The sequence below is a fragment of the Bos javanicus genome, chromosome 9, assembly GCF_032452875.1.
Source record: "Bos javanicus breed banteng chromosome 9, ARS-OSU_banteng_1.0, whole genome shotgun sequence".
In the NCBI taxonomy this organism is placed as follows: Eukaryota; Metazoa; Chordata; class Mammalia; order Artiodactyla; family Bovidae; genus Bos; species Bos javanicus.
This window is the reverse complement of record NC_083876.1, coordinates 63,827,857-63,929,604: the sequence shown is the minus strand read 5'-3', so window position 1 is coordinate 63,929,604 and position 101,748 is coordinate 63,827,857. Positions and strand designations below refer to the sequence as shown.

Below are 101,748 nucleotides of genomic sequence, written 5' to 3'. Positions count from 1 at the left end.
ACTAAAAATCCACTTGACTAAACTGTTTATATAAGCTTTTGGATTATAGTTACAGATGTTCAGTGAAATGCAGTTGCAACCACACAATCACAAATGTCTGTAAGTACTCAGTTTTCACACGCAAAAGGACTACATATAAGCTGTCAATCATCTAGGAAGAGTTAGAAGTCCCTTTATTTGTTATGAAAAACTCATAAAGTATGTCTTCTTTACAGACACACAGTTAACTACACAGAAAAATGAAAAGGGGGAATGGAATAAATCTGCTAAAATTTATTAACTCCAAATAAGACAGCAAATCAGATCTCTACACTAAAAATAATCATTTTCAAAGTGATACAATACTTTCAAAGTTATCAGCCCAACTGATTTGCCCCAAGAAGATTATGAATCATCTCTTTAAAAAACAGCAATAACAAGTGACATAGATCTAAGAAAATTTGGAGAAGAAATGTAAAATGAAAGGCTATGAGACCCAATCAGTTTTCACCATTATTAAATTTGTTAGTCTTTATTAAAACAACAAAATCAAAACTTCAGACGCTGAATTACATGATATATACAAGAATATACAAAAGTAAAAGAAAAAACAGTACATATATACTACACTAGCACAGCAAACATTTCAACTGGTTATTCTATCCCAAATCCAAATGTTTATATCCAGGACGTCACAGATGTAACTTCCTTTTGTACCTAAAGTAAAAATAAATCTATTTAATAGAAGAGAAAAAACAAACAAGAATTCATTTGTGAATTGCCTAACAGTTCCAATGTATTAAAATTCTAACCTAAAACATATATATATGTGTGTGTATGTTAAAACCCGCAAGAAATTAGCTGGCATATGACACAGATAATATTTACATTTTAGAAAGGAGAAAAAAGCACGTGATAGACCTCATAAGGTCTCAAACAGAGAGCTGGAATTTCCAGGTACTGATTCCTATGTAACTTGAACACAAAATGTCTGTAATTGCCACCCTGTTTTAATACACACTGAATACTGCTATAACTTGAAAACTTGTATTCAATAGGTAAATAGTCCAAATCTAGTTCCCTCTATAAAACTAACATCTCACTGCTGTATCACAACCCTGAATTAGTTATTTCATCTGACCAAAGGGATTAGTCAAAAAAAAAATAAAAAAGGTAAAAAAGCAATGCTCAAAACTCAAAATCTATAGGATTCAAGGTAATAATAGTATCACCATCCTCCAACTCCCATTCATTTTGTGTTCTTGGCTTCACATAAGCGCCAACTGCTTTAAAAATGCTCACACAGCATTCAGTGTGCACATGACAGCCTGCAGAGCTTGGCCCATCCTAGAGACAGCATGTGCACTCACACCTGCCTCTGGTGAGGCTCTACAGGGTGTAACACCCCATCTGACTGGAATCAGGAAGAGGGGGAGCCAAGGCAGGGCCTATTCAGTTTGTACATCCCCAAATCCATTCTATGTTTAAGCGTGTTGAATGAAGAAAATACAAAGAGCTATTTGTTAAGGTTGTTCATTTTCAAAATGAGCACAAGGATTTCCTTAATTATTATGTTCCTAAAAAAATGTCAGTACACCATTAAAAACATAAATAAAGTGCTGCTGCTTTTCAGTTACCTTATTGAGCTCTGGAAACAGTTCTTGTATCACAATGTCCAATAAAACGTAAGTCAGCTAAAATGCAAAAAAAAAGATTTTAAGGAATTAGACCAAAAAAAAAAAAAAAAAAACCACAAAAGCAGTTTCAACAAGATCCATAATGTTCTATTTTTAGGATGAGTTTTAGATAGATATGTTTTCACATGTTTACATTTTATTACTATGCCTCGTAATTTATTTTATGTTAAATATTTTGTATATAACAACAATTTTAAAGAAACAAGCCTGATACAAAATTTTAACTGTGTTAAGCTCTCAACAGAATATGTGAGACTAAAGGCAAAGGAGAAAAGGAAAGATATACCCATTTGAATGCAGAGTTCTGCATTCTCTGCAGAGAATGCAGAACAGCAAGGAGAGATAAGAAAGCCTTCCTCGGTGATCAATGCAAAGAAACAGAGGAAAACAATAGAATGGGAAAGACTAGAGATCTCTTCAAAAAAATTAGAGATACCAAGGGAACATTTCATGCAAAGATGGGCTCAATAAAGGACAGAAATGGTAGGGATCTAACAGAAGCAGAAGATATTAAGAAGATGTGGCAAGAATACACAGAAGAACTACAAAAATGATCTTCATGATCCAGATAATCACGATGGTGTAATCACTCACCTAGAGCCAGACATTGTGGAATGTGAAGTCAAGTGGGCCTTAGGAAGCATAACTACGAACAAAGCTAGTGGAGGGGATGGAAGCTAGTGGAGCTATTTCAAATCCTAAAAGATGATGCTGTGAAAGTGCTGCACTCAGTATGCCAGCAAATGTGGAAAACTCAGCAGTGGCCACAGGACTGGAAAAGGTCAGTTTGCATTCCAATCCCAAAGAAAGTCAATGCCAAAGAATGCTCAAATTACTGCACAATTGCACTCATCTCACACACTAGCAAAGTAATGCTCAAAATTCTCCAAGCCAGGCTTCAACAGTATGTGAACCATGAACTTCCAGATGTTCAAGCTGGATTTAGAAAAGGCAGAGGAACCAGAGATCAAATTGCCAACATCCGTTGGATCACTGAAAAAGCAAGAGAGTTCCAGAAAAACATCTATTTCTGCTTTATTGACTATGCTAAAGCCTATGACTGTGTGGATCACAACAAAGTGTGGAAAATTCTTAAAGAGATGGGAATACCTGACCACCTGACCCACCTCTTAAGAAACCTGTATGCAGGTAAAGAATCAACAGTTAGAACTGGACATGAAACAACAGACTGGTTCCAAATAGGGAAAGGATTATGTCAAGGCTATACAGTGTCACTCTGCTTATTTAACTTCTATGCAGAGTACATCATGTCAAATGCTGGGCTGGAATCAAGATTGCCGGGAGAAATATCAATAACCTCAGATATGCACATGACACCACCCTTATGGCAGAAAGTGAAGAGGAACTAAAGAGCCCCGTGATGAAAGTAAAAGAGGAGAGTGAAAAAGTTAGCTTAAAACTCAACATTCAGAAAACTAAGATCATGGCATCCAGTCCCATCACTTCATAGCAAATAGATGGGGAGACAGTGGAAACAGTGACAGACTTTACTTTTGGGGGCTCCAAAATCACTGCAGATGGTGACTGCAGCCATGAAATTAAAAGATGCTTGCTCCTTGGAAGGAAAGTTATGACCAACCTAAACAGCATATTAAAAAGCAGAGACATTACTTTGCCAACAAAGGTCTGTCTTGTCAAGGCTATGGTTTTTCCAATGGTCATGTATGGATGTGAGAGCTGGACTATAAAGAAAGCTAAGTGCCGAAGAATTGATGCTTTTGAACTGTGGTGTTGGAGAAGACTCTTGAGAGTCCCTTGGACTGCAAGGAGATCCAACTAGTCCATGCTAAAGGAAATCAGTCCTAAATATTCATTGGAAGGACTGATGCTGAAGCTGAAACTCCAATACTTTGGCCACCTGATGTGAAGAACTGACTCACTGGAAAAGACCCTGATGCTGGGAAAGATTGAAGGTGGGAGAAGGAGGGGATAGCAGAGGATGAGATGGTTGGATGGCATCACCGTCTAAATGGACATGAGTTTTAGTAGACTCCGGTAATTGGTGATGGACAGGGAGGCCTGGTGTGCTGCAGTCCATGGGGTCACAAGGAGTTGGACACAACTCAGTGACTGAACTGAACTGATAAGCAGTAAAATGTTAATTGCAGTTAAAGACACTTTTATTCCATCCGCATGTTTGAATTACATTGCCTTCATTTAGCAAAGTATCACTTCACAGTTAATATACCAGACACGCTGCAGTGTCATTCACTAAACCAAGCTGACACGAGTCAGTCTGCTTTAATGAATTTTACCTGCTTGTTGAGAACTGGCTGCTGTAAACCATCAAAAAGAAGTCTGATGCTTTCATACTTGGCTTCTTCACCAATACACTTGACTATCAAATCTAAACAAGAAAGCCACATGTGAAACAATTTTATATTATAAAGTGACTCATCATTTACTGGATCATAAGGCAAAATCTCTACCCTTTCCCCCAGGTATTATGTAAAAACTTGTAAGTCAGCATTTCCTAAATCAGTGCTTCAGTAAGAAGCTCTTGGAAAAAAGGGCTCTGTGGTCAAGTTGAGAAATGCAGTATCATGAGTCCTGAATTTAAAGATTCACAACACACAAATGTTAGGAATGTTACCGTAAAGAAATCTGCTTATACTATTAGGAATGTTACCGTAAAGAAATCTGCTTATACTATTAAAGGATAAAAGACAGTTGGGAAACAATACATATTTTATTATCCCATTCAAGTAAAATAAAATAAAACACTAGGTACATATACTTGTGCATATATATATACAGAGATACAAAGAAACTCTGTCAGGATTAACACCAGTTGGAGCATACCGCTACTTCTGCACAGGGGGGACAGGATCACTTCTACTTTTCACTCTTCATGTTTTCATGTTTGAATATGTTAATGTTTTTTAAAATTTAACTAATTTAATTTTATGGTGAACAGAGACTCTCTTCAGTGAATATGACCAATTTCTTTCTGTACTTTTTGCAAAATTACTAGTAACTATCTTACAGAACAATCTTTTGGGAAACTGTTTAAACACAAGTTTGCTCCCAAAAGTTCTAATTCATGTTTGACTACACAGCTGTCACATACCACTCCTAGTACCACAGTCAGTCCTTATTAAAATCTGTGCTGAATGGTTTCCTCCAAGCAGGAAAAGAAACTTATACTTAAGTAAACAAGGTGCTCAAATATTTGTCCTTTCCCCTCCAATCATAATGAAACACTTATTGTTGTTCAAGGAAAATCTTCATTTTATGTTTGCTTTTACAGGGTAAATCTAACCCTGAGAGGCAAAATTCAATTTATAGGAAGTTCAGTAGATCCTTGATATTTTTCAAGAGAGATGGGCCATAATGCACCTTTGTGAATCCCCTAATTCACCAATACTACACAGAATTTCCCAATTAATATGCATGAAGCATCATGGACAAAAACAGACGATCCTTTCAGATTCTTCAAGAATCACTAAGGAGGAAATGAGTAGAGGAGAGCAGAAAGGCATGCTATGCTTCCTCACTAGCTAAATCACCCCTTTCCAAACGGAAGTCTTGAAGCAGATGTGACTCAAATTCATGGCTGGGCAAAATTACAATTATTATATTCACTGGCTTTCCATGTTTATAAATATTAAAACTAAGACAGTTAAGACCATGAATGCTATATTACAATATAGAAGGTCACTATATTACATTACAAAAGAAGGAAGAAATGACTTCATTATATACCTACAGAAGATTCATTCAAAAATAGCTGTGATTCACGTTTACATTCAGACTGGGGACAGAAATTGTCTTCAAAATTAAACAGGACCATTCCGAGACTCATTTTTCAATGATGAGAATTCTCTAAGACATCTTCAATTTTTACTCTATATTTCCTTGCTGGGCATTACCCACTCACACCTGACTCCCAGATCTCATCTTACGTCATCGCTTCTCCAATTCTAAAACCTGGATATTTAATTGATTACGAGACAATGCCTCCTGAATCATGTATAGTTAGGCTTGTCACATTCAAACCTAAATTAAGTATCATCTGCTTTGACCCCTTGATGTTTTTTCCTTATATTCGCATCTCAGTAAGAGGTTACTAACCATTCACTCAAGCCTACCTCCTTTATGAGAGGGATTCACCCTCCTCCTTTGAGATACTGCATAACCTAAATAAGCCTCTATTATCACAGGTACATCTTGTCTGTGTGTCTATCTTTCCTGCCAGATTGAGCTGCTGCTGCTGCTGCTACGCCGCTTCAGTTGTGTCCAACTCTGTGCGACCCTACAGACGGCAGCCCACCAGGCTCCGCCGTCCCTGGGATTCTCCAGGCAAGAACACTGGGGTGGGTTGCCACTGAGCTACCCAAGTACAATTTTTATATCTCCTGCACTGTGCTAAGTGCCTGGCACATGGAAGGTGTTCATTAAGCTCTGGATGAATAAATGAATTCTGACCTCTAACTCACACACACTAATGTAGCTCTCCTCGTGGTGAAGTGAACAGCAGGACTCCAGCTGTTCCACAGACATACCACTACCATGAGTTTGATTCTAAGTTACTGTAAGAATCCAACTATTGTGTGAGTAGAAACAGCCTTATCTAAAAGTTCTTAGTGCTAACATAAAAACCAAATTCCATTTAATGAATGAGTTAATTTTAACTGGTTCTTATAACTACTTCTAAAATAAAAACTCACAGTAAAAATTGCCTCAATAATTACTATACATTGTGACCACCAGAGTACTAATCTATATTAAACTACTTTTTAAATATTATACCTGGAATGTAGTTCATCATTCCTTCAAAAGTCTGCTTTGCTCGTTTTTGCTTATCTTGAAGAGAGCGAGGTTCAGTGTTTTCACAAAATACAGCATCTAAAAAGAGACAAAAAAATATTTGCTGGGTTCAAGAGAGAGGGGACATGTGTATACATATAGCTGATTCATGTTGATATATGGCAGAAACCAACACAACATTGTAAAGCAATTATCCTCCAATTAAAAATAAAAAATTAGGGCTTCCCTGGTAGCTCAGTAGTAAAGAAGCCACCTGCCAATGTAGGGGACAGTTCAGTCCCTGGTTTGGGAAGATCCCATATGCTGAGGGACAACTAAACCTGAGAGTCACAACTACTGAGCCTGTGCTCTAGAGCCTGTGCTCCGCAACGAGAGAAACCACTGCAATGAGAAGCTAGCTCACCACCGCTAGGAAGTAGCCCACACTCGCTGCAACTAGAGAGAGCCCGAGTGCAGCAACGAAGACCCAGAGCAGCCCTAAGTGCTCAGTTGTGTTCGACTCTTTGCGACCCCATGGATTGTGTAGTTGACCCCACTGGAGTGGGTTGCCGTTTCCACTTATTAAGCAGCCATAAATAAATGAATAAAATAAATCTTAAAAAAAGAATCTATAAAAAATTAAAAAATTTAAAAAAAAAGAAACATTTGCAGGAATTTTCACCTATTATATACAAAGTATTTCCTCATGGTAGCAATACTAATAAAAGCAAAGAAAGGCCAGGCTTCTCACTCTTTGAGATCTAATTAAACTTAAATAAAAACTGAGTATTCAAACATGAAACAAACACATGAGGAAATACAAACCTCTGAGAAGTGTTATAAGTGAAACCAGACGGTGCTCCTGAAAGAGCTGCTCTAGTTTACAATGAAGATAGTAATCAGTATACATTTCCAGGGTGTTTTTGAAGAGGATTCGAGTTCCCATTAAGAGATGATGAAGCCAGTCAGGAACTTGGAAAACCACCTGTCCTGAGAAGGATCACACAGAACATTTCATTAAGGTAAATAGATACCTGAACATTTTCCAATACAAAAAATATAAATGGTCAATACTTTATTTTTAAACACTAATAACTTTAATATGTTCAAGACCAATTATAGTCTATATATTGAATTCTTAATTTAAAAAGTGCCTTCAATTAAAAAAATATATAATGGAGCAATACACAAGAGCATTAATTCGCATCACAGAAGAAATATAACACGGGTTTTAACAGTAACCACAGATATCTTACCTACATACATCAGGTAATCATAGACTCCTTCTACAGTCATCATTTCCATAAAATAATTCTGATTTTGCCTTCTTTCTGTATTCTCAGCACGGTTTGCATTATTCTTATACAGATCATTAAAAAGCTAAAGTAAAAGTTGAAATAATAAAAAAAGTTTATTACACAGGCTAATAATAATTACTAAGGATAAAGTAATTACAGAGCAAGGCATTTAAACTTTGTCCAATCAAAGCAGAATATTAAAGGAAAGAAACCATAATACCGGAGTGGTTAGATTTGCCCCCTAAATGCCACATTTATACCCAAAATTCAATTAAAAAATACAATATTTTGGGGGGCCAAAATATTAAATAAAAATCTACCTTCATTTTGGATGCAACAGATAATTCATCATCCATACAAAGAATCCCTTCAATTTTTTATATCAAAAGAAGTAAATGAACATAAAAAGATGCATAAAACCATTAGCACCAGGACTTCCCTGGTGGTCCAGTGGTTAAGAATCTGCCTGTCAATCCCTGGGTTGGGTTGGATCCCTCATCTGGAAAGATTCCACATGCTACCAGGTAATTAAGCCCGTGCACCACAACTACTGAGTCCAGGCTCTAGAGCCCATGAGCTGTACTACTGAGCATGCGTGCCACAATGACGTGCAGTGCTCTAGACGCTGGGGCGCGCTAGAGCCCACGTTCTGCAACGAGAGAGAAGGCACAGCAACGAGAACCCCAAGCACCACATCTAGAGAGAGCAGCCTCCACTCTCCACAGCTAGAGAAAGCCCACGCAGCAATGAAGGCCCAGTACAACCGAAAATAAATAAATAAAATAATAAAAAAAAACAAAAAACCATTAGGAATAGCTGATTTTAATCCCAACGTGATTTAAAGGTTATAAATCACTGTTTAATTAAGGGATGCTTACAGATGAACGTTAAGATTTAAGCTAAGTTTATTTGGACAAAATAATCAAAGACCTAATGTATATGAAAAAAAATATGAAGAATTACTCATAGCAAAATAATAAAATGCAACTAAATCTTAGCCCTACCTACTCTACCAAAAGTATGCCAAAAGATCTATCATTAATAATAATCAAAGAGCAGATACTAAGGAACTAAAAAAAACTGTCAGAAAAGGTAAACAAAATGATAAAATGGACAGTTTTTGGTATGATGGGTCAAAAAAGCAAAAAGGAAAGGGAAGGAAAAGAAGACAATGCCAGGAATAAAAGGGGACACAACCACAGATGTCAGAGGAAAATGAAAAGAGGATATTATTGACAACATAAGGCCAAAATTTTTCAAACATAGCTAAGATGGAGAATTTATTAAAAAGTACAACCTATCAAAATCTGACTCATGAAATAATACATCTGAAGAATATTATAATCATTAAGGAAATTATATTGGTTAAAAAAAAAAAACTCCCACAAACAAAACTTGAGGCCTTGGCACCCCACTCCAGTACTCTTGCCTGGAGAGTCCCATGGATGGGAAGGCTGCAGTCCATGGGGTCACATAGAGTTGGACACGACTGAGCGACTTCACTTTCACTTTTCACTTTTCATGCATTGGAGAAGGAAATGGCAACCCACTTCAGTGTTCTTGCCTGGAGAATTCCAGGGACGGTGGAGCCTGGTGGGCTGCCGTCTATGGGGTCACACAGAGTCGGACACGACTGAAGCGCCTCAGCAGCAGCAGCAGCAGATGACTATTAACAAGTTATCACTATTTAAATAACTAACACTCTACCAGCAAATAAAGAAAAATTAACATAACTTTAATACCAAAACCTGACGAGGATACAATAAGAAAGAAAAACTATAGGCTAAGTGTACCCACAAACATGGAGGTAACTTTCCTAAACTTCATAAAGGATATCTACAAAAAGAACTACACTGTATTATTTAATGGTGAAACACTGCAATCACTCCCTTCCTTTGTATAGCAGGTCCTAGTCATGAATGAAACATAACTGCCATCATTTGAATACATAAATCTAAAAGAATTAACAGATATACCTCTAAAATTAACACAAGTCTAGCAAGACTTGTGAACTGAAAATCAATACACAACAATCAACTGTACTTCTGTTTATTAGCAATAAACATATAAAGTGAAAAAAATTAAAGATACCCTTTACAGTAATAAACCAAAGAAGTTCTCTTGAGGAAGAGGGTGCTATTCTTTGAGCTCACAGAATCCCCCATACTGGGTACTACTCTGGCACTAAACTGAGCTTCTTGCAGACAGGAAATTTATCTGTTTTTCCTTTTTTCTTTGGCCATGCCACACAACTGTGGGATCCTAGATCCCCCGCATTAAAACCATGGCTGTCTAATTAGACAGCAAGTGGAAATTTGCTGTCTGATGCAGGGAGCTCAGATCAGGTGCTTTGTGATAACCTAGAGAGGTGAGATGGGAAGGAAGGTGGAAGGGAGGTTCAGGATGAGGGGGAACATATGTATACCTATGGCTGATTCATGTTGATATTTGGTAGAAACCAACACAATCCTCCAATTAAAAACTGAAAAAACAAACCAAAAAAAAGCACGAAGTCTTAAGCACTGGACTGCCAGGGAAGTCCTCAGAATTTATTTTTATATTCCCAGTGCCTAGCACCCAATAGCAGGCACATAATAAAGTGCATGTTTAATGAAAGGATGAAATATTTTATGTCATTAAAATTATATAATACCATAAATACATTATAGAAATTAATTCCCTAATTCCTGGAAGTTGGTGATTTACAACCTAAGAAAACCACTTTAAAATTTCCCCAAAAGAGAAACGGTAGGAGCTGACAAATACAGATTCTTAAGAAACATTTACCCATTAAAGCAAAGAACCAAGCAATTACCTACAATACCCTCCTTATCCTTTACAATTGATTTCCATACAAAGGCATACAGTCCCCTCCACTTCACTAACAAAGAATTCTCTATGGAAAAGTTGTAAGTAGGACAATTTCAAACTTAATGGCTCTCTGCGACTATGCATAGTACCTTCTTATTATTCTCTGAGGTAGGGCTGAGAATGGTCAGTTCTGGTTTACTCGGTTTAGGCTTTGGAGATTCACAAGAATTAATGAAATTCATGATGAAAGGTTCCAAATGTTGACCTTTCTGTGGAAACCATGGTATAAAAATAAAAAAATCAAGATTATGATTTTCAGTATCACATAGCCAATTAAAATTTACTAATATTTAAATATGCTTATAACTATCATTTTATAGAATGCCCATATTTACCTCTTTCATTAGTTTTCCAGGAACAGATTTTATAATTTTCCCTGCAATTAAAAATATTAATTTTAAGAAGGTAAAATATATCTCATAACTGCTTATATGAATACTTCACTAGGTAATTTTAAATACCAAAAGCCAAGTAAAAAACACTTCACAAAAATTTATAATAAACACAGTATTCTTAATTGTTTTCAGATACAGCACTTGGGATACTTCAAAATAATTCAGTGGGGTGGGAGGCAGGGGAAGGTGAGATGGTAACAGACAGCAAGGCCAGGGATCTCCAAACACAGGAAACAGGCTGCAAGTGTTTGACATTTTTTCTCTCTCTAAAGCAGCAGGAGAAAACAAACAAATCTTAGATTTTTTTCCCCCCTTCTCTATACACATTTAAAAAGAGGTTTCTTTTAAAATTCTGTGCTGCCATGATGATACATGGTTCCACCTTAACTCTTCTCAAACTTTGAGCTAACCAATGTGGTTTTTCTTAAGGAAATGTTTGTCTTAAGCTATGTTAATGAACTATGTATTTACCCTAGACTCTGTCTTCAAGTGGGTCCCCCTAAGACTCAGAATCCACTTGACAAACCAGTATGCTTTACTCGTGCAAATGTTCTCTTAAGCTATGTTAATGAGACTGTACTGGCTTGGAACCGGGCCTTTCTTCAAGACTCATGTCAATCATTTTACAGCTCAGGACAACTCACCTTGTGCCAGTGTTATCTCAAAATGCATGTTGTGGGTAAGGGGTCTGGTGCCATTCTCTGAGTTTTGAGACATTTCCTTTCTCTAATTAGCAAATTGCTAGTAGCTTATATCATCTGGCTAAAGACTAGCAGGGGGCACTCTTTCTGTCCCCCTCTGATGTCTATGTCAGAATCTTTATCTCTTTTATACTTAATTACACGAAAGCTCTCATCACTGGCCCCAAATTGAATTCCTCTCTTCCGGAGGCCAAGAATCCCAGTGTCTTTCATGGCTCAGTGATAACCTTTCATCTTGAGGGCTCGTCCAGGATTCTTCAAGACAAGGTAAGGACGCTTGGAGCTCTGGTTCTTTGTTCCCCTAGCAAACTCGTTTTCTGCTGAACTTTACTGACTCTATGGTGTGCTTGTGTGAATGAATGACATGCCCTGCATGAAGCAAACGAGGAGCCCTGTTTCGAGGTTCTGTTTCTGCTGTTTCGAGGTGCCTCGTAATGACTGAAGGCAGCCCCAAGAAGGGGAGCCTTGTCGGGGGTTTATACTGACCTGCCAATGCCAAGAGACATCCAACCTCCCTGCAAGGGGAGCAGCCAGAGATGGACGAAGGATGTGGACCGAACTCTCTTTTCTCAAACTTTTCAGTCTCTTTGACTATTTCATAACTTCTTGGGAATTAGAACTGCTCACTCACCTAGAGCCAGACATCCTGGAATGGGAAGTCAAGTGGGCCCAAGAAAGCATCACTACGAACAAAGCTAGTGGAGGTGATGAAATTCCAGTTGAGCTATTTCAAATCCTAAAAGATGATGCTGTGAAAGTGCTGCACTCAATATGCCAGCAAATTTGGAAAACTCAGCAGTGGCCACAGGAGTAGAAAAGGTCAGTTTTCTTTCCAATCCCAAAGAAAGGCAATGCCAAAGAATGCTCAAACTACCGCGCAACTGCACTCCCACGCTAGTAAAGTAATGCTCAAAATTCTCCAAGCCAGGCTTCAGCAGTATGTGAACTATGAACTTCCAGATGTTCAAGCTGGATTTAGAAAAGGCAGAGGAACCAGAGATCAAATTGCCAACATCCGCTGGATCATCGAAAAAGCAAAAGAGTTCCAGATAAAACATCTATTTCTGCTTTATTGACTATGCCAAAGCCTTTGACTATGTGGATCACAATAAACTGTGGAAAATTCTGAAAGAGATGGGAATACCAAACCACCTGACCTGCCTCTTGAGAAACCTATATGCAGGTCAGGAAGCAACAGTTAGAAGTGGACATGGAACGACAGACTGGTTCCAAACAGGAAAAGGAGTACGTCAAGGCTGTATATTGTCACCCTGCTTATTTAACTTATATGCAGAGTACATCATGAGAAATGCTGGGCTGGAAGAAGCACAAGCTGGAATCAAGATTGCCGGGAGAAATATCAATAACCTCAGATATGCAGATGACACCACCCTTATGGCAGAAAGTGAAGAGGAACTAAAAAGCCTCTTGATGAAAGTGAAAGAGGAGAGTGGAAAAAGTTGGCTTAAAGCTCAACGTTCAGAAAACTAAGATCATGGCATCTGGTCCGATCACTTCATGGGAAATAGATGGGGAAACAGTGGAAACAGTGTCAGACTTTATTTTTGGGGGCTCCAAAATCACTGCAGATGGTGACTGCAGCCATGAAATTAAAAGACGCTTACTCCTTGGAGAAGGAAATGGCAACCGACTCCAGTATTCTTGCCCAGAGAAACCCATGGACGGAGGAGCCTGGTGGGCTATAGTCCATGGGGTCGCAAAGACTCGGACACAACTGAGTGACTTCACTTACTCCTTCGAAGGAAAGTTATGACCAACTTAGACAGCATATTGAAAAGCAGAGACATTACTTTGCCAACAAAGGTCCATCTAGTCAAGGCTATGGTTTTTCCTGTGGTCATGTATGGATGTGAGAGTTGGACTGTGAAGAAAGCTGAGTGCTGAAGAATTAATGCTTTCGAACTGTGGTGTTGGAGAAGACTCTTGAGAGTCCCTTGCACTGCAAGGCGATCCAACCAGTCCATTCTAAAGGAGATCAGTCCTGGGTGCTCTTTGGAAGGAATGATGCTAAAGCTGAAACTCCAGTACTTTGGCCACCTCATGCAAAGAGCTGACTCACTGAAAAAGACCCTGATGCTGGGAGGGATTGGGGGCAGGAGAAGGGGACGACAGAGGATAAGATGGCTGGATGGCATCACTGAGTCAATGGACTTGAGTTTGAGTGAACTCCGGGAGCTGGTGATGGACAGGGAGGCCTGGCGTGCTTCGATTCATGAAGTTGCAAAGAGTCGGACACGACTGAGTGACTAAACTGAACTGAACTGAACCTAATCTAACAGATCACAGACTTTCAAGGGACTTGTGATCTATGTATACTGTTACTTAGGTCCCAAACTTAGATTGGTAGTCAGGGAGCACCTAGCGTCACTAGGAGTTGAAAGTTTGGAAGCTAGATGGAGCTCTCGTTCCAAGAGCATCTCTCAGGTTAAAGGTTACTGAGAGAGGAACCACAGTGGGCTTCTTCCTTTGGTAACGCTAGCTCTTAGTGGACCAGAGGAGGCTCTCCAGTGGCTTTTGTCCCAACTCCTTAGATACTGTTTCTGTGGAATCTGTGGGAATGAACTGAAAGGACTGGCTCTAATAACTCGAGGACAAAAACCACTTTTTCCTCACTGGCCAGACCTTCACCATCTCTTTTGCTATCGCTTATACTCGGTGCAGTGACGCTAGGAAGGAACACCTTGGTTTTATGTTTGTACTGGTCTTACTGTGGTCAGGAATATACTCAGGATCGTGCACAGGCACTCAAGAGACAAATGTTTTCCTCAGTGGTCTTAACTTGGGAGGCTTTCAGAAGGTTACTCTGATTGCACCCCAGGTGGCATCAGAGGCAAGCAACGTTTTAATGGTGAGGAACTGGACACTAGTCTGGGATGCCATCAGGTCTACTCTGGTACATCTCCACCCTGCCTCAGTGGGAGAACCGGGAAGGACAACTACGGCACCCGCGTTAGTAAGGGACAGACTAAATCTGACCAGGGAAGGAAAGCTTCGGTGTAAGGTCTGTCTACACCTCCATCTAGAGCAGGGAGGGATGCCTCCAGTAGAAAGATGGCGCCAGTCACTTTTTTCCTCTCTTACAGATGGGAGCTAACAATTCCAGCCTCACTCCTTTGAAGTGTGCCCTGAAAAACTGGGATAGATTTGATCCCGAGAGCTTAAAGAAGACATGCCTGATCTTCCAATGTCAAACTGCATGGCCACAGTATCTACTGGAGGATGGTGAATGGTGGTAGGCTGGAGGGTCTCTTAATTATGATACTGTTTTACAATTAGACTGGTTCTGAAGGAGGAAACAGACAGAACAGGCTCCACCTCAAAAGCAGGACTCCACCTTGGGCCCGACTGTGGATTTTGAGCTATATGCCCAGTATCTATGGAAACAACATACCAACTGGAAAACCAGACCCCGCCCCTGAGATGGAAGAGCCCCAGGGCTCATACCTAGACTCTCCACCGCCTAAAAGAATATCCTAATTATTTGTGTAACCAAATAGAATCATAAATTCTATTATGCTTACTGGGGTATGACCACAGGCCTACTGATAATTGTCCACTGTTAACTACCTAGGCTTAAGGCATACGAATCATGGGTTCAAGGCATATGAATCACGGATTAAATTTGACTGGATCTTTCTTTTCCTTTGTTCAGACTAGTTTCAGAGAATTTGGAGAGGTGGGTTTGAGCACATACACTTAGGGTATATAAGGTTTTCATAAAAACTGGTTGGGGTCCTTGGCTAAGTGGAGACTCTGCCTTGGGTAATAACACTCCACTTCACTATCTGCATTGTCCTTCTGAGTGAGTTTGTTTCCCGGAACGTGTGGCTACAACAGTTCTGTAGAAAACAAGGGAAATGGGTAGAAGTAGCACATGTGTTACCATTTTTCTCTCTGCAAGACATGCCAGACTTATGTCCTAAGGGTATAAATTTGGATATGAAACCTTCACCTCCCTCCTGTCCTCCTACTTTGCCCCCGTTCCCGGGGCGCCAAACTGACCAAATTGAAAGTCAGGGAACCCCTGCCCAGAAGGGTTGCCTTGGTCTTGGCAGAAGCTGAAACTGAAATTCAAGTTGCCTCGGTCTCAGTAAAAACCGAAACTGAGATTCAAACTGCCCAAGTAGAGATCCAAACAACCCAAGTCTCAGTACAAACTTAGACTACTCTGGTTTCAACAGAAACTCAGACAATCGAAATAAGAGAAGCGCAGACAGCAAAAACTAAGGGTGAAATACAGGATGAGATGGAGGACACGAAAAAAAGAGATTTAAAAAAAAAAAAACAACAGGTTCCTCCAATCTATCCCTGGGATCATTTGCACAGAGAGGCCGAGGAACAGCCACATAAGCTGTTGCCTCTTCATGAAGCACCCACGAGGTGCTTCATGATAATAATCAGGCTATAAGAGTTAATAAGCCCTTATCAAGAAATACAAAGAATCACGGAGGATCTGGGAGATTATTTAGAGGACCCAGAAATTTATATTAGAGCTTTTAAGGCTGTTACTCTGCTTTACGACCTTACTTGGAAGGACGTGATGTATATTCTGGGACAAACACTAACTCCCGACTCAAAACTTTGAGTTTTGGGGAAAGCGGTTGTCTATGGAGATGAATGGCTTTGTAATGAATCAGTAGGGAAGAGGGAGCATGAGATAACCGAGCTCCCCACTAGGAATCAGGCGGTCCTAACTATAGAACCAGGTTAGGACTATAACATGGCTAAAGGAAGATGGGATCAGAGTTATTTGTCAGATGTATTCTTGAAGGACTCAGGCAAGCATGTGCTAAGACTTTAAACTATCCCAAACTGGCAAACACAGAACAGGAAGAGAAGGAAGCTCCTGGTAAATTCCTAGATAGATTAAGGGAAGCCCTTCACAGATTCACTGAGATTGATCCCAAAAGTGAAGAAGGAAGAATCTATCTTAAAAGATAGATTTCTCACTCAATTGGCTCCAGACACCCACTGTAAGCTATTAAATTAGGCGTATAGACCAAATCAGTCTTTAGATAATCTGTTGCAACTGCCTCAGTCTATTATGGCAAGGAATATGAGGAAAACAAAGGCAGAGAAAGACAAAGGAACTGGTGGAAGCCCTTTTAATGGCTGTCCGAACCCTAACCTTATTCTTAAACAGCCTGAGAAAAATGCCCAGAGGGGCCCAGGTGAAAAGGGATAGGCTTGCTATTACTGTGGAAAGGAGGGGCAACTCAAGCAGGATTGCCCTCAGGCATCTAAGCTTCCCCTGGCTCCAAGTCTGGTCTACAAGGGACCACAATGGAGGAGAGACTGCCCTTAGAAGCATAGGTTTCAGGGGTCGGACTCTCAAGACAATCAGGACTGAAGGTGCCCGGGGGTCCCCACACAAGCTCCTGCCCTAATTGTACCTGAGGAACTCTGGATATTAATAACTGTGGGGGGCGGGGGGGGGGGGGGGGCGGCAATCTGTCAATTTCCTTTTGGACACTGGGGCAACTTACTGAAGCCCTGGCCCACTTTCTCCCCAGTCTGCTTCCATAACAGGACTGTCTGGATGAGCCTAACGTTATTATCTCAGTCGGCCTCTAAGCTGCAACTGGAACTCTGTGCTATTTTCACATGAGTTTCTGGCTGTGCCAGAGTCTCCCTCACCCCTTTCGGGGAGTGATATACTGAGCAAGGTCCATGCCTCTGTTTTCATGAATATGCAGCCCTCCCTTTCTCTCCCATTAATTAAACAAAATGTAAATCCTAGAGTATGGGCTGATGGAAAATCTGTGGGTTGAGCACAAATCGCTATTCCAGCAGTTGTCAAGCTCAAAGACCCGCATTTATTTCCACATAAAAAGCAGTATCCACTGAAACCTGAGGTTAAGGAAGGGTTAAAACCCATCAATGAGAATTTAAAGAAGCAGGGGCTATTAATTCCCTGTAACAGTCCATGAAACACTCCTACTTTGGGTATAAAGAAATTAAATGATAAATGAGACTAGTTCAAGATTTACAAATAATACGTGAGGCTGTAGTTCCTTTACACCCCATGGTGCCTAATCCTTATACTCTATTGTCTGAAATTCCTGAACAAGCCAAATATTTTTCAGTCATTGATTTGAAGTTTGCTTTCTGAGTTAAACCTATATTAAATCATCCTCTACCTATGTCCCAGATATTCACGACCCAGATAATCATGATGATGTAATCACTTACCTAGAGCCAGACATTCTGGAATGTGAAGGCAAGTGGGCCTTAGAAAGCATCACTGCCAACAAAGCTAGTGGAGGTGATGGAATTCCAGTTGAGCTATTTCAAATCCTAAAAGATGATGCCGTGAAAGTGCTGCACTCAATATGCCAGCAAATTTGGAAAACTCAGCAGTGGCCACAGGACTGGAAAAGGTCAGTTCTCATTCCAATCCCAAAGAAAGGCAATGCCAAAGAATGCTCAAACTACTGCACAATTGCACTCATCTCACACACTAGTAAAGTAATGCTCAAAATTCTCCAAGCCAGGCTTCAGCAATACATGAACCGTGAACTTCTAGATGTTCTAGCTGGTTTTAGAAAAGGCAGAGGAACCAGAGATCAAATTGCCAACATCCGCTGGATCATCGAAAAAGCAAGAGAATTCCAGAAAAACACCTACTTCTGCTTTATTGACTATGCCAAAGCCTGTGACTGTGTGGATCACCACAAGCTATGGAAAATTCTGAAAGAGCTGGGAATACCAGACCACCTGATCTGCCTCTTGAGAAATCCGTATGCAGGTCAGGAAGCAACTGTTAGAAGTGGACATGGAACAACAGACTGGTTCCAAATAGGAAAAGGAGTACATCAAGGCTGTATATTGTCACCCTGCTTATTTAACTTCTAGGCAGAGTACATCATGAGAAACGCTTGGCTGGATGAAACACAAGCTGGAATCAAGACTGCTGAGAGAAGTATCAATAACCTCAGATATGCAGATGACACCACCCTTATGGCAGAAAGTAAAGAAGAACTAAAGAGTCTCTTGATGAAAGTGAAAGAAGAGAGTGAGAAAGTTGGCTTAAAGCTCAACATTCAGAAAAGTAAGATCATGGCATCTGGTCCCATCACTTCATGGCAAATAGATGGGGAGACAGTGGAAACAATGGCTGACTTTATTTTTCTGGGCTCCAAAATCACTGCAGATGGTGATTGCAGCCATGAAATTAAAAGACGCTTGCTCCTTGGAAGGAAAGTTATGACCAACCTAAACAGCATATTAAAAACCAGAGACATTACTTTGCCAACAAATGTCCGTCTAGTCAAGGCTATGGTTTTTCCAGTATTCATGTATGGATGTGAGAGTTGGACTGTGAAGAAAGCTGAGCGCCGAAGAATTGATGCTTTTGAACTGTGGTGTTGGAGAAGACTCTTGAGAGTCCCTTGGACTGCAAGGAGATCCAATCAGTCCATTCTAAAGGAGATCAGTCCTGGGTGTTCACTGGAAGGACTGATGTTGAAGCTGAAACTCCAGTACTTTGGCCACCTGATGCAAAGAGCTGACTCACTGGAAAAGACCCTGATGCTAGGAAAGATTGAGGGCAGGAGGAGAAGGGGACAACAGAAGATGAGATGGTTCGATGGCATCACCAACTCAATGGACATGGGTTTGGGTAGACTCTGAGAGTTGGTGATGGACAGGGAAGCCTGGCGTTCTGCAGTTCACGGTATCACAATGAGTCAGACATGGCTGAGCGACTTAACTGAACTGAACTACCTATGACTTTGAGACTACTGAGAGGATTTTTAGGAATGACAGGCTACTGCTGCATTTGGATTCTGTGTCATAGGGAATTTGCCCAGCCTTTATATAAACTTATAATTGAAACTCAGCAGGCTCAAACTGACAAACTGGTTTGGTCTCCGGATACTCAAAGGCTTTTACGGCTCTTCAGACTTCTCTCCTGCAAGCTCCTGCTTTGAGCTTGCCCACAGGGTTAGAATTTAATTTGTTTGTCCCTGAAAGAAAAAGTATGGCCTTGGGAGTTTTGATCCAATCCCAAAGGCCTCATCAGCAGTCTATAGGAGTGTATTCTTAAACTCTAAGGTTAATACTTGGATGACAGACAGTAGGCTTTCTTAAATATCAGTCGTTGTTAGAAGGACCAATAACTAAGCTTAAAGTTTGTGGAAATTTAAGTCTTGCCACTTTCCTTCCTAAAAAGGAAAATGAAACACCTGATCACGATTTTTCCCAATTTCTAACTTAAAACAATGCAGCTCTGGAAGATCTGGTGGATACCTCATTAATCCTGACATGGAAATATTTAGATGGCAGCTCTTTTATTTGGGATGGGAAGCGTAAAGCAGGTTACGCCATGGTGATGACTGAAGAGATTTTAGAAGCGAAACCTCTCCCCCAGGGAATGAGTGCTCAGCTAGTGGAGCTTGTGGCTCTGACCCAAGTTCTAGAGTTAAGCAAAGGGCAGCGAGTAAATATCTACACTAATTCTGCTGCTGCTGCTGCTAAGTCGCTTCAGTCGTGTCCGACTCTGTGCGACCCCAGAGACGGCAGCCCACCAGGCTCCCCCATCCCTGGGATTTTCCAGGCAAGAACACTGGAGTGGGTTGCCATTTCCTCCTCCAATGCATGAAAGTGAAAAGTGAAAGTGAAGTCGCTCAGTCGCGTCCAAGTCCCAGACACCCCTTGGACTGCAGCCCACCAGGCTCCTCCGTCCATGGGACTTTCCAGGCAAGAGTACTGGAGTGGGGTGCCACTGCCTTCTAAGTATGCTTATTTGACTTTACATGCTTATGCTGCAATATGGAAAGAAAGACAATTTAAAATGGCAACAGGAGGACCTATTAAGCATTTCAGGGAGATTGAGAGACTTTTTACTGCTATATACTGTCCAAAAGAAGTAGCCTTTATGCATGGCAAAGGGCACAGCAGGGAAGGGAGTAAAGCAGCCTAGGGTAATCAGCTGACTGTCAAGCCAAAAAGGCAGAGCTTAATGAAACCCTTCAATGCAGACGCCTTTGATCTGGACAGGTCCTGTGGGACAGGAAAAACCACAAGATACTGAGGAAGAGTTAGGAAAATGTGAGAAAAGCGGAGCTAAGATTACTGATAAAGGATGATTACAGTCCGAGGATGGACGATTAATAGTTCCTGAAAATGCTCAATGGAAAAGTCTTCCTAAAGCCTTGGAATTAACTAATTATGTAACTCGGCTCTCAGCTTTTCAACAGACATTAATGGAACTCCAGAAAGTGACTCCTGACCCAGCCTCTGAGTCAAGTACGCCTCTATCTGAGCCAGGAACTGAGGTCCTGATAAAAACATTGTGATCTGGGGGCCAATCCCTTAAGCCCCTCTGGGAAGGCCCTTACCAGGTTATTCTTTGTTCTCCCACAGCTGTCAAAGTGCCAGGAATTGATTCATGGGTATATTGCACTCAAGTTAAGAGGTGGCACCCTGACCAGAACTAAGTGATGTCATTTTATGTTTTTATTTTCTATGCTCTGACTTTGTACTTTTCAGATGGGCCTGATAATATATGTGAGCTTGCTTCTGCTGACTCCAAAAATCCTGAGTCTGCCATCTGATCCTCAAGACAATGCCTTCCTGTCCTGAGCTCACTCCTATGCTTCATTCCACAATCAGTCTAACTGCTGGGTCTGTGGAGCGCTCCCCTCTTCATCAGTGGAAGGCTTCCCGTGGTGGCATCTCCACTTCAAGGAAAGGACTTTCTCCAAGTCTGCGCATACCTTCAACAACAACAATCATATGTGATGCCTCTTCTTAATCTGATGACATCTAACAATCCTAAAATGGACTGGTGCAACACTTTGTACTTTAACTATGGACATAATGTGACTTTTAATTTTGATTATATACTGTCTTGGTTTAATGACTATTTTGCTACACAAGAAGGTAAATGGGTCTAGATCCGTGGCTTTTTACCTGATGTTTATCAAATATGGGATGAGGTTATATGACCAACTCTTGAAAAGGGACGTCTAATATCTAGCACTCCCATATGCTGGGAACCAACAGAGTCATCCCCAGAAGTTAGCCAACAATTTAATTATAATCATTGAAAACAATTGGGATTTTTGCCTCAGGAAATATGCAATGTAATCATTCCCATGTTTTCCAAGCCCAGTTCAGGTCCTCCCTTTGCCTGGCCAGGCACTGATTGGGACTGGATATCTCAGTCACACTGCCTTGCTCCAAACGGGACCTACTGGATATATGGCCCTTACCTATGGGCGTGGCTTCCCCCTGGCTGGACAGGGAGATGCACCCTAGGTCTAGCTTTTACTCACAGCTTCCTATTTTCAGAGCTTCCAAAGAAACCTGCCAATTTGCCACACCTTAGAACTCGCTGGGCAAGGTCTGCTTTCCCTGTATGATTATTTGGCTGCAGTATTTGTTCCCTCTCTGGGAACTACAGATGTTATGCTATGAGTGGATGCCCTGACTAACTTTACTCAACAGGCTTTACAAGATTCTCAAAAAGCTATTTCAGCTCTTAATGCCGAACAAATACAAATTAGAAAGGTGGTTTAACAAAACAGATTGGCCTTAGATACTGTAACAGCTGCACAAGGAGGAACTTGTGCCATTATTCATAGCCAGTGCTGTGCATATATACCTGATATAAGCATTAACGTTACTCTCTTTACTAAACACATGAACAAGACGATTCAGGCTATGGATACTCCTGAAACCTCAATTGCCTCGCTTTGGGAGATTTTAACTAGTTCCCCATGGTGGAAAACTATCCTAATTGCAATAATTCTGATAGTTCTGTTTTTTTTCTGTTTGCTCCCTGCATCTATAACTGCGTAGCTGGATTTGTTTCTAGTCGCATGAAGGCTCTTAAGTTACAAATGGTTGCTCAAACTCCTGCCACTGTGGCAGCTTCCTCCAACATGGGGCCCCTGGATCAGAGACCCTCAATATGAGGGTTAGGAGAGTATGTTGCCTCACTAATTTAGGGATGACGCCCCTTATCAGGTAGGAAGCAGTTACAGAACAAGAACAACGCCCCTTTCCCTAGGCAACACAATTCTCCTAAAACAAAAGGGGGGAATGAGAGGGTAACAGGCAGGAAGGCCAGGAGTCTCCAACCAGAGGTAATAGGCTGAAGGATCAGACATTTTTTATCTCTCTCTAAAGCAGCAGGAGAAAACAAACAAGTGTTAGATTTTTTTCCCCTTCTCTATACACATTTAAAAAGAGGTTTCTTTTAAAATTCTGTGCTGCCATGGAACAATACCTGGCTTCCACCTGAAACTTAACTCTTCTCAAACCCTGAGCTAACCAATGTGGTTTTTCTTAAGGAAATGTTTGTCTTAAGCTATGTTAATGAACTATGTATTTACCCTAGACTCTGTCTTCAAGTGGGTTCCCCTAAGACTCAGAACCCACTTGACAAACCAGAATGCTTTACTCATGCAAATGTTCTCTTAAGCTATGTTAATGAGACTGTACTGGCTTGGAACCGGGCCTTTCTTCAAGACTCACGTCAATCATTTTACAGCTCAGGACAACTCACCTTGTGCCAGTGTTATCTCAAAATGCATGTTGTGGGTAAGGAGTCTGGTGCCATTCTCTGAGTTTTGAGACATTTCCTTTCTCTAATTAGCAAATTGCTAGTAGCTTATATCATCTGGCTAAAGACTAGCAGGGGGCACTCCTTCTGTTCCCCTCTGATGTCTATGTCAGAATCTTTATCTCTTTTATACTTTAATAATACTTTATTTCATAAAAGCTCTGAGTGATCAAGCCTCATCACTGGCCCCAGACTGAATTCTTCTACTTTGGAGGCCAAGAATTGAGGCGTCTTTCATGGCTCAGCGACAATCTTTCAAAGGACTGGAACAAGCCAAGTGTAGTAACTTCTAACAGGGTGAAGAGTTCATTATACAAATTTCTCTACTTTTGTGTATATACGTAATTGTCCACAAGAAATATTTTCAAAAGATATTAAGCAATGGTGAATATATAAAGATATCTAATTTTTGCAAAGACATTAAGCAATGGTAAATATATAAATGTATCTAATTTTTGCATTTAGTCAAAAGGAAAAAAATTTCTAAACACTGCTACGACATTTAAATTGGCTATTTGAATAGTCTGTGTTCTTGCTTTTAGATTAATATATATATTCTAATCCAGTTTGCCAGAATATTGTTTTGATCTTATCTCCAGGTTCCTTTATTATAAAATATCAAATGTGATTTTTCTCAAGCATTTACAAATGACTGTCAAAATCCATCAAAGCTGATTAATATAACTTAAATTTCTTTCAGTACAGTTTGGGAAAAAAGTAGACTCTAATGACAATAACAAAAGGCATACTAATGAAAACTAAAACAGAGACTGTTTTATAATATGAAAACCTCCAACCCCCTTGCCAGGGTATTTCTCCTTTGGTACCCCCAGAAATTACTCCCTCGCCTCAGAATTTCCAAAGTTCTTTAAATTACGGTGTTTCATACTGTGCTTCTCTCTTCTACATGCTCTTCCTGAGCCAAAATTTTTACTCAATCTGATTTCAAACAACATCCAAATCTCTATTCATGCTTTCTGCTGCCTCTACTACTTTATAAAACTTCAACTGGATTCTATAAACTCAGTAAGTTTAGAACTGTTCTGTGCTGTGCTTAGTCGCTCAGTTGTGTCCGACTCCGCGACCCCATGTACTGTAGCCTGCCAGGCTACTCTGTCCATGGGGATTCTCCAAGCAAGAACACTAGAGTAGGTTGCTATACCCTCCTCCAGGGGATCTTCCCAACCCAGGAATAGAACCCAGGTCTCCCCAACTGCTGATGGATTCCTTACTGTCCAAGCCACTAGGGAAGCCCAAGTTTAGAACTACTGTAAATTTATTCCATACCTCAGCAATAAACAGCATTTATTCAGTTATATAAACAGAAATCTGGCTCATATTTGATCATTTCTTCTCCTTCATTCAAACTGAGTCAGTAAACAGGTCTACCCAATTATATCTCTTAAACATTATATATGGCTTCCCTGGTGGCTCACGGGTAAAGAATCCACCTACCACTGCAGGAGAAGCGGGTTCAATTTCTGGGTTGGGAAGGTCCCCTGAAGAAGGAAATGGCAACCCACTCCAGTATTCTTGCCTGGAGAATTTCATGGACAGAGAAGCCTAGTGGACTACAGTCCATGGGGCAGCAAAAGAGTCGGACACAACATAGGGATTAAACAACAACAACCATCATATATAACGAAATACAAAATATTCTTGCATCTTCCCTCAGTAAGACACACACTAAATATTCTGCCTGAATTATATGTACTAATTTGGAGAGATCTAGATGAAAGCCAATTTATTCATTAGGTTATATATTTATACGTGTGTGTATATATAGAAACACACGCACAAACTCTCTTAAAATGGGGCTTCCCCAATGGCTCAGTAGGTAAAGAATCTGCCTCCAATGCAGGAGACACAGGAAATGTGGATTTGATCCCTCCATCAGGAAGATCCCCTGGAGGAGAAAACGGCAATCCACTGTAGTATTCTTGCCTGAAAAATCCCATGACCAGAGGAGCCTAGCGGGCTATAGTTCAAAGAGCTGCAAGGAGAGTCGGACATGACTAAATGACAAAGCACAGCACATACTTAAAAATGACACTATACAGAATATATTTAGAAATATTGCTTTTCTTCCATTATGATCTTTAACACTTTTATCCAAATTTTTCCAGCTTATTTTATTGCTTAGTCTGGATTAAACTTTATAAAGGAATCATGCTGTACACATTGTTTTGTGTCTTTGCTTTTACCCACACCATTCCAAGCAGCTACAATGTTATAGGTATTCATTGCTCTAAGTATCCATTTTGTGAAGCTACTATAATTTATCTGTCTACTCTACTGCTGATAAACATTTGTATTATTTCCAGTTTTGGCCAACCCAATACCATAAACAATGCTGCTAAGAACATTCTTAAATATAAATACAAGATTCTCTCGAGTATGTATCTCAGAGAGGAACTGCTATAAGATCATTTGATCTTATACCAAACTGGTTTTCCAAATGGTTTTCCTTTTTCTTTTAACTGACTTTATGATATTTACAATTATTTTTCACTGATTTATAATATTATATTACTTTCAAATGTACAACACAATCATTCAGTATTTTTATAGACTATACTCCATTTAAAAATGTTACAAGTGGTTTTCCAATTTATATTCCCATTAACAGTATATAAGAAGTCCTTCAGAGCTTGATACATGGCTGCACTATATAAATTACTTTTCTAAATTAACCTGAAAATGCTGCTTCTTATCTTTTCAGTTTATCTTGTTCTATATGATTCTCTAAATTGACTTACCAAGATTTACGTCTGGTAGTATCTTATCAAGAAACTGTGTTTCCCCACCATTGGGAGAAAGAAAATCTGCCAGAAGTTGACTGTTACTCAATTCTGGATGTTGCAGAAGTTTCTTGATGAACAAAAACAGAAAAAAAGGGGGGGTGGGGAGGGAAACAGTTTCAAAAATCTAGAAGAGTCACGAAAACTACATTAAAATGATTTTTTTAACTAAGAACAATTTTAAATCTTCAAAAGCTGTTTTATATTCAGAATAATAAGATACATTTATGGAAAGATTATCACATAGCAGGTAAGACCCTTACAGTCAAACATGAAAGGGTTTGAATTCTGCTCTTCCTTCTGCTCAGTAGGTGTCCCTGGAGAAGCTCCTATATTGCCCAAGAGTCAGTTTCCTCATGTGTAGAATGAAGATAACACTACCTACTTCTAGCACTGTTAGATAAAGCATTTTAGCTCAGTACCTGACACACAGGAAGGAAGATTAAACATTAGCTAATATTATTTCTCAGTTTCTCAACTATGACAAGTACTACAATATCATACATCTTTCTTGATAATTAAAGAAAGCTGGTATAAAGGGTTTTGCAAAGAACTAAATGTGGAAATATGACATAACTTGGACTCTGTTGTCTGATCTTCTTGCAACACTATTTTCTTACAAGATAAAATTGATGTTTTAAAGCCAAATTTAACCCAGTCTTACCTAATATTCAGTTCTGTAACTAAGAAACAGTTACAAAACTCTGAGCAGAAATCCATATAAATGAAATACCAGTACTACAACATTTAACTCCACATTACTGGAAAGTATTTCTTCTAGAAAGAGGTTCTCTTTTTCTTAGAAAGAATTAGTCGGTTCAAACAACAGGCTAATGATATCAACAAAGAAACAGGTTAACACTAGCACATGCTGTGTTCACATATCCTTACTGTAGTCAATGTACATTTCATATTTTAATTTTCCTACCACCAAAAAATTAAATAAAAAATACTTTCTGGATTGAAGTATTCATTGGTTCAAATACAGAAATTAAAATGTAAATACTCCTTTACAAAAAGTACTTATTATGGTTACTAAAAGGCATCCAAATTTAACTTAATTAACAATTAAAATTACAAAATTGCATGTCCAAATAAAGGACATTTTTTTTTAATAAAACAAAATCATCCATTCTTTGGTCTTAATTACTTGATTAAAGAAAAATGGTCTTTAATTTTAGCCAAGTCTCAAGTAAGTAACTTTAAAGCAGACGGTACCAATACTGGAATATCAATTACATTGTTTATACAACACAATGTACACACTGAAAAAAACGGAATTCAATTCCAAGTGGTGAATGGTAGAGAGTCAGAAGATTCCAAGTAACTAAAAAACACCTATGATTGCAACAACAACAAAAAAGTTGAGAAGTAAAAATAGGAGGGGAAAATTCCAGAGTTCAGAAAGTGCTAAGGACAAAAATCAAACAAAAACTAAGAAAAAAATAACAAAAACAACCCCGTATTCTTAGAATGCATTTAATCTTTTACATCAAACTTTTCTTTCTTCCTCTCTCTCACTCTCTTTCTCTCTCTCACTCTTTGACTTCCCACACCTAAAGTTTTAAAATAAGCCCAATACAAGACTTATTTCCTCTAAGAAAATAACTGGTATTTCACTGGCTATCCATCTTTTTTAAAAAAGCACACTCTTAACAGTAATTCATTTCTACATGGGAAAAAATTTTTTTAATAAAAGAATTCTAGAAATCCACACTGACAGGTGTTTGTGAGGCAAAGCAAAAACTAAACTAGAGGATGTTTTAAATTAAGTTGGTGCCATACCTGCAGATATTCCTGAAATTCTTCTCTTTTAGACTTTAAGAACTCATAATTTTTAGGGCCAATGATCCTCTTAGAAGGAAGCTGGGCATCAGGAAATGTGCCTGAAATTAATACATATGAAAGTTATTACTATACCCTGCTATTATTTTAAAAACTCTATTTATAGTTTACCATGGCAAGTTCAGATTCACAGTCCCACCTTGTAGAGATGTGGCATTATCCCTTAAATAATTTTGAAAAAGTCAGAGACCTGATTTCAAAAGTCAGAAGACAAGACCAAAGAACTTGAGTTTATTAATATCCACAATATCACCACCTGTTGTTGACACAGATTTACTTAGCCATCTACACTAGCAAAAAAGCTTTCAAAAATTATCATGAGATTATTTTTAAATTGATGGGATTTTATTACACAAAATCCTACTAAAATAAATATCCACTATCTTATGGGGGGAAATGCAGCATGTTGCCAATGCTATATAAACTTAAAAAACAACATTTAAAAACCATGGACATGTTTTCTCAGATAGGGTCAACTTTGGAAATTTTAGTACCAAAAAGGAAAAACAATCAACTTTGGTTGATCTAGGATTTTAAATTATGGAGATAAACAATCTTTTCTCAACTCTAAATCTAAAGGAAAAGTCTCAGAGAAAGACCAAGACAAGGATGGCATTGTACCAGACTGACAAAGGCAAAGAGAAAACCATTTAAGGACAAGTACGAACTCGAAATCTAAGGAAAGGGTATGCAGCGGGACCCTTTATTTTTTATCTTTCTATAATCTCCTTATTGTGCGTTTTAGTCTTGTAGCAAGGTACAGTTTTCAGAACCAACCTGAATTTGGATCAGGGTACACTCCACAGAACTTTTTTAAAATAAAAAGATTCCAAAGACACAATTCAAACACACCAATTTACATATAAAACAACTGGAAACACTTCATGACTATAAACCTAATATTAACTCCAATAAATGGAGAGAGAAGAGAGACTGAGAGATTTCCCTGAGAGGCTAAGACTCCATGATCCTAATGCAAGAGGCCCAGTTTCAATCCCTGGTCAAGGAACTATATCCCACATGCCACGACTAAGACTAGGAGCAGTCAAAGAAAATTGTAAATATTAAAAAACAACAACAACCACAACACACAGACAAACTGAGAAGAGGAAGAACTCGAAAGAAAGAGTGTTCTACTTTTCTGATTGAGCTCTATGTTTTTAAAACATATAACTACAAGGTTTTGGTTTGGTTTTCTTCCCATATTTAAATCTAAGATTGAAACCAAAATACTTGCTATGCTGCATAGCAAACACATTTTCCACAGAGGAATACAGCAAAAGAACAGATGGCAGCTCTAAAATGCCTGCTGTAAATTCTCTACCACTGTCTTAAATTTTAGCATCATTCTTACTTGAAAAGCAATAAATTTTCATTGTAAAAACTTGAAAAAGATAAATAAGCAGAAATAGGATAAAAACAGTACACTCCTATTATCACTAGGAGCGTACCCAAGTGTCACTGTTACATTTCCTTATTACAGTTCAATTAAAATTAGAAAGTAACTTTAGAAAGCTGGTTCAATGGCTTTCAGGAAAGCTAATGCTGAAATGTAATGCTTTATACAAAAAGGACAACATACCATGAAATTCTGTTAGTTTTGATTCAAGTACATAGAATTCAAGATATCTTCTATAGACAGACCAATGTTCAGGCTCATGCCCAACTGTAAAATGAATGAATACACACTGAGAAATTAGTAATTTTACAAACTACTATTAAAAGAATGTACTATTTATAACAGTAAGTATACAAAGCTAGAAACTACCCCAGTCTTAATAATTTATTATTTCTTGGGAATTCCCTGGGGGTCCAGTGGTTAGGACTCCATGCTTCATCTGCAGAGAGCATGGGTTCAATCCCTGGTCCATGAACTAAGATCCTGCACGCCATGCCAGACCAAACAGATAATAATAATAATTTACTGTTTCTTGGCTTCACATTATTAATATATTTTACCCTATATTTTAATTTTAAGAAACTTAGAAGAGCTTGATAAATTTCAGCTATTTATGAGATTATCACAATAATATATACATTTTTTCCTACAATGGTATCAGAGAATTTATAAACTTCAAAAAAGCTTAATTTTTAAATGTCACAAAAATTATGCATTTAATAAAAATTTATAATCATTTTTGGAGCTCTCAAACACCGACTGTCAAGAACTAACACAGTACAGAACAGCACTATCCAATAGAACTTTCTGCATTTCTGAAAACATTCTATATTATCTGTACTAACATTATAGCTATTAGTCACACATTGCTATTGACCACTTGAAATGTGGCTAGTGTAAAAGAAACTGAATTTTTAATATTAATTTAATTCAACTGCCACATGTGACTCGTGACTCAAAAATTGGAAGCACAAAATAATGGTTTAAAGAATGAGTCAGGTCACACTGCCTATTTTTGTCCCAATTCCCCCACTTACTGACTATGTAAATTTGAACACTTAACCTCACTGTTCTTCCCTGGTGGCTCAGTTGGTAAAGAATCCAGCTACAGTGTAAGACACCAGGTTCGATCCCAGATCCAGGAAGATCCCTAGAGAAGGAAATGACAACCCCCTCCTGTATTCTTGCCTGGAAAATACCATGGACAGAGGAGCCTGGCGGGCTACAGTCCATGGGGTTGCAAAAGAGTCAGACACGACTTAGCGACTAAACAACACTGTGCTTTAGTTTGCTTATAATAAAAAGAATTGTACCTATTACATTAAAGAATCCACCTACAGAGCTTTTTGTAAGGTGCACAGCACAGAGCACCCCAAAAAATGTTAATGGCAATTATGAGCAACTCATGTCATTCAAGCATAAATCTGGAAATGCAATGTATTAACTAAACCCACAATAACTCAAAACTAACACCTATATTCAGAAAAACCAACCTGATACAGTTACAACCTATTAAGCAAATACTGTTCTTCTTCTTGAATATGCATCTTAGAAGATCTATATTGTATTCAGTTTTGGTTTTTAAAATCCTGAAATTGGTATTCTGCTATACATCCTGCTCACAGCATTCTCCTTGGGCTTCCCTGGTGGCTCAGACAGTAAAGAAACTGTCTGCAATGCAGGAGACCTGGGTTCGATCCCTAGGTAGGGAAGATCCCCTGGTGAAGGAAAAGGCTATCCACTCCAGTATTCTTGCCTGGAGAATTCCATGGACAGAGAAGCCTGGCAGGCTACAGTCCACGGGCTGCAAAGAGTTGCACACAAACGACCAACTGTCACTTTTACTTTTCACTTATACATATAAAATCAATGCAGCATTTAAACGATACACTTTTTTTATCCTTCATAGGGCATGGCTTCCCAAGAGCACATTACATTTTCAGTAACAGTCTGCAGCACAGCTGACAAAAATTATCTTAGAATACAAGTTTTAAGATAACTTCATTTCAATTTTATGTTGAATTAAGCCAAATTTTAAAAAATAAAGCAAAAAAAAAAAGGCAGCTGTGCAAAAGGCAAAAACAAAAGTAAATTCCCAAAATATTTTAAAGTATATCACATATAAAACTTTCAAAAGGAGAAAATACTACATGCTTACATAAATTTATTTATATTGGAGGGGAGGTCCAAGATGGCAGTACAGGAAGATGCTAGATTCAGTACCTCCAACAGATGACATACCAAGTCTACAGCTACATATGGATCATTTCCCTCTGAAAAAGATCTTAAAACTAGAAGAACTGCTTCTCCACCACAAAGGATAAAAGCGCTATACTGAGACAAGTAAGAAGGGCAGACACACAATCTTAGCAAAAAACCGTATCCTTAACTTTGTAAAAAATAAATAAGGGGAATTATTAGCACTGACCTATCTTCATACTATCTAAGTAACTGGAAATAGTAATCACTTCTCCACTCCTCTCTCAAACCCATTTCCTAACAGTACCATGAAATTTTTTCCTTCTTTCCTCACAGACTGTTCCCTCTTCCTGAGATCAACTTTATAGCTTTCTGCTCTCATTCCCAAAATGTGCTCACTTTTGATGTGTTTTTACTTATACAGACTGTCTCCTCTCTGGGATAAGCCCAGGGTGGTGACTATACAGCTATGGAGGCTGTTTATCCCTGTCTCTGCTGCAAGCCACGGCTAAAATCAACAAAAGAAAAAAGACAGCAAAACATAAAGAACACTTATAAGCTGTGTTTGATCATATTTTTATCAATTACTATACGCCACAACAATGGAGGAGAAATGCTGTCTTAATCAAATTGGTTTAATGACTGTGTGGATCACAATACTGTGGAAAATTCTGAAAGAGATGGGAACACCAGACCACCTGATCTGCCTCTTGAGAAATTTGTATGCAGGTCAGGAAGCAACAGTTAGAACTGGACATAGGAGTACGTCAAGGCTGTATATTGTCACCCTGCTTATTTAACTTATATGCAGAGTACATCATGAGAAACGCTGGACTGGAAGAAACACAAGCTGGAATCAAGATTGCTGGGAGAAATATCAATAACCTCAGATATGCAGATGACACCACCCTTATGGCAGAAAGTGAAGAGGAACTCAAAAGCCTCTTGATGAAAGTGAAAGTGGAGAGTGAAAAAGTTGGCTTAAAGCTCAACATTCAGAAAACGAAGATCATGGTACACGGTCCCATCACTTCATGGGAAATAGATGGGGAAATAGTGGAAACAGTGTCAGACTTTATTTTTCTGGGCTCCAAAATCAGTGCAGATGGTGACTGCAGCCATGAAATTAAAAGACGCTTACTCCATGGAAGGAAAGTTATGACCAACCTAGATAACATATTCAAAAGCAGAGACATTACTTTGCCAACAAAGGTTTGTCTAGTCAAGGCTATGATTTTTCCTGTGGTCATGTATGGATGTGGGAGTTGGACTGTGAAGAAGGCTGAGCGCCGAAGAATTGATGCTTTTGAACTATGGTGTTGGAGAAGAATCTTGAGAGTCCCTTGGGCTGCAAGGAGATCCAACCAGTCCATTCTGAAGGAGATCAGCCCTGGGATTTCTTTGGAAGGAATGATGCTAAAGCTGAAACTCCAGTACTTTGGCCACCTCATGTGAAGAGCTGACTCATTGGAAAAGACCCTGATGCTGGGAGGGATTGGGGGCAGGAGGAGAAGGGGACGACAGAGGATGAGATGGCTGCATGGCATCACTGACTCAATGGACATGAGTCTGGGTGAACTCCGGGAGTTGGTGATGGACAGGGAGGCCTGGCGTGCTGCGATTCATGGGGTCGCAAAGAGTTGGACACGACTGAGCGATTGATCTGATCTGATCTGATAGTGCTTTATGCATTAATAATAATAATACCTGCTCTTCTATCATTTCTTTCAACATCAATACAAAACACTGGTATTCTCTCCTTTTTCTCCCTTCTTTCAGAGGAAGTATCTTCAAAAAAGTCTACATATGGAATGCTAATTTTCCATGCAGCAAGGTTTCGAGGAGTGTTAGGTGTGTTCACAGCTTCCACTGGAGAATCATCTTCCATTACAACGATACCTTCTTCAATCTGAAAGAAAAAGAATCAGAAAAAAATTTAGTATTTCCAGGACCTTTACACCTACAGCATATGAGATACACTATAAAGCAATGTGCCACTATAAAGCCTATAATTTGTAATACTTTTAAAATTAAGTGATATCAAATTTTCTACTGAAAATGTAAAGATAAGAAACTAAAACTAGCAAGTTACTAGAATCGATTTCATATTTTGATACATCAGCCGTATATGAAAATTCAATAGAAAACACATACATCAGCAATTATAGGAAAAGATATTAAAACTACACAAATATAGGTAAATATTTAATTTGGTAGTGAGTAGCAGAAAATTATTGTACGGATATCTTTCATTTAGAGATGCATAATTTTGTGATAATAGCCACTGACGGAAATTGCACAGACAAACTGGAAATATATTGTACCTGGATATACCAGGTACAAATCTTTTGTAAAGCATTTTGGCAATACGTATTTTTAAAAAGCCATAAAACAGTTTCGATCAAGTAATCCCATTTCTGGGAACTTAGAAAGTATTTATTTAGAAATATGAAAGTATTTAAGTATTAGAAAGTATGAAAGTATTTATTCTAAATAATTTTTTAAACTGTGAAAAAGGCACAAGTAAAAAATATATTCACTGCAGCATTAAATAATATAATATTGGAAAAAGGTCTGAAGGCAATCTATTTCTATAGAATTGTTTTCTGCATCTCCTGGCTTCAAAATTTTAATCATATAAATGTTTAAAATAAATTCTTTAAAATATTTTTGAAGAAATATTATTTTTAAAAGAAAGCAGTGTTACACATGTTCTAGAAATATACATGCAGAAAGAAATGGAAAAAATGTACTTCATTAAATTCGAAGAGAACCTCTGAATTGACACATAATAATATCTGGTCACCTAGACATCTGTGATTCATGTTAAAGGGGGCAAATTTTACAGACAAAACACAATCATCTTGAACACACTTTTTAAAGGAAATGAATTTTGTAGCACTTAAGAGAATACTGAATAGTCTAGTCAGAGTGAACCAGCAGTGAGAGGTATTTCTTTCCAGAATTCTAGCTCCCTACCTTCACCCTGGGTTGTATTCTCTTCCCACACCTCTCTTCTAAGTAAATTCTTTTCCTCCCCGACAAAGTCCCCTGGCAATGATCCCCTTTTCTGTTTTGTCCTAAAATGCTTTTCTATCGTCCCTAAGAAGACTGTTAGTGATCTTAGGAAGACTTCTTAATGCTCTGTTAAAATCAAAAGTGTTCTAGGCCTAAAAAATGGAACTACAAAAATAGTAAGTGTTGGTTTTTGCCTTTTTGGGACAAGGCTACAAGGCTACCTCCTTATAAACTATGGTGTCGGAAGAAAAAAATCATGATTTCAAATCCAATGTGGTATATATTTTAACACATAATCTAATAGGAACAACAAAGGAGGGAGTGTTCAGTTCTGCTTGAGGACCCAGGTAAGGTTTATGGGAAGCAGCTGGATTCTGAAAGATGCATATGAATTTTCCAGGTAAATAAAGGGGAGGGGGGAGGCATCTCAAGCAAGGCATCACATGGTGGGTGTAATGTGCTTAAAAATCAGCTGGAATCTTGTTAAAATGTAAATTATGACTCAGTAGGTCTAGGATGAAGCCTGAGATTCTGTCTGCACTGATAATAAGCTCTTAGGTAATACTGATCATGTTGATCCACAGATCACAGTTTGAGTATCAAGGGGTTAAACAGGACATATTAACATAATTCCAAATGCCTGGCTAATATGGTTAGGAAGAGATAAGATCAGGATGTGAAGTAAAAGCGTAATCAAAATATGATAAATTGTTTGACTATTAGAAGCATTATCACCGAAACAGAAACCATTCTGGCCTTAGTAAGCAGTAACTTAATGCTGAGAAAATTTTAAATTAGATTAGTACCATGGATGGAAAACACAAATGAAGTCAGAAGTAAGAAGTAAGATTAAAAAAGAGGGAAAATAACAAGTAAGCACATCCAACTTTTTATGCTATTTTTAAGTCTGAAGTTATACATACATCAAATTGAAAAATTCTTACTTACAAAGTCGTCTTCACCTTCAGCTAAACCATAGTTTGGCAACATAGCTCCCTCCATTGTGGTGCTCTTGAAGACTCCTTTAATTTTGCTGCCTATTCGGCTGATTCCAAATGATTCTCCTCTCTTCTGTGTGCTCCTAAATATTAAAACAAAAATATATCAAGAATATAGCAAGTTATTACATTATCACAACACCTCTAGTTTACTGTAAACAATAATAAAAATAGTTGCAAAAATGGTAAACTGAAGGTATGGCTAAACATAACATTTTGGAGTTCTCAGTCATAGATTAAGTCTCAATATCTTCATAATCAAAAGTGACAGTATATTTAAAGTTTAAATTTGAGGGGATGAACAAATGAGACAATATTTATTAACAAACATTTGAAATTTACCTACTCTTTTACCTTAGAATAGTAACGGAACTACCAAGTATAAAAGATGAGAGCCCTCTAGTGGTACATATTTCTAACTGCCATTCAGCTTTTGAAATAACAGGTTAAAAAATACGGTAAGGCCAATGTTCAAAATAGACTATACCATTCAAACTGTACCCACCCAGCTGGTGCAGTGGTAAAATAATCCACCTGCTAATGCACTTCTGAAATAATTCAGCGTAACAGAAAAACAAAAAGACTAGGAAACTTTCTCAGTACTTCGTTTTTAGATAGAACAAAAAAATTCTGAAAATGGCTGAAAATTTTTAAGCAAACTTCAACTTTATAATCACATAAATGATACTCAAAAGAAGAATGAAGTATAAAATGTACCTTACATTATTTCAAAGTAATAACAAGACAAGAAATAAAATGCCAAGGTAAAAGCTAGCAATGAACATAAAAGATAAAAGCAAATGTAGCCTAAGAAGCCTGCTCTGTCTTACATATTAAATAATGGTTTTGCAATTTTTTACAAAAGTGAATTTCTAAAAGCAGAAATAGCTGAAAAGCAACAACAAAAATATGCCAAAAATCAGCAAAAATTTCCTCCATTACAGCCTACCGCTCCTGTTTCAACAAATAAAAACATAACTTTTATCCAATTTAAAAGTCATGCTCACTATGTAATACTGCCCTTATAAGAGACCTCCAAATAAAAAATGACTATTTTAAAATTCAAGAAAGTTGGTTTGGAACGGCTTAACTTAATGAATAGCTACTATTCATATAAGAAAATGTACTTATAAAAATAATGCAACAATTACAGAAATACAAGTAAACTGATCAAGTTTCAATGCACTAGGTATATGAGTGATATGTACATTTTATACACGTTCAAGGAGTGAAGAAGTGAATCAAACTTATTTTAAAACTGGAAAAACTCTAATAATAAGCAGTAGTAGTTGTAAAAAAGGATACTTAAGCTAGAACATTATTTTAAACAAACATATAGTGTTTTTTAAAAATTCAAAATTGTAAACGCAACTTTCTCTGAAAGAAATGTCAAAAACAAATATGAAAATATTGATAAAATATTAAAATCTCCAGAATCTAGATAGATTTTGCTGGTCTTCAGAACCTAAATGGATTATAAAACAATTTTGACTTTTTGAACTGTATTTTTTAAATATCTCACTTGTGATGAAGCCCAGAAATACTGAAAAAACACTATTAATTGCTTTAAAAAAAAAAGTACTTTAAACACATGTAAGTCTAAATGTAATTTAGCAAGATCAATACCATTAAAAAAATGAGGTAATAGCTTTAAAAGCTGAATACTGGCTTTTTCATTTTATTTTTATACTGACATTTTTATTTTATAATGATATATATCATGTTATTTCCAAAATGAGACATCTAGAATCAAAGTAGAGGTTAATTTTAAGAGATATCCCAAACAGCTGATACAAAGGCAGTAGTTGCATAATGTTTCTTTTTTTATTTTTATTTTTTTAATTTTACTTAGGTTGTTTTGGGTGTATGTTTTGGAATTAAACAGATAATTTATACAGAAAAGAATCACATGCTGTCTCAAGACTTACCGAAAATCATCCAAACTTAGGCTACCTCTGCAGTAACAGATATGTGACATTATATAAGGAAAAGAGAAAGAAAAACCCCAGACATTAAACAAGTTTCACTTTAGAACAATAAAACAAAATTTAAAAGCTTTAAAAATTACACTGATGGATAACATTCATCTTGACAAAGAAAAGGAATTCTTAGGAATAACATGATAAAGGAAAGAGAAATAAAACACAATGGCTCTTTTGGGGAAGTAGAATCTGAATTCTAGATCATTAAAAAAATTCTTAAAAACTCAGTATGTCACGAAATAATTCTGTATTTTTTGCCCTCATTTAGGCAAACTATTTGTTTAATACAGTGGAAAATATTCAGAGACTAAGCCACCAAAAACTTCACAGAAAAAACAAACATGTATTTTCTAACATGGACTTCATGTCTATGGATGCAAGCTCAACACATTGTTAGTTTGAATATTTTTTAAAATGTCTTAAGCTAAGAAGCAAAGTTAACAAAAGATCCATCCTTAAATATTTTTTTAAGTTATGCTTTAAGTATAGAATGAAACAGATTAACATTAACATACATTAAAATTTTGCTTTTAAAATGCAAATATAATAATAATGTGAAAATGCCTAAACATTTGGGAAAATTTAACAAGATACACACCAATGCCTTTGTTAATCTCACAGTTAATATATATTAGTGGTTGGTCACCTGCTTTTAATGTAGGCATAAAATGTATGAATAAATATTTTACATATTTTCAGTCATCTAACAGCTAATTAGCAATGATACTGCAAATTTTCAGTGAAGGACTGTTAAGAAAGTCTTTTAGTTATTCTACACAGGTAAATGAATCATTGACCATCACTGGAGCAGAGTCCTGACAAGACAGATAATGTCAGCATCAGGTCAATATAAAGAAAAATATACTTTCTAAGGCTATAACCATTACCCAGAATGAAAAAAAAAAAACACATTTTCTTCCTATTAAGTTTATATGCTAAGACAGCAAAATTAGAGCCTCAATATGTTGAAGACAACTAGGTGTTCTCAAAGTGGCAAAGGAAGCTTTCCATCTCTGAGGTTATGACCCTGACTTACATTTAGCTACTCAGCAAGCTTAGAAGATCAAAGAACCACTTCCTCTTAAGGAATCCAATAGAGGAGTTTCACTATCAATGTCAGACTCCAAACATCCTAAGTCCATAAAAATAAATAAATAAAATGTTAAAGAGTCGCTCAGTCATGTCCAACTCTTTGTGACCCCATAGACTGTAGCCCACCAGGCTTCTTTGTCCATGGAACTTCCAAGGCAAGAATATTGGAGTTGATTGTCATTTCCTTCTCCAGGGGATCTTCCCCACCCAGGGAAGGACCCACATCTCCTGCATTGCCAGGTGGCTTCTCTATCACTGAGCCACGTGGGAAGCCCTGTGTGGATTGGGTAAAGAATGCTATTTTAAATAGTATGCATGGAATTTTTGTTATATAAATTAACTATTGCACAGTTGCAATATATAAATTCTTAGGGAAAAGTAAAGGAGTAACATTTTAACAAAGAATCATAAAGGTTACGTTCCACATTTCAGAAAGCTATGTCCCACCTTTCAGGTGGTAGCTACAGGTAAAGAATTCACCTGCCAATGCAGGAGACACAAGAGACAAAGGTTCCATCCCTGGGTTGCGAAGATCATCTGGAGAAGGAAACAGCAACCCACTCCAGTATTCTGGCCTGGGAAATCCCATGGACAGAGGATCTTGGTGGGCTACAGTCCATGGGGTCGCAGAGAGTTGGACACGATTGAGCACTGGGGCACCTTTCAGAAAAATTATTACATATACACTACATATATACTGGCACATTATGTAAAAATTAATACTTAACATTCAAAAAAATTTAAATCTATATATTTCTACAACCCTTAGTTTTGTCAAAATATGTAACACAGTCTCCCCACGGCTCAGGTTTTCACATTTTTCCTTATACTATTTTTGCTAAGTCACTTCAGTAGTGTCCGACTCTGAAGGAGACTGGTGGGCTACAGTCTATGGGGCTGCAAAGAGTTTGACATGAGAGCATACACATACACAAACTGGAAGATGTTGAGAGCAACGTGAATATCAATTCTATAGATTTATATATTTGATATCTGTGTCAATTTTGTATATATACAATGTAAGGAACAACTCAAGACATTAATTATCCAATTTATAAATGGATAAAGCACCTCTCTTACATTGCCTTTATTAGGTCATTTAACTGCACATTTATGTTTCTAGAAAGCCAAGAATGGAAAGAGAGAAAAACCCTTCCACTTTTGTAACCAGTGGGTACTCTAATAAACATCACTCTCTGGGGAAAAAACAAACTACTCTCTAAAATGGAGTTATCTGTGGATTTCAATTATGCATGCAGTCCACAGTTTCCAATAAAGCAGGTAATCCAGCACTAATATGTGTTAGTTATAATATTAACAAAGCAATGGTATGTTATCTTGTTAAATTTTTCTAAAAGAATGTCTGGCATTTTTACATTACTATATGTAATATGGCTCTACAATTCCTTAGTAAAATATCTGGTTTACTTATACAGCAAAGAAACCACACAGTCAAAGAAAAACAGCTAATAAAGGTGATGATGCTATCACAGAATGATTAGCATCAAAAAGAACCAAAAAAAAAAAAAAAAAAAGCAACAACCATATATACGATTGAATATACTTACCTGTTGAATTTTGAATTGCGGGTTGGTGATTCTGCACCTCTTAAAAGTTGTCTAAAATACTTAAAAAATAATTATGATTTATTAAACCTGTACTTGATATTGAAATATGCTATTTTACCTTACTACTTTCGAGTTCAAAGAAAACATTACTTAAATCAAGTGAATACAATCACAGTCAAATAGAGTAAGGATTAAGATATTGCAAATGGAGGTATTCAAACCATCTGATTTCCACAAGTAGGTAAATAATATACATACAAGAATGGGGTTTCCCCATCACCACTACAAAGCCACTCAGATATATGGAAAATCAAATACCAATTAGGTAGCAATCTACTAGTCACATACACAAACATGGTTTTGATATTAAGAAATAATTTTATTATCAGTTTCTAATCTCCATTATGTAGTGCAAAACAGCATCCATTTTCTTAATTAACTGCATTTTATTTTTCTGTTTATTATTTGAATTACTCATGTAATGATATCAAAGCAACTAATAAGTTTTAAAGAAAAATCTTCACACAACATTAATATTCTGACTTACCTCATCACTGTGGCAAAACATAGGAGTAAACACATTTTCCAAGAGAGAAAGTACGTGTTCATAAGCTTCAAAAAGACATCTCATAGTTTGAAGTTTCACAACATCTATATATGGGCCTTCAGCAACTGTTAAAAAAGTTATATTGCAAAAATTATTTATGAAAAGCATAAATACACTATATATTAGTTTAAAATTCATTACAGTGAAAGAGCAAACAAACAACATGAAAACTGTTTTGCAGAAATCCACTGTAAGGTGCAGATCACACCAGAATGAAGAATTAGAACAACCTAGCCAGTTCTGGCAAGTATTAGGTATGTGAATTGTGAATAAGTTTCTTCATCACAGCTTTCATCTTGTTAGTAAAATGGGATAATGCCTGCCTGTGTATCTCACACAGCTGTTGCAGTAAGCAGGGGATACATCAGAAAACTCTGAAAAGAGTAAAAGAACTACAGAACTACAGAACTCGTCCTCATCTTTTACTTACTTTTTTGAATCTCTTCTACAATGAAGGGATCAAATCGAATTTTGTCAACACTTTCATCTAAACAATATGTTTTATAAATCTTTTGCAACTCTTCATGAAGAGACAGCATTTCATCATTTGATAACTCTGGTCGTAAAATTCTGTCATTGAATTCCTCTAGCAAATTCAGAAAGGAAAAAAAAAAAAGATTTGCATAGAATAAAACTATTCAGTGAAAACTTTATGTTCTCAGTCAAATTGTAATGAATATCAAAAGTGGCAATTATGAGTAATCTATTCATCATTTTAAGTTTTTAAAAAATATTTAATTGGGAGCAATAAAACAACTACTGAGATGAAAGAGAAGTTAAACAATCAAATATAATATATACCAACGTAAAATGTGTCAATATTTGCCTAGCAATATAAACCTTCTAAAACTTAGAATAATAAACATGTTTGTAAAATTCTCTTTAAGGAACATATTGGATTAATTTTTTATACCAAGGGTCTTTAATATTCTGAAACCCGATTCACCAAATAATAGTGAAAACTAAGGCTCTTTTTAGTCCCAGTCAATGTTTTTAAACAATGTTTCTTTCCATCATGGAAGCTGTAGACTAGTGACAGAGCTCAGTCTGAACAAATCAATTTTTTCTAAAGAGACAGAGGACAGCATTAAAAAACCCAAAATACTGACTGCCTTTTTTATTACAAGAGGTAATATGGAGCTTACCCCTTAATTCTTAATTATCCAAAATGAAACACAAAAAGAAAAGGAGCTTTTCTTTAAAAAAGAGTAAGAAAAAACTAGAACAGAACATATGAGATCTTTGGAATGATTGGAGTCTCAGAAAGAAAGGGGAGAAAAAAATCAGGCACTGTATTTGAAGAGGTAACAGCCAAGCATCTTCTAAAATAATAAAAAACACCAACCTACATATCTAAGATTCCTAGGAAAATCCAAGTAGAATAAACTTTTTAAAAACTACACATTACAGTTAAATTGCTGAAACCCCAAACACAAAAAGAAAACTGCAAAATCAGGGAGAAAAGGGATATATGTAGGGAAACAAACAGAAGAATGGAAGCTAATTTCTCCTTAGAAACAATGGCGCTGTTCAAACGACAGTGAAAAAAATGACATAAAATGCTGAAAGAAAAAAACCATAACCCAAAATTTTTTATTTGGTGAAAATATCTTTTTTAAATGAATACAAAATAACACCTTTTCAGACAGACAAAAGCTAAGAGAATTTACCTCCAGCAGAATGGTGCTATAAGAAATGTAATAAAAAACATTTATTTCAGCAGAAGGAAAATGATACAGAAACTGGCTCTGCAGAAAAAGAATAAAAACCACCAAAAAAGTAAATATGCCAGCCAGTAACTATCAGGGCCAAAATATGTGTGCATGTGTGTGTGTGTGTTAAGACTGTTGCTTAAGGAAGAAAAAGCAATGTACTGTGGAGTTTCATAGCCTACACAGAATTAAACTATACAGTAACAGTCACATCAGACAGGAAGGGAACAAACTGAGGTATACTGAGGTTCTTACACTGTTCCTGAAATAGTAAAATATATGTTTAAATGAAAACTGTGATCAATGAAGGATGTACAGGGTAATCATTATGAACTGAGCAACCACTAAAAAAAAACAAGAAAATGTCAATAGAGGAGATAAAATACTGAAAAATGCTCAAGTAATTCAAAGAAAGGCTGGAAAACATTAAAAAAAAAAATACATGGAACAAATACAAAACACCAAGACCAAAGACCTAACAATAAATATGCAATAATTATATTAAGTGCAAAAGTACTATACACCCCAATTAGAAAATCAAGATTATCAAACTCGCTTTTTTTAAAGCAATATTCAGCTATATGGTATTTATAATAAATGTTAAATTCTTTAATTATATAGAAAAAGGTAATACAATGCAAACCCAAGCGTAAAGATAGTATAACTATATATTAATATCAAACAAAGTAGACTTCAAGACAGAAAATTACCAGAGATAAAGAAGAGCATTTTATAGTGATAAAAGGATAGATTCATTAACAATCTTAACTGTCTCTGCACCTAATAATGAAGCTTGAAATACATTAAAAAAAAAAAAAAATAACTAAAGGGAGAAATAGCAAATCCATTAAGAAATCTGAAAGAATATATAATATGTGAACACAAGCCATCAATTTAATCTAGATGATATTTACAGAACACCACCCAACACAGTAAAATAGATGTTCTTCTCACATGCACATGGAATATTCATACAGATCATATGGATGGGCCATAAGACAAGTTTCAATCAATTTCAAAGGACTGAAATCATACAGAATATTTTGTCTGATCAGGAGAGTGTTAAATCAGAAATCAATCACAATAAGATATCTCAAAAATCGCCAAATTTTGGAAATTTAGCAATACATTTCAAAATAACCCAAGGGTCAAAGGATAAACCACAGGAAAATTTTAAAATATTTCAAACTAAATGACTATAAAAAGCACAGAGTACCAAAAATCTTAGAATTCAGTTATAGCAACTCATAGAGAGAAATTTATAGTTTTAAGTGCTTATATTAAGAAAGAAGAAATGTGTACAAATTAATCATCAGTGCTTTCATCTTAAGAAACCATAAGTACAAACTAAACGAAAGGTAAGAAGAAAGGAAATAGTAAATATGAAAGCTAAAACTTAGCAAATCAAAAATATTTCAAAACTTTATAAACCACTAGAAAGTACAAATTACCAATAAAGAGGGGATATCACTACAGCTTCATAATAAAAGAAAATTAGGAATAACCTGGTGATTAAATAGGTTGCTGAGATGTACTAAAAGCATTTTAAAAATCCACTGTTCACTCATGATAAAAATTTTCAGCAAACAATAAACAGAAGGAAATATTCTCTATCTAGTAAAGGAGATCTACCAAAAAAAACCCAGGCTAATATTATACATAATGGTATAACACTGAATGATTCCCCCCTAAAGCAAGGATGTAAGCTCTCACCACTTAGATTTAGCAACACACTGAAGGTCCTGGCCATTACAATAGGGGCAAGAAAAAGAAATAAGATGTAAATATCACAAAGGAAAAAATAAAACTGTGTATTCACAGATGACATGATTGTGTATGCAGAAAATCCTAAGGAAATCTACAAAAAAGCTACTAGAACTAGTAAGTAAACTTAGTAATGTCACAGGATACAAAATCAGTATGCAATAAATCAATTCTATTTCTGTATATAAGCTAAAAACAATTTAACAAGTTATTTTAAATACCACATTCAAATAAATCCAAAAATAAAGACCCACAGTGATAACTATGAAACATTTTATGGAGAGATTTAAGAATGAAATGAATGAAAAAATACGCCCTATTCATGCACTGGAAACCTAAGTACTGTTGAGATGTCATTACTCCCCAAGTTGAGCTACAGATTCAATACCACCCCAATTAAAACATTGAAGCAGGTTGTGCGTGTGGATGAAGGGGTAAGATTGTCAGTCTGATTGTAAATTTTATATAGAAATGCAAAGAACTTAAAATAGCTAAGGACAGTCTTTAAAAAGAACTAAGTGGGAAGCCCTAAACCACTTGATTGCAAAACTTACTTGATCAAAGTAATAAAGACTGTGGTATCGGCCAAAAAAGTAGACATATGGATCAACGGAAAAGAATATAACCGAGAAACAGACCCACATATGGTCAAAAGGTTTGTCAAGGATGCCCAAGTAATTCAAGATGGGAATAAAATGTCTCTTCAAAAAATGGATACTGGAAAAACTGTATATCCATATAGGGGAAAAATGAACCTCCACCCCTACCTAATACCAACCTAAAAATTATTTCAAGATAGATCACAAACCTGTATATAAAATATAATAACTATAACACACCTAGAGAAAAACAGGCAAATATCACCTTGACTTAAGATAGGTGAAGGCTTAAAAAAGTCTTTCGGAAGTCTCAGAAAGCACTAAGCATAAAATTAAAAACTGATACACTGAATTTCATCAAAATTTAAAAGTTCTACTCATCAAGACACTATTCCGAAAATAAAAAGACATGCCATTGTCTGAAAGAAAATCTTTGTAATACTTGTATCTGACAAAAAGACATATCTAGAATATTTAAAAAACTACTGAAATGTCTGACAAAAGGAAAAACAATTCAGTAAAAAACAGCCAAAAGATAGCAATTCCACAAAGATATTCAAATAGTCAATAAGCACATGATAAAGTGTTCAGCTCTGTTAATCATTAGAGAAGCACAAATTAAAAGCACAACAAAATTCTACCATATGCCAATAAAATGGCTAAAACTAAAAAGATAAACACCACCAAATTTTTATAAAGTTGAGGTACAACCAGAACTCTCTTTCACTGCTGGTGGAGTAAAATAGTACATACAATCCTCTGGAAAACAATTTGGCAGCTTTTTATAAAATTAAACAAATATCTACCTTGTAACACAGCAATTCTACTTCTAGTTATTAAATATATGCTCAAGAGAAAGCCCTGTACAAGAATGTGCACAGCAGCTTTATTCATAATAGCCCAAGAGTGGAAGCAGTCTAGATACCCATTTACGAGGAGAATGAATAGTGTGGTACCCTCATACAAAAGAACACTACTTTGCAATAAAAAAGAACAAACTACTCATCTACACAATAACATGAATCAATCTTAAAAAGCATCATCCTGAATCAATGAAGTCAGGCCCCAAAAGTACATACTATGAGCTTCCATCTATATAAGGAAACTGTACAGGAAAAACTAATCTGTGGTGAAAGAAACGAGATCAGTGACTGCTTTGGCAGGAGTGGGAGCAGGAAAGGATCAGTTGGGAAGGGCTCTCAGGGAACCTTCTAGGGTGATGGAAATGTTCCTGATCTCAGTAAAGGTGTACGTTATATGGACTGCAGATTTGTTAGAGCAATTGTATATTTAAATTCTATTTGTTTCACTGTGTAAATTACACCTCAATTTTTTTTCATTATATATTAAAAAAAATTAGGTGCATTAGAAAAACTAATCTTTTCAGAGTCCATACAGTGCCTCAAAATCCAATAGCACAAGATGTTATAGAACTTCTAGTCAAAATAGAACATTTTTATATTTGATTACTTAATCAAAATAATTCTTAACAAAAACTGTGACAAAATGCTCATGACCAGGTCTTTAACACAATTTCATTACTCTAAATTTTTAGTAGTTTTTTTTTTTCTGCTAAGAGGATTTGGTTGAAGTCCATTATAGATTATGTTCCAATGTGGAAAGGAGTAGACACTGGCAACTACAACATCAGAGCTGATCTAAATAGTCAAGTATATGACAAAGTTTAACAATGACTTTAGTAAAGTACACAGGTAAGCCTCACCCACAGTCAGACAAATCTGCAACACGTGCACTGCTCCTTCTTGTTTCAGAAAGTTCATAAACCGAAACAAGAGATCTTGCTGCTCTCTGATTTGCTTCAATTCTAACTTCAGCACCTTGAAACAACATGAGGAAGAGTAAGTTAGAGCTATATAAATACGTGATAAAATTGTTTATATCAAAAGTAATAAGTTATTTCTGAAAATACTTACAGATGGTTTTTTATTTCTAGGTTCTGCAAATTTTTGCAAGAATGGAACTAAAGGGGAAGGCGGTTCAGTCGCTTTTTCAGGCTTTGAAGAGAAAATTAATTCAGTCAAGTGTCATTTGATTGTACAGGTATGTATCAAACTTCAATGCAATCTGAAATATTTTCTAACGTGTTTAATACTCACTGGATTGTCATCTATGAAGATGATAAGCAAATGATTCACAGTATCCTAATGGAAAATAATAAACATAGATCAAAATAATTTCATTAGTGTATTCTGCCCTGAATTCTGAAAGCTTCTATCAGATTATGAAAGTTTCTGGAAAAATGACAAAACAGAGCAGTGGCAAAAAGCATCTGTACTTTTGTAACATAGAAGAACTTTAAAAAAAATCTACAATACAGGGTTCTCAACTTTTGTGGAAATGGAAAAAGAAAAGTTACTCTGACTTTGGCATTCAAAATGCTTATAAATTATTCCTATTTCTTCAAAATTTTACTGGATCAAAAGTAAAAGCAACTCACCTATCCATCAATATATGAATGAACAAAATGTGACATATATCTATAATGAAATACTACTCAGCCTTGAAAAGAAAGGGAATTCTGATATATGCTACAACATGAATGAACCTTGATGATATTACACTATGTAAAATAAGCCAGATGCTGCATCATTCCACTAATCTAAGGTAACCAGAGTAGTCAAGTTCATAGAGACAGAAAACAGAGTCAGGAAGTAGAGTTGCCAGGCATTAGGAGGAATGGAGAATTACTGTTTATATGGGTACAGAGTTTCAATTTTATAAGATAAAAAGAGTTCTGGAGACAAGCATTGGTGATGGTTGCTCAACAATGTGAATGTACTTAATACCACTGAACTGTACATGTAATTTAAGATGGTAAATTTTACTTTATATGCATCTTATCACAATTAAAGAAAAAAATTTTTTTACATCTTACTGGATCAGCTAGGAAATCCAAAGAAGGGAGGAACACCGAACCAGAGAGAATCTCTCTTAAAAGTAAGGTCAGCGATCTGGAAAAAAGAACAATATTGTACATATTTAGTGATTTACATCAGCTCTCACGTGGGAATCCTGTTAATATGACTATGATTCAGGAGGTCTGGGGTCTGCCCTGAGAGTCTGCCATCTCTAACAAGCCACCAACTAATGCTCACACTACTAGTTCAGAGACCACACCTGGATTTCTTAACTGGTTAAAAGGAATACTATTAAGAGGGAAAAAGCATTTCCTTGGCAGGAGGAACTTAAGTAAGCATTAGAAAAATTCTACCTCAGAATATTACAATGTTACATATAAAAAATTAATAAAACTAATTTTAATAGTATAATTACTGTGTGATTATAATATTTAAATTAATAAAACCATTTTTAAACTATTTTATTTAAAATACTTTAAATTTAAAATAAAGTAATATTTAAAGTGTACCACTAAGAATAAGCCATGGTTGGATGTACTGTACAGCACAGAGAAATATAGCTATTATTTTATAATAACTCTAAATAGAGTACTTTCCTGGTGGCTCAGACAGTAAAGCGTCTGCCTCCAATGTGGGAGACCAAGGTTCAATCCCTGAGTTGGGAAGATCTCCTGGAGAAGGCAATGGCAACCCACTGCAGTATTCTTGCCTGGAAAATCCCATGGATGCAGGAAGCTGGTAGGCTACAGTCCATGGGGTCGCAAGGAGTTGGACACGACTGAGCGACTTCACTTTCACTTTCTTTCACTAAACAGAGTGTAGTATATGAAAATACTGAAGCAGTATGTTACCTGAAAATAGTACTATGCTGCTGCTGCTGCTGCTAAGTCACTTCAGTCGTATCCGACTCTTTGCGACCCAATGGACGGCAGCCTACCAGGCTCCCCCGTCCCTCGGATTCTCCAGGCAAGAACACTGAAGTGGGTTGCCATTTCCTTCTCCAATGCATGAAAGTGGAAAGTGAAAATGAAGTCACTCAGTTGTGTCCGACTCTTAGCAACCCCATGGACTACAGCCTACCAGGCTCCTCTGTCCATGGGATTTTCCAGGCAAGAGTACTGGAGTGGGGTGCCATTGCCTTCTCCGGAAAATAGTACTATGACCTAACTATAATTCAATTAAGTAAATAAATAAAATAAGCCATGGTCCTTATCTCTAAGGATCATAAAGATAAGAGCAACAAAGGAACTTTATGGAATAATCTAAACATGCTCTTGCAGGAACAAGGGAGACTGGATGGACTAAATGACCTTTAACTATACTTTTCAAACTTAGCTGTATAATTTGTCCAAAGTGTTTCTGCATGTCTTTTCAAAGAAACACCAAGAATGCAACACAGTATAATGATATCAAGTAAGAAACTTAATTTTTATGTGTATCTTTGATTTCCCAAGATCAGTTTCTAGGAAAAAACTGTTAGCAATACAACATATCATGAACATTCAGTGCCTAAAACGGCATTTTAAGACCTGATAAATTCTATTTCTTAAATGGAAAATTTTTCACATCATAGGATAACCTCAAGTTTTAGTGTATTCCTATTATGATCAAAAACAGCAATATACACATGGCATGGTACGTAAATACTGCTATGACATTTTCCAGTCTTATTTATACCTGCAGTCTGTTGCTTTAGGAGGTAAAATATAAGGAAAAAGTAGTTCGGTAAGTTTCCTTAAATAATGTAATTCATCTCTTCGACTCCTCAAAGCCACATGAAGCTCTGGACCATATTCTTCTAAAGCAGCTTGCTGTAAAAACTCTGTATTTTCTACTATAAATACAAATAAGAAATAAACATTGGAAGAAGTTAACAGCATTAAATAACTTCAGCCATTTCCACTAACAAACAGAAAATAATTTAACACAGCCATTCCTTTTTTAACCTTTCTTTCTTCCCAGTATGTATTCTACTGGTAAACTTTTCCAAAAAAAAAGAGTGTAAAGAAGGTAATTTTCCTCTTTGCTGGAAGTTTTTAATTTATTCAAAATGAATTGATAAAAAAGCCCTTTCACCCTTGGTGAACAAAATTTTAAACCCAGGTCATTACAAATTATATTAAAAGCAAAATTTTTAAATGGAAAAAACTAAATGAAACATCTTCCAGCACACACAAAGCTTTTGTTAACAAACATTACATCTTATTCATCCTCTGCAAGTATTAAAAAATCCTTCTTAAAGCTCTCTATTATTTCTTCTTGCACATCAAAATCAATCAGGTAACCCTTCAAACTAATTATAGTACAGAAACAGGCTTCCTTGGTTAAGTTCTGCATCTTCTGCCCATAGTATAGGACAGAAAAGGTATACAGCTGTATACAGTGGAAGTCCATGAAGTTAGATTACCTACTATGTTAACTGATGATAAAAGTTACACGAACAAAAGGTTTTCTTAAAGGCCGAGCACTAAACTAATACTTCAAAACTTAAGAATAATAGTATTGCCAATCCTTTTCTACAGACGTCAAAAGAGTAGGAGAAAAAGAAGTCATGTTTTCCCCTATCTGCACTCCGGGCCAAGTTTTAAAATCATGAAGTCTGTGAAGGGAATCTTAACTCTAATTCAATGGCATTTACTTTATACTATTTACTTCTATTTTTATTGAGAGAATGCAAGCACATTCACCAAAAAAAAAAAGCCAATATATACATTCCAAAGGTGTGAGAACTAAGAATGTAAACGAATGTTATCCGCACCAGAGGTACAAAAGCAGGACTGACAAAGATGGATGTGGTTTTCATACAAACCATGTTCAAGCATTTTATTTGATAATTATACAGTTGTTTACCAAGCATTCTGCCCCAAGTATTCAGGGTACAGGTCTTTTAAAAATTTATATCATAAACAGGAATTTAAAATAAGAAGACTAAGCTATGCTAAACTCCAGTTCTACTTATTAACTGATGATCTTAAATAATATAATCCCTTTGAACCTCAGTTTCCCCCTCAGTAAACAGTTATTAAATAGATGACATTGAAAAGATTCCATGTAAAATGCACCAGTAATTATAATATTTGATGTGATTAAGCATTTATATATAATATATAAATTGAATCACTAGACTGGACTCTACTCAGATGTGAGATTTTTGTAGTCTTAGCTAATGAAAGAATTTAAAAATCAGGCAGAAGATAAAAACATATGGAGGAAGAGAACCTTAATACAAGTACAAGCAAAATACAGATGTTGAAAAACAGGGTATGAATTAAACCCCACTAATCACCAGTATACCTCCTACCTAATCAATGGACAGTTTTCAGACCATGAAAGGAAATTTTCAGAATCCATGACAAAAAGATTTCTTTAGGATCAAAGACTGATATAATAAAGCCCTTCAACTACTACTGAATTTAAATTAAACCAAGGCTTCTAATGTATATATTTTCAATGTGTCTAAGGATGACAGAAGTAATTACATAGAAAACCTCTTTGTAATTCCTACTCTCAAGAAGCAGATAAGGAGAGAACACCAAGAGAGTAAAAATGTATATGGATAAAGGAGGTTAACCTTTAAGTACTTCCTGAGTATACAAAATTGTGTAGCCAAAAATATTTAGAAAACAAATGCATGCATGAAAGAGAAGAAAAATCAAAACCCTGAAAATCTTCTTACAAGTCTAATTCACCGTTATAACATTTAGAACACCAGAACCTTTGGACAAACTGGAATCCTCCTAATACTTAAGTCTTTTAATTTTATGGACTTCATTAATTACTAATACAATGTCATTAATGAATCCAATCTAGCATTTTATGTTGATTTTGTAATTGAGGACCATTTTTTATATGAATAGTGGTAGCAAACTAGCAACCCTTCTCTTGCAAAGACTCAAGGATAAATTTCAGCACTCTCAGAAACAAAACAACTTGGAGATTTTATTAAACTGATTGATTCAACTAAAAGTAAAAAGATGAGTCAATTTATTCATATCCTGAGTTCAAAGTGTTTGTCTTTATAACAAAATTAAGACCATATTAAAAATAATTTTCCCACACAAAAACTTGCAAACAAGTGACCAAGATGTCCTTGAAAAAGTGAATGGATAACTGTAGTACATCTAGACAACAGAATGTAATTGAGCACTAAAAAGAAATCAGTTATCCAGCCACAGAAGACATGGAGAACCCTTAAATGCATAATTCTAAATGAAAGAAAGCAGTCTGGAAAGGCTACAGTATGATTCCATTTATGGAATTTATGACATTATGACATTTGGAAAAACTGTAGAAAGAGTAAAAAGATCAGTGGTAGTCAGGAGTTCCTGAAGGAAAGAGAGAGGGATAAACAGGTGAAACACAGGGGCTATGGGGGCAGTGAAACACTCAGTATGATACTGTGATGATAAATACATGGCATTAAGCATTTGTCAAAATCCACAGAATGTACAAGAAGAGTAAAACCCTAATGAAAACTATGGAGTTGATTAATAATGTATCAATACTGGCATATCAACTGTAACAAATGTACCAACCAAGGCAAGGCGTTAACAATTGGGAAGGGGGGAAATATACGGGAATCTCCAAAATATCTGCTCAATTTTTCTATAAACTTAAAACTACTCTAAAAACTAAAATTTACTAATTAAAAAAACACATTTTCCATATTTTTTTCTGACAGTAAAGTAGCCTTAATGGAATGGCTACAATTTTCTGGTATGATTTTGCCAGTGACAGGACAACAATTTTAAAAGTTAATTTTTTTTTTTGTTTAACATTTAAATTACACATATTTAAACTTTTCTACTTTTAAACTACATTGAAGCTAAAACTTCTTAATTGTTATATAAGACAAAAACACAAGAGTTTAAACATGCAATCTGAACTGGTTCTTGTACCTGAGGAATGATTTATACCAAATGACAAATAAACTAATAATTTAACTTCCACTCTACCTAGAACACAATTTCCTCAAATATATTGTGATTATATGAATTGATGTTATGAGAAGGGAAAATTGGTTCCACGCTCAAATGAGTCTAGGATGTTCCAGGTTATACAAAGTTAAAGCTATATCTTTGCTGCAAGACTACTGAGAGGTTTTGGACTGCTAATACTTACTGGTAATTTCCAGAAGAGGAATACCACACATGGTAATTACCAGTCTCACAAAGAACTAAATATAGAGCATATAAGTAATTTTGCTTAAAAAGTATATTTCAGCTTGATCTAAGAGTAAGAAAAGCCCCAAAGGAAGATTTCATTTGTTCAATCAGCAAACATTTGATGAATATATATTACTTATACATCATGACAGTATAAAGCCCAGGACGTATGTGAGAAACTGAGAAGAGGTCATCCTGGCTAAAGTATAATACATATTGAAGGACAAGATCAAACAACTTAACTACATAGGAAAGGATTTAAATATAAGACAGTTTTGACTCTACAAGCAGTCACTACTTTTTTTTTAAAGTAGGGAGGTAACAGGATTGTGGTATTGTGAAATTAACATAGTAACAGTGTACAGGATAAGCTAGGTCAAATTGAAATCATTAAGGAAAAAGGAGAGAAGACATGTGAGAGATACCACAGAGGAAGTAACGAGGGCAAAGGATCCATTCAAAAAAAAAAAAAAAAAGGATAAGGTTCATCAATAATATATCTAACAATTAATGATTGTACTTTAATTTTCATAGATTCTTGAGTTCACACAATCACTTGTATTATTAATAAATTACTGAAAAGGATTTCAGTTGAAACAAAACTCTCACAGCATTTATGAATATATCACTTAATTTATCAGTATTCAGATATTTAGGATGAAAGTTGCCATATAAAAACAAAATCACTCAAATTTCGGAGCAGGAAATTGTATTACCTTTCTGACTGGCTTTAACAATCACTTCTATATGCTTCATTGCTGCTTTTAATAGTTTCTTGGTGATAATAGATGGAATATCCACCTAGAAAAATTCAACATTAAAATAAAAACTTTTAAAATAATTTATCTCTAAGTTATAATGGCAGGAACACTGTATTTAAGACATTGGAACATAAGATCTTAAAAATTAGCTGTATTGAATGAAGTAAGTCAGAAAGAGAAAAACAAATATCATGTATTAACACATATATATGGAATTAGAAAGAGTACTGCTGAACCTGTTTGCAGGGCAGCAATGGAGACACAGACATGGAGAAAGACTTATGGTCTGGGGAAGAAAGGAGAGGGTGGGGCAGATGGACAGAGTAACATGGAAACATATACACTGCTGCTGCTGCTGCTAAGTCACTTCAGTCATGTCTGACTGTGCGACCCTATGGACAGCAGCCCACCAGGCTCCTATGTCCACAGGATTCTCTAGACAAGAACACTGGAGTGGGTTGCCATTTCCTTCTCCGAACATATCCACTTCCATATGTGAATTAGATAGCCAATGGGAATTTGCTATATGACTCAGGGAACTCAAACCGGGGCTCTGCAACAACCTAGAAGGGTGGATATGGATGGGATATCAAGAGGAAGGGGACACACGTATACCTAGGGCTGATTCATGTTGATGTTTGGCAGAAATCAACACAATAGTGTAAAGCAATTATCCTTCAATTAAAAATTAAAAAAAAATTAGTTGTATTAGGAATCTTTCAAAAATATAATTTAAAAGCACTATACAGTCTTAGACCATATTGATTATAACTTCAGACAGTTTTACTACCACGATAATGAAAACATACCTTATACACTAAATTTTTCTCATGAAATTAGTGTCTTTATTCTTGACTTATTTCTTTAATGTATTTGTTCTAAATGTATTCAAGAAAAAAAACGTCAAGCAGCTTATCATTCCTTTGAGGTTATAAATTTGTGTTAACTAAGGCTGCTTGAAAATAAACTTTTCATTCAGATTATAAGACAAATCCTGGTTTCAAGATATATGGCAGCATTCTATTTTGGAATAATACTAAGTTTCATTTTTCCCCACAGACAATTTTCAACTTAAAGATTGGAAACTGTAGTGACTAGGGTAGGTTAGTAAGAGAGAATTAGAAGCATACATGAATACACATGAAAGAGACAGAAAATAAAATAACTTAAGAAAAAAAAAAGCCTTGTGAATTCAGTAAATCACCAAAAAGCATGTTTATTAGACTTCAACAGGGTTATCAGCCATTACAAAGCTCAACACATTACATTCTCCCTTTATCAAAGGCATGAGAAAATTGTATCCCAACAGTGTTATTTTGTGTTAACTTTCCAATCCTTTTTAAATTCCTCATTAAGGAAGAGGGAAAACATTACAGCCTGATAAATTTGTTAAGTGTAATGACTCATAAGCCCCCAATATTAGTGATTTACTAGTAAAACCCAGAGCAGTTTACAGGTATCTTTCAGCTATGAATATCAAACATGTTCAAAAAGGGGCTATGTTTCTGCTAGCAATATTCCTTTTTGTAAAATAACATTACTCTTCATTTACTCCTGCCCTCTTGGTACTTAGTGATTATAAATTAGTTCCATTATTTGTCAAATAAACAAGATGTCTTTGTTTTCAAATATTTTGTAAAATCTCATCTTCTGAGAACACACATGAAAATTTTCACTTGCAAGTTCTATTTTAGAGACTTCAGGTCAAAGTCAAAACGAATAAAACAATGAGTTTATCACTAAACTTCGATTTAAAAAAAAACACTGTGGACCTTAAATGATTTTCATTATCCCCAAACCCCCAAGTTACATTATTCAGGCAATGTTACCAAGGATAGAACACTGTACTAGGAATAACATGACCCAGGCCTAATCCTCTGCCCATCAATTACCTCTGACACTCTGACAAAGAATATTACTAACTTTCTACAAAATGAGTATGATAAAGACCCACTTATCTTCCAGGACAGTATGCAGATAAAATGAAAAGAAAAAATATATAGCATAAAAACCCAGAAAGTGGAAAAAATATTTGGAAATCATATATCTGATGAAGGAAATATATCCAGAATAGATAATAAACTCTTACATCTCAGTAATTAAAAGACAAATAACTCAGTTTAAAACATGGACAAAAAATCTGAATACACATTTCTTTCCCAAAAAAAGATATACAAATGGCCAATAAGCATCTAAGAAGATGCTCAACATCATCAGCCATGAAGTGAAGTGAAAGTCGCTCAGTCATGTCTGACTCAATGCGACCCCATGGACTAGACAGTCCATGGAATTCTCCAGGCCAGAATACTGGAGTGGGTAACCTTTCCCTTCTCCAGGGGATCTTCCAAACCCAGGGATCGAATCCAGGTCTCCCACATTGCAGGCAGAGTTTTTACCAGCTGAGCCACAAAGGAAGCCCAAGAATACTGGAGTGGGTAGCCTATCTCTTCTCCAAGGGATTTTCCCAACCCAGGAATTGAACGGGAGTCTCCTGCATTGCAGGTGGATTCTTTACCAATTGAGCTATCATGGAAGCCCCATCAGCCACAGGGAAAAGCAAATCAATGCCACAGTGAGATACGACTTCACGTCCATTAGTATGGTTAGAATCAAAAAGTGAAACAATAATTAGTTATGGCAAGGATGTGGAGAAATCAAGACACTCATACACTGCTAGTAGCAATGGAAAATGGTGCACTTAGGAAAACAGTCTTTTGACAGTTCCTCAAAAAAATGGTTTAAACATAAACCATTTGACCCAGTAATTACATTTGAAGGTAAAATCAAGAGAAACGAAAATAAATATTCCATACACATTCTCTCCACAAAAAACTTGTACACAAACCCTATGGTGGCATTATTCACAATAGCCAAAAGGTGGAAACATTCCAAATGTCCACTGACTGACAGATGGACAAACAAAATGTGGTGTATCCATACAATGGAATACTATTCAGACATAAAAAAGAATAAGTACTGATACAGGTACAACAGGACAACATGAATAGACCTCAAAAATATTATGCAAAGTGAAAACAAACAATCACAAACATTATGCTTAATGAAAGCAAGTAATCATAAAAACTATAGAAAGGATTTCATAGTTAACATGTACTATATTCAACCAACCAACAATCTTGTCATTGGACATCAGTTTTCCTTTTCAGTCTTCCTTATTATAAGGTATACTACAATGAATCTTTGAATATACATGTTTCCACTCTATTTCTTTAAAATATACTAAAAAAATGGAATTATATTTGAGAGTACAGACATTTTTATGTCTTTCAATAAAGATTACCAAACCCCCTTCCAGGGTAAGAGTTATATCAATTTGAACGTGTACTTGCTTTGCCTGTTTCTCTACAATCACCACTGCTAAATACTATCACTTTTTTCTTTACCAACCTGAGAGACAAAAGAATGGTATCTCATCAAAAAGACAACATATTTTCAAATATTAATTAGCACTTTTATATTTTTCTTTTGTGAAGTACTTATTCATAATTTTTTGCATATGTTTGCTATAGTGGTTGATTTTATTGCTCATTTCTCAAATAGGTATAGCAACATTTAACAAGAATTTGCCTTTATTACTGGCAGAGATAGAGATCACTAATTTATTATCATTATGTTCAATATATAGAACTGACAAAGCAGTAGACAAGTATTTGTGTCTATAGCCAACAAAGTTAAGTGTATATATATGTGTGTGTGTGTGTGTGTGTGTGTGTATATACATATACACACACAAAACCTTAAAATATGGCTTGAAATTTTTTTAAAACATCATAATCATTACCATGTATTCAGTAAATTCATCTAACAAGAACATGACTTTTTTTCTACAGTTGTCTTTTTATCTATAATTTCTAAAAACCAAGACATCCAAACATTAAAGAAAGCAAAATTGATCAATTAATCAATAGCAATCCATTTATCTCTTAATCTAAAAAAATTAAAGGTGAAGAACAAAACAAATACATATAGTATGCATGCTAAGTTGCTTCAGTCATGTACAATTCTTTGCCACCCCATGGTTCTTCTGTGCATGGGATTCTCCAGGTAAGAATACTGGAGTGGGTTGCCATTTCCTTCTCCAACATATAGGATAGAAATTCCCAAATTTCTCATTATAAATACACACCTTGTGAATCCTTCGAATTAAGACAGATGCAAAAAACCGTAATATAATTCTCAGTTCATCAACAAAGGACTCATCATCTGTTACATCCCTTTAATTAAAAAGAAAACAAGCATTTAGAAGTTCAAAGAAATACACAACTTCCCTTTCTAGAAACCAAGAGAAGTCTAGAACTGACTCTTTTTCCATTTACTTATGCTATTTTTTAACAAACAATGCATTATATTATGGAACAAAAGAACAAAGAAGAAAATTAAAATCTCCCGTAATTCTAGTACCGACATAATTGTCGTTAACTAAATTATTGTATAGATTTTCCTGTAGACATTCATGTGTACATAGTCACATGTTTAAGATTTTTAAGATCATTTTCTAAACATCATCAAAGAAATATTTAAAAAACAATAATTTTGAAAAGAAACACAATTACATACAAAAGTTCAATTAAATATTTATAGATTAATAATATAAACTAATTCTAAAAGTAAGAAAAAAAAGTGTGTGTTTTCTTTGAAAAAGAAAATAAATTGAAACTCAAAATGTTTTTAAACAGAAATTTTGACAACCTTTTCCTGAGTTTTCCTATAGCTTTGAGGTCCCTAGAAGAATTAGGATACTTTCCTAATCAAAGGCAAGAAAGAAAGGTATGTATAATCATAATTTTCTGAACTAGAAGATGATGCTGTTAAGTCCCTTGGTAGCATAAAGAAGATAATTTTGTATCAATCATGGTTCCCACTATTAACTCCAAGGAAGGGAATATCATAGCATCAATAGCTATATAGGATACACACTAAAAAATACAGCCAGATTTTATGTCTGAGAAGTTATAATTTGGGGGCAGGGTGGGGATGGGGTGGCAGTGGGGGAGTTTCACAACAGGATTATTTTATAAAAGGCCTCACAATCAATTTACTTAAATGACAAATGCCCTATGTTTAAGACAGATGCCAGTGTAAAAATTGTATATAAGCTATACAGGCAAAAATAACATATTAAATGAGTATTAAATTTGTTTTAATCCACTATCAGATCAGATCAGATCAGTCGCTCAGTCGTGTCCGCCTCTTTTCGACCCCATGAATCGCAGCACGCCACGCCTCCCTGTCCATCACCAACTCCCGGAGTTCACTCAGACTCACGTCCATCGAGTCAGTGATGCCATCCAGCCATCTCATCCTCTGTTGTCCCCTTCTCGTCTTGCCCCCAATCCCTCCCAGCATCAGACTCTTTTCCAATGAGTCAACTCTTCGCATGAGGTGGCCAAAGTACTGGAGTTTCAGCTTTAGCATCATTTCTTCCAAAGAAATCCCAGGGCTGATCTCCTTCAGAATGGACTGATTGGATCTCCTTGCAGCCCAAGGGACTCTCAAGAGTCTTCTCCAACACCACAGTTCAAAAGCATCAATTCTTCAGCGCTCAGCCTTCTTCACAGTCCAACTCTCACATCCCTACATGACCACTGGAAAAACCATAGCCTTGACTAGACAGACCTTTGTTGGCAAAGTAATGTCTCTGCTTTTGAATATGCTATCTAGGTTGGTCATAACTTTCCTTTCAAGGAGTAAGCGTCTTTTAATTTCATGGTTGCAGTCACCATCTGCAGTGATTTTGGAACCCAAAAAAATAAAGTCTGACCCTCTTTCCACTGTTTCCCCATATATTTCCCATGAAGTGATGGGACCAGATGCCATGATCTTCGTTTTCTGAATGTTGAGCTTTAAGCCAACTTTTTCACTCTCCACTTTCACTTTCATCAAGAGGCTTTTGAGTTCCTCTTCACTTTCTGCCATAGCATTTCCCCCCCCCCCCACCGCCCTCCCCACCTCCCCCAGCCACATTACTCAGCTTGTGGAATCAGTTCCCGACCAGGGACTGAACCCAGGCCCATGGCAGTTAAAGCACTGAGTCCTAGCCACTGGAAACCGAGCCGCCTATTGCATTTTTAAATTAGGAAATTCAAAATATACTGAACATTAGGGGAGATATAATTAAATAGTATAAGTCATATAGGTGTTAAGTGTTCAAATATATAACTAAGTACACGATGCTTCTGTAAGGGAGTATGTGTTTTATTAAATGATTTCTGATTGTCAAATCAGACTTTTTTTTTCCCACAGATCTAGAGCATTTTCCATATTCCATTGAGCATAGGGGATTTTTACATAGGCATCAGATACCAAAAACAAAGCTACTTTGGAACAAAACATTAATTTTCCAGGAAGTCTACTGAAATTAACTTTCAGTTTAATGAAATACCTGAATAAAAATTTTTTCTCTAAACGTACAATTAGTTCAAGTGTAAAAGGTGCATACAAAATAGTAAATCACTACAATTAGGGGTCATAAGAAACTGTACAAGTTACTGTTCTTTCAAAAAGTAGCCTAGGGTTTTTTCCTCTTTCCTATCACTAAATTGTTAATTGATTACCTACAATCAGTGGTTCTTAAGTGACCACTGTGCCTCCCAGGTAACTCTGGCAATCTCTGAAGACATTTTTGGTGATCACAACCAAGGAAAACAAGGAGTGCCACCAGCATTCACTGGGAAAAAGTCAGGGGTACGTTAAACACCCTATAATGCACAGTATAGGTTCCCATAACAAAGAATTATGTGGCCAAAAATGTCAATAGTGCCAACACTGAGAAATTACCACCTATACTAAAAATGTATCATTAGCATACTTAATGGAATTCACTATACTACAGAAAAAAGGTCTTATAGAAAGAACTTACCTGTACCAGGGGTAGACAAAGTTTTCCAACACTAATTCAAGAACCTGAATAAAAATTATTTTTTAAGAAAAATCAAGTTAATTAATTCTGGGAAAATAAACTCTAATACTAAGAAATATATAACAAAAACTAAGCTTAGTATCCCAAATATTGACACCCAGTGTCATACTTCTGCATGACAAAATGTCTATGCCGACTTCATATGGCTTTGATGATGAAAAGGGACATATGGGAAAACACTCTGAAAACAGTAAAACTTCATTAAAAAGAAAAATTACTATCACAATGACACACACACTTTAAAATATGTCCATAATTAAAAAAAAAATTTTTAATCTAAATTGTTCCTGACTCTGAAGATTCACTGAACCAAAAAAATTCTATGCAAAGAAAGAAAATAACAGGCTGGTCTTTTGCATTCCTAATGCCCTCTGTAAGTCAGTAATCCCAGGATAAAATGAAAAAACAAATATATAAGACTTAGGGGACTTCCCTGGTTCTGGTGGTCCAGTGGTTAAGATTCCGTACACCCAATGCAGGGGCACAAGTTCGATCTCTGGTCGGGGAACTAAGGAGTCAGTGATTAACTTTCAAGGGAGGATAGGGACTAGGAGGGAGTATGAGCAGGACTTCTGGGTCTAATGATGTTTTTGTTTCTTGATCTGAGTGCCGGTATATGAATATGCTCAGCTTTGTGAAAACTTTAAGTTATATCTAAAAAAGTTATAAAACAAAAGAAATCCTTGGTGTTAAACCTTCCATTTCTTGAGGCTGGGTGGAACAGTATAATTTTTAAAAGGACTTGCAGCAGTGGGCATTAATTTTAAAAAGCACTAGGGAGGTAATGAAACAACATATCTAATCTGACTATGTATCTTCTCTGGCCCAGTAATGCAAACTGTGGACTCTCTACATACTCAGGCAACAAGATTTGGATTTTTTATTACAAAAACTAAGCATCAGTGATATCAGCTGGAAAAATAAGATACACAGAGACAGGATTAGGACACAGGAGGAGACTGGAAAGCTTACCATTAAACATTTCATCTTACATGATTCCCCAAATCCAACCAGAAGTCCTACTGATTTTACATCTAGGTAGCTCTTTTCTACCTCTTCTCACCCCTATATATAGCCTCTAAATCAGTCTCCCTCCTTCCAAGTTAGCTCCCTTCCATTCTCCATAAAATTGCCAAAGTGATCTAAAATATGCATTTGACCACATCACTCACCTGCATGAAACCGTCAATATAACAAACCACAAATCAAAGTAAGAAAGGTGGAGCTGCACTGATTCTGAAAAGGCAAGAGAAAGCTACATGCCAGCAGCTACGACCTTCTACTTCCTTTTCACCTCCCACTACATCCTGTAGAGAATTAATGCTTTTGAACTGTGGTGTTGGAGAAGACTCTTGAGAATCCCTTGGACTGCAAGGAGATTCAACTAGTCCATCCTAAAGGAAATCAGTCCTGAACATTCATTGGAAGGACTCATGCTGAAGCTGAAACTCAATTACTTTGGCCACCTGATGTGAAGAACTGACTCAATGGAAAAGACCCTGATGTTGGGAAAGACTGAAGGCAGGAAGAGAAGGGGACAACAGAAGACAAGATGGTTGGATGGCATCACCAACTCGACGGACATGGGTTTGAGCAAGCTCTGAGAGTTGGTGATGGACAGGGAAGTCTGGCATGCTGCAGTCCATGGCGTCACAAAGCCATGGGGTCACAAAGAGTCAGACACGACTAAGCAACTGAACTGAACCGAACTGAACATCCTGTGAGTCACATCTGGAAACTAAAGTTACACAATTTGAAAATCACCGACATCTATGATCAATTAAACATCTTCAGCATTGCCTTTTAAGTCTTTTGATGATCTGATTTCCAAAGGGCCATATAAAAATTGGTTATGAACTAAAGCAGTCCTGCATTTTAGATTGAGTTCTGCTACCAGCCAGCTATGATACTTGAGAAAATTATTAAAATGCTCTAAACCCTAGGTTTGGTAAAACCATCAAAAATAGCACCTACTTCATAGGTTACATGAATACAAGTACAGTGATTAGCACAATATCTACTATATAGTAAGTATCGAAAGTGTTAATTGCTCAGTCGTGTCAGACTCTGCGACTCCATGGACTGTAGCCTGCCAGGGTCCCCTGTCCATGGAATTCTTCAGGCAAGAATACTGGAGTAGGTTGCCATTTTCTGCTCCAGGGGATCTTCCCTACCCAGGGATCGAACCTGGGTCTCCTGCACTGCAGGCAGATTCTTTACCATCTGAACCACCAGGGGAAGCTATATAGTAAGTGACTGACAAACACTAGCTACTAGAGTATGGTCTCTTCGTTGCCCACATTCTCCTTCATATTTCACCCTCCAGCTTACGGAACTGTCCACCCAGTTTCAAAGCCTCTCTTTCCTTCCAAAAACTCTTTTAACACACTGGAACACCCTTTCCCTTTCACTATCAGGCTTGCAAACATGTAGTCATACTTTCTGACTGCCCCTCTCTATAGTTCTGCACTTCTTCCTCTGTACTAGTGACATACCTTGTATGTTTCTTCCAGAACTGACTGCATTACATTCCACTGTGCATGTCTGTTTATATGCCTACCTCCCCTCCTAGACCAAAGTTCCCAGAAGAAAAGAAGCATATTTTATTTCTTTTTATTCCTGGGATGTAGTCTAATTCCTGTCTATAGCAAGACCTCAGAAAATGGTTTTTAAATATTAGAGCTAATATTTACTCAACACCAATAAGTGCCAGGCACTAGGTCAAAAAATTACGTAAGAAATAAAGTGTCAAAGTTTTTACAAAGAAATAAAGTGTCAAACGACTACAATCACCATTCCCCTAGAAGTCTTGTCTTCAAAAGACCTCAAATCAGCACTCTCAAATAGAAATATGTCAGCCACATATATAATTTCAAATTTTCTATTAACTACATTTAAAGAAAAATAAAAATAGGTGAAGTTAATTTTATGATCTATCTTATTTAACCCAATATACCCAAAATATTACCATTTTAACATATAATCAATGTAAAATATATAATAGGATATTTTACATTTCTTTTTCCTTAAGAAGTTCTCAAAACCCAGTACATATTTTACATATACAGCACATCTCAATTAGGACTAATATATTTCAAGTATTTATTAACAGCCACATGTAGCTAGTTGCTACCATATTGGAAAGCACAGTCTTCAATCCAGGAATCTGGAGGATGAAAAAGAGCTTAGAGAAGAAATGGAAAAAGGAAAATGCCAATAATTTAGCATTTATGCAGCATACTTTGGAGAAGGAAATGGCAACCCACTCCAGTATTCTTGCCTGGAGAATCCTATAGACAGAGGAGCCTGGCAGGCTACAGTCCATGGGGTCGCAAGAGTCGCCAGGGAAGGATTCAAAGTGGGGAAAGTGACAATTAGGCAGGATTCAGATGTTTAATGCTACTCTTCAACTAATCGGCATTTAGTTTAATTCAGTAAGTATCTATCAGATACCAGCAATACATCTGGCCCCTGCACTTGGTGTTGGGGACAAATGAGATCCATTCCCTGCCTTCAAGAACTTGACAGCTTTCTCAGATGGATGGAGAAAACAAGTCTCTCAAAGAAATAACTAAAACATGGTATGTTACCAAAAAGATACATATAAAATGTGACTGCCACAAAGACAAGAGATCATACTTCCTATTCCTATATTATGCAGAAACAGTGAAATGTATCCTGTTCTCTGTTCTATTCTGGTTATTTCTACTGCCATATTATAAAAAATGACTATTTCTTAAAGAGATAAACAGTAACTAGGTAAAACCATTTTCTTTGGCTAAAATGTCCATTTTTATTAGATATGGAATCAAAAAACACTTATGGCCTACAATTCAAGTTGTGTAACAATCAACTATCTAACCAAGACTCAATTAGGTGGCATTTATTAAAATGCTCCATGATTCCCTTTCCCGTAAGTATTTAACATTTTTTGCTTGGGTATACACAGCAATATTAATTAAATCAGTTACCTCTGAAAGAGACGCATCAACCTTAGAAGAAATTTTCAGGTCTAGCCATGGCTGGTAGTTCTCAAGTAGCAAGGAAGGCCTAAAGAAAATCATACAGTTAAATTGCTTGAAACCCAAAACTTAATGGAAAGGATCAACAAATTAAGTGTTTAACTTACCTATGTCGCTTACATTTCACCTTACCACAAACAGCACAGCTACGACCTTGAGGAAACAATTCCTGAAGTCCTAATTGCTAAAAAAGGGAAGTGGGGAGATTTGTCTTTACATTACACATCATATTTACTAAAGAGAATCAACTTTTCAAAAATTTGTTAATCAGTGTATGAATTCAAAGGACATGATTTTTTTTTATTACTGTCTGCTTTAACACTGAAACTATTCTTTACAATAAATAATTCTTGCTATACCAAACTGCCAATAGGAGAAAAATACCAAATGAAATGCTTTTTAAGCCGAATTCCCAAGCTTAAAATTAAAGTCAACTGCTATGCTCACTTATTAAAAAAAAATTTCAATCTATATTTGAAAATGATACTCTGCTGCAAAAGTATAAGAAAAAACTATTTTCTATTTCTCCAAACCTTTAATCAATGAAGGAGAACATATGCTATAACTAGTAAGTTTCCTGACCAAATACGGGGCACCACTTACAGCTGTGTTTCCTCTGAGCAGAAATATCAATCAACCTGAGATGAGGGACTGCAGCTACTTGAAGACTTCAAGATATCCCACTCAACCCTGATCTACACTCTTGGGACTTTACCTACCAGAGACAGACTCAATACAGTACCACCTTCATCAAAGTTCAGATATACAAAACAAACTATTTTGGTTAAGCAAACTGCTTGATTATTTGTTTCTATGAAGCAAACAGACATCCGTGGAACAACGAGTTCCCGAGTTGCATTTGTGCCTCAGAATCACCTGGAAAGCTTTCAACAAGTACTAATTACAAGGTCCTAGCCCAGAACTCGGAGAAGGCAATGGCACCCCACTCCAGTACTCTTGCCTGGAAAATCCCATGGATGGAGGAGCCTGGTAGGCTGCAGTCCACGGGGTCACTAAGAGTCGGGCACGACTGAGCGATTTCACTTTCACTTTTCACTTTCACACATTGGAGAAGGAAATGGCAACCCACTCCAGTATTCTTGCCTGGAGAATCCCAGAGACGGGGGAGCCTGGTGGGCTGCCGTCTATGGGGTCGCACAGAGTCGGACACGACTGAAGCAACTTAGCAGCAGCCCAGAACTATTCAATCAAATTCCGGGGGTAGAGCCCAGGAACCTGTATTTTTTTTAAAGATTCCTTAAGTGATTCTACTGTATAAGCAACTTTGGGAACCTCTTATTTACTGTCCTCATAGTTAATGTGAAGTTAGAGGACACTAAAATTATGGACCCAATTTTCTGAGAATTTTTAATTTTCTCTTTCTAACTCCTCCTGGGAGAACTGTACACTTTAAAAATATATACATATGCAAATTTCACTTTGAAAATGTTCTGATGTCTTTCATTATTAAATTATAGCAGACAGATATTTTAGAAATCACTGCTTTAACATGCTTTCAAGAAGAATATCGAACAGCATAGAATCATATATACTGACTCTCTTAAAAATAAGAACACATAAATTTTACCTTAGGTTTGTATTTTATCATGAAGAATATATTTGGTAACAGAGAATCAGGTCCCAATGAGCAGTAAAATGTGACAACTCCAGCAACAAACGACCAGAAGATCATTAAAACATGAAGATACCTTAGAAATAAATAAAGACAATTATTAGAACCAAAAACGCATATAAAACTAATTTGTGCTTCCTTGATTTAATGAGTATTTAATTAAGCATCTACAGTATCAGGCTGATGCAATTCCTCAAGTCATGTTTTCTGTAATATACTTATTAACTATAAGAACATTAGAATGTTTGCTATCAAAGGTATATTTCATTTAAAGTATAAAGACGTATAAATCCACAATATTTCATAACTTGGCACCTAGGCTGTCATGTTTAACTAGCCAATACTACATTTTTCCAGAATATCTTATAATGATAGTGTAGTATTCATACCCCACCAAAATTCTGATTATTTTGCATTAAATCAAAACAAAAATTGTACTGAGTACCCATTTAGTCCTACACAGTACTAGGTTCTGGGGATATAGTAAGGAACAGCACTGTGTCTATTTGCATAGGAAACACTATCCCTTAGGTGTAGCAGGTAAGGAAATGAATACAACACAGTGTGATGATGTGTTCTATACTATGACAGAGAAAGTACGCATGATATGAGAGCACCCAAGGCAGAATACCCAAATTTAAAAAGAAAAGCTTTTTGCAGAGAAAGCTGTGTCTCTGGGAAAACTTAAAGAATGAGTAGGAGAAAAGCGACACAAGGGGACAGGGTAGAGGAATGAGGGGAATTCAAACTTGAGAGAACAACGTGAGCTAAGTAAGATCTGTGCACGGCTCCAAGGAAGACGTGGCCTTGAGATGAGCCTAAAAAAACAAGCCATAGCCATACGACCTAGTGTCATGTAATAAGTCACGTTACGGTGTCGCAATACAGTCTGTCCTCACATTGCACAGTTTTCAGTTACCATAATTTTGCCAAGCACCAGCCCCTCAACAACGCAGCCCCTCAACAACTCTAACCGTGAGTAAGGACACAAAGTTAAAACTTTGGTGCTAGTTCTTCAGTTCACAAATCACTACATAGTAAGAGAATGAAGCCAAACCAGAGAGAAGGGGGACAATCAGGGAGATGCAAAAAATATTTCAAAGTTTCTGAGGCCTGGCTACTCGCCAGTTCTTTCTGCACTTACATAAGCATCCAGTGATTCCCCTCTCTGCCAAACCTAGAGTGATATGAGTTTCTTTCATCTACCATCCAGAGTCCTGGGTAATACCCAGGAGACAATGAACAACTTAAGAAGATTTTAAGAATTTTTAAGAGTTTTAAGAAGGAAAGCACTATCATCAGACTGTATAATCAGAAAACTACTCTGGCAGCAATATGGAGCATGGTCTAAACTGGAAACAAGCAAGCTAATTAGAAAGCTGCTGAAGCAGTTAATCTAGGAGAATTTATGGATGGCCTGTAGAGACTTAGAGATAAAAAGAAGCTGACTGTTTTGAGACACCCAGGAAGAATTAAGAGGACTAAGTAGGGGAGTTCCCTGGTGGTCCAGTGGTTCTCCACACTTTCACTACAGGGAGCAGGAGTTTGATTCCTGGTTGGGGAACTAAGATCCTGCAAGCCAAATGGCTCGACCAAAAGACACCTCATTTTTTTGGTTTGTTTTTGGCCTCTCTGCACAGCTTAAGGGATTTTAGTTCTCCAACCAGGGAGAATCAGGGATCAAATCCAGGGCCTCCACAATGAGAGCTCAGAATCCTAGTCACTGGACCACCAGGGAATTCCCTCAAAAAAACAAAGTAAAAAAGAGGACTAAGTAGTTGATTAGATATAAGGAGAAGAGAGAAATAAAAAATCAGTTCCTTTTGGACATGTTGACTTTCAGGTTTCTCAAGACGCACCAAGTAGAAATGAGTTGGACACGACTGAGTTTCACTTTCACTTTCAAGATGTACCAAGCAGAAATATTCCATAACCAGCCAGGTTTTGGGTAGTTTAAATCTCTGCAGAGAATATGGGCCAAGGATAAAGGTTTGGGAATTACCAGCATAAAGATCACTGAAGTCATGGGAATGAATGTCATGACCAGAGACAAGCTGCAAACTGAAAAATGAAGAATACATGACATATTTAAGAAATAAGCAGAAGCAGAGAAATCTATAAAGGAATCTAGGAATTAGGAGAGTTGAGAAGAAAAACAGGGGTCAAATCATAAAGGCTGTCAAGATTTAAAAAAAAAGAAGAAATGAAGAAAATATTTCAACAAGAATGAAGTAGTTAAACATAATCAAATATTGGTAAAATAAAGTAAAAGAGACTGAGAAGTGTCCATTGGTTTCAGCAACAAGAGAGATACTGATGAACTAGGCAAATCAATTTTAGTAGGATGTAATGGATTGAAGACTGGTGGGGAAGTGGAATCAAGAAATGTGGATAATTCTCTTTTCAAAGGAAAGAAGAACAATAAATAAATAAAAGGGCTAAGGTGTCAGCTGGAGAAAGACAATTAGGAAAGGTGTTTAGTAAAATCGGATCACATTTCAACATTAATAGGAGAGAAAAAGAAAAAAGAAAATGAGGTAGGAGAGAAAAGATAACACAGAATTATTTTCCCCTAGAGAAATATGGGGTCACACAGAGTCGGACACGATTGAAGCGACTTAGCAGCAGCAGCAGCAGCAGAGAATATAGGAGTAGTTGGGATTCAGAGCCAAAAAAATAATTATAAAAGAAAGTGATATCTCCTCTTCAATACTAGAGAAAAAGAAAGGGTTGATGAGAATGGAGTTAAATCTACAGATTAGATAAAAAGAATTCAAAGCCATTATGATGGCCTTTAAGTGAAACAGGTGCTGCTTGAGAGGAAAAGGCAAAGGTGGCATGATTGGGAGTTCTAGAAGACTGGGGAAGTTCTGAAGCAGCAGCTGGAGAGAAGTAAAGAGAAAGGTATCCTCAGGAACTGCTGGGCAGTACTAAGGCTGAAGAGTTAAGTTTACAGGTGTGTGATTTTCTCTAGCAGCATTCAGTAACTGGGATATAAACACTTAATAAAACAAACCAGCATCACTGATCCAAGGTTTGGATTTTGTTCAGTGAGTGACATGCAAGCAAAGAGAGTCAAGGATGCTGGCAGTAGACTCGCTAAAGTGATGGGCCTGGAATCTAAGCTAGACTGACTCTAAACCACAGATGAAAGTAAGTGATAACAGAAGAGGGACAATGGATAGGAGGAAAGCAGAGAAAAGCAGGTACCGTGTGACTGACGGAATAAGAGATGTAGCCACAGGTCAGCAAGTGGGAGGCTTAATTTTTAAGATTTCACAGGAAGAACAGTCTCTGGTGATAACACAGGCCACCAAAAGGTGATCCAAGTGGGAGACTATAGAAGAGTGACCTCAAGATAAACTACAGTATTTGATGGGTTACTTGCACAAACACTAAAGTTACCCAGAATCACAAGATTTAAAATGGAAAAAGTCTATAAACTAGAAGCTTATAGTGCAAGAGACTAATATCAGTAAGAAAAGACAGATGGCAGAAGTTCCAAAGGAGTGAGAGATTTCTACTTCCTCAACAGAATAACTGGTCTTCCCACCATAAACAACTAGAAAACTGGACAAATCATACACAGCAACTGTTTCTAGGCATTGGATAACAAGCACGACAGGAACAGAATCTTGAAGAGAAGGGAAGTGGATGAACCTAGAGCCTGTTATACAGAGTGAAGTTAGAAAGAGAAAGACAAGTATTGTATATCAACACATGTATATGGAATCCAGAAATATGGTACTAATGAAGCTATTTGCAAGGCAGGAACAGAGACGCAGACACAGAGGACAGACTTGTGGACACGGCGGGAGGAGAGCGTGGGGCGAACTGAGAAAGCAACGCTGAAACATGTCCATTGCGATATGTAAAACAGACAGCTAGTTGAAAGCTGTGGTGTAACACAGGGAGCTCAAACACAGTACTCTGCAACAACCTAGACAGAGGGGTAGGTAGGAGGGAGGTTCAAGAGGGAAGGGACATATGTATACTTGTGGCTGACTCTGTTATTGTATGGCAGAAACCAACACAACATTGTAAAGCAATTATCCTCCAATTAAAATTTTTAGAACTAAAGAGAAGGGAAGCACACAAGTGAGTGCCACATCCAGACCAGTTCTTTGACTGGGGACAACCACCCCAGGTGCAACATGAAATAGAACTGGCTACAGAAGATATTGTGAAGATTGGGGATTTCAGAATCGAAGAATAAAGCACCAAGTAGTAAGAAAAGGTGAAGATGATGATTACAGGTGCTCACATATTACAGACAGTGAACAGTAAGTGCAAATGCTGTGAGACAAAGGCTGCACCACTCAACTACAGGAAACTGGTCTCTAGGCCCCCGGGGCAATTCTGCACTTGACAAACATCCACCACAAACCTATCACTAAAAGTTCTCACATAAGCATGGTTACTGTTAACCCAAAGAACTGCTACGGATTAACCTGCCTGCAGAAGGAAACACAAACCCTCTAAACCTCTGTGGTCCCTGTCAACCTGGTCCCAACTCACTTTTCTGCTCTTATGCTTCCCACTCCTTTATACAAAGTTTTATACAAAGCTTCACTCCAACCAATAAATAGCACACTTGACATCAAGCTTTTAAAAAACCTTAAGTCTAGAAACTAACTCAATGGGTTACAGAGGTATTCACAGAGGAAATTATGAAATCCGTGTCCACAGACGCTTACTGAAAATCATTCTGAGCCAGAAAGATATGACTCTGAATTCACAATTTTTAGAATCCTTCAACACTTACATAGTACATATTTCATAAACAACATACATTATATAGCATAATACATCATGTTATAATAACATAAATAATATGAGGTCTGACATAGTACTCCATAATCAGATATTAGTATTTCCACAGAAAAATGTATAAACCATAAATAAATAAGTCATAAATAAATACTATAAACAAGTCTCAAGTCTGTTCAGGTCAGGATTTGTTATCAAATGTAACTGGTGTATCAAATCTAGAGGACAAGTTATTTCTTTTTGATTTCTGAATTATGGATTACGAACTGCAGACCTGCGCTTAGACTGAGTGACAATAAACACCGCATGCAGTATGCACATCACAGTAAAGGCAAGCAGTAACTGAAAGGCATTATTTAAGACGGAAATCTTTAGTGTTAAATACATTAATCCTGCTGTTCGAAACCAAGGGTGATCTCACCCACTGCCAGGGGAATTTGGCAATATATGGAGGCATTTTTCACTGTCACAACTGTGGGAAGATAAAAGAGAGGTATTTTTTATGGTATGGTATTTACATCAAGTGACTTGAGGCCAAGGCTCTGCTAAATATCTTACAACGTACAGAACAGCCCCCCACAACAAAGAATCACCTGACCCAAATTATCTATAGTGTTGAGGTTATCCTGCATTAATCAGAGACAAATACTGAAAACCAACAAGCTAAGCATTCAGAAGGTTGGGGGAGGAAATACAAATCCAAACACGTAAAAAGGAAGGACACGCTAAAGAACAGAAATCAGTCAAGTAGACGACAATGACAAAAGACATAAACTGGTTCTTCGGAAAAATTAATAAAATAATTAAAACCTCTGGCTGGATACTACTTGAGGTTACTAGGGCACCAGTAATTACTTTAAAAACATAATTAAGAGAAAAAGGTATAAGCATTTATTCTACTTTTACAGCTTGAGCTATACTTCATTGTAACTAAACAGACCTTAACAGAGGATAAATTAAAGCAACTCTACAAACACACACACATACACACACACACACGAGAATTTAAATTAAAAAATACAGAAGGAATGAAACAATAACAAATCACCATGTTGCATCCTATAATGATTCAGATCAGATCAGATCAGTTGCTCAGTCGTGTCCGACTCTGCGACCCTATGAATCGCAGCACGCCAGGCCTCCCTGTTCATCACCAACTCCCGGAGTTCACTGAGACTCATGTCCATCAAGTCAGTGATGCCATCCAGCCATCTCATCCTCTGTCGTCCCCTTCTCCTCTTGCCCTCAATCCCTCCCAGCATCAGAGTCTTTTCCAATGAGTCAACTCTTCGCATGAGGTGGCCAAAGTACTGGAGTTTCAGCTTCAGCATCATTCCTTCCAAAGAAATCCCAGGGCTGATCTCCTTCAGAATGGACTGGTGGGATCTCCTTGCAGTCCAAGGGACTCTCAAGAGTCTTCTCCAACACCACAGTTCAAAAGCATCAATTTTTTGGCACTCAGCCTTCTTCACAGTCCAACTCTCACATCCATACATGATCACTGGAAAAACCATAGCCTTGACTAGACGGACCTTTGTTGGCAAAGTAATGTCTCTGCTTTTGAATATGCTATCTAGGTTGGTCATAACTTTCCTTCCAAGGAGTAAGTGTCTTTTAATTTCATGGCTGCAGTCACCATCTGTAGTGATTTTGGAGCCCAGAAAAATAAAGTCTGACACTGTTTCCACTGTTTCCCCATCTATTTCCCATGAAGTGATGGGACCGGATGCCATGATCGTCGTTTTCTGAGTGTTGAGCTTTAAGCCAACTTTTTCACTCTCCACTTTCACTTTCATCAAGAGGCTTTTGAGTTCCTCTTCACTTTCGCCATAAGGGTGGTGTCATCTGCATATCTGAGGTTATTGATATTTCTCCCGGCAATCTTGATTCCAGCTTGTGTTTCTTCCAGTCCAGTGGTTCTCATGATGTACTCCGCATATAAGTTAAATAAACAGGGTGACAATATACAGCCTTGACGAACTCCTTTTCCTATTTGGAACCAGTCTGTTGTTCCATGTCCAGTTCTAACTGTTGCTTCCTGACCTGCATACAAATTTCTCAAGAGGCAGATCAGGTGGTCTGGTATTCCCATCTCTTTCAGAATTTTCCACAGTTTATTGTGATCCACACAGTTAAAGGGAGTAAATAAATGGTGAAACCAAAGAGAAAATGTGTTGGGCAGCTGTCACCACCTGAATCTACAAAAAGTGAGGCAACTCAACCTAATGTGGAGTTACCTTTTGATGTGATGTATTAGAATGTACACATCATCACTGAAGTACACGTGGACCCCCCTAAAAAAAAACATGTAAATCTAACAGTCTATAACTCTAACTCCCTGTCTACAAGAAATACAGAGGTGCAGATGACTATCAGCAAAATCCAAAGTGTGAACAAATAACCCAGTTTCTTCAACAAGTCAATGGCAAAGTGAAAAAAAAAGAGCGGGTGAGGAGGAATGTTCTAGATTAGGGTTGACAAAGGCTTATGGTATAGTCCTCAAAGCTAAGATTTTTACATTTAAAAAAGAATATGGGACAGAGAGACCTGATATAGCCCGAAAAGTCTAAAATATTTACTGACACTTTACAGCAAGTTTGGCAACTCTTGTTCTAGATTATACTTACAAAAGCTTCAAAGATGCAGCGACTACATAAAATGAATAGACCCAGTTGTGATTCTGATTAGAACAAATGCATTATAAATGTTTATATAATTAAGAAAATTTGAGTATGAGCTGACTATTACAAGACATTTAAAAATTACTGTTAATTTTGTAAGGTTATGGTTTTGTGTAGAATAATTATTTTAAAAGGAGGAAGGTCAGATTTTTTAAAATACTAATGGCTGTTGAAGCTGAGTGATGAGTGCTTAGGGGTTCTTTGTACTCTCTTTTTCTATGTATGCTTGGAAATTCTCAAAAGCAAAAATTAAAAAAGACAAAGTTTTAGCAAAACAGATCGGGGAGAAAAGAAAAAGAGAGGATACAAATATAAAACTGTTGACTTTTTAAAAATGCACAACATGAGAGTTGTAAATTTTATTTGGGGCAAAATGAGGACTGCAGCGTGGGAGACAGCACTCTGAAACAGCTCTAAGAAACTACTCCAAAGAAGGAAGAGGGAAGCTCAGTATATATGAGATTTTGGTGAAGGGGGAATACATGCAATGAAGCACATATTCTTCCAAAAGGTTTCTGCTAGTCTCATGAACCTTTCCCGAGTCACGAGGAACAGTCATCACCATGAAGGATTCCAGTGTTTTTCTAGATATCAGGAGATACAAGAATCAGGCTAATAAAATCGGCTCCTGAAAATACCTATCTGAAGATCCCTGCTGCCAGTCCCACCACACCACCCCCAGCAAGAGTGCCTCATTTCTGCTCTCCACCCTCAGCTTCTTTCAGGGGGTGTTGAACGTCAGCAGCTGAAGCAGTGCATGATTTAATCCTTGTAGAGACAGATGGCAAGTGCCCATAGCAAGAGCCAACTTGTAGTTGACACAACACAGAATGAAAAAAAGAAGCAATCACAGCTATAACTGAAATGAAGAGTGAGACTATAAACAATTACTGCTGCTGCTGCTGCTAAGTCCCTTCAGTCGTGTCCGACTCTGTGCGACCCCATAGACAGCAGCCCACCAGGCTCCGCCGTCCATGAGATTCTCCAGGCAAGAACACTGGAGTGGGTTGCCATTTCCTTCTCCAATGCATGAAAGTGAAAAGTGAAAGGGAAGTTGCTCAGTCGTGCACGACTCTTAGTGACCCCATGGACTGTAGCCAGCCAGGTTCCTCCATCCATGGGATTTTCCAGGCAAGAGTACTGGAATGGGGTGCCATTGCCTTCTCCACTATAAACAACTATATAGTCATAAGGGAAGGGAAAGGGAAGTCGCCCAGTCGTGTCCGACTCTTTGTGACCCCATGGACTGTAGCCTGCCAGGCTCCTCCATCCATAGGATTTTCCAGGCAAGACTACTGGAGTGGGTTGCCATTTCCTTCTCCATATAGTCATAAACTGGATAAATAATATGACAAATTTTTAGAAAAAAAAAATGCTAAGAATTAGGATGTTAAGAACTAGATAACCTGAATAGATCAACTATTTATTAGAGAAATTAAAATATAATCAGAGACCTGGCTTTAAAAAAAAAGGCCCCTGGCCCAAATGATTTCACCAAACTTTCATGAAATAGATAATCCTTACTTTATACAGACTGCTTTCAGGGAGGAAAAAAATGAGGAAAAGCTGCCAATTTAAAAGGACTAATATAATTTTAATCCCCCAACCTGATAAAGATAATAGAAGGAAATCCTTAGGTCTATTTTATTCATGAATATAGAAATGAAATACTCAGTAAAATACTAGTTAATTAAAACTAGCGGTATATCATAAAATAAAGAATAACACACTATAAGAAAGGCATATTTTTCTAAATAGTTCAGTATCTTTTAATCATCATGAACTAAAGGAGAAAAAAAATCATAACAATGATGACTTTTAACCTAATTACTAGTTTACAGGGAACCTAGAGGGACATTCAAAAACACTGCAGGGAAGCAATCAGCAGAAGCCAAATTGTGGAAAACTCTATGGAACAAATGGCCAGTTTCCCCAACAAATAAATTACAAGGTTAAAAAAAGGGAAGAAATTTTCAGATTAAAAGATAATACTTGGGTATTATTTGAATAAATCTAAAAGGCTGTTTATAAATAAGATTCATTATGGTTGGCGTAATGGATAGACAGGCTCATGACAAAGCATATAAAAATACAGTAAAATTTTAATGATGATTGATCATTTACTATAAATTTCAACACTGCTGTATATTTAAAACTTTTCATCATAAAATATTGGAGGATAAAGTTCTAACAGATTCAGGGAAATCTGAACAATGAATAGATATTTTAAGGATGCTAACAGCTTTTTTATTGTGAAATGGTATTGTGGGGGCTTCCCTGATGGTCCAGTGGTTAAGACCTTGCCTTCCAGCACAGTGGGTATAGGATCAATCCCTGGTCAGGGAACTGAGATCCCACATGCCTCCTGGCCAAAAAGGCAAAACATCAAACAGAGCAATAATGTAACAAATTAAATAAAGACTTAAAAAATGGTCCACATCCAAAAAAAAAAAAAAAAACTTAAAAAAAAGAATGAAGTGGTATCCTGGTTATGTAGAAAAACAAAAGCTCTTGGGAGGTCACTGGTGGCCTACTGATTAGGATTCTGGGGCACTGCGGGGGTCCGGGTTCAAACCCTGGCCTGAAAACTAAGATCCTGCAAGCTGCATGGCACAGCCAAGGAAAAAGAAAGCTCTTATCAGTTAAAGACACCTACTGAAATGTTTGATACCCACTGACTGAGTTACTAACACACACATTAAATAAGAAGCTTTGGAGGCTTCCCTGGTGGCTCAGACAGTAAAGAATCTGCCTGCAATGCAGGAGACCTGGGTTTGATCCCTGGTCAGGAAGATCCTCTGGAGGAGAAAATGGCAACCCACTCAAATGTGCTTGACTGAAGAATTCCATGGACAGAAGAGCCTGGCGGGTTACAGTCCAATTCAGTTCAGTCGCTCAGTCATGTCCAACTCTTTGCAACCCCACATGAATCGCAGCACGCCAGGCCTCCCTGTCTATCACCAACTCCCAGAGTTCACTCAAACTCACGTTCATTGAGTCAGTGATGCCATCCAGCCATCTCATCCTCTGTCGTCCCCTTCTCCTCCTGCCCCCAATCCCTCCCAGCATCAGAGTCTTTTCCAATGAGTCAACTCTTCACATGAGGTGGCCAAAGTATTGGAATTTCAGCTTTAGCATCATTCTTTCCAAAGACCACTCACGGCTCATCTCCTTTAGAACGGACTGGTTGGATCTTGCAGTCCAAGAAACTCTCAGGAGTCTTCTCCAACACCACAGTTCAAAAGCATCAATTCTTCAGTGCTCAGCTTTCTTCACAGTCCAACTCTCACATCCATACATGATCACTGGAAAAACCATAGCCTTGACTAGACGGACCTTTGTTGGCAAAGTAATGTCTCTGCTTTTAAATATTCTATCTAGGTTGGTCATAACTTTCCTTCCAAGGAGTAAGCGTCTTTTAATTTCATGGCTGCAGTCACCATCTGCAGTGATTTTGGAGCCCAAAAAAATAAAGTCTGACACTGTTTCCACTGTTTCCCCATCTATTTGCCAAGTGATGGGACCAGATGCCATAATCTTCGTTTTCTGAATGTTGAGCTTTAAGCCAACTTTTTCACTCTCCTCTTTCACTTTCATCAAGAGGCTCTTTAGTTCCTCTTCACTTTCTGCCATAAGGGTGGTGTCATCTGCATATCTGAGGTTATTGATATTTCTCCTGGCAATCTTGATTTCAGCTTGTGCTTCTTCCAGCCCAACGTTTCTCATGACGTACTCTGCATAGAAGTTAAATAAGCAGGGTGACAATATATGGCCTTGACATACTCTTTTTCCTATTTGGAACCAGTCTGTTGTTTCATGTCCAGTTCTAACTGTTGCTTCCTGACCTGCATACACATTTCTCAAGAGGCAGGTCAGGTGGTCTGGTATTCCCATCTCTTTCAGAATTTTCCACAGTTTATCGTGATCCACACAGTCAAAGGCTTTGGCATAGTCAATAAAGCAGAAATAGATGTTTCCCTGGAACTCTCTTGCTTGTTCGATGATCCACTGGGTCGCAAAGAGTCGGACACACTGAGGACTAACACTCACACTGAAATGTTTGGGCTTCCCAGGTGGTTCAGTGGGTAAAGAACCTGCCTGCAACGCAGGAGATACAGGAGTCGCAGGCCTGATCCTGGGGTCTGGAAGAATCCCTGGAGAAGGGCATGGCAACCCAATTCAGTATTCTCGCCTGAAGACTCCTATGGACAAAAAGGAGCCTGGAGGTCTCTAGTCTGTAGGGTAGCAGAGAGTTGGACGTGACTGAAACGACTGAGTACGTACACACTGAAATGTTTAATGTTTATAGACAAAACATCTCACATGGCGTTTCCTTCAAAATAATTAGGGACAGGAGTGATACTTGGCTTTGAACTGATCATTTTTGAAGCCAGGAGATAGGTATTTACAGGTTCCATTGTACTACTCTATTTTTATTTTGTATGTGATTCAAGTTTTCTATAATAAAAAACTTTATAAAAGTTTTTAAATGAAAAAAAGAAAAAAATCTATTAAAAGCCCATAAAAGCAGATCTGAATGAATGTGGAAAGATATGTTCATTGATGAAACCATTAAATATAGTTAAGTAACATCAATTCTACACAGATTAATTTACAAATTAAATAAAACTGTGCAAATTCTTTGCACTCCTCACATCAAAAGCAGGAATCTAATTTCCTTCCCCTTGAATAGAGGCTGGCCTTAATAACTCACTCCTAATCAAAAGAATGCAGCAGAAGTGAAGCTACCTAACTGCCTAAATTTCAGGGTTAGGTCATAAAAAAAGTACAGCTTCCAGTGGAATCTCTTCCTCAGGATACTCATCCTTGTCACCCAACACCATTTGGGGGAAAAAGTCACACGTGAAACCATACGTAGATGTTCTGACCAACAGCCCAACTGTATATAAAAAACATACTACAAAACTACAATACTGTCATTTTAAAAACAATTCAGTACTGTTGTAGAAAGAGAAAAATAGACAAAAGAAACAGAACACAGAGTGAAAGACCCATTAAGTTTGGAATAAAAAACATTGTAGTGTCTGGGTTCTAATCCTGGATATGATAAAATGCAAATTACTTAATCTCTCCGATTGTTTGGTCCTCTATAAAACAGGGGTAATAATAATAATACCTAACTCACAGGGTTGTTTTAATAATTAAACGAGTTCACTAAAGTACTTTAGAAGAGTCTGTCTTAATACTGTTATAGTGTATGTAAGCCAATTGTGGTAACTTAAAAAGTAATAAAGAAAATAATAATAAAATATATTAAGAAGTGGCTCCATATATAGAAAAGGCTACAATTTATAAAATAAAATTGTAAATTGCAGGGAAAGTGACTAGAATGTTAACAACAGTGGTCATCTTTGAATGGTAAATTTATGAGTGATTCTGAACACCTTTCAATTTTCTGACTTCTTTACAGTTTAGGGCTTCCCTCATAGCTCAGTTGTTGGAGGAGACCCCAGTTTGATTCCTGGGTCAGGAAGATCCCCTGGAGAAAGGATAGGCTATCCAGTCCAGTATTCTTGAGCTTCCCTTGTGGCTCAGCTGGTAAAGAATCCGCCTGCAATGAGGGAGACCTGGGTTGGGAAGATCCCCTGGAGAAGGGAAAGGCTACCCACTCCAGTATTCTGGCCTGGAGAATTCCATGGACTGTATAGTCCATGCGGTTGCAAACAGTCATACACAACTGAGCGACTTTCACTTACAGTTTATATGAATCAATGTTATTTAGAAAGTTATTAATAAATTTTTCTTAATAATGTCTTTTTAATGTAATTTTTAAAAGCTTGGGCTTCTAAATCAGAATGATCATCATTAGAATCCCATTCTGCTACTTACTATCTATGAGAAAATTACTGAACAACTCTTAGCTTCAGTTTGCTCATTTGTAAAATGGAGCTATAATCAAGACCCTACAAATTGAAACTACAATGACCTCCTACTATACACTAAGTAAAATGGCTAAATTAAACCTATAAACAATATTAGACAAAACTATAAAACATTTTTGGCGATAGTATAAATTGGTATAATAACCTTGGAAAACTGGCAGTATCTACTTAAGTTAAACAAATATATATGCTACAACGAACCATGTTCATTTATGGTCATATACACCCAAGAGAAATAAGTACATATGCCTATTAAAAGAAATATATATTAGAATACTCACAGCAGCATTATTCATAATAGCCAAAAATTATAAACAACGCAAATGCCTTTCAACAGAATGGACAAAGTGTGGTATAGTCTCAGTGGAAAACAACATAATAACAAAAAGAATAACTACCAATATATGCAATAATATACATAAATCTCAAAAGGAGAGTTGAGAAAAAGAAACCAGATAAGAGAAGACCATATGATTCCATTTATATAAAGTTCAAAAAGCAACAAAACTGATACATGACAACTGAGAATGTTACTGACAATGGAGCCTAGTAGGGTGATGTTTTATATCTTGGTAAGTGGTGGTTACACGGGGAGTTATATTTTACAATTCAAAGAACTATACAATTACATATGTGTTATGTACTGTTTTATACGTTGTATCTCAAAAAAAAAAAAAAATCACAGAGGCTAGTAACAGTACCTACTTCACAATGTTGTGAGGATAAATAAGACAAAAATAACTGTTTTTGTGCTGAGCACCATTCCAAGCATGTTCCATGTATTAAAACCCAGTTAAGGACTTCCCTGGTGGAACACCACAGTTATGGAAGAAAGCAAAGAACTAAAGAGCCTCTTGATGAAAGTGAAAGAGGAGAGTGAAAAAGTTGGCTTAAAGCTCAACATTCAGAAAATGAAGATCATGGCATCTGGTCCCATCACTTCATGGCAAATAGATGGGGAAACAGTGGGAACAGTGACAGACTTTATTTTGGGGGGCTCCAAAATCACTGCAGATGGTGACTGCAGCCATGAAATTAAAAGATGCTTACTCCTTGGAAAAAAAGTTATGACCAACCAGACCGCATATTAAAAAGCAGAGACATTACTTTGTCGACAAAGGTCCGTCTAGTCAAAGCTATGGTTTTTCCAGTACTCATATATGGATGTGGAGCTGGACTATAAAGAAAGCTGAGCGCTGAAGAATTGATGCTTTTGAACTACAGTGCTGGAGAAGACTCTTGAGAGAGTCCCTTGGCCTGCAAGGAGATCCAACAAGTCCATTCTAAAGGAAATCAATCCTGATTATTCATTGGAAGGACTGATGCTGAGGCTGAAACTCCAATACTCTGGCCACCTGATGGGAAGAACTGACTCATTGGAAAAGACTCTGATGCTGGGAAAGATTGAAGGCAGGAGGAGAAAGGGACAACAGAGGATGAGATGGTTGGATAGCATCACCAACTGGATGGACATGAGTTTGGGTAGGCTCCGTGAGTTGGTGATCGACAGGGAAGCCTGTTGTGCTGCAGTCCATAGGGTCGCAAAGAGTCAGACACAACTGAGAGACTGAACTGAACTGAACTGGTCGTATAGTAGATGGGAATGCACCTACCAATGCAGGGACACAGGTCTAATCCCTGGTCGGGGAGACCCCACATGCCACAGAGCAACTAAACCCACGTGCCACAACTACTGAGTATGTGCTCTAGAGCCTGTGGGCTGCAACTACTGAAGCCGATGTGCCTAGAGCCTGTGCTCTTCCGCAAGAGAAGCCAGCACAATGAGAAGTCCACACACTGCAACAAGAGAGTAGCCCCTGCTCACCACAACCACAGAGAGCCTGTGTGCAGCAACAAAGACCCAGCAAACAACAAAAACACTTAAATCATCACAGTAATCAAAAATGCAGGCTCCAGTATTATGCACATTACACAGATTAGGGGACTGACTCAAAAATTGGATTACTTATCCAAAGTCATATAACTAGTTAAAGGAGGAATCAGAATAAAATTCTGAACAGTCAAGCTTCAGATTCAAAACTTGTGACCACATGAATAAATTGCCTCAATAATAATGAAAACTCTTAACACAGTAACTAGACCAAAGTACTCACAAAGAGTTACCTATTAATACTATTGATATTACCATTATTATTAGGATTAACTTAAAATATTCCTTATAATATTCAAATATTCAATCCTATGATTAGCAAATCTATATAACTGTATATCCTAATCGTATGCTCTAATATATTAAAACAATACTATAAAGATGATATCATAAATAATTTGAAATACATAAAGTATATTACTCTACTCTTACCACAAATCAGTTACAGTGGTCCAAAGGTTATATCCATTTATCTTTCCACAGATAAAATTCATAATTTTATTCATACCGAAAGAAAATTTTATATGCTAATTAACATCTTGAGAGATTTTTAGAAGTTAAAATTTAAAGACAATAAGAGAAAAGTTAATTTCAAAAAGAGTACTAGTCTAAGTTTAACCACATACTAACCAGGGGAGTTTTTATTTGGTTGGTTTTCTGGGGAGGTGTGGGGTTGTTTGTTGCTTTTGTTTTGTTTTTGGCCATGCCATGAGGCTTGCCGGATCTTTTTTTTTTTTTTAACTTTTTTTTTTACATTGCAGTATAGTTGATTAACAATATTGTAATAGTGTACAGCAAAGTGATTCAGTTATACATATCCATATAACCATTCTTTTTCAAATTCTTTTCTCATTTAGCAAGCAGAGTTCCCTGTGCTACACAGTAGGTCTTTGTTGGTTATCCATTTTAAGTACAGCAATGGCAACCCACTCCAGTACTCTTGCCTGGAAAATCCCATGGATGGAGGAGCCTGGAGGGCTGCAGTCCATGGGGTCGCTGAGGGTTGGACACGACTGAGCGACTTCACTTTCACTTTTCACTGTCATGCATTGGAGAAGGAAATGGCAACCCACTCCAGTGTTCTTCCCTGGAGAATCCCAGGGATGGGGGAGCCTGGTGGGCTGCCGTCTCTGGGGTCGCACAGAGTCGGAGACGACTGAAGTGACTTAAGTACAGCAGTGGATCTTAATTCCCTGACCAGAGCTCAAACCCAGGCCCCCAGCAGTGGAAGTCCAGAGTCTAAACACTGGACCACCAGGGAATTTCCAACCAGGGGAGATTTTAAACTGAGAATTTCTTATAAAGTTATTTCTAAAAATTAACTGGTGAAATACCTGTATAAAAATCATTTTTTGAAAATATGTACTAAGCGTATCTTCTCATTTTTCTAGTTCCACAGCTACACCCCCCAATGGTGCCTTGTACACAAAAACAATCTCATTCATAAATCCAACCACTCAGAAATAACACTTGTTATTTCCTTCTTTCTTTGCATAATACAAATACAGGGTACAGCGTTCAGATGTTATAAAGACACTGATGCTATCCTATGACTCCTTAATAATATAGATGCTGGATGCTATGATTAAGTTGAAACCCTCAGAAATCTAGTTCAACCTGTTCCTACATAGTTGTCCTACCTGGAACACCTAAACTGACCTGGCTCCCAAATAAGATAAGTAAAGATGCCTGGACAAAACGATCATATAAAGTTGGCACATCTTTCATACTACACCTGCTTATCTGGCTTGAAATACTTTCCAGATGATAAAGTAAATAATTAATAGCTTCCATTCTCTTAAGGATTCCACGTACACGTCCTCCATACTCTTAAAGTCATTTTACCATCATAAAGTACAGTTTCCAATAACATTAATCGCAGTTTAAACCTAGTATTATATAACTCAGAATCAACTAACTAGAAAGCAAAGCGACAAGGGAAGAAATCCAACTTCAACACAAACCCAGGAAACGGTTATCTTAGAACAAAATCAATTTACCAAGTTTCATGTTTAAGTTTCCCCGATCTTATTAGGCTTGGGGACCAATATCTCCAGATAAAGAGTAACGATGGTTGCACGCTCAGACTATGAGAGAAAACATGCAGGTGTTATCGCTGACAACTGCCTCACATGTCTTTCCACCAAAAGCAAATCTGGAAATAATTCTGAAATAATTTCACCTCTACTACCTATTTCATCGCTACCGCTTCTAGAAACAACAGAATGAAGGACATCAACCAGTTTAGTTCAGAGGCAGAACCTTCCGCTTCCAAAGTGTCAACGAAATTAACCAATTTCACCTTTCAGTATTCCCTTTAGAAATATTCTAGGGATGATAGTACTATTTCGCTTTCTGACTTCGGGTCAACAAATCCTTGCGGTGTTGTAACCAACACCACCACTCCTTTGTGGGAGAAAGCCTAGGCTGGGATCGCTTCATATAGGGTGGGCGTGTGCGCGCGGGGCGGGGAGGAGCGAGGCGAGTCGGTCAAAAACAGACAGCGACCGGACCTTGCAACTCTCCTCCGTCAGCTGACCGGACCGCCCTGAAAGATTTTATTCCTCTGAAAAGCATAGACGACGGAAGCCCAGGTTTTAAGAAATGGGTGAAAACAAGGTAAGACTCGGGGCCGGATGGTTGAGAAGCGAGGCCTTAGGACCCGCGGCACCCAAGCCCACCCGCCCGCACTTCCGGGCCCGGCGCCCCGCCCGGCTCCCCCGGCCCGCTCTCCCAGAGGCCCCCGCAGCTCGCCGCACGTCCCGCAGCTGCGCAGCCCGACGGTCTCCGCGCAGCGATATAACAGCGCCTTAGCCCGCAGCTTCGCGGGGGGTGGGGAGGACGGCAGTGGCGGCCGCCCCTGCGCCGCCGCCTTACCTGTTGAGGAGCAGGGAGGCGGCGCTAAGGCAGAGCAGCAGGAAGCAGAACAGCGGGTACTGGCGACAGATCTCGCGTCCCACGTCCAGCCGCAGACGCTGCTTCAGCTTCTCCCCTATAGTCCGCACCCAGGGCGCCATCTTCGTCGGCGTCGCTGAAGCTGTACTAAAGACTAAGGCCGAGGTCTAGGCAACCCCCATCTACCGCCCGCGTCTCCACCCCTGGGGGCTGGATCGCAGACCCAGACCGCCGGCGACCGGCGGACGGTCAGCCGGCTGCAGCCGCCCAAAACCCCGCCCACGAGCCCCGCCGCGCGTGCGCGGTCACGCCCCCCGTCGGCCTGTGGGGACAGCCGCGAGACGTGTCCGACGTCAGCCGGCGGCGCAAGGCCCATCGCTTACCTCTCCGGTCTGGACCCTCGCACCGGCCTCCAGTGGAGAGCCCCGTTCCCCGGCGGCCGGCCCTTTGCAGAACTCGGGGGGAAGCTGCAGCACCCAGTAACCGCCTGTATTGCGGAGGAGAAACAGGATTTGCCCGAGCACAGGAGAAACTGCAGCCCCCCTGCAGCCACCGGGCCCTGCCTGCGGTACTCCCGGAGCTCGGGGCCGCTGGGAACTGTAGTCTCTGGGACGCGCCCCCCCCCAGCGCTCTGCACGCCTCCTCTCCGTAGTCTCCGCTCTGCGTGGGGACAAGTCCAAGCTTTGCGCGACGCCCCAAGGGGAGGAGGGGGGGACACCTCTCAGCCCTTATTTTGCATGGGCCGCGCGCGGGTGAGTAAACAACCCTGGAACATCAAACCCACCGGGTCACCACGCCTGCGAGGAAGCATCTTTTACGTGCTCACGGGCGAGGTAGACTTCAGTGCACAGCAGCCCCGCGGACCTAACCAAAACGTGTGTTTGGGTGATACAACTTGGCAGGTTAAATCCCTCAATAGTCTCTTGGGGCTTTTGCTTTACCAAGTCATCACATTTCTCAATTTTAATTTCCTTTTTCTCCGCTACTCTGACAGATGCAGGAAGACAGTATCGTAATAAGATTTATTTAGGCGGTGCTCTAAGCAGTTTACCCTTCACACATTGAACTCCTGATATAGGTTCTCTGGTTTCTCCCATTTTACGGCTAGATTACTGACATTACTAAGGCAGAAAGGAACTTGCTCAGAATTACACAGCTAGCAAAACCAGGCTTGCAACTACTCTAACTCCAAAGCTGGTTTAACTGCTGCCTTTTTTTTCATTCTTCGGAGGGTAAGCCTCCAAAGTGCAGAGACAGAATGTTCAGAAATTATTTTTTTAAAACATAAAAAGGTATATGGACAGCTTAATATGTTCCCATATTATTCTGAATGCATGGGTCATCTTTATGCATTGCTTCCAATGCAGCATCTATTAGTACTATTTAATTTCACTGATATTACTAACCTTGATCACAAATTATACACATTTCTAATCCTTTTAGGATCAACATCAATAAAAGTGCTATATCAGAGTAAGAACATAGTACAAACTCAAGATCCTACCTAGAATAACCGGTTTACCAGTTCCACAATGGGATATAAAAGTATCAATTTTCACCGATCCTCATCTTTTGGTATTATTTAAACGCACATCATAAATATACACTGTAAGACTACTCTGTAACATCATCGGAAAGCTTAGTGCTTTTTAAAAATATTTTGAGGTACATAATTAAATTTTATTTTCAGCCTTTTTTTTTTTTTTTGGTGTCGTTTACCTATACCCCCCCCCTTGTTTTTATTTCCAAATTTTAAAACTTTTTATTTTGTACTGGGGTATAACTAATTTTAACTAATTAACAATGTTGTGGTAGTGAACAGGGAAGGGACTCAGCCATAATATACATGTATCCATTCTCCTGCAAACGCTTTCCCATTCAGGCTGGCACATAACATTGAGCAGAGTTCATGTGCTCTACAATACGTCCTTTATTGGTTATCCATTTTAAATATAGCAGTGTCATGATGTTTCAAAAGTCCCTAAGTATCCTTCCCCCACCACAACCATAAATTCACATAACCCCTCATTTATATAAACATTCTAGGGCTAAACTGAAGTGTATGTTGAATTAATCTACATGTATCAAGTGCCTACTGTGGACTTGAGTACTTTATACTTGGGTAAGGTACTTCAAATTTTTTAGTAAGTTATATTGCCCTTGTTTTCTGTTTAAAAATTTTGCTTCTGTATTTGTAAGCTCATTCTGAAATTCCTGTTCACTTTTTCACTGGGAGCCACTACATTTTAATGATAAAATATTTTGTTCTTTCAAATTAGACATCTTAACAACATCCAACTCCTTTCCTGTATGGTTTTCTTTGCAGGAGCAATTAGAATATAAGCTAATTAGACAATAGACAAATTTAAATTTTCATACTGCTCTTATGCTCAGAAAAGGAAAAAGTAAAAACAAATTCCTGCTATAAGAAAACTCTATAAAAATCCAGTCTAAAAGAAAAAAAAATTCCTATGGATCAGACTTAATCTAATGAAGTAAAATTTTTACTCCATTAAATGATTTTTCTTTGCATTATGGCCTAGTATCCCTGTCTGCTTTCCTGGTGATTCAGCGGGTGAAGAATCCACCCACAATGTGGAAGACCTGGGTTCAATCCCTGGAGAAGGGAATGGTACCCACTTCAGTATTCTGACCTGGAGAATCCCAGACTGTATAATCCATGAGCAACTTTTATTTCACTTCATCCATGTCAGCAGTCATACACAGAGCTTGAGATTTTTTTCCAACTTTTTATTAAAAGATATGAACTTCCTGGGAACTTCCTAGGTGGTCCAGTGGCTAAGACTCTGCACTCCCAATGCAGGAGGCTAGGGTTCGATCCCTGAAGGGGGCTAGATCCCACATGCTGCGACCCCTGAAGCAGCCAAATAAATACTAAAAAAAAAGAAAAAAAGATATGAACTTCTACTGAGGATATGGGATATCCATAATCAATCCTGGTTCAGAAATCAGCTTCACCTTCTACTAGCAATTTCATTGAGCACATTTAACTTGGTGTATCTCAAACCCAATATCCTCAACTCTAAATGTTACATTCCTCAGAAGTCTTAAGAGATTAAACTGGGTAGCAAGTGGCTATTATTTACAATGCTTAATACAAAAAATGTTTATTTTATGGATTTATTAACATGACAAACAAAAAAGCCAAACCAATTAGCTTTATTTGGATTGTAACAACCTAAAATGACAATGACATAAAATCAAAGCTGCGAGATAGCTTGGAAACAAGTCCAAAAGTTTGTTGCCTGCCCTCGAGTTCTAGACCTGCATTGTGCAGTACTGTAGCCACTATCCATTATCTTGCTATTGAACACTTGAAATGTGGCTAGTTTGAAGAGATGTGCTGTAAGTGCAAAATAGACATCAGATTTTGAAGGCTTAATATGAAAACAAAAGTATAAACCATCTCAACTTTCAAAAGTTGATTACATGTTAAATGGTATTTTGGAAATAATAGGCTAAAAATTAACCTATGTTTCTTACTTTTGTAATATACCAAGTAGAAAATTGCAAATGTGGCTTGTGCTATATTTCTACTAGACAGTGATACTCCAGACTAGTATTAGTTGTGGAGAGACTGGACAATTAAAGGCATAAACTTTTTATAAATGCCACAGTTATCACATATGCTAGTGGTACATTCTCAAACTATAAATAGTAAATGGTTAATAATGCATTCATCTAAAGGGCTCATAAACATCAAACTACAGTATCTCCATTTTAATGTTTATTAAATTAGCAAATAAATTTAAGGCACTGTACTAAATGTGGTGGCAGATAAAATGATTTAGATGCTTTCTTGCTGACCTCCAAAGGCTTACAATCTAGTGGAGACATGTCACCAAAGAAAAATAATGTATCATACAGGGCATATTTATATATAAAGGCTGTAATAGTTTTTTTTTTTTGTAATAGCTTTATTTAATGACAGTTGCTGGGAAAGGGAAATTTTCAACTGGTTGAGGATCAAGAAAGTCCTCTGGGAAAACAATAATTTGAACATACAAGGATTTATCTCTGCTTTCACTTAATTTTCAGAAGTGATGCAGCACAAGGCAAAGTATTTAAAATGCTTCAGAAATTTGAAAAGATGGTGTTGAGTACTTGAATCCCTTGTGACTAGGCCTACTTAACTCTGATGACCCTAAATAGACACCAGATTTTAACTGTAGAGGGACATTGTTTGTGTGGCATCTGAGTATGTAAGGGAAAGGATAGAGGAATACTTACTTACCCCTTGGAGCCATTTCAGCCTCTCCCTCTCACAGCTGCCTCCTGTGATTTGCAGTATGATCTCCTATCACAGGATTAGCATTTCCAACCCCAGTTCCCCGCCCCCCCACCCCAAATCTCAAAGCATCAATGTTCTTGTTTTACCTTTTGTGGCATTTTTAACGTTCTTTTTAGTCTTAATTTTACATTTCCTAATAGCCTCATCTCCTTACAACCTATCCCTATGTATTAACCTCTGGACATGATAATATCTGTAAAAGGATTAATCTGCCTTCTATACCTCATGAAATGTTCCCTTCCTTGGTTTTCAAAAGAAAGAGCTTATTACAATGGAGAATATGCAGTTGAAGGAAGAGCCTTAAGGGACTTCTCGATAGGAGTTCAAGATGTCAAAATGCAGCTACTTTCGTATTTAACCAACCCCCACTTTTCTGTGCAGTCATGAAGACCGACATCCAATGATAAGGTATCAGTAAGATATGAAGAACTACTACTTTACAGAACCAGTGGATCAAAGAAATACTCTCTGGGTAAAAGCTATCTAAGCTTGAAATTCTGAGGTGTTTCTTAGCACCAAAAATTAAACACTTACAGGTTTGTGATTTTATTTCTAAGATATGTTGGAATAACCATCCTCTCAAACCTCACTTTGATGTTAATAGGTCATAACTTCAGAAAATATAAATTATTGATTAAAAACTGAAAATATATTCACCTGCCTGTTGATAGGTAGTATCTGTGGTAAAGAATACACCTGTCAATGCAGGAGATTGAAGAGACATGAGTTTGATCCCTGGGTTGGGAAGATGCCCCGGAGTAGGAAAGAGCAGCAGCCCAGCCCAGTATTCTTGCCTGGAAAATTCCATAGTAAGAGGAGTCTGACAGGCTACAGTCCATGGAATCACAAAGAGTCGGTCAGGGCTGAGGTCAGGTGTACGCACACCTGTTAGTAAATATTAAAGATTGGAAAAGGCCCTTATAATCTAATACTGCTATTCTTTGTATAAGATGGTCAATGCTTTCTTGTCTAACTAAAGTTTTTTAAAGTTAGTTTTCCTTTAAATAAGTAACACTCCACCTTATTTCTTATATTGACTAGACATTGGCTTTCATAAAAAGAAAAATGCTAACTATATTCAGATGTTTAAATATAGCTTTCAACTGACTTCAGTAACTTGAAAATATTTTGGAAGGCCTTCGTAATCATTCCTCTTATCTCTCAGTAGCTGTTTTCTAAAATATAAAAACAAAAGCATTTGCCATGGTACCTGTAAACCACCATGCAACTAGCGTTGGTTCAGAATTGTGAAGATCGTTAATACTGGTACTTCAATTCCAATTCTAGTAAGGTTGCTAACAAATAATTAAAATAAAATTTTATATTCCTTTCATATAGATAGAAACTATTGTATTTGGTCAACTGATTCCACTTAAAAACATTAAAAAAAAACAAAACCCACCACAACTCCATATAGTATATCTAAATAGAAATCTTGAACAGTTAAGTAATTTTGGAAATTTTTATTGAAACAATTTTATTTGAAAATTATTCCTATATAATGAGTTACCATTTAGGTTTTTTTTCCCTTTTTTTTTTTTTTTTTTTTTTAGCTCAGAACACATTTCAAAACAGTCTGAATTCTGAGCATTATCAAAGTCATATGGCCTATATGCTTCGATTTTGTGAAAACAGTTCAAGATATGTATTTATTCAATATAATTGAATTATCCAGATGTTCAGTGAGCACTTCTCTTCCATTTTGTTTCAAAAAAAAAAAAAACAGCTTTCAGTTCTGTATCTCCAAAGACTAAGAAAGCTTCTCCAAAAATGCGCACAGAAACACTGATGGCAGGGTTGGAGCAATTTTTGTAAAGCCTCAGAGATAAGAGACAAACAACAAGTAACACCTACCTGAATAGACCTTTACATGTACTGGATTTTCAAATTTTGATAATACCTCACATATTATCCCTAAATTAGTTTAAGCCTATTTATTCAATCTCTGCCAAGTTTCATAGCCTTTTACCACTGGCAGCACAAGTGCTTAGCTTGCTCAGTCACATCTGACTCTGCAACGCCACAGACTCTAACCCTCCAGACTCCTCTCTCCATGGGACGGATTCTCCAGGCAAAAATACTAGAGTGGGCTGTCATTCCCTTCTCGAGGGGATCTTCCCCACCCAAGGATCGAACCCTAGGCTCCTGCACTGTATGCAAATTCTTTACTGAGTCACCAGGGAAGCCCCATAAAGCAGCCTATGAAACTGTTATTAATAACAGTAGAGGATGGGAAATGGTAATGAACACGTAACACTGTTGACAGAAAATGAATTTGAAGGATAGCAGCAATAGTAAATGTAACTTTAATGTTTCTGAAGATTCTTCTTGCAATTATGAAGCACAGAAATACCATATTTGCAAATGTCAGATTAAAGTTACCAGAGGTTGATAAATTTGGGGTTTTGACTTATACATAAACAGCTGTTACAAACCTGTAGCACAAGCAGTAAAGGAAGAAAAATCAGCTAATGGCCTTGTATTCGCTCCAGAAAGCCAAGATTTTTGTTGTTCTAACTGTACATGTTCCTCAAGGATACTCTGTGATCATTTTAGTTCACCTGCAGCAAGACGACTTTACTGTTTTCGCTGAAGAGGATTTCTGAGTGCTTGGCTTAGAAGGGTAGGGTGGGGACACCCATTAGTCAGATACCAGAAATGTGAAGTGTACCAAAGACAAAGGCAATGGCACCCCACTCCAGTACTCTTGCCTGGAAAATCCCATGGACAGAGGAGCCTGATAGGCTGCAGTCCATGGGGTCGCCAAGAGTCGGACATGACTGAGCGACTTCCCTTTCACTTTTCACTTTCATGCACTGGAGGAGGAAATGGCAACCCACTCCAGTGTTCTTGCCTGGAGAATCCCAGGGACGGCGGGGCCTGGTGGGCTGCCATCTATGGGGTCACACAGAGTTGGACACGACTGAAAAGACTTAGCAGTAGCAGCAGCAGCAGTTTGTTTACAAGGCAATACCAATGGAAGGTTAAGACTAGAAGGATGAGCTCAGGCCAAATTATAAAATTTTAATTTACATATATGGCTTGCAGTTTACTTCTACTAGATAGTGCTATTGTAGAAATAGATGTGGAGAGTGATTATAATATGCCACTTATAAATCTGGAACCACTTATAGTATTTATAAATACAAAGTTCAGTCAGACATGAACTTCTCAAAGGGTATGGTAGGACTTGGATAGAGAGGATTTTTAGGCTTATTCAGTAACAAGTCATCAAATGTAGCTGTGTGATAAGTTAACAGTATATAACCACTGACAGAGCAAAGCACTCTCATGTATAGCAAAGAGCTAAAAAGGCAAACCTGCATATAACACAAATTAATCAAGTCCTGACATTAAAGCAGAGCAGGAGTCCACACAGATGTGACATGAAGCTGGAAATAATCGTTGAGATAAAGCAAACAAGTGTAGAAGGAAAAAAGGGCAATAAAACAGATAAGAACAAGATAGTCACAGAGAGAACCAGCAAAGCACCAAGGAAACTTTTCGAGGAGAGTGATTCAGGGTGTTAGAAAAGTGAAAGCTTTGGGGGGACTTTCCTGGAGGTCCATGTTAAGACTGTGTTTCCAATGCAGGGGTTGAGGGTCCATCCGATCCCTGGACATGGAGCTAAGACCCCATATGCCACACAGGGAGGCCAAAAATTTTAAAACCTTTTTTTTTTTTTTTTTAAACCCTTTTTGGTCATACAGTGCTGCTTTGGGGACCTTAATTCCCTGACTATGGATCGAACCCAAGCAGTGAAATTGCCAAGTCCTAACCCTGGACCATTAATTCCTTAAAGCTTGTAAAAAATATAATTTTCCTATCGGGCTACTGGTATCCTGTGAACAGTTCTTAAAAATAGAGGGGAGAGAAAAATCAACTTAAAAGGGTTATCATTCCCAAACTACCAAGCTCCCTGGGAAAAGGTGCAATAAAATGCTTCATTCTGACAAAAAAATATTAATACATGATGTTAAAGACAGTTTACTGGGGATGGGCAGGAGGAGATTGCTGATGCTTACGAGAACATTTACACTCTATAATTTCTAGAAAATACATAAATCACTCAGTAGTACAGCAAATTTGGGAGGCTAGTTTGGCAGTTACACTGTCTTCTGTTTCCTGATCAGGTTAACAACCTTACACCAAATGAGTTTTGCCAAGAATTTCAGAACTGAGAGCCCGTAAGTAAATGAACACTAATTCTAAAATTTTAAAAACACAAGTTACTAGCACAAAAAAAGTAGACTCATATTGCTCATTTTGACTGATATCTGTTACATAGGTTGACTCTAAACTAGTAAAATATTAAGAGTAATTTAGGGAATTTGGGGTAATTTGAATAATGCTCCGTGAACTATATAGGGCTTGATAGTTTTCTTCCTCAGAACATACAGCTTTAAAAGTTTTTTTTTAAAAAAGCAAGATTTGTCCTACCCTCTTTCAGGTAACAAGTAAAATAAAAATGTTGCCAGGAAATGTTCATAACATATAAGGTATTACAGGGCAAATGATCAGTAATGTACATTTCCTGTATTTTGTAAAACTAAGTCTTCACACAAAAAATGTGTAAATGAAGCAAAAAATCCTCTAGGCAGAGTATTTTTTTTAAAAACAAGTTGTATCTCATAGAAGAATGTAAGCTTGCAAAATACTGGGTTGGCCAAAAAGTTCATTTGTGTTTTTCTGTACATTTGGGGGAAAACTCAAACTTTTTGGCCAACTCAACATCGTAATTTAACAGCATTTCTTTTTACAGAAAACTCAGAACCAAAGTTCTATTTATGTGTGCTCATAGTTCTTTCATTAAATGTCTCAATGATTTAAGAAAAAATACAATTTTTCACCTAGAACTCTTGGGGAAATAAGGGAGTATCTATTAAGTCACTGAAATTGTGAGACAGTCTTTTTGCTTTAACAACCTATACTTCTGTAAGTTTATATAAAAGTGAATATAACACAGGCTACATCAGTCTTACTGGAATGTGAAAGCCACTATAAAATGCAAGAGATTAGTGGGTCTTATCTCCATCACTTTGAAACAATCTAGGTACACTAGCTGAAAACTTAGCCAAGAATTTTGGTATCAAAAACCCTGAAAGTCAGTCTCTCCCTTGATATCAACTAGGTAATATTTAATATAATAAAACCTATTAAAAGTGGTTTTAAGGAGTTCCCTGGCAGTCCACTGTTTAGGATTTGGTGCTTTCACTGTTGTGGCCTGTGTTCAACCCCTGGTTGAGAAACTTAGATCCTCCCAAGTCACACAGTGCAGCCAAAAAAAAAAAGTTTTAAAGTATTTAAAAAAAAAAAAAAAAGGTTTTAATACTTGGAAGAGGTCCTTAAGAACAGGCAAAAGGATCTAAAATGTTTGAATTGCCTTAAGTGGAAAAATTTGTTTAAGGATGTAGACCCTCTAATCAGCAAAGACAGGATATGATAAAAGTGTAAAAAAATATTCTACAAGTAGGTTAACATGGACTCTCACCAAATCCCAGAACATCAAACTTGGAGGTTTGAAGGGAGCCCTGCCAAAATACGGAATGTAGTCTCATTAACTGGTAAAAGAACATACAGGAAGGTACGCTGTATTAAATGTAAATGGATGGAGGGAAAAAAAGGAAATGGGAGTTCCCTAGTGGTCTAGATTCAGCTTTCACTGCTTTGACCTGAGTTGAATCCCTGGTCAGGAAACCGAATCCACAGGCCGAGCTTAAAAGAAAAAAAAAGGCTAAAACTAAACAATGCTGAATGGGTGCTTCTTCCATGTTCAGAAATTATATGCTTAAATAAAACCTATTGTACTATTACCCCCAAAAAGGTCTTGCAAAATAATCTGCTTTGCCCAGTTAATAATGCCACAAAATTTGCAACCTTAGTCACAAAATGTCTTCTATATGTACCCATTAGCATACTAGGTGCTCTTCTCTTTTCAAGTAAGATTTATTCAAACTTTTCCTAGACAATTTAAAAGAGCTGTAACACAGAGATTAAAGTGGTTTATTCTAATAAATCCAAGATAGTGTACACTATGCTGTTGTATTTTACTTCTATTTTTACATTGACTTTTATTAATTTCAACAAATTAAAACAAAAGATGAACTGACACTGTTCACTTTGCAATCAGAGGACTATAAGAAAAGCAGCCAATTTTCATGGGAAAGATGAGTGACAAAGAAAAGGCAAAACCTCAGGCTTGCAAGAGTGGAAAACGGAAGAAATTTATGTGCCTGAGGGTTGCAGGCCTGTTTGCAGGGTCTAACCCGCTCCTCAAAGCAAATAACTTGGCTAGGAGGAGTCTGTGTGCCTACAATTGAGCAGTCTTTTCTGGCATTGGAGAGGTAAACTTGTTTGCCTGCCAGCTCCCAAGGAAACGAAAAAAGGCCTGTTAGCCCTTGTGTTCTCACACACACAGAACTTACAGTCTGCTGTCTGAGTGGGCAGGCCCAGAACACCAGGTCACTTTTATCAATCTTTCTTCCATATTATAAATACAAAAAAATACAGTCACCAAACATTTGAGAAAAATCAAAAGCACAGAGAAGTATTTCAATGCATTCTATTACAAACTGGTTATCTTTCCAAAAATCTACAGATTTCAAGAGTGAGCAAGACAGTCCACATGTAAGTAAGAGGAGCCTGCTCTACTACTGGAATTGAGTCAATAAATGCTGTGGAGAGAAGTTAGTAACAAAAAAGTATCGATAGTTAATAGGAATTGGGAGATGAGTAAGTAGTGTGTGCGGTTTCACCATACAGTGAAGAACAGATACTAAAACAGACGTAAGTAGTAGTAGCCTAAGTGTAGTCTGAGTAATGACAGTAATCAATTGAACTAGTTTAGGGGAGGGAAGAAAAAAAAAGGACTAGAGTAAGCCAAATGTCTCACATGGGGTTTTAAAAAAAGAAACTGCTTAAACTTAGTAATTGAAAGATATGAGGTTAACTAAGAACTAAAGACTGGAGTCATTCATCTGTTAACTGATTAGGGTGTGAGCAGAGAAATAAGACTTTCACATTCTGTGCTGTATCTTGTTTTCCAGGTACAGGTTTTAAAATTTTTCTTTGAAGTACTATCAAGTTAAAATATCAACTAAGCACATTTAAGCATAAATACCACCTTTAATCCATCACTACTCAAAACAAGTAGGTATATACAGTGAGAAAATGCCTTAAATTCAGAGCCTCTCTTCTCAAAGGGATTTAATTTTGAACCAGCCAGCAACCAACTCTAAGGTTCATATTAAGACTTTCCATACAGATGTATAAAAAGTATGGATTACTCTTAGTAACAATTGTTTCATTATGTTAATGTGTAGTTACCTAGCTTTGAAACTTTCCTCAAGTATGACTACTACTTTCCAAAGTACTCTACATAAGAACTTTATACAAACTTTTTGGACTCAAAACTAGACTTGTAAGCAGAACAAGAACTCAATCTTGAAGTACCCCTTCCTCATAAATGTTAAGTATAGATGGGACTTGGTAGGCCAATACCTTTTTGTTCAGCAGTTTGGAATTAAACTGAATACCAGCACAGAGACAAATTGTTGGGCTAGGCTGTCTTGATTGATAGATATAAATCCCAGAGCCAACTGCTCCCTTCAAGACCTTTTTAAGGTCAAACAGACAATTTAAAATATGGACCTTCATGATCTTAATCTGCTTTAAAATTTAGTATTCCATGTTCATTACTTTTTAAAAGCTGTCCATGTTGTAAGTGGCTCAAAATTTTCAATTCCTTTTTCAAGTTAACAAGCCACAATTAAGCCAAATCTAGCCTAATAAACTAAACTGAAAATCCATTTCCAAGCTAAAAAATACTTTGAAAAGTATTTTTAAATACCCGTCTAGCACCATTAATTCGGATTTCCCTGCCTTGGAAGGACTTCTGTTCTAGGAGGCAAAAGAAACCCCATACACTGAAGAACTAATTAATTAAACAAGCACTGGCAGTAATTTAAATAGACTGATCAAAAGACGCTGAGCAGCAGAAAGGATAAGAATCCACTGAATCCACTGTTGGGTGCTTAACTGCTGATACTGTCCTAACACTAAATGGATCGTTAGGAAACCAAAGAAGATTTAAAGTCTAACTTTAGAATAAAAGTTTTTCAACATGTTTTAATTCTATTTATTTATAAATCAATCAGAAGTTAGGCAGGATTCCTAAAAGAAATTACACCTGTCAATGTTGAAGGAATCCTAGGAATTCAACTTCTGCAAATTCATGTTAATTTTTACTATTTCAAGAAGTTTTACCAAAACTATACTGTATATTACATGTGCCTGTGGCTGCAGAGAATTTAAAAGTGTACTCCATTAATTTTTGGATGACCTTTGACATATTGTTCATTTATTTACCTCCAAGCTCATTCCAAATACTAAATATACTAAGAAACAGTATATATGCTTTTCTAATTTCTCCTGATGTGTCAAATAGAGCAATTTTTAGAGGCCTAACTCCTGACTCCTCCCAATTAAAGCACCATGAATACCATTCATAGTATTTTTAACTATAAAAATAGTTTTTAAACTATTCTCTTGAAGATGAAATTAGAGAATTTTTTAAACTCATGACTTAACAATTCTGTGTTCAAATGATGCAGTACTGGCATTTTCTAATTCCTATTAAAAAAAAAAATCAGGACACAAGTTGAAAGGCAAAATTGTGATACAAATGGCACTACTAATCAAACCTCATCTCATTTGAAAGTATACAATAGAGCCACACCAGATGTTAGAATTCTTCTGATGTCATGGTATTTGTCTACAGCTGGAAGATTGGATTTTGTAATGTGCAACTCTTCACATTTGTTACTATATTGTGAACACAACCCTAATCATGTTTTCTTAATCTGTGGTAATGTCTGGTCCACATCAAAACCTTTGTCCTTTGCCTTGTAGTAGCAGTAACTGGTTGTAGTTCATAAATGACTGTAAATGTCAATTCCCTTAGGTATCCCCAAAATAAGTTAGTATTTGGCATCACAGAATCCTTTCAGAACAAAAGTCAAGAAATGACCTTTCAAGAACATTACAGATAGCAACTTCAGATTAGAACTTGTTTTAAACCATTTTACAAAGTAAAGAAAATCAGATATTCACTGAAGCTTATGGTAAATTATTCTAAAATAACCTTATCTTGATTCTATTTGCTTGTGTTAAAAAAACATTTTCGGAAACTACACTTGAAGACACTAATTTCCAAAATGGTTTATTGGAACTTCTCCCCCATCCAAAAAGTCTGTCAGCAGTCTTGATTATCAACAAGAAAAAAAGTACTAGTTTGGCATCTGCACAGGGAGTCAAATAGGCAATGTAAATGGCTTTCAAAATCCTCTAGTAGTGTTTAAGAATTTTTCAGGTATAAAACTTCCATGACTGTTCTGAAATGACAAAAACTTTTTTCAATCATCAGTATAAACTTTAGTAATCATAACACAAACTATTAAACTCTGTACCTAAAAGGATCTTCATGAAGTGACCAAAGCTATCACCCTCCCACCAAGAAATCCTAGGGATGAGCCAAAATCTCCTGAATGTATTTACAAGTTCCCCATTCTTTGATGATGACTTGCTAATTTTGCTTAATGAAACACATTTTAAGCTGAATTCACCTACCTAACCTCATTTGCGCAGTCACCTAAATGTACATTAAAGCAAAATAGTTTGTTCACTCCCCTGTCCTGTATTACTTACTACCTCAATTACTCATTTCCAAACCTTCAAAGAGTGATAAGAAAATGGAACACTGAATGGTGGGGACATGTTACCAGAAAAGCAGAACCAAATTACCATTAACTTCTTGAGTCCACTGGCATGTGTGTGACCAGAGTATTTTCATTAATTAAAATTAAGTGGAGACCAACACTATACATTTATCCTATACATCATCTCCCTATCATGTGCTTCAATTAGGGATCTCGGGGAATCTGTTTTGGTATTACCGTTGGCTAGTTACTTTGAATGTATGGATAATTAAAAGACGAAAAGACCCCTAAAGATTCCAAGTGTCTATTTCAAAAGCTGTTAAATGAAAAACGATGAAATGGAGGACACCCACAATAATTCTTGGACTCCTGGAGATCCTAAGACATGCTACAAAAATAGGTCTTTATTCTTAGGAAAATATAGTCAGAGCTAGCTTCCTTATGCTATACATAAAATCTTAACATCAGAGGCAGTACAGATAGTACAGATAGTTTTTGAACTGATCTCCAAACAAGCACAAACCCACTACGTTGAAAAGAACAGGTAATTTTGAGGTTTTTGGCAAAAGACAGTACTTCACACATCTAATCCAAATCAAAGAGCCTGCAGACAGTTTTCAGTGAGATAAAAGGAATGAAATAAATATAAATTCTACAGATAAATAAATGTAAGAGAATTTAAATAAGCTAACAGAACTAATTTTTTTAAATAAAAATACTAGTCAGGTACAAGCTTTTGTTTCTCAATGCCAGACTTCTAGATGTTTATCAGACTACTGTTAATATCATTAAAAACCTAATCTTGGACCAGGGCATTAGTTTTAATACTATTTTGCAGTCGTAAAAAAGATTTTCTTTCAACTGAATGCTCCTGGCCCTGAAAAATATTTTAGGCATATTACTGAAGGCAGACTGTGGTACTAATAAAACTTGTATCTTAAGTACTTTTTTAAAAAGTGACAGACAAAAAAGTCCATCCACTAATTTGCCCACAGTTAAAAATGTCTTTGAACATTGGCTGATAATTAGCATCTTAAGAAAAGTAGTGGCATGCCCTATTTATTGAGTGGTATGACTGAGTAATTAATACTACACTTTAAAACATTATCCCCACAAGTCTGTTCATTTTATGTATTGTTATTTCTTGATTCATTTTCAACCCACCATTGAATTCCTATGGTCAGATTAAAAGTTTATGGTATGTATCACTGGGGAGAAAATGACCATGGTGGGTATTAAGTTTTAGGAACCTGAGCAATCATTTACTCTAGGGGGGTAGCTCCCTCACCTAAATGCAGAAGTCCTACTCTGTAATTTCTCCCCTTAAATAGACTATATGTCATGCTCTGTTTGGTCTTTTTTCCTATGTTTCTGAACAGTGACTTTTGGCTTAGCAGTCAAAACAGCTGTCCTGAATGTGACAATTTTGCCCATCTAGCATGATATTCACCCTCATTAAATCTTTTCAAATAGATTCATACAAGTGAATACCCGAGGTCACCCCATCAATCCATTCCTATGTATGTTATTCCTATTTTATCATGAAGAAAGTGTAAATCATTAAATCAGACTTGCAGTCATTGGTAATTTCTCATGATGCTACAACAATGGCCGTCATGAGTGTGCAACCGGTTTTTGTGCTAAACCCCCCATTCATTTCTAACATCTGATTCAATCACAATGCTGGAAAACCTCCCACAAAATGCATGATTGGGAGAATATATCTAACAGAATTTTCTCACAAAGCAACTTTCTGAAAACTGATTAACTAAAGTGATGATCACTTTTGATTGCCAAGTAGTCTGCAGAAACAAAATCTTGCGTCTGCTTTGGTTAGGTAACTCAAGTTTTGTTTTGTTATTTTTCAACAATCAGAATGCTTTAAGGATACATTTTCACCCCAAGGAAGGGACTCGACTCTTGGATTTAAGACCCATTCCTTGACAATTATATACAAAATTTCTTTTAACTTGTCATCTGTCCATTCTTTGAAGCTGTCAAAGCCAAGAACCCATAAACAAATCACAAATATCAATAACCTACATTAGTTAACATTCCCCTTTTTAACATGTTGACATTTTTACTAAAGGATTAGTTATTTTTGCATTTCCATTTCTCATATCCCATGACATTCCATAAAAATTGCATTATTGCTTTATAGGCCACACAACATTCAAAAGTATGTTTATATGCATTGCCTGTTTTCCTTGATCTGATAAGAGTTTGATACTGATTTTACTACAGAAATTTAAGTTTGAAAATACCAGTTAGTATTTCTTCTCAGTACTTAATTGTTCACATCACTAATCACTACATGCATATTTAGCTCTGATTATATTGCTCAAAAACTGCACCCATTATCAGAACAGTGCAAATGATTATTTAATTTTAAAAGTAATTATAATGGCTTAAATTCAAAGTTAGTCAAATGAACACTGTCAAGTAATTTCACTTGAGTGTGTATATATTTAATCACCACTGTTTACATTACCCATCAATTCTTCACAAATTTTTTTAGTATCAGTTTTTCCTCCCAAATCCCCAAACTAAGAATGCCAAATAGTCTTGGAAACCCACAGCTCCGTATTTTAATATTTTCTTAAGAACACATTTGTGAACTCACAAAAATGTTCATCTTTCAACTTTGACAATGCAGTTCTTACTTAAGTCAAACAAACCTGTTCTAAAATCCCAACAAATAATTCTGAGAATTAACTTAAACACCTTGACAGTGTCCCTTAAAAAGGGTATGACAGTAAAGTGCCAATAGGCATGGCAATGACCTCTTTGATGGGATCATTTAACTCCTTGGACCTGGGAAGTGCCAGCACCAAGGATTACACTGAGATTCAATTTTACTGAAGGCTACATTTAGTTTACCCACTTTCCACAACCTATTACTCATTTTATGTTAGAATGAAATGTAAATGTTTTGTGTAGCCCTCAAACTTACACTAAGATTTGAGAGATGTACTTTAAAAAAGCACGGGGTAATATATAAAATCAGTGGCAAAAAGTTTCATTAAGCACCAGGAACTAATTTTTGTCACCCCATACTCATTTTGTAGGTAATGTTTCAATAACCGGCAAGGCACATTTACATATATTCCAATGAATACTTATTGACAAATTTTAAATTACACTCTATGTCCCAGCTATCCCAGTAACTGACATACAACATACTAAAATGGTTTATTAACATAAAAAACCAATTAATGTGAAACATACAGACTATTGGCAACCACTATCTAAAATTATGTAAGTACAAATAAACATACTGAAATGTGTGCAT

At 37.1% G+C, this 101,748-nt stretch overlaps 2 protein-coding genes across 12 annotated transcripts in view; both read right to left on the bottom strand.

The window, feature by feature from the left end:
* Positions 1–479: 479 nt before the first annotated feature.
* On the bottom strand, positions 480–84,728 carry SNX14 (sorting nexin 14). 6 transcript variants are annotated; one of them, XM_061427891.1, is made up of 29 exons: positions 84,411–84,728; positions 66,244–66,364; positions 64,763–64,839; positions 64,605–64,683; positions 60,574–60,617; positions 57,841–57,928; positions 53,649–53,733; positions 49,445–49,601; positions 47,785–47,860; positions 47,006–47,050; positions 46,823–46,903; positions 46,612–46,726; positions 41,244–41,399; positions 40,754–40,878; positions 40,207–40,265; positions 37,493–37,519; positions 35,515–35,647; positions 33,256–33,457; positions 29,533–29,616; positions 27,891–27,991; positions 26,064–26,175; positions 10,951–10,991; positions 10,705–10,824; positions 7,703–7,826; positions 7,272–7,436; positions 6,450–6,545; positions 3,953–4,044; positions 1,617–1,673; positions 480–696 (listed from the first exon to the last, which is right to left on the bottom strand). In XM_061427891.1, the coding sequence occupies exons 1-29, from the start codon at positions 84,548–84,550 to the stop codon at positions 658–660; spliced, it is 2,841 nt and encodes a 946-aa protein (XP_061283875.1). In that variant the 5' UTR covers positions 84,551–84,728; the 3' UTR covers positions 480–657. The 6 variants fall into 6 exon arrangements, with proteins under 6 accessions (XP_061283875.1, XP_061283876.1, XP_061283878.1 ...); XM_061427892.1 differs by having other exon boundaries at positions 49,445–49,598; positions 84,411–84,706; XM_061427894.1 differs by lacking the exon at positions 37,493–37,519 and having other exon boundaries at positions 84,411–84,715.
* Positions 84,729–98,840: 14,112 nt separating this feature from the next.
* SYNCRIP (synaptotagmin binding cytoplasmic RNA interacting protein) overlaps positions 98,841–101,748 on the bottom strand; it is a 29,682-nt gene continuing 26,774 nt past the window's right edge. For all 6 annotated transcript variants that reach the window (XM_061427902.1, XM_061427900.1, XM_061427898.1 and 3 more), the window contains one exon: positions 98,841–101,748. This exon is cut by the window's right edge. The gene's annotated coding sequence lies outside the window, so the exon portion shown is untranslated.

Excerpts from the sequence above, each read along its gene's own strand:
- SNX14 (XM_061427891.1), bottom strand. The coding sequence starts at position 84,550 with ATGGCGCCCTGGGTGCGGACTATAGGGGAGAAGCTGAAGCAGCGTCTG. Across the intron at positions 47,861-49,444 it reads CCTAAAGCAACAGACTGCAG|ATCGCTGACCTTACTTTTAA; the intron begins GTATAAATAAGA and ends TCTTTTTTCCAG. Across the intron at positions 4,045-6,449 it reads AATGATGAACTACATTCCAG|ATTTGATAGTCAAGTGTATT; the intron begins GTATAATATTTA and ends TTTCTTGTTTAG.